Genomic DNA, 140,304 nt, shown 5'->3' on the forward strand with positions numbered 1-140,304 from the left:
TCAATCTTGAATCTACACTTTTATGGTATTCTAAAAAGCTTTTCTTGTATTTCTCCTTTTACCAAAACAGAAATTATATTTATTTAGGCTGTAGTGTCAGGGATGGTCTTGGGCACTAAGGATACCTGTTAGTGAGTCTCAGATCCTGCCCTGAACTCAAATGTTAGTTGTAAAAAGGAGAAAATTATAAAATGATAACAATTCTAATAATAGATATTTTTATACTGCAAAAAAGAAGGACTGATCAGCTGGTGGAATTATGAGAATTTTTTAAAATAAGTGAGTTTCCTTGCTCTTTTTCCTCTTTTAGGACTCTTGCTATTCTTGGACTCAACTCCCAGAGCTAGAGAACCAGCTCTGTCTTTCCTGCTTCCCAGGGTAGAACTATGTCTGGATTGTTCCAAGGTGTGAATGTAGCATTCCCAGGATTTCACACTCTCTTTCCCCATCTACCTCAAGCTGTTCCCCAATTTATCCACCCTGCTTTGAGCAACAAAACAAAGATAATAAGTAGCTAACACATACTGAAGGCTAAATTCCAGTTACCGTTTTACATCCTTCGGTACATTAATCTTCACATAACTCTAACAACTAAGTTGATATCACTATTCCCCTTGATATTTTAGAAAGCTGGGGCACAGAAGAATGTCAAAATTCTCCCAGGATGAATAAGTAAAGTAGCAGAGTCTGGATTTGAACTCAGTCAGCCTGCTCCAGAAATTGTGTTTTTAAGACACTTTATGCCTTACAAAACTTGGAAACACTTCTACAAGGATTAATGGCTTCATACCATGAAAAATAAATCCCACAAATTTCCCCAATAGCTTTCAAATCGAATGGACCCATGCTGTCAGGATTAAACTCAAGGTTCGCGATACTGGTCTAATTGGGCTACATGGTCAGCTTTAGGAAAGCCTGCTTGAGACTCAGCCAAGGACCAGAGACCAGAGGTAGCCAACATGGGAGACTGAGTCTGTCGTCCTCACTGAGTCCCTCTACCTCTTCTCTTCTAGTGGAGCCTATAGTGACTGTGTATCCTGTGAAGACCCAGCCCCTAAAGCACCACAACCTCCTGGTCTGCTCTGTGAATGGTTTCTATCCAGGCCACATTGAAGTCGGGTGGTTCTGGAATGGCCAGGAAGAGGAGTCTGGGGTCGTGTCCACAGGCCTGATCTGTAATGGAGACTGGACCTTCCAGACCCTAGTGATGCTGGAGACAGTTCCTCAGAGTGGAGAGGTCTATACCTGCCAAGTGGAGCACCCCAGTTTGATGAACCCTGTCACTGTGGAATGGAGTGAGAAGCTTTCTGATCTCCTAAGTTCCTCACCCACTAAGGAGGGAACTTTCCTTTTCCTGAGTGTCAGGGTTTTCTCTCCTTACACCATGTTTTCATTTGTTCCATGATCTCTTCTCTTCAGCACAGATCACTGGGGGTTGCTGAGTGATATCCTGTGGTAGAAATCCTCTGATAGTTTCTAGATATCCTGTGATCATTTGTATAGATCCTGTATTCCCTGGTGAGGCAGTTATGCCTGGCTGGCAGAACAGAGGTTGTCCATGTTTTGACATTTTCCATGGCTCACAGGTCATGGTTCCCTCTTCACACTGGGTGCCAGTCCCCTGGTTCGGTTTGGGCTTGTGCTTCAAGCACTGTTGCTCTGAGTTGTTGATTGTGGTCTCAGAAGAGGCACATCCTCCATAATGTAGGAACCTTCCTGACTTGGGGGGAATCCAATCTTGACTCTGCCTTTCCTTAGCTGTGTTGCTCTGCACAATCTGTTGAGCTCTGTGGACTCCATCCAGGCTTCTCATCCTTTGATGCTGAAGTAGTGGATTTTTTTTTAAAGATTTTATTTATTTATTTGTCAGAGAGAGAGAGAGCGAGCGAGCGAGAGAGCGAGCGAGCACAGGCAGACAGAATGGCAGGCAGAGGCAGAGGGAGAAGCAGGCTCCCTGCCGAGCAAGGAGCCCGATGTGGGACTCCATCCCAGGATGCTGGGATCATGACCTGAGCCGAAGGCAGCCGCTTAACCAACTGAGCCACCCAGGCATCCCTGAAGTAGTGGATTTGTCAGAGCTGTGATATTTAAAAAGTTCAGCGACTAAACATTGCATTTGTGCAATATGATTTTTAAATTTCTTTTCCAGAAATTGAAAATTATTCGATTTCTTCAAGGCAGTCTGCCTTCCTCATTCTCACAGTTCTCAATCTCAGAGTCTCTATCGGAGATGTTAGAGTTGGTATAAAAATCACTAAAACTGTTTCTTCTCTCAGGGGCACAGTCTGGGTCTGCACAGAGCAAGATTCTGAGTGGAACTGGAGGCTTTGTTCTGGGTCTGCTCTTCCTCGTGGTGGGGCGAGGAAGAGCAGACTACTACTTTTGATTCCTACTTCAGGAATCAAAAGGGTAAGGCACCTGTTGATGAGTCTCCACAGAGACTCTGTGGGGGAGAAATACAGCTTTGATCAAATAAGGTCTCTGTGTACCAGTGACCCTGTATGAAGCATTTCTTTCCCAATTCGACTTCAGATTTCTTAGAAATCTAGAAAGCAACAGCCCATGGTTACTGGGTTTTAGTATAAGAGATTATGGCCTGTAGAGATAAGAGAGAGGTTAACAAGCGTGGGAATCTTGGTTTGGGATCCTGGGCCAAATGGAGGAAGAGGCACTAAAGCTAGTGAAATCCCACTGTATTTGTGTGACGGAAGCTTCGTGGGTCACATCTCTCACTTTTTTCTCCACTCTGGCATCATGTCATGTGGGTTGTGATTAGATTTAGAGAAATCTAAGGAGGCAGGTCTGGGGCTGGGACCTTGTGTGTAGGGACAGATTTACCTTCTTATATGTTAAGTATATGTCTTCTCTTCTCTTTCCCAGGACACTCTGGACTTCAGCCAACAGGTAATGCTCTGTCATCCTCTTTAGTGATAGATTTGGTTATTCCAGAACAAGTGGTAATGGTGAAAGACAGAAAAAATGAGAAAGACTTTGGATCTGACTTCTGATTGGGCAGTTTACCCTGAAGCTTCCTTTCTCCATTTAGTAAAAGTCCTGTGCTGTGAAATAGCTTCAGATCAAGAAGACCTAAGAATATGATCTTCTTACTGCAGGGCTTTAATTCAAGGCCCTGGGAAAGGGAGAAGGAGCTGCTTGGAGAGGTGGGTCTGGAAATAACACTCTGCTCTGTCTCTGCAGGTCTCCTGAGCTGACGTGGAGATGGTGACACTCCAGGAAGAACCTTCCTTCCCAGCTTCTTCTCAGAGTGAAAGACTTCCAGCTCTCACTCCTCCACAATTACAGTGCTTTCTCAGATCTGGTTGGCCCAGCTTCAGTGACCTTGCAGCACTTGTTCTCCCTGTGGCTCTGTCTGCCCCTTCCTTGACCTGGAAGCCCCAGTGTGACTTCAGTACCTCCTCTGCACTCTCTCTGGTCCCCTTCTGCATCGCCTTTCCTGCCTCCCTGCACGGGAACTGAACTTCTTCTCATGTATCTTCATAAGCTTTTCTCAAATAAACATGGGGTTAAAATAATCTGCTTCAGATAGTTTCAAAGAAAAGAGGTATAAAAAAAGAGACAAAGGGAGGATTCCACCACAATAAAATAATGGTTTTTATTTATATCCCAGAATTTTGCTCAGATATGGGGATCTTGAAAGTATCCTTGTTTCATTCCCATTTATTCTTGAGCTTTACAAGTTCTGTAATTAGACATATTTTCTGGAGTTTGGAGGAAGCCCTTAATGACCCATAAGATGATGATGTCCTACATGTCTATGTTCTGAAACACAAACACACCAGTCCTTTCACACCATGGGTTAAGGAAAGGGGACAAAAAAATATTCCTGCAATGTAATGCAAATAATTTTTACAGAGGTGATGCCCTTAGACTTTTTATAATAACATTCTTCTGTCATTTTGTCCCTGATTTTTTATTTTTTGTATTTTTATTTCATTTTATTTTTAAAGTAGGTTCCACGCCCAACATGGAACATGAACTCATAACCTTGAGATCACAAGTTGAATGTTCCACTGACTGAGCCAGCCAGGTACAACTTTCCCTGATTATTTATAGAAAGTATCCTAACCTGAGTAAACCCCTTTCATTATACTGATGGTGAGCTCTGTCTACCCTTCCATCTTTTTCTGTCTCTCAGATAAACTTAGTGGCATGCTAACACTTTGGCTTGGGATGCAGCCTTCCCAATAACTAAGTCTCAGACCACCAAGACAAAGCCACAACTCTAGGGGAAAGATACAATTCTGAGAACTTCCAGACTGTGTGTATTCTTATTGTCTACAGGAATATCCTGGATGGATAATATCTTGGCAGATCAGAAGGAGTACTGGGAAACAAAGGGGGAAATTATGAATATTCAGATGCCCATACAAACAATGAAATGTTATGCAGCTGGAAGGAAAAAATAACACACTGCTATAGAATAATCTCTCAAAGGCGTTTGTATGGGTACAGAAAAGTTTGTAAAGCAAACAACATTTTGTTTAATAAGATAGAAGAAGAGAATAGGAATATATACCTAGATCAACTCATTTTGTCTATATCACCCATCTGTCATTATCTCTTTCTCATCTATCTAATCTACATACTACAATGGAAGGATTTTTTAAAAAAATTGTCGCCTCTCAGTCAAAATGTATGAATAGGTTGAAGGGAACAGAGATGAAAGCTGTACTATTCTGAATATATCTTATTTAATAGTTTTAATATGAGGACACTTCAAATATTTTATGTCATAAAAACTTTAAATAAAAAGTTTAAAAAGACAAAATATATAAAAACAAAACTGTATTGATGAAACAAACATGACAAAAAGCATATGGTGGGGGGGCGCCTGGGTGGCTCGGTGGGTTAAAGCCTCTGCCTTTGGCTCAGGTCATGGTCCCAGGGTTCTGGGATCGAGCCTGCATTGGGTTCTCTGTTGGGCGGGGAGCCTGCTTTCTCCCCTCTCTCTCTCTGCCTGCCTCTCTGCCTACTTGTGATCTCTGTCTGTCAAATAAATAAATAAAATATTAAAAAATATATATATGGTGGGAAACAAACAGGAAATTAAACCAAATATTTTTGGTTCTTAGAACACTTTGTAACTGTAATTGTAAGTGAGTATATAGCTCTAAATTCCTCAGACTTCAATGAGATAAGAGTTGGAAAGTTTTCAGACAAATGACCTTAAATTGCTTAAGGAGATGATGAGTTCTGCTGTCATATTCTGTCTGAAGAGTCACTTTGAAATATAAATCAGATCTAAAGAGCAGGCAGTAGATTCAGAAGTTCATGGTTATAGTGATTTCAACACGATTTCTCCACTATTAGAGACAACTGTAATTTATCAAGCCAATTCAAAGTTTATTTTATGTATATTTTAGTTCTATCATGCATTATTGATGTGAAGCAGTTTATCATCCTGTGGGAGTTTAATAAGGTAACTGTCATGTACTCAACATTTATATGATCTTATCAAACCCTGTTTGATCCCAGGGTTGCAATGTTACTTTTGTTGTGTTCTCTAAGACGAAGATGTGAGTTGTCTTATTTATCTTAGATCTGTGGTCTGACGTTATAATGTAGGATTAAAAGGCATGGCAGGAATATTTCAGTGGAGATGCTTTCTGTTGCTAGTGGAGAAAAATCAATCTAATTTGGTTTATTTTTCTTTAACTCCTTGTCTCACATGGCAGCCAGACCCAGTGTAGCTCATCTCCAGAACTGGTTAAATCATCAGGCCAGTGATGTCGCCAGTGATGGTGGGACTTTGTATCTCATTTCTCTATCATACACCACACATCAGTGTTCTGGAAATGGTAGTAGGCTGCCTGCCTGGAGAAGCTTCAGAATTCATTTTCTCTTACAATTTCCAAAGGTAGGAAAAGGAACTGTTTCTCCTCATATGCATTTATAAGAGGGAACTAAACATCTTCAAGTATTCCCAGTAGATATACTTCCCCACACATTAGGAGGACCATGGGATGACTGTGGTATTCTCTGACAAACCATGCTCCACCCTTTGTGGGTTGGGCCTGCCTCACCTGAAGGCAGGATAGATGGACTGGAAAGATGTGAGCACATAATCTTGTTTAGGAAGAAAGAAATGTTAAAGGGGGTAGAGGAGAACACTTTTAGATGAGGATACTGTAGTATCTGGTACTATTAGAGTGTTAGTATTTTTTGTTATCTCCCCATGAAAGATGCTAGATTGTTGAGGGGCAACATCAATTCAAGGTTGTGAGGGTTTTTTTTTTAAATGTGGAGTATTACATGGCAACTATAAACCCAATTACAATTAAAGACAACAGCTAAGCAAGAGGATTATTTATTTGTTCTTAGAACTTAACATGCTGATACTTAATTTTATAAGGAAAAATATATTTCTCAGAATATTTCCAAGGACAATTAATGTGTGTTAAGTTTGATAAAATGCTAAAACCTGTTATATATATATCTATATCTATCTATCTATCTATCTATCTATCTATATATCAATTTTGATAGGCAATCTTATAGGAATTGATTTCTTATTGATTAAATATGCCAGTACAGCAGAGTCCAGAATTAGATTGAAGAGTTGAGGTTTAGTTTAAAATAGAGCATTTCAAGAAACCCAAATAGATTAAAGATTTAAATGTGAGACCTGTAACCATATAACTCCTGGAAGAAAACATAAGCAGTCAGCTCCCCGACATCCATCCTGGTGATGATATTTTGGGTTAGACACCAAAGGCAAAGACCACAAATAAAACTGAAACATTGAATTACATTAAAAAGCTTTTGCACAGCAAAGAAACTATCAATAAAATGAAAAGGTAACCTATGAAATGGGAGAAAATATTTACAAATCATATATCTGGTGATGGGTTAATATCCAAAATACATAAAGAACCAACTTACTCAACTTAATAGCAACAGAACAAAACCAAACAACAGCAAAACAAAAAACCCAATCTAATTAAAAATTGGGCAAAGTGTCTGAATAGACGCTTTCCCAACGAAGACAACAGATGGCCAACAGGCACAAGCAGAGGTGCTCAACATCATTAATCATCAGGAAAAAGCAAATCAAATTCACAAGAGATATCACTTCACACTTGTTGAGTGGCTTTTATCAAAAAGAACAGAAATAACAGGGGTTGTTGGCATGGATGTGAAGAAAATGAAACCTTGTGCACTGTTGGTGTGAATGTAAGTTACTGGAGCCCCTGTGGAAAACAGTGTGGAATTTCCTCATAAATATTTTAAAAAGAACTTTGATCCAGCAATTCCACTTCTGGGTACTTAACCAAAGCAAATTAAATCACTAACTTGAAAATATACTTACATCCCCCTGTTTATTGCAACATTATTTATAATAGTGAAGATATGGAAATAACCTAAGTGTCCATCAAGGGATGAATGGAAACAAACATAGTATACATACATCAACAAATATTATTGAGCCATAAGAAAGAATGAAGTTTTGTCATTTGTGACAACATGAATGGACCTTGAAAACATTATAGGAAGTGAAATATGTTGCACAGAGAAAGGCAAATTAGAGTGATCTCATCTATATGTTGAACCAAAAGATTAAAAAAAAAAAAAAACCCAAAATAGAAAATCTCACCAATACAGAGAAGATAGGGTGATCACCAAAGGTGGGAAGCTGAAGGTGATAAAATAAGTCTGATGTGTGTAGTAAGTAGCGATTCTTTTTTAGATCAAGAAAATTCCCTTTTAATAGAATTCTTAAAATCTAGATATAGAAAAATTCGGTATAGGATTTGAATCCCGTCAGATGTTATTTTATGATTCTACCAAGATGGTCATATTTTTTTGTCTCCTTCTTTAACTTAATGTGATAAATTGCATTAATTAATTCTCAAATTTTAAAACAATCCTGCAGTCCTGGAGTAAAATCCACATAGCCATGATGTATTGTGTGCCGCTTCCAGTCAGCGAACGGGAGAAGAATGAAGCACAAACAAGTCGGCTGCAAGAGATTGGGAGTAGGGAACAACAGTTGAAAAGACTGCTGCCCCTCAGTCTCTAACTCCTCCATCTCACTTTTATTAGCTAGAAACAATGACCAACAGAAGAGCAGATGAAGGTCAAACAGTCATATACCTTGTAGATAAACAAGAATGAGGCAGTTTATAGTTATCCAATTAGCCACAGGCACTTTTGGGAGGAGAAAGGGGAGATAACAGAAAAATGAAGCAGGCAGCGTTCTGCCCTGAGCAAGCCCGCATCCCCAGCTTCTCAGCTTCAAGGCCATATATCATCCCCTCCCCCAAAGGCCTGTTGCCAGTATGTGTTTTTCTTAAGCTATATCTAAATGTGTTTGGTAACTAGTAAAATCTCCCAGGGGTTATACGTTAAATAATACATTGTTCTGAGGGGCAGTTGAAATTGTACTTTTTGAATATCACTGGATTCAATTTTATAATTTTTTCTTAAGAATTTTTTTTAAATTTTTTATTTTTTATAAACATATATTTTTATCCCCAGGGGTACAGGTCTGTGAATCGCCAGGTTTACACACTTCACAGCACTCACCAAAGCACATACCCTCCCCAATGTCCATAACCCCACCCCTCTTCTCCCAAACCCCCTCCCCCCAGCAACCCTCAGTTTGTTTTGTGAGATTAAGAGTCACTTATGGTTTGTCTCCCTCCCAATCCCATCTTGTTTCATTTATTCTTCTCCTACCCACTTAAGCCCCCATGTTGCATCACCACTTCCTCATATCAGGGAGATCATATGATAGTTGTCTTTCTCTGCTTGACTTATTTCGCTAAGCATGATACCCTCTAGTTCCATCCATGTCATCACAAATGGCAAGATTTCATTTCTTTTGATGGCTGCATAGTATTCCATTGTGTATATATACCACATCTTCTTGATCCATTCATCTGTTGATGGACATCTAGGTTCTTTCCATAGTTTGGCTATTGTGGACATTGCTGCTATAAACATTTGAGTGCACGTGCCCCTTCGATCACTACATTTGTATCTTTAGGGTAAATACCCAGTAGTGCAATTGCTGGGTATAGGGCAGTTCTATTTTCAACATTCTGAGGAACCTCCATGCTGTTTTCCAGAGTGGTTGCACCAGCTTGCATTCCCACCAACAGTGTAGGAGGGATCCGCTTTCTCCGCATCCTCGCCAGCATCTGTCATTTCCTGACTTGTTGATTTTAGCCATTCTGACTGGTGTGAGGTGATATCTCATTGTAGTTTTGATTTGTATTTCCCTGATGCCGAGTGATATGGAGCACTTTTTCATGTGTCTGTTGGCCATCTGGATGTCTTCTTTGCAGAAATGTCTGTTCATGTCCTCTGCCCATTTCTTGATTGGATTATTTGTTCTTTGGGTGTTGAGTTTGCTAAGTTCTTTATAGAATTTGGACACTAGTCCTTTATCTGATATGTCGTTTGCAAATATCTTCTTCCATTCTGTCAATTGTCTTTTGATTTTGTTAACTGTTTCCTTTGATGTGCAAAAGCTTTTGATCTTGATAAAATCCCAATAGTTCATTTTTGCCCTTGCTTCCCTTGCCTTTGGCGATGTTCCTAGGAAGATGTTACTGTGGCTGAGGTCGAAGAGGTTGCTGCCTGTGTTCTCCTCAAGGATTTTGATGGATTCTTTTCTCACACTGAGGTCCTTCATCCATTTTGAGTCTATTTTCGTGTGTGGTGTAAGGAAATGGTCCAATTTCAATTTCTGCATGTGGCTGTTCAATTTTCCCAACACCATTTATTGAAGAGGCTGTCTTTTTTCCATTGGACATTCTTTCCTGCTTTGTTGAAGATTAGTTGACCATAGAGTTGAGGGTCTATTTCTGGGCTCTCTATTCTGTTCCATTGATCTATGTGTCTGTTTTTGTGCCATTACCATGCTGTCTTGATGATGACAGCTTTGTAATAGAGCTTGAAGTCCGGAATTGTGATGCCACAAACTTTGGCTTTCTTTTTCAATATCCCTTTGGCTATTCGAGGTCTTTTCTGGTTCCATATAAATTTTAGAATTATTTGTTCCATTTCTTTGAAAAAGATGGATGGTACTTTGATAGGAATTGCATTAAATGTGTAGATTGCTTTAGGTAGCATAGACATTTTCACAATATTTATTCTTCCAATTCAGGAGCATGGAACATTTTTCCATTTCTTTGTGTCTTCCTCAATTTCTTTCATGAGTACTTTATAGTTTTCTGAGTATAGATTCTGTGCCTCTTTGGTTAGGTTTATTCCTAGGTATCTTATGGTTTGGGGTGCAATTGTAAATGGGATTGACTCCTTAATTTCTCTTTCTTCTGTCTTGTTGTTGGTGTAGAGAAATGCAACTGATTTCTGTGCATTGATTTTATATCCTGACACTTTACCGAATTCCTGTACAAGTTCTAGCCGTTTTGGAGTGGAGTCTTTAGGGTTTTCCACATATAGTATCATATCATCTGCGAAGAGTGATAATTTGACTTCTTCTTTGCCAATTTGGATGCCTTTAATTTCCTTTTGTTGTATGATGGCTGAGGCTAAGACTTCTAGTACTATGTTGAATAGCAGTGGTGATAATGGACATCCTTGCCGTGTTCCTGACCTTAGCAGAAAAGCTTTCAGTCTTTCTCCATTGAGAATGATATTTGCAGTGGGTTTTTCATAGATGGCTTTGATGATATTGAGGTATGGGCCCTCTATCCCTACACTTTGAAGAGTTTTGATCAGGAAGGGATGTTATACTTTGTCAAATGCTTTTTCAGCAACTATTGAGAGTATCATATGGTTCTTGTTCTTTCTTTTATTGATGTGTTGTATCACATTGACTGATTTGCGGATGTTGAACCAACCTTGCAGCCCTGGAATAAATCCCATTTAGCCCATTAACATTCAGGGTAACTATTGAGAGATATGAATTTAGTGCCATTGTATTGCCTGTAAAGTGACTATTACTGTATATGGTCTCTGTTCCTTACTGATCTACCACTTGTAGGCTCTCTCTTTGCTTAGAGGACCCCTTTCAAGATTTCCTGTAGAGCTGGTTTGGTGTTTGCAAATTCTTTCAGTTTTTGTTTGTCCTGGAAGCTTTTAATCTCTCCTTCTATTTTCAATGATAGCCTAGCTGGATATAGTATTCTTGGCTGCATGTTTTTCTCGTTTAGTGCTCTGAAAATATCATGCCAGCTCTTTCTGGCCTGCCAGGTCTCTGTGGATAACTCAGCTGCCAATCTAATATTTTTACCATTGTATGTTACAGACTTCTTTTCCCGGGCTGCTTTCAGGATTTTCTCTTTGTCACTGAGACTTGTAAATTTTACTATTAGGTGACGGGGTGTGGGCCTATTCTTATTGATTTTGAGGGGCATTCTCTGAACCTTCTTAATTTTGATGCTTGTTCCCTTTGCCATATTGGGGAAATTCTCCCCAATAATTCTCTCCAGTATACCTTCTGCTCCCCTCTCTCTTTCTTCTTCTCTGGAATCCCAATTATTCTAATGTTGTTTCGTCTTATGGTGTCACTTATCTCTCGAATTCTCCCCTCTTGGTCCAGTAGCTGTTTGTCCCTCTTTTGCTCAGCTTCTTTATTCTCTGTCATTTTGTCTTCTATATCACTAATTCTTTCTTCTGCCTCATTTATCGTAGCAGTGAGAGCCTCCATTTTTGATTGCACCTCATTAATAGCTTTTTAAAATTTCAACTTGGTTAGATTTTAGTTCTTTTATTTCTCCAGAAAGGGCTTTTATATCTCCCGAGCGGGTTTCTCTAATATCTTCCACGCCTTTTTCGAGCCTGGCTAGAACCTTGAGAATTGTCATTCTGAACTCTAGATCTGACATATTACCAATATCTGTATTGATTAGGTCCCTAGCCTTCGGTACTGCCGCTTGTTCTTTTTTTTGTGGTGAATTTTTCCGCCTTGTCATTTTGTCCAGATAAGAGTATATAAAAGATCAAGTAAAATACTAAAAGGGTGGCAACAACCCCAGGAAAATATTCTTTAACCAAATCAGAAGAGATCCCAAATCGTGAGTGGGGAGAAAGGGGATAAAAAGAGGTTCAAAAAGAAAGAAAGGAAAAAGAAAAGAAAAGAAAAGAATTTAAAAAAAGAAAACAAATAAAGAAAAATATAAAAAAGAAAATATATATATATATTAGATAAACTAGTTAAAAAACGTTAAAAAAGAAAAGGGTAAAAGTTAAAATTTTAGCAGAAGAAGAGAAAAAAAATGAAAAAGGAAAAAATTAAATTAACTGCAAGGCTAAAAAAATCACAGGGAAAAAGCCATGAGTTCCGTGCTTTGCTTTCTCCTCCTCTGGAATTCTGCTGTTCTCCTTGGTATTGAAACTGCATTCCTTGGTAGGTGAACTTGGTCTTGGCTGGATTTCTTGTTGATCTTCTGGGGGAGGGGCCTGGTGTAGTGATTCTCAATTGTCTTTGCCCCAGGCAGAATTGCACCGCCCTTACCAGGGGCCGGGCTGAGTAATCCGCTCGGGTTTGCTTTCAGAAGCTTTTGATCCCTGAGCGCTTTCCGTAGAGTTCTGGAGGACAGGAATACAAATGGCGGCCTCCTGGTCTCCGGCCCAGAGGAGCCGAGAGCCCTGTGGCCCCACTACTCAGTGCGCCCTCAGAGAACAGCACCCAGTTACTCCCCTCTGCCTGACCTCCGGCCACGCTCTGAGCTCACCGAGCTTGTGACCGGTTCAAGGTAACCCTGAGCTGTGATCTTAGTGTTGCCTCTGTCTCTGTAGCCAGTTTTCCTGTTCCAATACCCGCAAGTTCTGCAACACTGAGACACCCCCGATCTTTCTGTGACCCTGCGGGACCTGAGGCCATGCTGACCCTGTGTGGGCTTCACCCGGTTTAGCCTCTGGAGCGATGTCCCTCAGCAGAACAGACTTTTAAAAGTCCTGATTTTGTGCTCCGTTGCTCTGCCGCTTGCTGGGAGCCGCCCCCTCCCCCCGGGGTCTATCTTCCCGTCGCTTTGGATTCACTTCTCCGCCGGTCCTACCTTTCAGAAAGTGGTTGTTTTTCTGTTTCCAGAATTGCTGTTCTTCTTCTCTTCGATCTGCCGATTGATTTGCAGGTGTTTGCAGTCTTTAGATAAGCTATCTAGCTGATCTCCTGCTAGCTGAAGTAGTCTCAGCCTGCTACTTCTCCGCCATCTTGACTCCTCTCCTTTTCTTAAGAATTTTGCATTTGGGGGTGCCTGGGTAGCTCAGTGGGTTAAAGCCTCTGCCTTTGCCTCAGGTCATGATCCCAGGGTCCTGGGATTGAGCCCTGCATTGGACTCTCTGCTTAGGGGGAACCTGCTTCCCCTTCTCTCTCTGTCAACTTGTGATCTCTGTCTGTCAAATAAATAAATAAAATCTTGAAAAAAAATTTGCATTTGTCTTTATAAGAGTGATGAGTCTGTATATTTCTTTTGGTTACAATGCCCTTGTCAGATTTTCAAATAAAGGTTATCCTGGTCTCACAGAAAGTATTTGCAAATGTTTTCTTTCTTGTTACTTTTTTGGAACTTTGTATAAATTAGGGTGGTTTCTTTCTTAAATATTTTGAAGAATTTACTGGAGAGCTAAACTTGGGGTTCAATTGCAGAAAAGTTTTGCATAATGGACTTATTTTATTTATTAGGGCACCTGGGTGGCTCAGTCATTAAGCATCTGCCTTCCCCTTAGGTCATGATCCCAGGGTCCTGGGATAGATCCCGGCATTGGGCTCTGAGCTTGGCAGGAAGCCTGCTTCTCTCTTCCACCTCCCCTGCTTGTATTCCCTCTCTCACTGTCTTTCTCTCTGTCAAATTAAATAATAAATAAAATCTTAAAAAAAATAAAACAATTGATAAAACAAAGTAGAGTTGGCTGTATGAGTTAAATTAGGACTCCAATCAAAGTATATGGCCAACTTTTGAATCAGCATAGTTGGAACTGGAAGAGATTATGTTGAGTGAAATAAGTCAAGCAGAGAAAGTCAATTATCATATGTTTTCACTTACTTGTGGAACATAAGGAATAACATGGAGGACATTAGGAGAAGAAAGGGAAACATGAAGGGGGGGTAATCAGAGGTGGAGACAAACCATGAGAGATGGTAGACTCCAAAAAACAAACAGAGTTTGGGGGGAGTGGGTGGGGAATTTGTTGGCCTGGTGATGGATATTAAGGAGGGCATGTATTGCATGGAGCACTGGGTGCTTTATGTTAACAATGAATCTTGGAACACTGCATTAAAAGCTAATGATGTACTATATGGTAACTAACATAACATAATAAAAAGAAAGAAAGAAAATAATATGGAAAGTACAAAAAAACCCACAACAATATATATGGTCAGGGATTCAGAGAAACAATATGTAATAATCATAGTGATAATCTTCCAAGAAGACAAAGAAGTTTGAAATGTATATGCACTAAAAAAATAGAGCTGCAAAGGAGGTGAAACAAAAACTGATAGAACTGAAAGAAGAAATATACATATATGCAAATATACTTGAAGGCTTTCATAGTCTTCTCTGAACAGTTAATGAAACCACTAGACAAATTCAGCAAGACTATAGAACTCAACACCATCAACCAACATGATCTAATTGACATTTATAGACTATTCCACCAAACAAGAAGAGATTACACATTCTTTTTAAGTGTCCATGGAATCTTTGAGAAGATAGATGGTCTCATGGGCCATATAAAGAACTTCAACAATTGCTAGGGAACTGAAATCCCAAAAGATTGTGTTCTTTGGATACAATGGAATTAAGCTAAAAATTGATAATAGTGGGGTGCCTGGGTGTCTCAGTCGTTTAAACATCAGAGCCTTCATCTCAGCTCAGGTCTTGATCTCAGGGTTGTGAGTTCAAGACCCATGTTGGGCTCCACTCTGGGTGTGGAAAGTGAAAAAGAAAAAAAAAATCAGTAGTAGAAAGATAACCAGCACAACTCCTAACACTTGAAAATTAAACAATATACTTCTGGGTCAGAAAGAATGTCTTAAGGAAAATGCAAAATATATTGAACCAAATGGAAATGAAAACACAACAACACATCTTAAAAATATACCTAAATTTGTGACACATAATTAAAGCAATAATCAGAAAAATGTATGGTATTAAAAGCATAATCTATGTTCCCACTTCAATAACATAGAAAAAGTAGCTGTAAAATAACCTAAAGCAAGCTGAAGAAACGAAATAGTACATATGGCAGGAATGAACAAAATTTGAAAAACAAAACAATAGAAAAAAATCAATGACACATATAGCTTGTTCCTTGAAAAGATTGATGGAATTGACAAACTTCTAGGAGGACTGAGAAGGAAAGGAGAGATGATACAGACTAACAATTTCAGGAATGTTAGAGGGTGGAGAGATTGTGAAATATTCTGCAAAGTGCTAAGGCACTTTGAATTTGGAAAAAAAAAGCAAGCAATTCCATACAGTTTATAGCATTTTATTCAGGGTACTTTACAGGCAGGGAGGATTGGGCAGATGGTGATACAAACAGTTAGGCAGCCAGTCTTTCCAAGGTCTGGAACTTATATAGGTGGGACAGAATATGTAGGAGTGCATTGTAGTGAGATCAAATGGCTTAATAAAGTTAACTAACAGTCAATATTTAACAGACCTTGTGACACCATGTGTGCAAGAAGAGGGGGAGCTGTAACAGTTATCTAAACAGATATATGGAAGACTGGAATAAACCTCCCTGCATTCTGCTCATGGCCTACAATCCCAAGGAATATTCACTTCCAAGGGGCCTGGGACATGGAGCCCTGAGGGAGTCGTCAAGACGATATGGACAGGATAGCAGGCCAAAGAAGGATCAGTACCATCAGCACTCCTGCCCTCCTCCCCCATCACCTTTATAGCCTGGACAATCTCTTACATGCCATTCTTCCGTGATTGCCCTAGAGCCAGATACAAGGAAGTGACTTGCATCCTTATATCCCAGAAACAATATAAATAGCAACATGAAATTGGTATAGGACAAAATAGAGTACTTAAAAGTATAGTTTCCCAGCAAACTGGAGAAGATATAAGCCATGTACTGAGGGCATCAGTAAAAGAGATCTTCTCTAAATGATTAATAACCTTTTGCTTATGAGATACTACGTTCAGTATTCCACAGACCTGGCAGTTGGAACAATTGTGAATTTCAGCTCACTGGTGACCTATGACAGGCAGATGCTTCCTGAGGGAACAGGGAGGGGCATCAGCAGTGAGGGCAGGGACAATAAAACAAATGTTTTAAAGACAATGCATATGGCAAATCTTCATGTGGCAACAACACAGTAATTGTTTCGTCCCCATGAGCCAATATCCTGGCTTAGGTATCTTTCCTGAGGGAATAATAGCAGATATTTTGTCCCTAATATTATCAGAGAGGTGTCTCCGTTATACATGGGCATTGGAGTGGGACCTCTAATAATAATCACATCTCAGTACCAAGTATCAGAGGTCCAGAGGCAGTTATTTGTGTACATGTTGGGTTCTGACAAATACAAATTCAGAGATCAAAGGCAGAACTGGATGTGAGCCCTTGGTCCCAATGGATTAGGATACCAAGCTACCAGGGGTGGGAGGGAGGCATTGTGAGCCAATTTCCAATGAACTAAAGTCTTACCATGTGGGGGATCTTGTGGCAAATGCAAAATGAGTCCTTCTGCAACACTGGAAATGCCTCTAGCCTCCTGACAGTACCTGTATGCACCGTGCCCAGCTATGACGTGTTGTTTGTTAGATGTTCATTTTATTAATGTTTTTGCTGCTCTTGATGTGGTCAGGAGTCAAATTACCTCTCTTAGATGTGGAAACCATCCCTGGAGGAAACTAGCTGATGAGAAAGTCTTTAATATATTCTTTATTTTAAGTTAAGGGGGTTACATCAAATGATTAATCTCTAGCATAGTGGTGGTGAACTATTTGTTTTACAGGTCCCTTTGAAAGATAAGCAAGCATTCCTACCCCTTGAGTCTAGGTCTGTATGTTTCCCAGCCTATAGCCATGCCTGAGGGGGGATATGAATTCTAGTTTTCATTCTTCTATTTTGACTGACAAGATGGACTCTGGCTTCAAATCCCTACTCTCTTCTTACTGTTCTTTCTTGAGGGATAGGACAATGATCACTTTAGCTACTTCCTTTTGAAAAAGGGCGTAGATCAGGATTTCTGGAATGAAAGTGCCTTGCCTTGCACCAAGTTGCAGATATTCCCTAGTACCAACATAGCCACCATCCTTCTTAGAGCCATTATTTTGGAATTCTCATGTGTAGTCTTAACATCTTATCCTACATTTTATAACAAGGTAAATTAGATCAGTTCAGATACACAGTTGTCTCATTTGAGGAAGTAGTCCTGCAGGTGGGCTTTCAAAGTTAGGCCTATATCAGTTGGAAAATTATCCATTATTCAGGAAACCAGAAGAATTCAGGATCCAACCCAGTTGTATAGATAAATGGCAAACTCTCAAAGACAATTCATCAGAACTAGAATTTGAGGTACCTTATTGGCTCAGTTTTTAGGTGTCTGCCTTCCACTTGGGTCATGATCTCAGAGTCTTGGGACTGAGTTCTGCCTTGGGCTCTCTGCTCTGCAGGATGCCTGCTTCTCCCTCTCCTGCTCCCCCTGCTTATATTCCCTCTCTCACTGTCTCTCTCTCTTTTGAGTAAACAAATAAAATCTTTTTTAAAAACCTAGAATTTAAGACCTAGGAAAGTATATTACTGATACATAGTTTTTCTCACTAAAATCACCCTCATTTCCATAAAAGGTAGCCAAATTAAGATAAATTTTTATGTAAAATAAGTTCAGTTATAACAAACATGTCCTATTTACATTAAGTACAGTAAGAATAGTGACTGGTCATATAAGCTTTTTGTAAATCTGCATCGCCAGAACTTTTCACAAGGAATTTCAAGGAATTTCAGGTTGACATTTCAATAGCCTTTTGACTCTAAGAGTCAAGCCAAATACTTACCATCAGAGTCACCTGCAATACCTATAGATTTGAGTGAGTTCCTCTCTTCTGCAGGTCCCTCAAATATCCCAATTCCCTGAGCAGCTAGGCAATGAACTTCCTTACATACCTGTTAAGACTACAGCGAACCCTGGAAGGTGATTTTTTCAAGGGGCCTCACTGAGTCCAATTAGTTCCTCAAAGCTGTCTGGTCATATCTGAGTTTATGTATATCTTTCTTAAATATGACACTTCAGTCAATGCTGTAGTGATATGAGCAATGTTTTCTGGTGTTCTGTTACAAGGCAAATAAGTTCTTATGGAGCCTCTGCAAATAAATATAATTGCTATGAAATTAAGAATAGTCACTGAGAGTTTCCAAATTCTGGAGAAATCAGATGGGGGGAAAAAGGTGAATGTTTGTTTATGAAGGAATATTTTACCACATTTTTTTTTACAAGTCATAGATTACATAACTATTATCCTATAGCTATAGTAACCAAGTAAATCTGTGTGGTATTGGCAGAGAGATGGACATATGGACCAAGGGACAGAATGTTATTGCAGAGGATATATGAATGACAAGAAAACATGTGAAAAGCTGTTTGTATCACAAATATTAGGGAATTGTGAATTAAGACCACAGTACACAATCATTATACCTATTTAAGCAGTTAAAAAATCATGAAAATACAAAATACTGGTAAGGATGTGGTATAACAAAGTCTGTTGCAGGAATTCAAAACTGTATAGCTACTTTATAAATAGATTGCCTGTTTGTTTTAAATGGAATGTTGCCTTTTTAACAAAACAGAAAACAAACTATGGAATGAGAGAAGATATTTGCAAATGACATATCTAATAAAGGGTTAGTACACAAAATTTGTGAAGAAATACAAAACTCAACACCCAAAACCCAAATAATCCAATTAAAAAATGGGCAGAAGACATGAATAGACATTTTCCCAAAGGAGACATACACATGGCCAACTGACTTATGAAAACATGCTCAGCATTATTCATCATCAGGAAATACAAATCTAAACTACAATTGGATATCACCTCAAAACCTGTCAGAATGGCTGAAGTCAACAACAAAAGGAACAACAGGTGTTGGAAAGGATATGGAGGAAGGGAAACACTCTTAGGCTGCTGGTGGGAATGCAAACTGGTGCAGTCAGTATGGAAAACAGTATGGAGGGCCCTCAAAAAGTTAAAAATAAAACTATCTTGCAATCCAGCAATTTCACAACTAAGCATTTCCCCAAAGGATACAGAAATACTGATTTGAAGGGAATGTTTAGAGCAGCATTATCTACAATAGCCCAATCATGAAAACATCTCAAATTTCCCTCAACTGATGAACAAATAAGAGAGAAGTGGCATATATATATATATACATATATATATGTATATATATATATATACATATATATATATATATATATATATATATATATATATATATTCCAGACATAAAAAGAATTAAATCTTCCACATTGCAATGGTGTGAATAAGTAGAGAGCATTATGTTAGGTGAAATAAGTTAATCACAGAAAGACAAATTCCATATGATTTTACTCTTATGTGGTATTTAAGAAATAAAACAGATAAGCATAGAAAAAAAAAAAAAAAAGAAAGAGGCAAACCAAGAAACAGACATTTAACTATAGAGAACAAACTGATGGTTACCAGAAAAAAGGTGGGTGAGGGGGGAATGTGTGAAATACATAGTGGGGATTAAGGGATATGCTTCTTGTGATGAGCAATGGGTGTTGTTTGTAAGTGTTGAATCAATAAATTTGTACACTTGAAACTAATATACTGTATATTAACTAACTGGATTTTAAATAAAAATTAAAAAAAACCCCTAAACAACAACAACAAAAACCTAAAACCAAACCAAACCAAACCAAACCAAAATGAATACTTACCACATGATCCAGAAACTGCAGTACTGGGCACTACGGAAGAAAAGTGAATGTTTACATTCATACAAAACCCTATATGTAAATGTTTATAGTAATTTTACTTGTAATAATTAAAAACTATGAATAGCCTTAATTGTCTCGATAGGTGAATGATTAAACAAATTGGTATAGCCACCTCATGAAATAGCACAAACGATTGATGTGAAAACGTGGATGAATCCCAAAAATATGCTGAGCACAAAAAGCTTCTATTTGCCACCTCTTTTTTTTTTTTATAAGATTCTTATTTATTTATCAGAGAGAGAGGCAGAAAGAGAGAGGAAGAGAGAGAGAGCATGATCAAGGTGAAAGGCAGAGGGAGACTGGGAAGCAGACTTTCCATTGAGCAGGGAGCCCAATGCAGAGCTTGGTCCCAGGATCCTGGGATCACAATTGAGCTGAAGGCCGAAGGTCAAATAATTGAGCCACCCAGGTGCCCCCATTTGGTACTTTCTTATATCTTCTAACTCTTTGTTGAAATTCTGTGTTTGCTGATCCTTCATCTCAGTTTAATGTAACACCAACAAGCCCCTCCCTCCAGAAGACCAGCAAGAACATCCAGCCAAGACCAAGTTTACTGATCAATGAGAACTGCAAAACACCAGTGCTAAGAGAATACAGAACATAGAATTCATAGCTTTTCCCCCATGATTCTTTAGTTTTTCAACTTTAATTTTTTAAATTTTCATTTAAAAAAATTTTTTCTTTTTTCAACCAACTTCTTTTCTTATTAATTCCTCTTTAGAAATAATTTTAATTTTCATCCCTTTATTGTATTTAACCTTATTTTTGTATAAGTTTTTCTTTCTTTAAAATTTTTGGGATACAGTTTCTTCTAACAGACCAAAATACAGCCAAAATCGGCTCTATTCTATTCACCAGCCTGAACATATTCTGCCTGCTATATTCTGCCCTGCCCCCCCCAAGTTTTGGGTCTCTTCTGATTTGTTTAGTGTATCTTTCTCTGGGGTCATGGTTGCCCTTTTAGTATTTTGTTCTCTTGTTCATCTATTCTTTTCTGGATAAAACAACAAGATGGAAAAACTCACCTGAAAAAAAAAAAAAAAAAAAAAAAAGAACAGGAGCAGTATTGACTGCCAGGAACATAGTCAATACAGACATTAGTAAGATGTCAGAACTAGAGTTCAGAATAAGGAATATAAACATATTAGCTGGGCTTGAGAAAGGCATAGAAGACACTAGAGAATCCCTTTCTGGATAACTAAAATATAACAGTCAAAATAAAAAAAGCTGCTAATGAGGTGCAATAAAAAATGGAGGTTCTAACTTCTAGGATGAATTAGGCAGGAGAGAGAATTAGTGATACAGAAGACCAAATGATGGAGAATAAGGAAATTGAGAAAAAGAGAGATAAACAACTACTGGATTATAAGGGGAGAACTCAAGGGGTACGTAATACCATAAAGCAAAACAATATTAGAATAATTGGGATCCCAGAAAAAGAGGAAAGAGAGAGGGACAGAAAGTATTTTGGAGCAAATTATAGTGGAGAACTTCCTTAATTTGGGGAAGGAAACACAATCAAAATCCAAGAGTTACAGAGAATCCCCTCAAAATCAGTAAAATTAGGTCAACACTCCTACATCTAATAGTAAAACTTACAAATCTCAGAGACTAAGAGAAAACCCTGAAAGCAGCTCAGGACAAGAGGTACGTAACGTATAAGGGTAGAAACATTAGGTTGGAAGCTGACCTATCCACAGGAATCTGGCAGGCCAGAAAGGACTGACATGATATAATTGAGAAAAAAATATAGCCAAGAATACTTTATCCAGCTAAGATGTCGTTGAAAATAGGAATCATAAAAACTGTCTAAGATAAACAGAAACTAAAAGAATTTGCAATCACTGAACCAGGAAAAGGGTCCTCTAAGGAAAGAGAAAGTCCAAAAGTAACATAGACTGGAAAGAAACAGAGACAATATAGAGTAATAGTCACCTTACAGACAATACAATAACAATAAATTCATATCTTTCAATTGTTACTCTGAATGTAAATGGGCTAAATGCCCCAATCAAAAGAGACAGTGTGTGAGATTGGATTAAAAAACTAAGACCAATATGCTGTCTGTAAGAGACTCATTTTAGACCCAAAGACACCTCCAAATTTAAAGTGAAGGGGTGGAAAACCATTTATCATGCTAATGGACATCAAAAGAAAGCTCAGGTGGCAATCCTTGTATAAGAAAAATTAGATTTTAAATTAAAGACTGTAATAAGAGATGAGGAAGGACACTATATCATAGAGGGTCAATCCAACCAGAAGATCTAACAATTGTAAATATTTATGTCTCTAACATGGGAGCAGCCAACAATATAAGCCAAGCAATAACGAAATCAAAGAAACACATCAACAATAATACAATAATAGTACGGGACTTTAACATCCCCCTCACAGAAATGGACAGATGAGTTAAGCAAAAGATCACCAAGAAAATAAGTGATTTAATGACACACTGGAACAGATGGACATCACTGATATATTCAGAACATTCCATCCCAAAGCAACAGAATACACATTCTTTTCTATTTCACATGGAACATTCTCCAGAATAGATCACACCCTTGATCACAAATCAGGTCTCAACTGGTACCAAAAGATTGGGATCATTCTCTGCATATTTTTGGACCACAATGCTCTGAAACTGGAGCTCAATCACAAGAGGAAAGTTGGAAAAAATTCAAATACATGGAGGCTGAAGAGCATCCTACTATAGAATGAATGGGGTCAACCAGGAAATTTAAAAATAATTTTAAAAATCATGGAAACAAGTGAAAATGAAAACACAACTGTTCCAAATCTTTGGGATGCAGCAAAGGGGGTCCTGGGAGGAAAGTATATAACAACACAAGCCTTTCTTAAGAGACAAGTAAAGTCTCAAATATACAACCTAACCCTCCTCCTAAAGGTGCTGGAGAAAGAACAGCAAAGAGAGCCTAAACCCAGCAAGAGAAGAGAAATAATAAATAATAAATAAAGCAGAAATCAATGAAATAGAAACCAAAAGAACAGTAGGACAGAAACAAGAAGTTTTTCATTGAAAGAATTAATAAGATTGATAAACCCCTGGCTGGACTTATCAAAAAGAAAAGGGAAAGGGCTCAAATAAAGAAAATCATGAATGAAAGAGGAGAAATCACAAACAACATTGAAGAAATAAAAACAATTATGAGCAACTATATGCCAACATATTAGACAATCTAGAAGAAATGGATGCATTCCTAAAGATATATAGACTGTTGAAATAGAAATAGATAGCCTGAACAGACCCATAACCAGCAAGGAAATTGAAGCAGTAATGAAAAATCTCCCAACATCTTTAGGGTAAATACCCAGTAGTGCAATTGCTGGGTCATAAGGTAGCTCTGTTTTCAACTTTTTGAGGAACCCTAAAGATACAAACATAGTGATCTGAAGGGGCATGTGCACTTGAATGTTTATAGCAACAATGTCTACAATAGCCAAACTATGGAAAGAACTTAGATGTCCATCAACAGATAAATGGATAAAGAAGATGTGAGATATATATATATATATATATCTCACATTATATATATATATATATATATATATATATATATATATATATATATAATGGAATACTATGCAGCCATTAAAAGAAATGAAATCTTGCTGTTTGTGACAATGTGGATGGAACTAGAGGGTATTATGCTTAGCGAAATAAGTCAGTTGGAGAAAGACAACTATCATATGATCTCCCTGATATGAGGAAGTGGAGATACATTTGGTGGGGGGGCTGGGGGGTAGGAAAAGAATAAATGAAACAAGATGGGATCAGGAGGGAGACAAACCGAAAGAGACTCTTAATATCACAAAACAAACTGAGGGGGGAAGGGGGAAGGGGGAAGGGGTGTAGGGAGAGCATGATGGGGTTATGGACATTGGGGAGGGTATGTGCTAAGGTGAGTGTTGTGGAGTGTGTAAACCTGGTGATTCACAGACCTGTACCCCTGGTGCTAATAATACACTATATGTTTATTTAAAAAAAAAAAAAAAAGGATCCCAGAGCCAGATGGCTTCCCAGGGGAATTCTACCAAACATTTGAAGAATAATTAATATTTCTTCTGAAATGGTTTCAAAACATAGAAATGGGAGGAGAACTTCCAAATTCATTTTGTGAAGCCAGCATTACCTTGATCCCAAAACCAGACAAAGACCCCACCAAAACGGAGAACTACAGACCAATATCGCTGATGAACATGGATGCAAAAATTCCTACCAACAATAGGATTGTTGTGTTGTTGTGTGTCATTAGGATCCAACAGTACATTAAAAGGGTTATTCACCACAACCAAGAGGGATTTATTCCTAGGCTGCAAGATTGGTTCAAAATCCGCAAATCAATCATTGTGATACACAGCATTTAATAAAAGAAAGGACGAGGACCATATGATCCTCTCAATAGATGCAGAAAAAGCATTTGACAAAGTGCCATATCCTTTCTTGATTAAAATTTCACAGTGTAGGGATAGGGTATATGCCTTAATATCATAAAAGCCATCTATGACAAACCCACAGCAAACTGCTGTATGAGTTCCAGTAATTTGGGGGTGGAGTCTTTTAGGTTCTCCACATAAAGTATCATGTCATCTGTGAAGAGGGAAGGTTTGATTTCTTCTTTGCCAATTTGGATGCCTTTTATTTCTTCTTTCTTTCTCTCTTTCTTTCTTTCTTTCTTTCTTTCTTTCTTTCTTTCTTTCTTTCTTTTATAGTCTTTTATTTCTTTTCATTGTCTGATTGTTGAGGTTAGGACTTCTAGTACTATGTTGAACAGTTGTGGTGAGAGTGGGCATCCCTGTCATGTTCCTGATCTTAAGGGAATCTCCAGCTTTTCCCCATTGATAATGATGTTTGCTGTGGATTTTTCATAGAAATCACAATGAACCTAAATATGCAGAACAACCTTAAGAAGAACATAATGGGAGGCATCATACTTCCTGATATATAGACCAATGGAACAGATTAGAAAATCTAGAAATAAACTGACACAGATGTCTTTATTAGAGTGAGGAAGTCACCTTCTACTTTTGGTTGCTGGTAGTTCTTTTATTTTTAATTTTTAAAAGGTTTTATTTATTTATTTGACAGAGAGAGAGAGAGAGAGAGAGATACAGTGAGAGAGGGAACACAAGCAGGGGGAGTGGGAGAGGGAGAAGCAGGCTTCCCGCTGAACAGGGAGCCCGATGCAGGTCTTGATTCCAGGACCCTGGGATCACGACCTAAGCTGAAGGCAGACACCTAATGACCAAGCCACCCAGGTGTTCCACTGGTTGTTCTTTTTTAAAAAGATTTTATTTATTTATTTGACAGAGAGAGCTCATAAGTAGGCAGAGAGGCAGGCAGAGAGAGACAGGAGGGAAGCAGGCTCCCTGCTGAGCAGAGAGCCTGATGTGGGACTCAATCCCAGGACCCTGGGATCATGACCTGAGCTGAAGGCAGACACCTAATGACCAAGCCACCCAGGTGTTCCACTGGTTGTTCTTTTTTAAAAAGATTTTATTTATTTATTTGACAGAGAGAGCTCATAAATAGGCAGAGAGGCAGGCAGAGAGAGACAGGAGGGAAGCAGGCTCCCTGCTGAGCAGAGAGCCTGATGTGGGACTCAATCCCAGGACCCTGGGATCATGACCTGAGCTGAAAGCAGAAGCTTTAACCCACTGAGCCACCCAGGCTTTCCTGGTTGTTCTTTTAAAAATGAATTTTGAGAAATTCATTTTCTGCCTGTATTGACATGACTATATTGTTTTTCATCTTTATATATATTTTTAAAATTATTTTTGTTTACATATAATGTATTATTTGCTCTAGGGGTACAGGTCTATGAATCATCAGGCTTAATCTTTATATTCTTAATATGTCAAACTATATTAGATTTTCATATGTTGAACCAATATTGCACTCATGGCATAAAGCCTATTTTGTCATGATGTACTTACTATTCTTTTCTATGTACTGTAGGTTTAATTTGCTAATATTTTATTAAATATTATTGTATATATGCTCAGTAAGGAAAAAAAAAGGTGTTTGCACCTCACTGTTCATGTAATATTTAACTCTCCAAGCTCAGTGAGACCATCTGAAATACTGCTAATGGCTGTGAGGGTTTGTTTGAGACCCTTGAGTGAACACTATCAGGAGAATACTGGGGGCAGAAGTATGCTTCTTAGTCAGGACTCCCATGAACCAGACCAGTTCTTACTTGTGTGTTTGAACCAAAAGGTTTGTTTGTTCATTTCTTGTATTTGAGTCTCTATAATATCAGCCAGTGTGGATCCAGGAGCAGCAGAAGGTATTTGGTATAGCATAGACTCCTTCTTTGACCACCAAGCGATCTACAGCAATTTTATTACCTGAGAACACCTTATCCACTCAAAACAATCCTTATGCCAGAATGGTGTACTTTGGGATGACATATTCTGTTATCCTTCAAAGTCCTCTTCCTTTGGTTTCTGCTTTCTGGGATTTTTTATTATCCAGGAGTAAAAATTTTAAGAAAAAATAATGGAATTTATAAATATTTTTGTTCACTAAGCATGGTACTTAATTACTCTTCTTGCATTTGCCCTTATAATAACCCAGTGCGGTAAAAACTACCATCAGTATTTTCATGAAAGGAATCAGGTAGTTTGAGTTGTTAGGTATGTAGAGTAAGATGAAGCCCAATTTTATGCCCATTCAATAACCCTTATTTGCCATTCTACAAAACTGTCAGGATAATTGATCTTCAAGGTTTGGGTTAAGCTCTGGTAAGCAGTTAAAAATAAATATCAAGTAATAGTTTCACAGAAAAATGGACAACAGCCCACTATGTTGCAAACATTTTTTCATTCAATTTTAATGTTATATTCCACCCAACTTCCCACTTTTTTACTTGATTTTTCTTCTCAGGGATACACATTCAATTCAAGGTTATTCAGGAATAAGTCAGACCATTCTTCTGTTAATGAAACAGGTACCAAAGACCATGTTAATAAAATGGGTAATGATGATCCACAGTGTCCAATCCTATTTTTCAATAAACCTGAATGGGTGCCACTGATATGTAAATCCTGTAACATATATGAATCCTCCTCTCTTCTGCTCCCCTCTCCACCCCTATTTGTTCCCCATTATTGGTTTCATTCAGTATTTTAGGCTAAACACCAGGCTTTGTCATTCATTCATACAGATATATCATTGACTTGAGGGTCAAGAACCAAAACCACATTCTGAAACCGTTCCTAAGTAGAGCTCTCTCAAAAAAAAAAAAAAAAAAACTCTACTCTAGGGTTTTAGGGTTTTCCAAAGGGGGTCTGGACCATAACAACTCGATTACTTGCAGATGCTCTGAATGAGGCATGGCCTTAATGAACAGATATTTCTTTTTGAGGGGGGATATTTATTTATTTATTTATTATTTAGAAAGCATGAGCAGGGGGAGGGTAGAGGGATAAAACTTCAAGCAGACTCAGATCTGAGTGCAGAATCTGCATGGGGCTTGATCTCACTATGCTGAGATCATGACCTGAACCAAAATCAGGAATCAAACATTTAACTGACTGAGCCCCTCCAGGTGCCCTTAACCTAGATATTTCTGATTGCTTACTGAACTTACTACATACATTCAACATTCACACATTTCAGGGTGAAAGAATCACATATATGCCCTAGTCCCTGTGAAGAACTGGCTTAGACACCAAAACTTCATCTCAGAGCCATCAAATAGTTTATTGTTTTCAAAAAAATCACAATCACAGTTTGAAGAAACCCAAGCAATAAGTGTAGAAGGGATGTCTGTATTGAACATTCACAAGGTTCCATAGCAGAGACAGGATCCTATTGGGGAGGGTGGTCTATTCCAGAAGCATTACCTGGTGATATTAAAATGATGGTAGAAAATGAAAGCAAACAGACCCAAGAAGGGACAACAAACAAGGAATAACTAGATATCAGAATCTGGACAGAGAAGGAAGGCATCATTATTCTTAGAATAGCTAACCATCTGGACAATGTAGAAGAATGGTTGTCTTCAGTGAGGTAAATGGTTGGAATATTGCCATGTTTACAAAGCTATTGATGCAGATTTCTTCTTTGATCTTCTCTCTAGGAAACATCATTGCCTGTAGTGGGAAACACATAGATACTAAAGAGTTAAGATGATTATTTTAAGACTTGGGAAAAGTCTCTAAATATTCATCTGACCTCTGCCTAGAAAATACAACCTTTCCACATGAATTGCATCCTCTACTCTCCATGTGAGTATGAATGAGCAGACCATGACTTAACCTTCCCTTATAAGTTTTAGCTACTTTTCAGATTGGAGAAGCAAAAAGCAGGACTTGACCTTCAAGGGATTTTCATTTCATGCACCGAATCTGCCCTAAACCCAAATGAGTCAAATTCTGGTAATATTTTGGAGTTGAAGGCCTGCCTCTAGAATTACAAACCGGGAAGTGCCCACATCTTTTGTAGATCATCTGATTCACTAGTCTGATGTGAAACAATGACCTTAGGTAGTGGAGATAATTTCCAAGACTGAGGTTGTGGTGTAAGTTCATATGTATGGGAAAGAATTTGGGACCTAAAAGCTTTGGGATACCAGATGACTCCAATGTCTGATTCTGCCCTAGCAAAGATAAATCAAGAGTCATGACCTTCCTATCACTTTCCTTTAAAGATATCACACATCCTTCTTCCCACTTTGTTTCCTTCCTTTGGGTAATTCCATCCATGTTTTCCTCTGACCACATCAAACCCACCTGCAGTGCCTCACAGAGGCCCTCGGCGTTCGCCAGCATTGGCCTTGCGCATGCCCTTGATGATGAAGATGGTCCCGACAATAATACCCACCAAACCCACAACCAGGCCCAGGGCACACACCACATTCTCAGTTGTCTCTGGGAGAGGGGTTGGTGGTTCAAACTCTGGGGAAAAATAATACAGACCATAGTATGGAAGTAATGACTGTGGTATGGAGTAGCACTTAGAACCAAATGTAGAGTACATAGTCAAAAGAATAGTCATTCATCAATTAAATAAGAGGAAGACAGAATGATGCCTTAAGGGAACACTGATTAAAAAGCAGGAGATCTGAATAATGGGAGAAGACAAGGAATAGAAATTATAGCAATTGTTATGGACAAGTTAGGGGACTCTGCGTCCTAAAGCATCAGACCCATGCGTCACAGGAGGAAATCATAAAAGAAAGGAGAACGAAGAACGGTCCATACCCCAGTGCTTGAGAAGAGGCTCCTCCAAACCCCAGTGCTCCACCTTGCAGTCATAGACATCGTTGGCTGAGGGCAGGAAGGGGAGATAGTGGAACTTGCGGAAAAGGTGGTCTTCCCTGGGCAGGAAGACTGTCTCGGACACTCCTGTGGTGACAGGGTTTCCATTTCGAAGCCACGTGACATTGATCACTGGTGGGGAGAACTTGTCGATGAAGCAGATGAGGGTGTTGGGCTCTCCCAGTTCCACAGGGGTGTTTGAGAGCACAGTCACCTCTGGAGGTACTGGGGACAGAGGACAGCAATTAGCCTTCCCTGCTTAGGCTAGTCCCTCTCCCTCCCACTGAAGCAGAAAAAAGTAGTGGAAACTCTGCCCTGAGAATCTGTGCCATCCATGGTCTCAGAGGCCTATCTCTGATGCTCTCTCACATGAACTGGAACCAGTGTTATGGTATAAGAGATAGAAGGATATTTTAGGTACTGGAGATGATTTCATTCCTGGTTCCCCCGGCATCGATTAGGGGCAATGACTGTGTGAGTGACTGTTGGTGGCAGGGACAAGATGTGAGCCCATCAGGAAAGGAATAAATTCATATAAAGTTCTTGAGTCTGTGACATGACAAGTAGGCACTTGCTTATGGAGAGCCTAGGCCCCTAGGAGGAGAAGTCAGTTATAATAAAGTAACACAACCAGCTGAAGCATCTATTTCTAAGTTAGGATTCCCTAGTCTAGGAGTGCAGGAGGTACCATTGGTGTTTGGGGTGTGGTTGGAGCGCTTTATCATGATGTCCAGGTTAGCTTTGTCCACAGCTATGTTGGCCAAGGCGCCCTGCGCCTCAAAGCTGGCAAAGCGTCCAAATTCTTCCAGCCGCCACACTGTCTCCTTCTTTTCCATATCCACGTGGAAAATCTCATCACCATCGAAGTCAAACATAAACTCGCCTGATTGGTCAGGGGTCAGATAGAACTCAGCCTGGATGATCACATGGTCCTCTGAAAAGGCCAGAAGGAGAGTTAGGATGAAAACCAGGAAGGGAGAGGAAGAACCCAGGATGTGAGACAAGCATGTAGGTGGGGGCAGTAGAAGGGGATGCCCATATGGAGGGGAAGAGTGATGGAGAGCAAGGATAAGCTGGAAGACGAGGCTCAGGTGCAGGATATCCATATTGAACAGAGCTGGGGGTGCGGGGGGAGAAGTAAAGGGGTGGAGCTAGGGTGGACTGAAGGAAATGGGGTCTGAAAAATCCCAGAGTCTTTTGAAGCTGTTGTTAGGTTCCATGTTACTAGCTGAGAAATGCTTCCCTCTTTGGAAATCCAGCAGCAGCTCCTAAAAGAGTATTGCTCACTCACTGTATTTTCCCAGGTATTAAATACAGTTAAACAAGAATTCTAGGGCATCTCTCAGAGCACTGTAATATTAAGAGGGAAACACTGTTTAAAAGTCTGGGTTTTGAGCTCTGGATCTACTTAAATCTTTAATTCTTATTTAGGTATTTATTTACTTACCTAGTATTCTTGAATTGATTATTTTATCTTCTTATATTGTTTTCCTGTTATATTCTTATATTTCCCATTATATCCTTTTGTGGTTTTGCTTCTACCTTGGATTTATCTTTAGAATTAAATGAGGGGTACCTGTGTGGCTCAGTCAGTTAAGTGTCCAGCTCTTGATTTCAGCTAAGGTCATAATCTCAGGGTACTGAGATCAAGCCCCAAGTTAGTCTCCACCCTGAGTGTGTAGCCTGCCCAATTCCCTCTCTCCTTCTTTCCTTGCCCCTCCCCACCCAGCTTGTGCATTCATGCTGTCTCTTAAAAAGAATTAAGTGAGATGAGGTAAGTAATTTCTTAGTATATCACCAGGCTTATAATCAGCATTTTATGTTAAAAACTGTTTTGCATTTAAGGAACAGAGCCATCTCTAGCTTCCCCTTCCAGCCCAAGGGAAGAGCCTCTATTTTTTCAGGTATGCGTTCCCATTTGTGGCTCTTTCTAGGCAACAGAAACCTACAATTGCTGTCATGGTTTTGGAGCTGGATTATTACATTACCTATTTTCAGTGTACCTGACAACTTTGTGGGGTTCAGTCTGGTCTAGGTAAAGATATTTTTTCACAATATATCTTCACAGCAGTAAACAGTTGCTCTGAAGATAGCAGAGAATAATAATAGAATCTCCATCCTTACTCACAGTTCTATCTTTTTGAGAAAATCACTAAGTAGCCATGACCACAGATCATAGATTCACTGAAGTGGTGAAGGAGATATTCTCCCAAGAGGAAGTAAATTAAATGCAATTGGTATCAGCATACCTGCCCTTGCTCTCTGTTGGGTAGAATGTTGCTTTTGGTAATTTCCCTTTCTGGTGATCTTCAAGACAATGTCTGTGCTTAAAATATGTTGACAGGATTCACTTGCCAAAAATTAACTACCATATATTTGGCTAAGAACTAGTTGCAAGGGCTTCTCAAATTTTTTTCTCATTGAATTCCCACAAAATGATGTGAGATTTCAAAATTTACTAATTTTCCAGAAAAAGAAATTAAAGCACAGAGAATAGCTTGTTAATGCCTCTCAGAAAACATTTCTACTTTAAGTCAACTTACCTCAAAGTCAATGGTATTAATCAATACCATTTCCCCTCTTAACAAAATGTGACTGACTTCAACTTATGAAAAGAGCAGAAATCCTCCAAACTACATTTAAAAAAATACTTTCAGATTTAGACTACATGATGCCTGCCACAATTTTCCTTCACTCCAAAGACTGTCTTGCAAGTATTTATAGTTTATTTCTCCAATGCTCTCATAGCTTATATCCCAAGTTTTGCTATGCTCTGGACTTACCTTTGATAGCCTGTGATTCTTGGGGACCCATCAGTAAAGTCATGATGAAAAATCCTAGCACTGGGACTCCATTTATGGCCATTTTCTTCTTTGGAGATTTGTTGGGGCTCAGAAGAGCTTAAGAGTAGGGTAGAAGTGACAAGAATAAAAGAAAAGAGAATATAGGGTATGGTAGGGTCATTGATTAAAATTCAAATAGGTTGAGCTAAAGCCAATCAGAAAAAGTTTTGAGATGACACATCTGTTGCTAAGGGAAGAGCTCTTGTAAAGGGTCAGTAAAGGAAACACTTCATTCCTTAGATAAACAAGTAAAGCTCTTAATCAATCAATCAATCAAAACAAAAATAAATCACACACAACTAAACAGAAACAGCAAAAAATCAAGTTTTTGAAAATAACATTCACCCACAGACTGTTTGATTCCAATCCAGGTTCTAGAATGGGATGTGCTTGAAGCACATTAGTGGTTATTATTTATTCTCACATTAGTGAGAATAAAATCAATAGAAACACCCTACATGACAGTTAGTGACCAATTATGCCCCTGTATTATGACAACTGAGGAGTTTATTTAAGGGACAACAAATCATCTAAAGAAAAGTTAAATTGTCATGCTATGGAGAATGTCTTATTCTTGGCAGCAGTGGATGACAGTTACATGCCAGAAAATTCTTAACACTCTAAGTTTGTCTTCCAGTGTCCTAGACTCCCAGATGGCCGACTTAGCCCAAGAGCTGGGTATCCCTGGCACTGTGCTATATTGAGAGAACATTAGAGGAGAAACTCTGAATGCCAACACTCCTAAAGCTGGAGAAAGGTGGTAGAGATGCCATAGGTAGTGTTTACTGGAAACAGTGGACTACAATCCCTACCATCTTAAATATGACCAGAGATTGGGGGAGACTGCTGGGGACCCTTATTTGAGGACTCAGATTGATGAGTAGGGTGGACTAAATTGGGCAGAGCTCACTGTACTGGGAAGGTTAGAGATAATAAGCCGCAGGAGGGCTTTATCATAATTTTACTCATGTCATAACATTATGAAAGCTCTCATGTCATAAATTATTGAAGTTTCAATCCTAAGAATTTATTCTAATGTTCACCATTGAGAAAACTGAAAGTTAAGATACTCTGACCCTCATGTTTCTGAAGGTACAGTGCAGTAGAAAGAAAAATTAAACCACACGTAGACAGGGCTGGAATCTGAATACTTCCAATAAAGAGAGACCTGGCAGCGAGTCAGCCCATCAGATGATGAGTTCACTGCTTAATATCAGTCACGACACATATGCTCAGGGTGGATTTTCTGTGCTCTTTTGCTGAGATCTTATCCTGCTCCACAGCTCCCCTCACAAATCATGAGGGAAAAAACCCTACACATTACCGATTATCTGATCACCTCTAAGAGCTTTGAAGATTCTCTGACGCTGACTTCTAGATCACTTGGAAGAGACCCACGCAGCACAGTTTTGCCCTAAGATTGTTAAGGAATACACTTCTTAGAGACAAAGTGTGGGGCAGATGAGAGCTCTACAGTAACACTCCCTGCTGAGAGTCTGGTCCTATGATTTAGGCTTGCCCTCTCCTCTTTCACAGGAAAAAACAAGTATAATTTCTCTATGCTGCCCTTTGCTTGTTACTATACTGCTTGGTTCTTATAAGTGGCTCATTGAATATATGGTAAACTCAGAGACACTTTAGAGAAGAATATTTTACTTGTCATAACAGCATCTTCAACCCAAGGTGTTGCTCAGCAACTTATGATATGGCTTAGTTTTAAAACACTGATTGGTTCTCCTCATGAGATTACCAAATTTGGGAATCTTTAGAAAATACTTTCATTTCCCTTTCCCTGTGACAGTAGAGAAGTTCCTATCCAGACACAGCTCGTGGTCCCCTGTCCCTGTACTCTAGCTTCCTACGTCTGAGGGGATTTCTAAGGGCACCTGAGTGAGGTCTTCTCATTGACATCAAATGGTGAGGCACCACTGCCTTAGTCCGAATTTAGTCTGAGAATAGAAGGTCCTATAGACACTCTAAGCAGAATTCTTTACTACAATCTGTCTGTATTACAGGGAATTACACTTTTAAAGTGTTAGAAAGCTGGAGGAGCACTGGTCAGTGCAGAACCCTAACTCCAAGAGGTCAGGAGTCTGTAGGAAGGCACTACTGACATCACAGCTCCTCTAGAGCCCCAGGGAAAGGACTGTGTTGGCAACACAAGGCTGCTGCCAAGAGTCCTTTCTGTGACACCCTTGTGCCCACTGCATGAGATGGCTTCAGCCTACCTGCCACCTCCCAAATCTCATAATACTTTCACTGGTAGTGTGTAGGCCATGTCCCGATCTGAGCAAGAGAATCTGGGGAATGTAATTCTCTTAGACTCTATTCCCTGTGGTGTAGACAAGACATAAAAGCTAATGGGAATTTTTGAAATTATTAAATGCAAATATGTATACCTCACTCTTGCTCCTCCCACAGTACCAAACCTAGAACCAGAGGGGTATTTATGGGTGATAGGTTAAGCCTTGGAAATGAGATAGCTTTCACATGGAACCTAAAGCACAGTGTGTATGCACACACGTGTGTGTGTTGTGGCAGGGGAAAGTTGGTAATTTGGAATCTACATTTCAGAATATTTTCCGGTTAGCCAACCACAGGTTCCATTGTTATGATTTGAGCAACTACAGTCAGGCTGTTTTATAACTCCCCAAGTTTTTGTCTGTTCTAAAAGGCACAAGCTGAATTCAATAACTGAGAGATTGTGAAGGAATAGATTAGGTTGGAAAATCACCACAGAAGCCCAAGAGCCGTTGCTTCCAATAGCTGCCCCCATCTGGCCAATTAATGATTTGACTCATTCACTCAGCACCAGTTCCTGTATTTTACACATACTGGAAACTTGTTTTCAGGGTCACTTCTAACTCCACATACCATCTTTGGGGCTCCAAATCCAGCACAAATACAGGACATTCCATTTGCAATGCAAATGCTGTTTTGCAATGCAAAGTTTTCATCTTCTGAATATGTGCCTGCTCTCACCTGTGAATCCTCTTTTCAGCTATTCTTCCAGAAATAGGGAGACAGAGTCAAGACACATAAGACAGAGTCAAGAAATGGTATAATAGAGTATAAAGAGTATAATAGAGTAGAATATAATATATATTATATATAATAGAGTATAATATAATACAATAGAGCATAATATAGTAATATTATACTCTATTGCATGAGGTCTAAAGTGCAGAATCTCATCTAGGTCTGAATGATTTTATAGGATGCAGATGATGTGGTTGTATGCAGACACTTATATTGTATGCATGTGTTTGGGGGTGAGGAGAGCTGGAAAAGTCTGCATTTTTGATCAATCACATTTATATAATTTTTGTTTAACAACTAATTCTTGAAGATATTTTATGGATGAGTTTGGTCAGCAATCATAGCCAAGGAGTTAGATTCTAAACATGCAAAACACTCAGAATTTAAGAAGACAAAGAGTGTGAAGGTGAGAAGTTAAGAAATATGAAGAATGAGGGGCCCTTGGGTGGCTCAGTGGGTTAAACTTCTGCCTTAAGCTCAGGTCATGATCCCAGGGTCCTGGGATAGTGCCCCCATCGGGCTCCCTGCCAGCAGGGAGCCTGCTTCTCCCTCTGCTTGCTGCTCCCTGTGCTTGTTCGTGTAAGAGTGGGTTAGTATAAGGATGGCCATCCTGAAGGCCAGGAAGCCATTTTACTGAGCGTCCCTAACCAGCCCCCACACACAGGTAACTTGAGATAAGAGAAAGTTGCTAAAACCTAAGAAATCAACTTAATCATATAACACCAGGGCAGTTAGGTGGTGGTGCCATAGGGACCAAATGTTAAAGAAAAACAAATAGTTAACTTGCAGAGATCACAATCCTGCAAGACAGGAATCTCCCTTGGTTTGCAAATGTCCTGGTGATTTACAACAAAAAGGCCGTCTCATCAGAGGCCCAGTTTCCAGAGACAAATGGCTCAGTGCCTCAAGGCCAAAGGTCGCCCTCCCCACCACGAAACTGTGGGAGGCTGAGGCAGAAGGAAATGTAGTTAAGGTGAAAGTTCTTCTAAACCTAAATCTCACTTAACCGCCAGGGTGATGCAGGGGTGGCAAAAGGTTAAACAAAGTTAACCTGTCAAAGTGGGGCACAAGATATGTATGTAGCTATGAAGAAGTGCCTTGAAAATGCTATATAAACCCTTGGCTTTGAGTGCTTGGGGTCCTTGTTGAAACCTGCTGCGCAGGGCGGATAATTGGACCCCAGCTAGCTGGAAATAAACCTCGCTGTGTGACTTGCATTATTGAGAGTGTTCTCTGTCTAATTGAGGGGTGGTTGACTACGCACCCTAACAGTGCGCAATCTCTCTTTGTCAAATAAATAAAATCTTAAAAAAAAAAAAAAAAAAAAAGGAAGTATGAAGAATGAATCATTAGGCCCCTGACCTACTGGTTTAGGGGAAAGTGGTAGAAAATGACAAAAAACAAACAAGCTAAACCAAAACAAACAAACAATGACAAAACAACTAGTTAAAGCTTCAAGTCTACGTGTTGTGAATGAACGAAGAAAAATTTTTACACAAAAACAGAAGTCATAAGAAGGAGGTGGCCCTTGTTAGCCCTGGATGGGGCATGGGTTCAGCACAGAGCGTGAGGGGAAATGTTAGTGAACACAATAGGATGGGGGATAGCATGAGTGGGTAAATGGCATCTCAAGAACAGATCATTTTAAGAGTTAGGATTAATACATGAAAAGTGGTTACTGCTGAAGAAGGTGTTAGAAAAACTTAGAGTAATGATAGAGAATAACTTATATTTTAGATTTCTGAGGGTTTTTTTGAACTTTGAAATTTTTAAAGAAAAAATAAAGGACAGAAATAGGCCAGAGGATTGTTCATAATTTTATTAGAATTCTTCTTTTTGGTGCACTCTTCCTCACCAATTGAAAATATTACTAATAATAGCTATATTAAATCTTACTATTTTATTTGCTAGATAATAATTATATTTCTAATTTATTCTGAGAATCCCGAGTTTTAAAGAAATCTAGTCTTTTGTTCAAGGTCCCACGTAGGAAGTAGGCACAGTGCTATTGCACCCTGGGTTTGGATGGATCCAAAGTACACATTCTTCAGTGATACATCTCCTAAAAAAGGATTAATTAAAGATAAAAATTAAATGTGCAAAAAATAAATTGAGTCTCTAATTGTGTAACAAGTAACGTGTGGCACCAAGAACAAGTCTATTCAAAACACTGAAACCACTTCAACCCCCAACACAGTCTTGTTGTGGGGATTCTTTTCTCTTGTACACTGTACTTACAGGTGAATATTTCAAAGGTTCTCAGGAAACATCTTTCCCTGGTTTTTCTAAGCCACCTTAAAAGTGGCACCAGTCTTCTCTCTTGTGGCCAATGGCATATATTTCTTCATATAAGCATTTAGTATTCAGGCAGCTTATGAAAGGTCAAAGATAATAATTCTGGATTCTTTAACTTTTATTCCTCATGTACCTATTCAAAAATACCCAGGTGTGTTGACCTAATTAAATGCAACTTAATTGCTTAAATGAAACTTTAAAAATTTAAAGTCTGTTTATACTAATTATCACCACGCTTTTAAAAAATTTCACCATTTATTTATTTATTTTATTTATATACTTATTTTAATCTATTTTTAAAATTAGCATATATTATTTGTTTCAGGTGTACAGGTCTGTGATTCATCAGTCTTACACAATTCACAGCACTCACCATAGCACATACCGTCCCCAATGTCCAGCTCCCAGCCACCCCCTCCCTCCAAAACCCTTCCCCTCCAGCAACCCTCTGTTTCCTGAGATTAAGAGTCTCTTGTGGTTTCTCTCCCTCTCTGGTTTTGTCTTGTTTCCTTTTTCCCTCCCTTCCTCTATGAGTCTCTGTCTTGTTTTTTGTTTTTTGAAAAGCACACAAACAATATGGAATATGCTGCTTTCAAATAATTTGAAGAATGAAAGAATATCTAAAAAAGAAAAAAATCAACTGTAAATAACTTTGATTCTTCTGGGTTAATGCTCAACACTCTTTCTACTTCTCCACGGCAAATTTTACCTTCAGCTAATTTTCTAGCTATTTTCTGGAAATCTGATGAAGGATCAGTGTCAGCTGGATTTATAGACAAAATTGCTTGTGGTAAAAAGGGCCTTTGCTTGGTAAATTGTATCTTGCCTTGGAATACTTGCTGAACTGCAACGAATGGTGGGAACCCAGAGTCTGAGCATCACTGAATGCAGTGACTGTTGTAGTGGGCGTGCCCCTGCAGGGGGATGGAAAGTTATGCCCGTGGAGGTGCTATCAGAGGGACTGGTTCCAAGGGAAATAGGGTGCTAAGCCAGGGCAGAATGCACTCCCATAGGTGTAAATTCTAAACTGTCACTTGTGGATAGATGGGCAGAGACCAGCACCTGGACTGCATTTTGGACTTTCTCAAGAATATCTCCTACCCAAGAGAAACATCTGCTGCTCCCCCCTTGGCATGCTTTGATTCCTGCCTGTCATCCTACTAAGTGAATCTGAGGGCCAAGTATGGCCTAGGGTTATCATGTGATCTGAATATTCAGTGTAAGAAGATCCCCTGGGTCTTGATATATGAGAGTTTTGAGTTTATTTCTTTTATTTTTTGTCCATATATGTGTGTGTGTGACACTGATTCTTTATGAGATTTCCAGAAAATAGCTAGAAAATTAACCTCAGGTTAAATTTGTCATGGAGAAGTAGAAGGAGTGTTGAGCATTTACTCAGAAGAATCAAAGTGATTTACAGTTATTTTTTTCTTTTTTAGACATTGTTTCATTCTTCAAATTATTTGAAAGCAGCATATTGCATATTGTTTGTGTGCTTTTCAGAATAAACAAGACAGAGACTCGTATTTTCATGATATCCATGAAAATGTATATATATAACATACAAATGATGTTATCTTATAAATATTGTTTCCTATGATATTTTGAAATATGCATATTTTCATAACTTTGACATAATCTCACATCTGCTGTTTTAGATTAGCTTTCTTTTTGTTAATAAACAATTTACATTAAATAAACATAACATACTTATCTAGGGATAAGTGTGTAGAATTTTAACGTATGTTTTAAAAGATGTCAAAATGAAATCTTGCCATTTGCAATGATGTGGATGGAACTAGAGAGTATTATGCTAAGTGAAGTAAGTCAATCAGAGAAAGCAATGACCTCACTGATGTGTGGAAGTTAAGGAACCAGGGGAAGGATCACAGAGGAAGAGAGGGAAAAAATAAAACAAGAGGAAACCAGAGAGGGAGACAAACTGTAAGAGACTCTTAACCATAGGAAGCAAACTGAGGGTTGCTGGACGGGAAGGGGTGGGAGGATGGAGTAACTGGGTGATGAACATTAAGGAAAGCATGTGATGTAATGAGCACTGGGTATTATGTAAGACTGGTAAATCACAGACCTGTACCTCTGAAACCAATATTACATTAAATGTTAATTAATTGAATTAATATAGTTTAAAAAAAGCAACTCCCCTTCCCCCCCAAAAAAGAAAGAAATCTTACAGAATAGCAAAGGAAAGAGAGCTTCTATCTAGCTGGGTGATAAAAATAAGTTTTATGGAAATGACTGGGGGCCACCTGAGTGGCTCAGTGGGTTAAAGCCTCTGCCTTCAGCTCAAGTCATGATCTCAGGGTCTTGGGATCAAGCCCCACATCAGTCTCTGCCTGCCCCTCTGCCTACTTGTGATCTCTGTCAAATGAATAAATAAATTCTTAAAAAAAAATAAATAACTGGGAGTAAAACTATGGATCTACTCTTCTTTTCTGTGGCCATTTTAATAGTATGCCGCTTCTTTATTGCTAGTTTCTCTGTTAGCATTGCAAGTCACTGCGCTATTTTTCTGAAAATGGTAGCTGCTTGCTGGATGTCTTTTGCTTTTGTGAAGTGCGTTATCTCATGGAGGTTGGACTGTTTCTAATGTTACCTTTTTTCTTCCCCGGGTTGGTGCTTAGTTCATTCCAGCCCTAAAAAGTTTATTTAGGTCTGTTCTAAACTGCCTTGCATTGTGATGTTCAACAACTCAGCTCATCTAGTCTGTGTGTGATACATCAGCCTGGCACTCTAGAGAGTTTGGGGGAATTTTTTTTTAGCATATTTATTTATCCCTTGGTATATGGTACTGTGTTTATGCCTCATGTTGATGGGTTGTATACCATTTTTTAATGGGAAAAGTATGACTTTACCAACATTTTCTGAACAACTAAATTTACTTATGGTTGGAGAAAAAATGAAAGATGTCAAAATTTTATGGTGAGAGATTTCTGGTATTAGGACAAGACGGAGTAGATACAATTCTACCTATTCTTTTTATTAAGTACAGCTAAAGACAAGCAAAAGGAGACTCCAAAAGGTAGAGAGAAGGAGGCAGATTAACTGTAGTCCTTGGGACTGAGGAATGACATATGGTGAGTTCCTTGGTTTTGCTTTTTGCCTAATATATTCAGGAGCAGATGCTGGAGAATGTGGAAACTAAGGAACACCAATAGGCAATATCAACAGACAAAAATATCCTAAGGAAATGATCCCCCCCTCCCACATATAGGAAAGGGCAGCCTACAAGGCAGAACATGTAGGCAATAACCACACTATTACAAAAAAATCTGTGTCCCACCCTCCGATTTCAGGTAGCAAAGGCTGAGTGGGGAGCCTAGACTATCACCCATCCTGACCTTGCCCATTGGGATTGTGTCAGGGGAAACCTACTTGGAATCCAGTAATGGACCACCTCCACTCTGTGGCATTAGTGAAGTCTCTACAGGAGGCCTGGACTTCTACCCAACCCAGTGTTGATGAGGCAGCCCTTGCCTTCTCCAGGGTATTGTCACAAGAAGTCAAGTGGAAATCTTGGACTTTTACCACTACCACCTGCAATGCAGTACTCCTACTGTCCTTGTGTCAGTGGAAGCTGTGTGCGGACAGTGACAAGATGACCCTCATCCACCAGCCTGGGTAGCAGAAGCAGAGGCCTCATGGGGAGCCTGAATTTTTATCCCAACTGTGATGTCACAAGTCATTCCTGATACCTCAGGAATCAATGGAGCCAGATGGAGAACGTGGAATTTCACACCCATCTGCCTGTAACGAGGTGGCATATCTTCTCCTCCTGGCCTGGTATCTGGGGAATGAGGGTAAAATGAGATCTAAATAAGATCCAGAGTCTTTTAACATAATAAAAAAATGTCATAACAAAGACATGCTAAAAAAGCATTTGTCAGGTCAAGAACCAGAAAAATCCTAACAAAAATAGGAAAAGACAATCAACTCACAGCAATGCTGAGATGACATGCATGTCAGAATTATTTTACAAAGATTTTAAAACTAACATCATAAAAATGTTTGGATGCATAATTATGAGCAAGCTTTTAAAAAATGGAAAAACTAGAAAATCAAGCAAAGAATTAGAAGATACAAAGACCAAATGAAAAATTTGAACTTAAAATAATGATTGAAAATGAAAATCTTGGGTGCCTGGGTGGCTCAGTTGGTTGAACAACTGCCTTTGGCTTGGGTCATGATCCTGGGGTCCCAGAATCAAGTCCCAGGATTGAGTCTTGTATTGGGGTCCCAGCTCCTTGGGGAATCTGCTTCTCCCTCTGACCTTCTACCCTTTCATGCTCTCTCACTCTCTCCTTCTCTTAAATAAATAAATTAAATCTTAAAAAAAAATGAAAATGAAAATCTCACTGGATGGGTTAAATAGCCAGATGAAGATAAGAGAGTCCAGAGAGTTCAAAGACTGGACAACAGAAATTACCCAATCAGAGCAAGAGAGAAAATGGATTGTCATGAAATCTGTCATGTTAATACTTGTTAAGCAGAGCACAAGTTGCCCTGTTTGGGGTCCGGGTTAGGGGTTTGTCTAGTCCAAATGAGACTCATGGTGCTGGAGGGAATTAGCACAATGTGCTGATCACTAGGAAGAGCTGCTGGATGACATGTGGCTGTAGGTCAGCACTTGCGTGGTGACAGCCCTAGCATCATTCTACTTGCAAAGCCTGGGCGGCTATCTTGGGGTTTGTATGAATCTATTTGTCAGATTGGTTGTGGTGTGGGGCAGGGTTGTGTCAGAAAATGGGGAGGGGCTTATGGGCAAGATGTAGAGAGAAGTGCAGCTGGTAATTTCAGGTATGGAGAGGGTACTGCTGGTGGTGGTGGGAACAAAAAGGGGAATAGAGTATGTTGAAGTGTTAGGAGGAAAACAAAGCTGTACTCTGGTACATTGAACAGTGAAAACAGCATGGAGAGGTCACTGATTATGGAATTGAGCAAATCAAGCTGGGGTGTGGTGAGGAAGTACTTATGTAAATAGTGTAGTTTAGAATACATTGTTTGGCTTCATTGTCATAAAGGTAAAATGCTGTCTATCCTGTCAGGCAGAAGGCAGATGACAGGGGATCTTTCTTTTTTATTTTTTTTTAAGATTTTTATTTATTTATTTGACAGAGAGAGATCACAAGTAGGCAGAGAGGCAGGCAGAGAGAGTGAGAGGGAAGCAGGCTCCCCGCAGAGCAGAGAGGAAAAAATCCCAATGTCCCAGGTAGTTGGGGCACATTGTCTTCCTTGTTATTCTCTTGGGTTGTGGTGTCACCATCTGAGGTAAAATTATCTCCAACAATATGCTTTCAGGCTGGGGTGGTGTTGTCTGTGGAGTTGGTGTGCTTGGGGTGGTAGGAGCCAACCTGGGGATGTGGCTTTCCCAAGAAGAGATCCATGAAGAGTATGGGTGTCTGGCTGGTGTTTAATTCTGAGTATGTGTGCTAGAGGCTTGGCTCAGGGTGGAATTACAAGGATGGGCTCTACTGCCAGGTGAGCAGTGTTAGTGAGCTCTACCAGATCACGAGGGTGCACCTTGCAGAGAAATATGCAGTGTCTATGACCAAGCTTTGTTGGGACTCCATTAATAATGCATATAGATTCTGGACACGTTGATAGGGACATTTATGGATGCTTGCTTCACAATCCAGATAGCACCCATTAGAATTATAGTAAGGACTTTAGAGCACAAACCTACTGGCCAGATGGGTCTAATTTGGTCACATTGGGAGAGCCTTTCCTCTTGGGATATATTTTGAGACTGGTTTAAGAACACAGTGATTCATTTGAGCATCACTCCTTTTGGTACCATTTAATGTAGAAGGAGGTGAACTCTTGGTCAGAATTCATGGCCAGTGGCTCACTGGCTGAAACCCTTCTAACCAGGCCCAGGAGTGCCTTGTGCTCAGCCACTCTGTGGTGCTATTGTATCCCTGGCTGGATTTGCTTCAGCATACCCCCAAGACAGCATGAGGCCCAAGGAGTCTACTTGCCATCTTACTCTACTGCACTACACAATAAGAGTAACAGCCCCATGGCCAAAAAGTGTACTTGCACTTGAGTTCTTTGTGGGGGCCTCCTTCCGGGTGAGCAGTGTGGATACTGAATGAGGACGAGGCATATCTCCTCTGGAGCAAGAGCCCCTTTACTTCTTTCTCTAAGGATCCCTAGGGGCCTGACCCACCTCTGCTGAGAACAGCTGCTAAATTCCAAGGTTCTTATATGAAGTTCACTTTCTAATGTGGCTGGCCTGCCCTAGGTGCTTATTTTTTCTCTGAGATCCACACAGTTCCACTAGTGGGTCCTGGAACTATAATTTCAATCTTCTACAAATATTCCAAAGAATTTGGTTTAATTAACCGGACTTTTAACCTAAATAGTGAGGCAAACCCAGTGGCCTTAGCTTCATGGCTGGCACTGGACCATGGTCTGGGTCAATAAGTCTGCATAACCATGATCTCCAACAAATTTGGTAGGGGTTTGTGTCCTTGGATTCTTTATTACAATAGGGTCATACTGCACAATCCACCCTGGATAGGATAGCTAGGATATTGAAGATGGCAGATGATCAGACAGTAAAGGGTAGAGGACACATTCATCTGACGAGCAGATATGAATGATATTTCTGATGTCATAGGAGTAGGAGTTTGCAAGGAATTGGTATAATTTCATATTATGTATGAAAATAGGCACCATTATAAGAATTTTTTGAAAATCATTAAATATGAGAATTGTTTTATTTTATTCCCCATTCCCTTTCTTTCTCCTTTTGATTCCTTTTACTTTTCCTCCCTTCCTCATTTCTCCTTCCCTTCTCCCTTCCCTCCCCCCTTTCTTTCTTCCTTTCTTCCCTCCCTCACAATCAGAAACACTGATTATCTTTACTCTGTAAGTGCTCATAGCACCTGCTCCTCTGGTGCTATCCTGTCTGTAATGTTTTGATGCCCAGTGCCAGGGAGATGTGCTCCTGCAGCCTCTTATCCCAGTACAAATCTATATCTCCCTGCAGATACTAGCAAAGGAAAATCAATAACATTTGAGGCCAGTAGTATAAGAAAGTTCCTTGCTCCCCTTTAGTAGAGGGTTGCAAGTGCTGTGACATCTGTGTGTCTCTTGAAGACACCCAAGTCTATGTCTCCAGCTCTAAACTTCCCCTGGGCTCTCCGAGACTGGATTGGCTCTGTCATCCCTTCCAAATGGCTTCTCCCTCTTTCCGTTCCCTTCCTTCCTTCCTTCCCTTCTCTCTACTTTTCTTCTTTCTTTTATTCTACACATTCTTTTCTGTAATTGCTTCATTTGTTTAATTAAAGGTCTTGTTTAGATGACCATTTCAGAAGGCAGGGGAAATGTACATGATGCTTAGAAACTAGTCAGAGAACACAGTACTGAAAGAGCTGCAATCACCCATCGATTCAGTGTGGAAAGAAATGGGAAGCATCCAGCCTAAATCCAGAACAACTTGCTATAAAAAGTAAATATTCCCCCAGAGACCGGTGATCTCTTTATTCCATAACCTGCTTTCCCTAAAAATCTCCATCTCTTTAATTCATTACCTACAAATAAATAGCAGGTGGAAAACATTGTGTATGACATAATTCACACAGGATGAATTTTTGTTAATGATAATTAAAACTCAACCACACAAATTTGTTTGTCAACATGGAATGGAAATTTTTCTACAGACAAGGAAAGTTTATACAGCTCACTTCCTAGGCAGGGCTCAAATCTACCTGATGACTTGTCATGGATTCATGCATGGCAGCCTGGGGATGGCACCAACCATGGGCACAGACCACCATCTGGGTCACATTTGGGGATCCCCACAGAATCCTCTTTCCTACCCCATCTTTATCCTGGCCAGAGAATTGAAATGGCCCAATGATGGATAGTACAGACTGAGAAGTAAAGCTCTTAGGCCAATGGAAGAGAGACCATCCTTAAATAGCTTTAGTATCAGAAGGAACAAGTAAGAGAGGGGAAGTGGTGGAGACATGCAGTAGGTATGAAACAAACAGAAAACTTCAGCTAAATGGGCAAAAAGAGCTGATTTTAAACAAGTTACACATGTTTCGATTAAAGGGGAATTGGAGGAGGTCTCAGAAATGACCATGTTACTCCCATATTTCTAGAGCAAAAATCCCTGATTTAGTGCAGGGTTTACCAACCTCTATTTACTGCCTCAACAGACAATGTCATTTTCTGTCACATCTATTCCTAATGGAAACTTTTTTTTCTAGTATTTGTTCTTAAACTTAAGCTTAAGAGGTGCTTACTGGACAGGTCTCAGTTCCAGAAGCAGGTCACCTCTCAGAGAATCCATATGTGCAGGGAACTACACTCAGGATCGAAGATATAGGGGTTCATGGCCTGGAGCCCGGGGGCCCCAGAGCTATGATGGTCTTGTCAGCTGGAGGGACATGACTTTGGACAGGGAATTACTTTTGTTTAAGCTGTAAATCCCCATCCTGCCATCCTCAGTGATTTCAGCCTCCCTGCAGATACTAGTAAAGGAAAATCAATAACATTTGAGGCCAGTAGTATAAGAAAGTTCCTTGCTCCCCTTTAGTAGAGGGTTGCAAGTGCTGTGACATCTGTGTGTCTCTTGAAGACACCCAAGTCTATGTCTCCAGCTCTAAACTTCCCCTGGGCTCTCCGAGACTGGATTGGCTCTGTCATGCCTTCCAAATGGCTTCTGGTCTCACTATCTAGATTTTCAGTGTCATTAAAAGGCTCCATAAAGTGTCTGTTTCGACATTTACACAAATAAAGAGTATACTAATGTATACTCTTACTTTGATCACTTCTTCCTCATTTTCTCATAGTAATATTGTAACCAAAGCCAAGTCTCCATATCATCACTATTTGGTGATTCATCAAAGTGGCAGTAAATTTGGGGGTGGCTAGTTCCCCCGTATGTTCATAATTAAGTCCAACCAATCGATGGGTTTAACTTCCATGTGTCATTTAATACTTGTATTTCTTCTGACTTATCCCAATCTCTATTACAGAAAACACTGAAAAAGAGAGGGAGAGAGAGAGAGATAAAGAAAGAGAGAATTAGTTGTTAAAAATACATGTAATTGCCTTAGGGTGATATTTCTAGTCTTTAAACTGTCTTAGGAATTTTATTTCTTTGCTGAAAGTCACTTCTACTGCCTATGAATGTTGCTTTTGGAATCAAGAAATCCTACTACTTTGTTTTGCTCCTGATTGGGTGGGTAATTTAAGTTTTGAATATATGTGGATTGAAGAAACACTGATTATCTTTACTCTGTAAGTGCTCATAGCACCTGCTCCTCTGGTGCTATCCTGTCTGTAATGTTTTGATGCCCAGTGCCAGGGAGATGTGCTCCTGCAGCCTCTTATCCCAGTACAAAGCTATGAGTTTCCCTAAAGGGCCCTCTGGACTTCAGTTAGCAAGACACTGGCAAAGGGACCCCCACGTCTTACATGGCTTGATCCTCACTTGGGCTCTGTGGCTATTCCTGAGATTCTGGGGAAAGAGGTAAGGATACAGCAAGCAGTGAGTCTTCTATGAAAAGGTGAGAGAAGGGTTAATATCTAATCCCTTTGGGCACATCTTGTCCATCATTCAGAAGGTCTAGTCTTGAGAGGATCTTCAGTAGCATCAGGAGTCCCTGATGGTGACCTCACATGAATGGCGGAGACGTGCTCCATTTATTTCTGCTCGCACCATGTGACAATGGATCATGCAGAAGTGTACTTGTTAAACAACTAGTGCATCATTGAACAATTAGGCACCGGATGATGACACTGTCCCCATGTGTACCAGACACTCCTTTCCTGTCTCATTTAGGCAGACTTTCTGTCAGACTTCTGTGAGACTGATGTCATGTGTGGTAAAATAAGTCAATACATCCAGCTACAACACCATGTTTTACAATGGATGAGACAGCAAAGCAATGGATGGTCATGGCCAGCAGCTGGAAACCCATACCTGCTTTTATGCAGAGCTTTGTATCTGTGTCTGGAGACAAAAAGGGAAAGCCGATGGTGAAAATTAGGTCCTTAGTCAAACTGCACAGAGTCAGAGTGTCTGCTTTATGCTGGCTCCCACCTAGTGAAGGTGTAAACATAAGGTGTCAACCAGGATGAATGTGCAGTGACTGGTGGTGAAATGAGGATGGAGGGTAGGTGATAAGGTTGCCAGTGGCCCCCATCCTTACCAGAGATCCAGTACCACAATGCAAGAGACACTGGAGAAGAGGTAGGAGACTCAGACATATATTCCTTTTTATTTTCTTTTGTGAAGAATTTGGTACTTTATGGTGAGTTTCCCTGAGAAAGAATCCTGTTCTTTGGATAGTATTCAAGTTCTAGAAGCATCTCTCACCCTTGAAAATCGGAGAAGGAACATGGCACTACCCACATGCTCAGCAACATTAAGGTGAAGGGCTTTGGCAAGTTGGAGCAATACTGGTGCAGAAATTCAGTCCACAAATCCGTAAAAAAAAGGCTCTAAGATTGTCTCCAATGTGCTAGGGTGCATGCTAGGGTTTGAGGGGGCTCCAGTATTTTCTTGATGAAAGTTTCTGCAATACTTCTTCTTCATTTTGTTTTATTGCTTCTCAGTCCCACAGTGAAAGCTGCCCAAGGTGTACGTGGAGCTATTAATGCAAAATTATGCGTAACAGGAAAAGACTGAAAACAGTCCGGATGCCCATTACGAGTGACTGGCTGAGCAAATGTAGCCCCACAATGCAGCATAGTGCAGCTGTTAAAGTAACCAATAAAGGAAGGGAGGGGAAGCAGAGAGGTCTTCAAATAGAAGACTTTGGGCCGGGCTGTGCAGCTACTGGTAATTGGAGCAGCCAAAGCCGCAACAGAAGTCAGAAGCTAGAACTGGTTCCAGAAAGTCTGACTGGGCACTGGAGCAAAATATATATTACTGTGGAGAGCTGCCCAATTTCTCCAGCCATTCTTGGATTTCTGTCCATTGTTAATCTCTGCTAATCTAGATGTTTCTTCCTGATCCTCATCCTCATCTCCAGGTTGCCAATTCTGCTGAGACTGAAACATATTGGACAGCAGCAATTATCCTATACTTGCCTCATTCCTCACAATATATGAAAAGAAGAGTATGGAAGTGAAGATCTGGGACATTTTAGGACATGGTTCCTCTCCATCACTTTGAAGTCATTGTGCCTACTTGAAACCTAGTGCATGTTCTTGGCAAGCTCGCCATCTACTGGTCATATGAGGAACTGCAATAGCCCGCTAGAACGTGGCGTAGAGGGTGGAGTGCGGAAACCTAGAAGTTTGGCAGGGCAAGTGGGTGCACGTTAGAGGGATTTGGTAGGTTGATGTGCTTTTCTTAGCCCTCTTTCTCTCAGTCTTCAGAAGGTTCTCCTCTTTCCAGTGGAGGACATGCCTTCTTATCTCTGGGGATGCATTCTCTGGGTGCAGGAAAGGGTGGAAAGGCATTAACACACATTCATGATTTTCCTAATCCTCCAAGTGAGGCATCTGTGCTGGTCTGGTAGTTGACTGGTGCGAGTTTCATCCATACTTGTAGCTCTTCTCAGGACCTGACTCCTACAGACTAAAACCCACAGTGGAATCCATTTATTTTAATTTTACCATTTTCAAAAAATCATGGTTGGTATTAGTGATTTTTTTTTAAAACTTCTGCCACTTTTTTATAAAAGTAAAATTAGAAGTAAAATTTTAACTTAAAAGTATATAAAATTTTTTAAATTTGAGAGGAATTGGTTTTTCAAAGATGTTTTGGATTCTGAGCAGTGATGGATGGGACAGTACCTCTTCTTTTCAGACTCTAAGTCTGTCAGAACACGGATATACCTCAGTCCCCCATCCCTAAATGTCTGGGTCTTTCAAGTACCACTATGCAGAAGTTCTATTGCCTTTTTGAGAAATTCTACTGACTTCTCAAATGAAAATGAAAACATGACATTTCAAAACCTTTGGGATGCAGCAAAGGCTGTCCTAGTAAGGATTTATATAGCAATACAGGCCTTTCTCAAGAAACAAGAAAGTTCTCAAATATACAAGCTAAATGTACACCTGAAGGAGCTGGGAAGAGAACAGCAAATAAAGCCTAATCCCAGCAGAAGAGAAATAGTAAAGACTAGAGCAGAAGTCAGTGACCGTAGAAATTAAAAAACAAAAAAACAAAAACAGAACAGATCAGTGAAAGTAGGAGCTGATTCTTTGAAAGAATAAAATTGATAAATACTTACCCAGACTTGTCAAAAAGAAATAACCCAGATAAATGCAATCATGAATGAAAGAGGAGAGATCACAACCAACACTGACAAAATATAATTATTAAGAGAATATTATGAGTGTTATATGCCAACAAACTTAGGCAATCTGGAAGAAATGGATGCATTCTTAGAGACATATAAACTATCAAAACTGAAACAGGGAGAAATAGAAAAGCTTAACAGACCCATAACCAGAAAAGAAATTGAATCAGTAATCAAAAATCTCCCAACAAATAAGAGTTTAGGTCTGGTTGGCTTCCTAGGGGAATTTTACCAAACATTTAAAGAAGAATTAATACCTAGTCTTCTGAAACTTTTCCAAAAAATAAAAATAGAAGGAAAATTTCCAAACTGTTTCTATGAAGCCAGCATTACCTTGATTCCAAAACCAAAGACCCCACTTAAAAGGAGAAGTACAGACCAATATCCCTGATGAACATGGGTGCCAAAATTCTAGTAAGATACTAGCCAATAGGATCCAACTGTACATTAGCGGGATTATTGTGGCACTTGTGTGGCTCAGTGAGTTAAGCATCTGTCTTTGGCTCAGGTCATGATCCCATAGTCCAGAGAATGAGCCCTGCATCAAGATCCCTGCTCAGTGGAGAACCTGCTTCTCCCTCTCCTTCTGCCTGCTGATCCCCATTTGTACTCTCTGTAAAATAAGTTAAAAAATATCAAAACAAAACAAAACAAAACAAAAAAAACACGATGATCCATGACAGTCAAGTGGGATTTATTCCTGGGTTGTAGCAATAATTCAACATTTGCAAATCAATCAGTGTGATACACCACATTAACAAAAGGAAAGACAAGAACCATATAATCCTCTCAATAGATGCAGAACAAGCATGTGACAAAATCTGGAATCCTTTTTAAATAAAAATCCTCCAGCATGTAAAGATAAAGGGAATAGGTCTCAACATCATCATAAAATATGTCCATTGACAGATGAATGGATTAAGAAGATGTGATACACACACACACACACACACACACACACACACACACACAGAGTAGAATATTACTCAGCCATCATAAAGAATGAAACTTTGCCATTTACAGCAACATGGATGGGACTAGAGGGTATTACGCTAAGTGAAATAAGTCAGTCAGAGAAAGACAAATACCATGTGATTTCACTCATATGTGGAATTTCAGAAATGAAGCAGATGAACATAGGGGAAGGGAAGGGGAAAAAAAAAGATGAAGTCAGAGAGGGAGACAGACCATAAGAGACTCTTAACTCTAGGAAACAAATTGAGGGTTGCCAGAGGGCAGGTGAGTGGAGGATGGGGTAACTGGGCGTTAAGGAGAACATGTGATGTGATGAGCACTCGGTGTCATATGCAACTGATGAATCACTAAATTTTACCTCTGAAACTAATAATACACTATATGTTAATTAAACTGAATTTAAATAAAAAATTTAGAAAGAATTCTACTGACTTCTAGTAACAAATCTATAATGTGGGGAGATTTTGCTAAGAAAGTTAAGTCTGGAGGAGTGTCCTTGAGGACACTGCAGTTACCTTTTCTTCTGGCATGAACTTAGAAATCACAATCTTCATTCCTCTCTTAATACCTCCTCAGTCCATAGGATGTCCCTTTGTCACTGACTCTTTGTCTTCTTTGGCCAGATGGCAATGCTGTGCTTCCCTTTGATCTGAAGGAACATTGTCACAGTCTTAAGCCCTGGAGGTCTTAGGAGGGGAAGCCCAGTTCCACGTCCATTGTGTCCCCTGATGAGGCCAAGGTGGCGCTGGGTAAGGTAGGTAGGATGAGGAGATGTACACACCAAGGAGAACTCATAGCTCTTTCCCAAGAGTTTATTCTCAGATCACCCCCCATCTTGATGGCCCAGAGATATCGCAGAAGGTCTCCAATACAGTCATGGACACAAAAGAACTTGTTTCTATCCCAGCAGGGCTTGAGTTGATCTTCAAGCTCTTTATATCTTGGAACACAGTGCTCTGGGGTGTAAGATCCCAGAGGTCAGGGTTGTTGACTGGATTCAGTCAGCTTTCCCCTGCACCCTAACCCCAACTCTAACCCTAATTTGACCTCTGTCCTTGCTGGTCCTATAATGGGCAGCCTGAACTCACCATTTAAGCCTCAAATATTACTTTAAAGTGAGGGAATCATTCCCTTTCTTAAAGCCAACTATCTTCTATCCTGTGTCAGAAAAAAATACACTTGCAAGAGGAACAAATATAAGAAATATTTTTAAACAGTATTTCAAAGCCTCAGACTTCTAAATAGCAACAATGAGAGTCAGGCTTTCTTGTCTGTTGCTGTTCCAAAGCATAAAGGGTGGTGGAGGAGGGAGAAAGAGAAGGGCATGATCCCCTCCCCAAAGTGCGCACTGAACTGCGGTGGGTGTGCACTGAACTGCGATGGTACTTGTGAAGAGAAGACATCATCCAATTCCCAGCAGCCGTCCTCCCTCAGTTCTCCTGAGTGCTCCCTCAGGGAACCCAGCATTTGGGTGGGATCTCAGGGCTCTGCCAGTGCTGTCTCTCCTCCTGTCAGAAAACAAACCAAGAAGACTATGAAATGACATATTGCTGTATCACCACGATATGAGAGTTGATCATTTTTCTTTCTTTTCCCTGAGAGAACTCTACAGTTATAAGACCCATTGTTATGGGACTCCAGGAAATAAATAATTATTATCTTTCTGGTGAATTGAACTGACAATTCTCTAAAAAAGATTTCTATCAGGCCATCACCTAAATTTCTCCAATTTTTTTTTTTAAGATTTTATTTATTTATTTATTTGTCAGAGAGAGAGAGCGAGAGAGCGAGCGCACACTGGCAGGCAGAGGGGCAGCAGAGGCAGAGGGAGAAGCAGGCTCCCCGCTGAGCAAGGAGCCTGATGCGGGGCTCGATCCCAGGACGCTGGGATCATGACCTGAGCCAAAGGCAGCTGCTTAACCAACTGAGCCACCGAGGCGTCCCAATTTCTCCAAATTTTTAACAAGGCTCTGTACTTCTCTTGCGTTACTGTTTTCTTGTCATTTCTTAACTCCTCTGTTGTCTTATTCTCCCTTCTTTCCACAATGCCACTCCCAATAATGAAATCTATACCTAAATAGGAATTTTGTGTCAGGATTATATTCTCACACTACCCTTTTAGAAATGTTTTAATATGAGGAGCGCACATATTATCCTTATTCTTATCTTAAAGCTAAGGAAATTGAAGCCCCAGAAATAGACTTATCCAAAATAAAACTTATCCAAATTTATAACAAAATTATAAATATATACAATCTCGGACATCATAACCTCAGGGTTCCTTTTGTCATACTGGCTGAGGAAGTCATTAATGTGGGTCCCACATGACAGCAGCATTTGAAGGAGGAAACGTCTGAGTGAATAATGTCTTGAAGAAAAGCCTGTGAAGGTGGAATGGAGAGCATGTCTCTGCTGCCCTCTGGTGACCATGTAGATGCATGACTTGCCTTCCCTTCTGTTCTCCCCCCTGCCTTCTCTGAGATCCTTGTTCTGCCTTGTCTTTTCAGTGTTTCCTGCCTTTTTTCCCCCCCACATGTCAACGGGTTCCTACAAAAAAATGCACGTCTGTAATTCATAGCATAATTCAGGATACAGTTCTTATTTCCAAAGTAGAAGACCCTTGAGAAAGTAGATGTAAGGGCTTTTTGAGAAGAGATGTACAAAAATTGAAAGGAGCTTCCTTAAGTGGACATTTGCTACTACTGTGACTGACCACAAACAAAATGCGAAAATAGGTATTAAAGACTCCCAGGGGAATCCCAACATGTTTTATAATTGAGGTGATGCAGAATATCTGCAACGGGTAGAATATTTTTACACCACAAATTTAGGTGTAAAAATAATTCTGTAGTTTCCTATTATGGATTCCAATTTTTATAGCAAGCACTGTAATGTCTTACAGAAGAGGAATTAAGCTAGTAACTGCTGGGGAAGCTCAGTGGCATTCACAACAATTAATAATTTAGAAGCAGCCCTCTGCCTAGGGTTATTTCTAAGTCCTGAGGTAGAGATGATTCAGGGTTGGTATGGACGGCTGTCCTCGTATTTCCACCACGATGCCATACATCTTGGTCACATCTTGTGTCCTGGTGGTCATTGTCCATCCCACACTGGTGATGGCTATTCTTTTCACAACATCACTCCCTTCTTGCCGTATCATTCCACACCAGCGTTCTAATTAGTAAACTTTCCCTCCGTATTTGAACCTTATAAGGTCTTCTTGCCTTGGGTGCCTTTCCTTTGCTGCTTCCATGTTATTATGGGAGAGGGCAGTGTGTGGCACTGCAGCCATTCTGGGAACCAGAGGTAAAGTGGGGGCACTTCTCCCATCTACCTAATTGAGAGAAAGTATAAAGAGTCAAAGTCCTCTTTCTCCACAGTGGGAAGGGTCTTTGTCTACGCTGAAGGATAAAGGGTAAAAAATCTTACATCAAGAATAGCAATTTCAAGTTAGGTGCCCAATAATGGGCTTATCATAACAGGGGAGGGAAGACACTTTAGAGGAAAAAAATCAGCTCAAGCCATATCACATCAAAATATCACAAATGTTTATATTTTATATTGAAATGGACAACTAAATTAAATTTTATTTTATTATTTTTTAAGATTTTATTTATTTATTTGAGAGAGACAGAGAGAGAGAGAACCAGAGTGGGGAAAGGGGCAGAGAGAAGCAGACTCCCTGCTGAGTAGGAAGCCTGACTCTGGACTCAATCCCAAGACTCTGGGATCATGATCCGAGTTGAAAGCAGACACTTAACTGACAGAGACTCCCAGGCCCCCTAACATTAAATTTTAAATTATTCTGGAGAACTCTTGAATCCCTGAGAGTATCTCTGCAGAACCCCAGGGGGACGTGCTCTCTGATTCAAGAAAATTGACTTAAGGAGATTTTTTAAGGGTAAATCTAACCTAAACAAGAACACACACACACACACACACACACACACACACAAGTGCCTATAGCCTTAATCATTATAATTTTTGTGCCCAGTTTGTTAAGAAGCATTTTAAATTTCCATAGTATCTGAGAGTTGATATCTAAGTCAGCAAAGGGGGATAAAGAGCCAAGATAAAAAGAGAATTAACTTGCACATATGAGACTTTGACTGGGTGCGTGATGCTGGGAGGGTAATCCTTTTCTCTGGCCTCTGTTTTCTCACTAGTAAAAGCAGGGATGGGGCATTTGCTTTTCAATCTTGCTTCCAACTCTGAGCAAGCAAACAGCATTCAGATGCAAACTTGACAGTAGATGGAGGGGACCGTTGATGTGTAAGAGGTGGAGAGAAGGGTGAGAACAGATCTCCAGTACCAGGTGCTCTGTGAGGACCTGACTGGAGATGGCACAAACTGGCTGTCAAATGGAGCCCAGCAGTAGTGCCCTGGCTTTCTGAGGTTGGTGAGGAGTGCTAATGTCACCAGTCTGTCTGCAAGCCTGAAGATTACTCATAACTAAGCCCAGTCAAAGTCCACTTCTTGGAGTTCCACTTTTCTAAAGATTACAGCTGGTGGGTGGTGACTGTGCTATTCCGACTGGAATCTCATGTTTAGGGGGGGCCTCCAGGACTAGGCTGTCCCTTCAGTTTGGGTGAAGCAGCACAATCTCCCTTCACCCAAAGCTGGGGGTCTCAGGGGGCTATCTCATACTGTTGGGTTGTCCCACAGTTCTCACTCCAGTCAGCACCCCAGGACTCTGACCTGCCTTTGGACTCCTGCTGCGTGATGAAGGGTATACCTGAGACCCACTGAGGAGAAGACCCAGCAGCCCCCAGTTTTACGCTGAAGGAGAAAGGAGACACGTGAGTGGCTTGACGAGTCCTTGGTGGAGGATGATCAGGGAAGTTAGAGAAGGCGACTAAGATGAGGAGGTGGGGCATGTAGACAGTCGGCATCCACAGGGAAACTCTGCCACTTGCCATAATGCCTTCTACTTGCCTCTGATACTCGTACCCCACTCCATGTTTTTCAAGGTCTACCATAGCTTATGTGATCCTCATAGTATTGCTGTGCAATGGGCCGGGTGAGAGTCCTAGATTACAGCGCAGAGCAGCAGGATCACGTTACTCGTTTGTCATGCGTGATGTTGTGCTTGTGTCTCTGGGCCTCGCTAGTCTGTCATGTGGTGATGATGCAGCTGAAAAAATGTTATGGATGAATGTCTCTGTCAGAGAAGAGAGACAGGAGAGGTTCAAGAAAACAGAGTGAGACTCTTGGGGTCCCAGAAGTAAACACAAAGTTACCTTGTCTCCTAGAATTTTTAGTTTACGTTGCTTTCTGTCTATAAAATTGTGTTAACCTATGATCAGTTATATCTATTTTTTTTTAATTAATATAGATTTATCAACTTCAAACTTTGTGACCGGAATAAATTTGTTCTCACCAGTTAATTACCGTGGTCACTTGGCATTTTGAGAATTTAACATTCGGGGGTTTTTACTGGAAAAAAAAAAAAACCACCTCTAATGACCTGTGAAACGTAGTAATTTGTAATTTTTTAAATTAACATATAATGTATTATTAGCCCCGGGGGTACAGGTCTGTGAATCGCCAGGTTCACACACTTCACAGCACTCACCACAACACATACCATCCCCAATGTCCATAAACCTACCACCCTCTCCCAACCCCCCTCCCCCCAGCAACCCTCAGTTTGTTTTGTGAGATTAAGAGTCTCTTACAGTTTGTCTCCCTCCAGATCCCATCTTGTTCCATTTATTCCTTTCCTGCCCCCCACCCAAAGCTCCCACATTGCCTCTCAACTTCCTCATATCAGGGGGATCATATGATAATTGTCTTTCTCTGATTGACTTATTTTGCTAAGCATAATACCCTCTAGTTACATCCATGAGTAATTTGTAATTTTTCTTTGCTGTGAATTTTAACAGTGCATGCATAGACCTTGGAATTCAGAATTGTTATTCACCTAATACCTCAACACAAATCACTACTTATCACTCATTTATCATCCCATCTTAAGACGTACATTTTATCCAGAAGATTAAATGAAACGTGGGTTTTTGAATATTCGATAGTGCATATCTATATGAGGTCACATCTCTTGATACCAAAGTTTACTATACTTAGTAGCAATGGCAGTTTCAGAAGAGTCTAGGCCTATAGTAGGTACAAATGGTAAAAATTATCAGGTCAAAAACCTGATAATGAAAATGTTTTCAAGTTTGCAATGTAAGTTCAGTTGTTTATTTAGTAAAAATCTGCCAAGCATTTTCAGCATACTGACAGCAGATGGTCTATGGTAGTGTTTTCCTTTGGCATTAATGACACTTTAAGCTGGATAATTCTTTGCTCTAGAGGCTCTCCTGTGAATTGTAGGATGTGTAGCAACTCATTGGATGTCCCCTTTCCCCAGTTGTGACCACAGAAAATTTCTGCAGACTTTGCCAAATACCCCCCAGGGGCAAGATTCTCCCTTTCCCCTTTCATAACCCTAGTCTAAGGCAGTTACACCCCTGTTTATACTGGCTCATGAATTTCTCTGAGCACCAGTGAAGGTTAAGATGCATTTTCACAACTTTCTGCAAAAGCTTCATTAATTTGGGCAATTTTTTTTCTAGTTGCATTTGAAGGTTCTCCCTCTGCTTTAAAATGAAAGACCTAAAGGAACACGTATCTGTAAACTGTTTATAGCAAATGTGAGTCCTTTTAGTTCACAGGACTGAAGGATGCTGCTTGGCATGGGTTTTACCGCTTGTTATTTGCTCTTCCTTGTTCAAACGAAATGTTTCTGCTTTTCACAAGAGGAGGCATCTGCAACCTCCTTCATTCAGAAGGGAAGTGACTGATGTCTCTAGTGGTGAACTATGGATTGTCGATGCTGTCTGTTAATGCTCAGCCCCATTTTCATATTGATATTTGAGTCTCATGTATATCTACGTGTTGTGACTGGGTTTGTATCATCTTCCTAGGGCATTTTAGATGAATGTATGCATCATTTTAAAAAGCAGTTATAATGGAGTATAAATCATCTCCTGAACCATTTGGTTTATAATCTGTATTTCAGTGACTGTTGCTTTCCCCCTGCCCTATAGAATCTTACTGGTATTAGTTTCTGGGGAAAAAGAAGCAATCGCCAGCTTATCATTGCTCCCAAACAGGTTCTTCTAGTTGGTGTGAAGCAGTAAGAAGCCGGACACGTTAGATGGAATGAGTCTTGGGCATCTTTCACTCTGAATTTTTCAGTTTTCAAAACTAAAGCTGGCATTCGATTTTTGTTCTGGTAGTTTTAAAACTTTTTAGCTGTGTGGAAGCATTTTTTTTTTTTTAATTTGATAGACAGAGATCACAAGTAGGCAGAGAGGCAAGCAGAGAGAGGAAGGGAAGCAGGCTCCCCTCTAAGCAGAGAGCCAGATGCGGGGCTTGATCTCAGGACCCTGGGATCATGACCCGAGCTGAAGGCAGAGGCTTTAACCCACTGAGTCACCCAGGTGCCCCTGGAAGCATTTTTATAGTGCTGGTATAATGGCATGTTGGGTTTGCGGATCTCTGTAGTTGGGCTATTTCTTTTACTCAACACTTTGTGTTTCAAAATGGCACGAAAGGCAATTTAGGATGGTTTCCTTGGTAATCTTTTCCTGTAGCACCATTTCCACCACTCTTCCATTCACTTTCCAAGGTGTGCCCTGGGCTTTGGGTTCTCCCAAGGCACTCGCGATGGCTTCCTGGCTGAAGAGTGAGGATGCAGAAACTTCCTGCTCTTTCCTGTACACTTAGGAGAAGGTAGTGATGAAGAAATTTGCAGGAGGGGCTGGGAGGCGGGCAAGAAAAAATATTTGAATCCTACTATAAAATTTCTGCAGGCTCCGAATAAATGGAACTTAAGAGATTTTTCAGAATAAAAGAATATTATTCCTTTAACTCAAGAGGACTTTTCATTTCATTCAGAAATCTTCCCTTAGGCCTAAAAAAAAATAGCTTGAAGTACAACACATGAGGTGAGGGGTCAGAAATGATCAGAGAAACTGTGGAGAAATTGAGCCAAGGCCATTTCCTTGTTTGATTGTGGAGGGTTTGATGTTGATTCCTTGTTGTAACTATGTACCTGCTGGAAACCACAGAGCGACTTGCTCCATTGCAGTATCGGTTGGGTGTACTCATATTTTTCTTTTGTATTGCCTGCAGGGAGAATGGTGGATTTACCAGGATACAGGGTGTTTGGTGCAGTTGCCTCTTTCTTCTTTGTACTGCTCACCCTAAGGGAGCCAGGTAGGGTGCCCTTCTTCCCTTTACTGTACACCTAAATGTCCCAGCAGAATTCTAAATCAACAGCACTAGGACAATAGTAGGACTGAGGAACCAGGAACCAATGCATCTGTGTTCTGGAAAGGGTCCTCCACTTCCAGCTGGCTTACCTTTGAAAAAGCTACTTGAGTGCCTTCTGCTTATAGTTTTCTCATCTTTATGATAATAACAACATACCTATGTCTTAAAGTCTAGGACAGGCTTTAAGATTAAATGAGGCTGCCCAGGAAGAAGTACCTGGAACACATTAAGTTATTTATCCATTTTCCTGCTTCCACACAGGACAGCACTTTGGGTGCAAGAAAAATGGCTTCTTCTTACCACAAATTAAACATCATAAAAATATTTGGAAATTAAGAAATTAGAAGATTTCCAATAAATGGATTTGGGAATCTCAGTGGCTGAATTGTACCTTTAAAAGGGATTATGAAAATTCAGTGTTGGGGGAAATTCCAGAGTCCCGGGGAGAATTCAGCATGCAAAAGTAGAAAACAAAACAAAACAAAACAAAAACCATTAGACAGGGTGCCAGAAGGCTCAGGCTCCAAACCAAGGGCTGTAGAAACTATGTGATGTGATGTGCAGCTGTCCTGACCTCTGTATAATGCAATTTCCTAACCTGTAAAAGAAGTTAGCCAGATGGAATGACTTCATATTTGGATTCCATAAATGAAGAATGCGAGCAGATCTCCACTTAAGCTCTGCAGTGAGCTTTTGACTAGTGTCTATTTGATATTCATCAGCAAGTGAGCAAGTTGAGGTTCCTTCCTTCTTGGGATGATTGGACGTGGCAGAGAAAATACAAATGGCCCTAGAGCATTTTAGGATAAGGAAGAATGTGATATATATGACTTATGAGATTATTAAACATAATAACATGTGGAATTATTAAATATCCCTTTGATCTGCAGATAATGACAAGAGGTCAGATGTGATTCAAAATTTGATTAAAAGTCTCAAACTCTTTAGACACACCACTGCCCTTAATCTACCACAAAATGTCCTTGTACAGAAGTGCATTGTGCATACAAAGCTCCAGTTATTGGGGTCTTGCCTACTCCAGACCAAAAATATTTTAAAGTTAAAAAATAATCCTCGTTCCTTCCCTCGAACCAGAGAAATCCTGAAAAGCTGAAAAATCTAATGAATTAATTTATTACCTAAATTTTAGGAAAAATGATTATGGAATCAGTCACTAACAATTTAAAATGGGATCACTAACTATAAAATGAATTATTATAAAATACAAAACAAATCGCTAACAAAGTTCCCAGTAAAAAATCAACTTACACATTAACTTATTTGAGAATAAAAACAACCCACAGATGGTGGCTTTAGTATCTTAAAGATGAAGAACTTGAGATTCCAAATCTCAAATCTCATTGAAAATAATGAGTTTGCCCCCCACAAATCGCACAGTGGTGATAGATTTAGCACTAACCCTCAAATTTTTGAACTGCACCTTATTTTCAGTACACAGAATTCTTTTTTGAACAACCAAATGTGCAAACCATCATGTCAGATTTCTCTAAATTATTGAAAATAAAGCTTTCCCTCCTCCAGGTGCGTCTATTTTGATAGGCTGGACATCCCAAAACAAGTATATTAGTCTTCTAATTGGCATTTCCTGGTTCTTCTTTTTCACTCTGTTTTGTAGATACTTGGAGAGTGATTGGTCCTACATACCCTATCCTAGCCAGGATTGGGGAAGATGTCCTACTAACCTGTCAGCTCCTCCCAAAGAGGACCACAATGCACATGAAAGTGATATGGTACTCCTCAGAGCCCAGCACACCTGTATTTGCACACTGGGATGGAGCCGATATGACCGAGAAGCAGATGGAGGAGTACAGAGGCCGGGTAGAGTGGATAAAGGATGGCAATCATGAGGGAAATGTGACTCTGAAGATAAACAACATCCAACCATCTGATAATGGGCAATACTGGTGCCATTTCCAAGAGAATAACTACTGTGGAGAAACAAGCTTGCTGCTTCAAGTAGCAGGTGAATATTTTGGAATAGACAGTCTTGGAGGGAGAATATATTAATTTGTGGTAAGCCTATTGCCAGTTGAAAAATTCCTTTCTAATCCTCAAGGCAGTTCCTAAATGCCAGTCCTCTGTCCTGACTCATCCGAAGGCAAGTAAACCTGAAGTCTTCAAAGCAAGCTCACTTAAAAAATCTTCTCAAATTTAACTTAACCAGTTTTGACTATTTGTGACCACTAATTGCAATCCATGACATCTGGTCATTAGCAATTTCACTGAGGCACAAATGAGGCTGGTGTATCAGGCTGGTGTGATACAACAAGCCAATCGCTGTATCTAGCAGACTGCCCAGCAGCCATATCTCAGTGGAACGCATTGTCCTCTACCCAACCTCCAACATGCAATAAGTAAATATGAAAATTTTGTTTCTTTGTGGAGTGCCTCCAGTTAGAAATCTAGTGCTAGGAAGAAAGAGGATAACAACTGTGTTTTTATGGAGATTATTAAATATTAGTGTTCAATGATTTGGGGACTCCAGATGCATTTGTGAATGGCAGGGTTTTGCCTGATGCTTTTGCAGTGACAAAGTGAGGAACAGTTGAGAAAAGGGGATCTGTCCTAGGGAAAAAACATGTATCTGAAAAGTAAATTATCATCTATTTCCCTGGCAAGAATAACTCCCCCCATATGCCAAAGACAAAATCAGGCAAATCCACTTACCTTCTCAGGGACATAGTTCTCTGGAGTTGTCACCATCTCTGACTCACACTAAGGCTTGTTTCCTAACATCATTTTTTCTTAACACCCATGACTATGATTATTATTATTATGTTATAGGTAATCGAAGATGGATGAAAGAACCTATGTATTTCTGAGATATGGAGAGAGGAAGGCAGCTGTTCACTATCAGGAACCTTTGAAAATAAGTCACATGTTTTCTAAGGCTGTAGGTGAAGGGAGTGAGTCTCTTTCTCCACCAAATGATAGAGAATTATCATCTATGGGAAACAGAGTCCCTTTGTTTTGGTTTGAGAGCAGTGTTGGTTGAAGAAAGAATCTCATGACTACATAAAACTAGGATTTCTCAAAAACATTTTCCCATTGACTGTAAGGAATGTTTAGAAACCAGAGCTCTTCATTCTATATACCCAGGTTATCTAATTGCTCCCCTAAGGTCATAACCACCAACAGAAAAAATGTGAAGAGTATTTCCTGGAGATGATTTCTGGCTTAAACTTTTTAATTAATCAGAGTCTAGATATCATCTAAATTGTCAGACAGAGTTTGTGGCCTGGGGAAGCTCAATGAATAAATTATAACACATCTTTGTTGGCAGCACAAGTGACATAAGCAAAATGTCACTATGTCCCTTTCTCTTATTTTCCTCCTGTCTGTATCTGAAGAAAAATACTGCTCATATGCTAAAGTTTAAAGATCCAGAATGAGGAACAAGCAAAGTGTGTATGAACTCCAATTTGAAGGGGAAGAGGACTTTGGACCCACAAACTTCTGCTTTCTCCTTACATGCAATGTCACTGGGATCTTGGTGTCTATGGTTTGTGCCTCCATGGGATCCAGGCCTTAGGGATGTGTCTTCCCTCCACAGGTCTGGGGTCTGCCCCTTACATCCACGTTGGGGGAGTTGTGGAAAGTGGAGTCCAGCTTGTGTGCACTGCAAAAGGCTGGTTCCCAGAGCCCCAGGTTTATTGGACAGATACCACAGGAGAGAAGTTCCTGGCTGTCTCTGAGCATTTCATCCAAGATGTCAATGGCCTGTTCTATGTGGAAACGACTCTTGTGGTCAGGAACGATTCTGTGCAAACTGTGTCCTGCTTCATCCGCAATCCCATCCTCAATGAGGAGAAGAGCTCTGTCATCTCCATTCCAGGTCAGAGCTCTGCTTCTAGGACCAATATGCTAATACACAATGTGATTAACAGGAAAGGTTCAAAGGACTGTTCCATAGCACCTAATATTTTTTTATTAAGGAAAATATCTAAAATTTAGTCCTATGTATTAAAAAATATAAACTATTTATGTCTGGAAATATATACTATATTTTGATTAAATGGCTATTGTTAATGGTATCCAGTTATTTTCAAGTTCCACCTTTAATTCTTTCTGTACTAATTTTCTTTACTCACAAGTATGCATCACATGATAAATAAAATAAAACTATAGTCTTTCAATTAAAATGTTGTCCTATACCACATTGTGCCAGTTGCTTCTAGCAACCTGCATTGTGAAGATAATCAGAGATGGAGACAACTATTTATAAAGTAGCATCTTAACTATATATTTATTTATACTATTTATTTATAAATAGTAATAAAACAATAGTAAAAAAGGGCACAATACAACAGTGGAGTGAGTGTTAAGTACCTAATGTGACTATAAATTATAGCATTGATGAAAAATGATATCTCTAAATTATTTTAATGGCTGAAAAAATCCATCAGGGCTATTTTATAAAGATTACATCTATCTACCCACCTACCTATGTGTTTATCTATCTATAAACATTTCCAGTCATGGAAAGAATAATGACTTTAAATAACTTAAAATTGCACTAAGATTTTTGGAACACCTTCTATATTTAGATATAAGAATATAGGTATTCTTATTCATATAAATTGATATATGAAAGAATTTAAAGTAAATGTCACATGTGAAAGTTAAAAGGAACTGAGTATATATTATATAATATGAATATATATTATGTAATATATATCTGAATGCATATTATAAATGCTTTATATATGTTTTACCTCTAAGTTTGGGATTATAGGGGATAACTGTCTATGTCCATATACTTTTATACTTACCATGTACTTATAAGAAGAATATATATAATTTTTACAAGATGTTAAATATCAGTATGTTAAATATCAGCATAAATAAGCTATCATGAGGTAAAGAACTGGGAGACTTTCTGTTGTACAAACAAAAGGAAAAACAGTTGGATCACTGGATGATCTACAGGAAGGAATATTTTTCTGTTTTTAATTTCTTTTTTATGAGTTGAGATTTATTTATTTATTTATTTATTTATTTGTTTATTTATTTTATTATATCAGTCACCATACAGTACATCATTAGTTCTTGATATAGTGTTCCATGATTCATTTTTTCTGTATAACACACAGTGCTCCATGCTATACATGCCCTCCTTAGTACCCATAGCCTGGTGATGAATTGAGTTTTTAGTAACATATAGAGCTTTCTTTTCTTTTAAAATATTTTATCTCATTTTCTTTAGGTCAAATTCCTTAATATATTTTTCTTTTTCTTTTTCCAGAGAAACTCCAGAGTGAGCTAGGTAAGTACACATTGGATGCATTAGTATAAAAGAGATACTGCTTGCCCCAAAGGGAATTGGTAATCCCTGGACAAAGCCAGTGGGAGCTAACATGACAATTCGTAATCCAGATGAGAAACAGAGGCATGACTTTACCAAGTCTCAAGTTCATTTAGTACTAGAGGGGACTGGCAAAGCACAGCTTCCTTCAGGCACATTTGCACTGTGTAGCCTATGACTTTAAGTGTTCACAGGGATCCCACTGAACCTCAGATGGATGCCTGTGAGGGGCGAAGACAATCTCTGCTCTATCTGGCTGGAGAAAAAGAGTGCTGCCTTTGTGTGTAAGGGATGGTATAGGACAACTGGTGGGTCTCTGTAGGCCCTTTTAAAATCTTTCCAGCATGAAGACAGTATCATGGTAACTGGAGGTCACCACCCACCATCTCAACCCTCTGGCCTTGCTGTGGTTTCTGCACTTTCTCCTCATGCCAGTGGATCCTAACCTCATCACTACTGGGCGGGAGCCATTACTTTTCTCAGATGTAGCCTGGGATACTGTCTGGGTGGATCAGCCATTTTCCTGTTTTTCCTCTTTTTCTTTCTTTCTTTCTTTCTTTCTTTCTTTCTTTCTTTCTTTCTGTCTGTCTTTTTTTTTTTTTAACTTAACGGTTGAACTGTAGTATTATTTTATTGTACCTAAGATATAGATAAATGGTTTAAAAAGTAACCAACTGATATTTGAGCCACTTTGAGTTTCTCCTTTACTCCCTTACCATCTTCCTCTTTTCTGTGACCTCTTCTCCCAGCCCATGATAACCAGCTTGCTCCCTGCCCACGTGCATATGACCTTGCATCATTCATTTTCCATCAATATCCTTCTCACCCTCAAGACACTGGTTACAGGAATGTGTGTGTACACTTGCCTATTGCAGATTAGGTGAAACTGAGCATGCTTTTCAGCCTGTGTAGGAATTTTTGAGGAAAATCAGGGTGGAAAACACACCCCAATCTAGTCTAGTCTAGACAGGGTCTAGTGTGATACTTTCAACCCCATCAGGCCATAAAGGTAAAGGGAACAGCCTCAGGAAGGTCAAAGGTAAATCCATAAACTGAGGAGGCCTATACCACTGTAAACCATACCTTTCAAGTCAGATTCGTTTCTGCCTGCGCAGCATCTGCTTATGATCAGACAGAAACCTTTGACGCTTCCAGTCTGCAAACGGGAGAAGAATGAGGCACAAAAAAGTCAGCTGCAAGAGATTGGGAGCAGAGGACAACAGTCAAAAAGACTGTTGCCTCAAGCAACTCCACAGTCTCGCTTTTATTAGATAGAAACAGTAACCAACAGAAGAGTCGATGAAGGTCAAACGTTAGTCATATGTCATGTAGATAAACAAGAAGGAGGGCAGAATATGTCTGTATAAGTAGTATAAAGTTTATAGTTGAACAAGCACATTCAAAGGACTTATCTAAGTAGCCACAGGTGCTCTCTGGGGAGAAAGAGGAGATAAGGGAAAAACGAAGCAGGTGGTGTTCAGCCCTCGGTGGGCTGGGCGTTGCCAGCTGCTCAGCTTCAAGGCCATATATTGTCCTCTCCCCCAGAGGCCTGTTGCAGTATCTATTGTTCTTAAGGCTGTATCTAAATGTGCTTGGTAACTAGTAAAATTTCCTGGGGGTTAATTTTAAGTAATACATTGTTCTGAGGGGCAGTTGCAACCTTAACTGGCAGAACTTGTTAGTTACATGTCAGAAAGTCAAGCCAGTGTTTTGGGCAGGTTGACACATGTCTCTGTCCCTCGGGAAGACTTTGTATTTTTAAATTTTTATTTATTTATTATTATTTTTTTACTTCTAAAATCCATTTATTTTTTGTTTTGTTTTTTCATGCAATATGTTTCCCCTACTTTTAAAAATTATTAACATACAATGTATTATTTGTTTCAAGGGTACAGGTCTGTGATTCATCAGTCTTACACAATTCACAGTGCTCATCACAACACATACCCTCCTCAATGTCCATCACCCAGCCACTCCATCTTTCACCCCACTCCATTTCAGCAACCCTCACTTTGTTTCCTGAGATTAAGAGTCTCTTATGGTTTGTCTACCTTTCGGGTTTCATCTTGTTTCATTTTTTTCCTCTCTTCCCCTATGATCTTCTGCCTTGTTTCTCAAATTCCACATGTCAGTGAGATCATATAATTGTCTTTCCCTGATTGACTTATTTCACTTAGCATAATACCCTCTAGTTCCACCCACATTGTTAAAAATTGCAAGATTTCAAATGTTTTGATGGCTGCATAACATTCCATTGTATGTACATTACAACATCTTCTTTATCCATTCATCTGTTGATGGACATTTGGGCTCTTTCCATAGTTTGGCTATTGTAGACTTTGCTGCTGTAAACATTGGGGAGCAGGTGCCATTCAGATCACTACATTTCTATCTTTGGGGTAAATACCTAGCAGGGCAATTGCTGGGTCATAAAGTAGCTCTATTTTCAACTCTTTGAGGAGCATCCATACTGTTTTCCAGAGTGGCCGTACCCATTTGCATTCCCATCAACAGTGTAGGAGGGTTCCCCTTTCTCTGGATCCTGGCCAATATCTTGTCATTTCCTGGCTTGTTAATTTTAGCCATTCTGACTGGTGTGAGTGCTATCTCATTGTGGTTTTGATTTGTATTTTCCTGAAACTGAGTGATGTTGAACACTTTTTCATGGGTCTGTTGGCCATTTAGATGTCTTCTTTGCAGAAATGTCTGTTCACACCTGCCCATTTCTTGACTGGATTATTTGTTCTTTGGGTGTTGAGTTTGAGAAGTTCTTTGTAGATTTTGGATACCAGCCTTTTATCTGATATGTCATTTGCAAATATCTTCTCTCATTTTGTTGGCTGTCTTTTGGTTTTATTGACTGTTTCCTTTGTTGTACAAAAGCTCTCCAACAAAAAGGAGAATTACAGACCAATATCCCTGATAAATGTGGATGCAAAAATTCTCACCAAAATCCTAGCCAATAGGATCTAACAGTACATTAAAAGGATTATTGACCACAACTAAGTGAGATTTATTCCTGGGCTACAAGGTTGGTTTGACATCCGTAAATTAATCAATGTGATGCATTACATAATAAAAGAAAGGACAAGAACTATATGATCCTCTCAGTAGGTGCAGAAAAAGCATTTGACAAAATATAGCATCCTTTCTTGATTAAAACTCTTCACAGGGGCATCTGAGTGGCTCAGTTGTTAAGCATTTGCCTTTGGCTCAGGTGATGATCCCAGAGTCCTGGATCAAGGCCTACATTGGGCTCCATGCTTAGCAGGAAGCCTACTTCCCCATTTCCTACTCTCCCTGCTTGTGTTCCAATTCTCATTGTGTGTGTCTCTCTCAAACAAACAAATAAAATCTTAAAAAAATAACAACAACAAAAAACCTTCGTCACAGTGTAGGGATAGAGAGTACATACCTCAATAGCATAGAAGTCATCTATGAAAAACCCACAGCAAATATCATCTTCAGGAAGACTTTAGGTGATGAGACACTCCTCTGAGTAATTCGAACCATGTTGACATGTCCATTGGAGACCCAGTGCACAGAATACAATCTGGTATTGTGCTGATTGTGCTGTTCCTAGTTGTGCTGACCTTCTGGGCCCACAGTAAAACATGATGAAAATATGGAGCTCTGCCTGGCTCCCTCTTAGGTGGCATTTAGAGGTCTGCACCCTTAGGAGCTTTGAAGGCTGTTGATTGAGGATACCAGAAGTTTCACAGCTGCCTCTATATTTTCCTCATTAATTAGAACTCAGAGACAAGGACCCACTGCAGTTGGCTGCTGGCAAACTGAGCTTGCTGTAGAAGTCCAAGGCCTGGAATTCCAGTTCCAATTCTGGCAAATAATCTTTTTTTAAAAAATAATTTAAATTTTAGTTAGTTAACATACAGTACAATATTGATTTCTGGAGTAGAATTCAGTGATTCATCACTTACATACAACACCCAGAGCTCATCACAACAAGTGCCCTCTTTAAGTGCCCACTCATCAAATAATCTTATAAAATTAATGACTAGTTTTCATGCTTCTGAATGTTTACAGCAGCAATATGCACAATAGCCAGACTATGGAAAGAACCTAAATGTTCATCAACAGATGAATTGATAAAGAAGATGTGGTATGTATACCACATCTAATGGAATATATATACCACATATAATGGAATACTATGCAGGCATCAAAAAACCCCAAATCTTACCATTTGCAGTGAGAAACTAGAGAGTATTAAGCTAAGTGAAATAAGTCAATCAGAGAAAGACAACTATCATATGATTGTCTGATATGAGGAATTTGAGAGGCAGGGCAGGGGTTCATGGGGGAAGGGAGGGAAAAATGAAACAAGATGTGACTGTGGAGGGAGACAAACTATAAGAGACTTTCAATCTCGGGAAACAAACTAAGGGCTTCTGGGAGAGGGAGAAGAGATAGGACTGGGTGATGGACACTGGAGAGGGTATGTGCTATGGTGAGTGCTGTGAATTGTGTAAGACTGATGATTCACACAAATAATACATTATATGTTAATTATATTTAAAAAAGCATTCTGAAGTTGCAAAAATAAACAGAAAAATAAAAAAATAAGAATGAGTAGTTTTTAAAAATATTAATTATATGCCAAGTCTGATGCTAAATGCTTTACAGAGATTATTTCTTTTTATTATAATAATTATAAAAGTTAATAGATTTACCCTCATTTTATAGCTGGCAACAATTTTGTAGACATTTGTGGTTTGTAGGAAACCACTGAGAAGTTGTGATTATTTGTCCTCTCATCTGACTTAAGAGTGCAAGTTCTTAATTACTTATGTGAGATTTTTGTAAATCATTGTAAATCATTGTCTCTATTTTCCTCATCTTCAAAATGAGTATGTTTGAAAGACTAAATCTTTGATTTAGTGTCAAACTTTAAGAGTGAGAATATGATATGATATAATTAATATTATATTAAATAATATAAAAATATAAGATATTGAGGAAATGAGATAGTCCACTAAATTGAATATGCTGATTGAAAAAGGATTATATGACATGATGATGGGATTATTATGTTTTAAGGAATTGGTGTATTATTCAGTAAACTGCACACTCCAGAGAAGATTTAATTTTTGGTGAATATTCAGAAGCCATTTTAGCGACATACATATAATACACCAAAAATATAACAAAACAATAAATGTGGGCACAAATTGTGTAGAAGGCACACAGTGTATATAAAAGTATATAAAGAAAGGGGATTATGCAGAGCTTCTCTCAAGGAGCTTGTATTCTAGAAGAATATCACTTATTAACAGATTGGGCTGCATGATTTTTTCCCTGTACTTTCAACTTTATTTTTAACTTGGATTCTGGAATAACAGGGGTTTCATATATCTATCACGCACCTACTCATATGGGTAATGGAGATAAGGAAATTGTCTTTTTATTAAGTAATTTACTGTAAAATACATGGAAGAAGAAATAGCAGCAGACAAATCCCTAGTTTATTTTTTCTGCCTTGCCGCTTCCAGTCGGCGAACGGGAGAAGAATGCGGCACAAACAAGTCAGCTGCAAGAGATTGGGAGCAGGGGACAACAGTTGAAAAGACTGCCGCACCAAGCAACTCCACAGTCTCGCTTTTATTAGATAGAAACAGGAACCAGCAGTAGAGTCGATGAAGGTCAAACGTTAGTCATATGTCATGTAGATAAACAAGAAGGAGGGCAGAATATGTCTGTACAATATAAAGTTTATTGTTGAACAAGCTCATTCAAAGGACTTATCTAAGTAGCCACAGGTGCTCTCTGGGGAGAAAAGGGAGATAAGGGAAAAACGAAGCAGGGGGCGTTCTGCTCTGAGCGGGCCAGGCGTTCCCAGCTTCTTGGCTTCCATGAAGCAGGCAACGTTCTGCCCTGAGCAAGCCAGGCATCCCCAGCTGCTCAGCTTCAAGGCCATATATCGTCCTCTCCCCCAGAGGCCTGTTGCAGTATTTGTTTTTTTTAAGGCTGTATCTAAATGCACTTGGTAACTAGTAAAATTTCCTGGGGGTCATATTTTAAGTAATACATTGTTCTGAGGGGCAATTGCACTGACTCCTACTTTTGTCTTCGTATTTTAACAGATATATTATTTTAGGTAAAATTGAAGGATAAAGCAAACAAAATGCTAGAGGTAATCGGGAGTCAAATTTTAGCTAGTATAGGAGATAATAATCTAAAAATTAGGATCATGTTGATTGATGGTAAGTTTCCTTTCTAAAGAAATACCTAGCAGATTGTAGCTAACTACATAATGAGGACATTTTTGCCTTTGATCATTGACTCTCATCCAACAATATACACATTTATGCCTTTATTTCTATTATAAATGACCATAACTTATGTGAAAGTATTTTTGCCATTCGATAGGAAAGGATGATTCTCAATTTAGAACAGAGAAAAACTGGTATGGCTAGAGCCTGATGAACTGGCTGTGAAACATAGCTTGTGTCCAGGAAAGCCATCAGATAAAATCTCCAATTTTTCACAATGGGAGAATTAGACTTTTTGTGTATCCATTTTTTTGTGTGTTTTGCATTTTGCCAACCTCCCCAATTCTTGGTCTTATAATGTTTCTTAAAATAATCAGGATATTGAACCTGGTGGGTGTTTAGAGCTCCACATATGTTGGACCTCACAGAACTAAAATTTGGTGGTTGGATCTGACATATAAGGTGTTATAAAAATCAAACCAGGGGAAGCTTTCTTCACATTTCATTACTAAAAATCCACCTGAAACTCATTTTTATCCTTATCATTATCAAGGCAAAGGGATTGGCTTCAGTGTCCTCAGGTTTCACAGTCGGCATGCCTCCACTCACAGTGCACAGTCAGAGCAATCTTAGGATTTTGATAGTGATATATTTATTTCACAATTTAAGAAACTGAAGCATACACGTATTGAGAAGTAGTTTAAGGAGGTCATACAGATATGGAGTGATAAAATATTTTTATTCCAGGAGTATTTATTACAAAATTATTTTTTGAGTTACAATCTGAATAAAATAGGTTGAGATGGGTGTGGGTTCCGTTAATCGTTCTTTTTTTCCAGGGACAAGCACTATCCTGATTCCACCAAACCTCCCCCTCTCTGAAGGATGACCTTGTGCCTCACAACTCCACTGAGATGCCCATGGGTTCTAAACCCACTGGAGATGTTCCTACTGATGACACTATTTGCTCCATTTTTTGTCTTTCATTGTGTTTTGTCTGTTGTATTTCACAGCTTCCTTAAAAGTGATTGGACCGTCCCAGCCCATTCTTGTCAGAGTGGGAGAAGACATACAATTAACTTGTTACCTGTCCCCCAAGACTAATGCACAGAGCATGGAGGTGAGATGGGTCCAATCACGCCGTTATCCTGCTGTTTACACATATGTGGATGGGGAACATGTGACTGAAGAGCAGATGGCAGAATATAGAGGGAGGACATTGTTGGTGAGAGACGCCATTGATGAAGGGAGACTGACACTGCAGATATACAATGCTACAACATCAGATAATGGGCAGTACCGGTGCCTTTTCGAAAAAGACGGTGTATATCAGGAGGCCAGTTTGGATCTGAAGATAGTAGGTAAGGATTCCAGATGTTTTGGATTCAACCTCTGTTCCTACTGCTTTAACATTCTAGTTTTTGGAAATTTTCCCAGGGACCTGAAATTTTTGGATTTTCACTTGTCAAATTTATACTCAACCCTCTGATGGATAAGAACTGTAGTACATACTTAAAGTTCACAAACTCAAATGGACCAGATATAATTCTCTGGGTGTAAAAACTGTGTACTTCCCATGATCTCTGTAAAATGACCACACATTTAGTAAAATTTGAGAATTTTATTCCACAACTATACACAAAGCTCATTGTTTCATAGAGTGTTCTTAAAATTCTGAACAATGTACAGTTACTGGGAAGTATAGTTATGTGAAGACTAAACTATATCTATATAAAAGAAAAAGTAAAAGCATCAACAGAACTGGCAGGATGGAAGAAGAAAGACAAAATCATTCCTTGCATCATAATTTCCCACTGTTTATATTTGTGAGTAAGAATTGATTTTTCAAGATCAGCAAATGCCATTGAAGGCACAGGCCAACATCTTGGATAATTGGTTTGTTTGTCCCATTGATTTTGGGTCTTAATTCATAAACATAATCATAAAATATCCACAGGGGTACATATTGAGAAATTAAATGGACTCTTATTTTCTGCCACTGGATGAACATGTTTATATAATGCTGATATTTGAGGATATTCTTTTACTCACTTTCTTTAATCCTGTCCATGTGATTCATATCTTGGTCAAAGCTATTTTGTTTTCAGATACAGAAGAGAAAAGATTGGATTTAAAATTTATCATTCCTGTGACTTTAATTGAGGATGACTTTAGGAATACAAAAAATAAAAATAAGCCTAACATAACAAAACTAGAAGCCATTCCAGCTAGTCTCTCTCATCCTTAGATGGAGTATAATTCCGCTATAAACATTGTTCTTTCAGCCAAGGCTTTCCCATCTTTCCTCTCAGTGAAGTTACTGATGATATAACCACTTGCAGATGCTCTAGGTTTTGTTCCTTGATCTCTATTCTCCAGGTCTGGGGTCTTCCCCACTCATCACTGTAAAGGAACAGAAGGATGGAGAAATAGAACTGATATGCAGTTCAGAAGGGTGGTACCCAGAGCCCCATGCGCAATGGAAGGACATGGAAGGAAAGATAATACCATCATTTTCAGAGGTTCTGACTAAAGGCAGCCATGGACTGTTCCATGTGGAGACATCTCTACTGGTCATGAACAACTCTATTGTGAACATAACTTGTTCCATTCGCAACCCCCTTCTTGACGAGGAGAAAAAGGCAACTTTTTCTCTCTCAGGTTGGTGACTCCATGTGTTCCTCTCAACTTTGGGAAATACATATGAAGGTAAACCAAGACTTATTTATTTTATCACTCTATTATTTTTAAATTTTTATTTCTTCTTTCTTATAAAATCACCTGCTATCACTTCAGGACATGTGGAGATCCCACTGACATCCCTTGACTAAAGCCCTAAGGTTATATTGTTACATATACACTAACTTCTAAGACTTGACTCTACCATCACTGCAAGGACAAACTCTCTTCCTCTGATGTGAAACCAGTATCACTTTTTCTTTTCCTTATTGTGGATTCTCTTTGTGATTCAAAACTAGTTTTGCTTAGTACCATCTTCATGCCTGTGGATTAGGTAATTTTATCCTTTTCCTATCCTTGTTATTTCAGTGATGGCAGTGATATAATTGGAAAAGAGACAAGAAAGAAATGTGTGTGTGTTTGTGTGTGTCTGTGTTTCTGACAGGAGCAAACAATAAAGTTAGCATAAACTTTGGGTCTCCCCTCAATTTCTGCAGAGTAGAGAGGAACAGATCAGCTTCTTCCTTAAGAGATCCACTTCTCACTGTCTTCTCTAACTCAAGAGCTGCTCAGATAAAAAGAATGATCTTGGAATTTTCCCAGTTTCATGATTTAATGGGATTCTGGGTTTTCCATTTTAGAGCCCATGATGAGTTTTTCATGGAAGATAGTGCTTGTTTTGGTATTACCTCTTGTCGCAACTGTAGTCCTGGTCAAGTGGAAGAGAGGTAAAAAAGGTAAGTCAGGTAAATAGTCAGGTATGGAGCATCCTTTGTAGGGGGAGCCTTGCTGTGCACCTTCCATAGCTTCTTTTATGAGCAGTCACATGGGGGAGGCATGCAGTGAACATTCAGTCATTAATGAAACATGAGATTCCATGGCTTACATTCATGTAATGGAGGATCTGTGCTGAATGATACCAGAATTTATAGTGATAAGATGAGCAAAAGGATTAAAAGACAGTAATTTGTTCCTCCTGTGAACATTCTCAAGTTATCTACTTAAAGGGGATGAAGAAAAAGGTAGCAGAGCCATCCGTGCTTTCTCAGCTGAGAGATGAGACCAGATTGAGATTCTGTTGGCATGAACATTTCACTAAGATCTTTAAAAATATGGTGACTTGCTTATTGATGATTCTTGCTCTGTGGATGAAGGACTTCTATGTGTCAATAGGTTGTTTTGTGTGCCCTATAAACTCCCTTCACTTCAAATTTCTTATGTCACCAAAAACTTTGGTTTGCCTGTTTGGATGTTGTTATCATGGAATTTATATTTTAAAATGCTCCACACATTGGTTATGATCAGAATTTATTTTTTTCTCTATAGCAAATGTGACATTGGATCCAAATACAGCTCACCCAGGACTTATCCTTTCTGAGAGATACAAGCATGTGAACCATGAACATTCGTACAGCAATACATCTGATGGTGATTCAACAGCTTACTCAAAGGACCAGGCCAGGAGGGGCTCATAAGAGGGATATGGTGCTGAGAAATGGAGGCTGGGGACCAGACAGTATAGATCTTGTCCCAGGTATTGCCAAGAGCAATATAGGGAGGGAGTCATCCCTCTGTCACCTGAGAATGTGTTCAGACAATGAGTTGCTATAGAAGCCAGTACTGGGCCACTACATTTCCTCCAAGCCTCCTTTCCCTAATGATGACTCCAGAAAGGGTCAAAATCTTCCTTGACTAGCCTCCGGACACCTCTCGTTATAATATGACCAAGTGTCCTATCTATACATTTCTTCTCTGAAAATATTTATGCCTTCTTCATTCTTTAATGTGGGTTCTCCTGATATCTTTCCTACACCCAGGAGATTTTACAACGCCTACAAGGGAAAAAAACAACCTTGGATTCTGGAAACAAAGATTATATTCCAACTCTGAGTCTTCTTTACCCAGCTGCTTGAAGGGGCTCACATTATCATTCAGCTACCAAATCAAGATGCTTTAACTTCACTCTGGCTTCAAATTTGATCTGGAGGCTGATCCCTTCAAAGAACTCTTATCCCAAGTTCTCTGATATCCTGCCACTGATCACACCCTGATATGTGAGACCAAAGAAAATCCAATGGGAAATGAAATTAGGCATAGAAAAGGAAATGCAAGGAAGTTTATTTATAAGTTTCTTTATGAAGGTGGGGCTGAGGAAATAAGAAATACAGTTAAAGAGTAAAAGAAAATGCAGCTGAATAGAAGGATGAAATCCGATCACTGAGATATAATCTTGAATATCATATGAAATGTGGAATTCCTATTCCAGTCCTTTTTAAGAAAGTGGCTATTTAGAGTGGAAAAAAATTTAGAAATTCTATTCCAAGACAAATACCATATGATCTCATTTATATGTGGAAACTAAAAGCAAAACAAATGAATAAACAAACAAAAACCAGAATCAGGCCTGTAAGTACAGAGAACAAATTGATGGTTGCCAGAAGGGATAGGGTAGAGGTATGGGCAAAATGGGTGAAGGGGTGAAGGCTTCATGTTATGGAATGAATTAGTCACGAGAATAAAAGTACAGCATAGGGAATATAATCAATAACATTGTAATAATGTTGTATGGTGACAGATGGTAGTTACTCTTGTGAGCACTACATAACCTATAGACGTGTCAAATCACCATGTTGCACACCTGAAACTAATGTAAAATTGTGTGTTGACTTCACTCATATGAAAAAAATTTAAAGAAAAAGAAATTCTGGTCCCAGTAGAAAATTAATTTCTTTACATTGTATCTATATGAAATGATAGATGTTAACTAAATTGATTGTGGTAATCAATTCACAATATATACAAATTGAACCAACATGCTGTATACCTTAAATTTACATAGTGATTATATATGTCAATTGTTTCACAATAAAACTGGAAAAAAGAGAAAAAATAACTTATATTGTGTATATGAAGATGTCAATTTTATTTTTAAAACAAAAAAGTACACAATTAAAATCAATAATTACAAAATAAATAAATAGAAGCAATAAATACAACATGGTAAAAAATATTTTAAAGCTATAACGAATTAAGAGAGACTATAAGTGGAAGAAGAAAGAATATGGGAAAAGAAAGACTTGGAAAAGGTCTTGAAGTATTTTGAATGAGAATGAGGAATACCTACTAATGACAATCTGCTACTTTCTAGGACAGCAGCCATCATAGTCACTCATATATCACATCCTGGAGTGTCTCTTTTGGCTCCTAGTATTTTTTCTTTTTTAAAGACTCATATGTTTATGTTTGAAACTAAGTATTATTTTCCCACTAGTATTTACATATTTATTTTACTTAGTTTTTAAATTTTTAAACATAATGCATAAAACTCATTATTATAGCCATTTATTTATTTATATTGCTTTTTTAATTATGTTATGTTAGTCACCATACATCATTAGTTTTTTATGTAGTGTTGCAAGATTCATTGTTTATGTATAACACCCAGTGCTCCATGCAATATATGCCCTCCTTAATATCTACCACCATGCTCATGCCCACACCCCACTCCCCTCTAAAACTCTCAGTTTCTCAGAGTCCACAGTCTCTCATGGTTCATGTCTCCCCATGATTTACCCCAATTATTTTTCCTTTCCTTCTCCTAATGTCCTCCATGTTATTTCTTATGTTCCACAAGTAAGTGAAACCATATGATAATTGATTTTCTCTGCTTTACTTATTTCACTCAGCATAATCTCCTCCAGTCCAATCCATGTTGATGCAAATGTGGGTATTCATCCTTTCTGATGGTTGAGTAATTAATATTCCATTGTATATATGGCCCTCCTCTTTATCCATTCATCTGTTGAAGAGCATCTTGGCTCTTTCCACAGTTTGACTATTGTGGACATTGCTGTTATGAACCTTGGGTGCATGTGGCCCTTCTTTTCACTGCATCTGTATCTTGGGGATAAATACCCAGTAGTGCAATTGCTCGGTCATAGGGTAGCTCTATTTTTAATTTTTTGAGGAATCTCCACACTGTTTTCCAAAGTGGCTGCACCAACTTGGATTCCCACCAACAGTGTAAGAGGGTTTCACTTTGTCCACATCCTCTCCAACATTTGTGGTTTCTTGCCTTGTTAATTTTTGCCATTCTAAGTGGTGTAAGGTGGTATCTCAATGTGGCTTTGATTTGAATTTCCCTGATGACTAATGATGAACAACACCCTCCCAGCGACCCCTCCCCCCAAAACCAAAAAACAAAAAAACAGATAATCAAGTTAAAAAATGGGTATTTTAACAGTCAACTAATCTTCGACAAAGCAGGAAAGAATGTCCAATGGAAAAAAGACAGCCTCTTCAATAAATGGTGCTGGGAAAATTGGACAGCCACATGCAGAAAAATGAAATTGGACCATTTCCTTACACCACACACAAAAACAGACTCAAAATGGATGAAGGACCTCAATGTGCGAAAGGAATCCGTCAAAATCCTTGAGGAGAACACAGGCAGCAACCTCTTCGACCTCTGCCGCAGCAACATCTTCCTAGGAACAACAACAAAAGCAAGGGAAGCAAGGGCAAAAATGAACTATTGGGATTTCATCACTGCAAAGAAGACATCCAGATGGCCAACAGACACATGAAAAAGTGCTCCATATCACTGGGCATCAAGGAAATACAAATCAAAACCACAATGAAATATCACCTCACACCAGTCAGAATGTCTAAAATCAACAAGTCAGGAAATGACAGATGCTGGCGAGGATGCGGAGAAAGGGGAACCCTCCTACACTGTTGGTGGGAATGCAAGCTGGTGCAGCCACTCTGGAAAACAGCATGGAGGTTCCTCAAAATGTTGAAAATAGAACTGCCCTATGACCCAGAAATTGCACTATTGGGTATTTACCCTAAAGATACAAACGTAGTGATCCAAAGGGGCACGTGCACCCGAATGTTTATAGCAGCAATGTCCACAATAGCCAAACTATGGAAAGAACCTAGATGTCCATCAACAGATGAATGGATCAAGAAGATGTGGTATATATACACAATGGAATACTATGCAGCCATCAAAAGAAATGAAATCTTGCTATTTGCGACAACATGGATGGAACTAGAGCGTATCACGCTTAGCGAAATAAGTCAAGCAGAGAAAGACAACTATCATATGATCTCCCTGATATGAGGAAGTGGTGATGCTACATGGGGGCTTAAGTGGGTAGGAGAAGAATAAATGAAACAAGATGGGATTGGGAGGGAGACAAACCATAAGTGACTCTTAATCTCACAAAAAAAACTGAGGGTTGCTGGGGGGAGGGGGGTTGGTAGAAGGAGGTGGGATTATGAACATTGGGGAGGGTATGTGCTTTGGTGAGTGCTGTGAAGTGTGTAAACCTGGTGATTCACAGACCTGTACCCCTGGGGATAAAATTATATGTTTACAAAAAATAGTAAAAAAATGGGTATTTTAGCCATCTTAAAGTATACAATTAAGTGGTATTTATACCTTCACAGTATTGTCCAAACATCATCAGCATGCAGTTCTAGATTATTACTCTGGAAGAAAACTCCATACTATTAATCAGTCACTACTCATTTTTTTTTCCTTCCCCCTAGCACCTGGCAATCACTAATCTATTTTCTGTCTCTATAAATTTTCCTATGCTAGATATTTCATATAATATATTTCATTCCATATGTCACAAAACACATGGAGTTTTTAGTATCTGGCTTTTTTCTTTTTTTGTACTAAATATAGTATTTTTAGGGTTCATCCATGTTATAGAATATACCAATGTTTCATTCTTTTTTTTAATTGACAATTTTTTTAAGAGCTGTGTTAGATTCATGCAAAATTGTGTGAAAAATCCAGAGCATTCCCATGTCCCTCCTCTCTCTCCCCATAATTTCCTATTAACACTTTGCATTGGTTTATTACATTTGTTACAACAGATGAACCAATAATGATGCATTATTTTCAAATACAATCTCTATATGGGGTCCACATTAGGGTTCATTTTTTGTGTTGTACATCCTGTTGGGTTTGACAAATGTTTTACTACTTTTGATACTTAATATACCTTTTATAATTTTGAAGTCAAATTTATTAGTAGATATGCTGGCTTTACCTTAAAATGTTTTATTTTACTCTACTTTGACTTACTGCAATTAAAAATATTTTATTTAATAAATTCTGAAGGTTAACTATCCCCCTCCTTTTTTTTCTTCTGCCCTGATCAATCTAATTTTTTGCTTGTTTTTTTTATCTGCTTGTGCAGGCCCAATATATAATTTATAGGTTTTCCCTTGGAAGAGCTCATGAAAATGTTTTTTTTTTAACAGTCAAATTCTTTCACGATGTATTAAGAAACATGTTTTTCTTTAGCTCACCAAATTGGGGCTTAATTTATTTTCTCAGCTCCAATGCCAGTTTGAAAAACCATGGGGAAAGAGAATGATTGGTGGCTTGATTAAGACACTGCAATCACTGATGCAGTTGCTTTGGCTGATGGATGAGTGACTGGATTGCCCCATCAAAGATCCAGTTCCCTGTCACTCCTGATGTAATTGGAGCTGGTTGTAGTCATGCAAAGCATGGCGATTCTCAGAAGAGATGTATGGATTTGACAGATCTCAGTTTAAGGGAGAGGACCAGAGGAAATCAGAAACCAAATTTTTTAACCCCTCTGCAGGACTTTTTCCTTATTGTCAGTAGACTTTAAGTTCCATTAAGGCAGTGATGTTTTTCCTTTTTTTGTGTGTCCTCACAAAGTAGAAAAGTGTCATATATTAGGAATATTATGAAGTAGAGGAATAGATTCATAAATAGTTTATTTAATATCTTATCTGTAGAATACACTGGGCTGGGCTGTAGAGATAAAATGCTTAGTAAGGCATAATTCCTGCCTTAAGATAGTTCTTTATTCTAGTGAAGTCTCTTTGATTTTTGAATGTCTTATCATTCCCTCATAAAGTCTACTCATAATGGGATTGCCAGAACAGTCTGGCAACAAATATTTAATTGATGGTGTCAGATGGTGAATTCAAGGTCACTACTTTGTCAGGAACTGTGGGCTACTTGGAGATCCTTCATTGCTTGTGGATTTGCCCAACCTTAAAGATGAAGATATGATGTATGATATTATCCCTGACATTTCTACAACTGTGATTCCAATAGAACATCACACTTCACATTTTCTTTCATTGCCCACCTCTAGCCTTTGATCCTGAATCTCTAAGTTTAAAAGGACAAAATCCATTAAAATAAGAGGAGGAGCAGCAGAAGCTTGCTGGCTCAGTTGGAACATGCGGTTCTTGATCTCTGAGTCCTGACCAAGCCAACATTCAGCATTGAGATTACTTAACACAACAACAACCATTTGAAAGCCCGAGAGCCGCCCCCAGGTCACCTGTTGATCAGCCTGCCTGACTAGCATTTGCCATAGTAGCTGTCATGGGATTGCAGGGGAGACCATCTCCCTGGAGTTGGATTCACTTTCCCCAAGTGTGGTCAGACCTACATGGTGCACTATCTGGGGATACTTGAAATGAAGATGGAAAGAAACTTGATTATCTCAGGGACAGAAACAAGCTCTTTAGGTTTATCTTAGGCAGCAAGAGATGACCTGAGGCTGAGAAGAAGGCGTTGCCCACAAGAATGTGGATCAGAGAGCCAAACTGACTATCTCTCCAGACTACATTTCTGGTGTGGTGCCACTGGGCATCCAGTCATCATCCCACCAAATGCCACTATCCTCTTTGACTCAGAGCTTCTGAAACTGGAATAACAGGAATGGCCTCCTCCCTGAGCTCCCCATTCTTAGGTGTGTCATGGAAGGATCTAGTATGTCCAGATGCACTTGTGAATCCTATGGCACTTTTCCTGACTTTCCACTATACTCTTCGTATAAACATGACCCATGAATGTGTTCTGGAACTCAGCTTTGCTCTTTCCTTCTCTCCTTCTATGTGTGTTGCCTTAAATTATATGCCATAAATCTCAAGTTACTCATTTTATTTTGTTTTTGTTTTGGGGTGAAGGTTCAGTTTCAGTCTTTTGGATCTAGATTTCTAGATCCAAATTCATCTAATACTTAAGTATTAGTAAGGTATAAATAGCACAAATAATGGGTTAACTTTATTTAAAAAAATTTTTTAAAGATTTTATTTATTTACTTGAGAGAGAGAGTGCACAAACAGTGAGAAGGGGCAGAGAGAGAGGGAGAAGCAGACTCCCCTCTTAGGAGGAAGCCTGATGTGGATGGGGCTTGATCCCAGGACCCTGAGATCATGACCTGAACCTAAGGCAGACACTTTACCAACTGAGCCACCCAGGTGCCCCATGGTTTGATTAGTGTGGGAGGGAATTTTGTTATTATTTTTTTGGATGAAATTTTCATCTATTACAAATTAAACATTTTTGCTGTTGCACTGAAAGCTTTAGCAGATTTGAGGTTCTGTTGAGGGCTGAATTACTCTCCAAGTTGAGAGATGTCCTTGGGTCAAATTAAAAGCCCTACCTGAAACTGATGTGGGGAGAAGAAGAACCTTTGCATACACTGCCCAGCCCCAGCCTCACCTTAAACTCTCTGTCTTTTGAAAGCAGATTATTCTCACTGAGATGTCAGACACTACAGGTATCTGTCCCCAGACCAGCAGTGATCGCTGAAGACTTCTTTGAGGCCTAGTTTTATTATTATTATTAATTATTATTATTATTATTATTATTATTATTGTTTTCCATCCTGAGGTTTTTCTAATGTATATTCAGGACTTTTGTAATCTCATAGCTATCCAAGTTCCACTTCCCAAGTTTTAGGAACTTAATCAAAAGCTTAAATTGAACATGCTGTTCATAGACACCCAATGAAAAGTCCAGCAATCATGACAAACCCTAGGGTATTGTCTTGAAGAAATGATGCTGGTCATCACAGCTTCAGCATCACCTGGTTTTGATGTTCAGCTCCCCATGCTGAGCTCAGTTTCTTGGCTTTTCCTCCCTCTCCCACCCCTCTGCTGTCCTGCATAGTGAATTGATGAGAGAAAATTATTGCTGTGTACCCTACCTCCTCCATCTCACACTACATAAGGGTTTGAGTTTTATGATTACAATAAAAGTGCTTTATGCTGACTTTTCTAAAAAAAAAATGAGTGGAGAATTGACAGGGGGAGGAATCCCATTGTAGAACAAAATATGAATTTAGTTTCTTCAGGTGAGATATTTAAAAACTCATTTGGAAATCTCATGCTGATTGCTCTGAGTATTTAAAAAAGTAACATATCCCTAACTGAACCCATTATCCTTCCTGCTCTATATCATAGTTACAATCCCCTTTGTTCCTATTTTGTGGTTTTCTCCATGTCAAGGGTTCTCATGTCCAGAAATCCCTCCTCATCTACCATGTCCATTTGATTATAGCTATTAACATTTGTCTACCATTCATTTACTTCTCTCCTCCCTTAATTTTTGCTTGCTTTTGATGTAACTATTCTCTTTACTGTCAGTAATGTTGATATTCTGGGCTCTGGCTTCATTATTCCTGGTTCCAATACTGGTCTTACCTCTTAGTGTGTCAGTGAAATTTTGCTAAGAATATATATCTTCCAAGAGAGGTGGTTAATGGGACTTACAGTTTAAAAATTGGTTAATAGTGTGGAAAAATCTAAGTGGATTCTTCTCTCTCCAGGAAGAGGGGGCTCATTTAACAGGAGAGACTCATATTTTATATCCTGAAGACATAAGCTTATTGAAGCCTTAGTTGCACTAAAGGCAAAGAATCCCTCAATAGTGGTAAGAAGATGATCAGAACAGGAAAAAAGAAATATGCCAGTGTTAGCAGTGCCTTTCTCCATGAAGCCTCCAGATGTTTCTTCATTCTTATTTGAAAATTTTTCTCTGAAAGCGTAAAGTACAACATCAATTCTTTTTTCATTCACATATTCACATATGACACAATTCAGGACTTGCTAACCAGTGAGAATTTGTTAAAAAAAAAAAAAGTGTGTGTGTGTGTGTGTGTGTGTGTGTGTGTGTATGTGGTGTGTGTCTTTCATCACAGAAGCGTTGGGCTCCTGCTCAAATGGTTTATAGCTCCACAGCAGTCCTCCCCACTGCATGGCAAACTCCAGGTTTCAAGGTCAGTGGACATGAACCTGAAGAAAGGGCAAGCCAAACTATTAACTTTCACGAGGCTTGAACAAATTTGTGTATCTACAATAGTAGTAATATGCATTAAGGATCCACTCAACTGATTCTTCCCTTCAAACACCACCGCTCCTTCATATTTGATAACAAAAATAACGGGAAGAGAGATTTTTCTTTTAATGTGGTTTTAAAAATATTTACTTCAATACACAGTACCATAACAGAGGAGAGGCCATGCATTTTTTTGGAATTTTCTTATGACAAATTGTTGCTGCTCAAAAAGACACTGTATTTCCCCAAAAATAACACAAGAGGAAATTCCTCCAGATATTTTTCAGTTGTCCCATTTCTCTTTCTGCCTTTGCCTCTCTGAAAGGGGCTGAAATCACATCTAGTGAAGCTGACTTACTCTCCACACAAGGACAGCTTTCTTGGAGAACATACCAATAAGAAGCCTGAGCAAGAGCAGCAGAGGTGCTGACACTTCACTTCTTATGCAAGTAATAGATGGTTAGCTTCTTGGGGGACACCCATGTCACCACTCCTTAAATGAGTTACAGAGGTATTTGGAGAAGAATCAGGACAATTGTCAGTGTCATCTGAAGTTGTGCAGATGGTCACAGATGTGCCAGCACCCTGAAGGCTAAAATAAGGACGCAGGGTCTGATGTAAGGTGACTCCAATAAAAGAAAAGATGTGAGACCCATCAAGCATGTTGTAAAATGACAAATCTCCATCTTCCTGGTCCAAGAAAACTCCTATCCTTTGAGGATGCTGTCTCGGTGACAGTGACTCTGAGGCAATGGGAACCTTCAATTCTCCTTCCTTGTATGTTAACACCCAGAAACCCTTCTCTGGACTTTCTACAAACCATCCATCTCTTGTTACTGAATCTAAACAAACACCCACAGCCCATTTAGTTTCAGATCCAGCTTCTGTCCCAATATTGACTTCTACCTCCCAGTAATATCTCCCTGTTTCAAAGGAATTCTGGCCCAGAACACTTAAGACAGCTTCAGATTCTTCTTTTCCTTGGTCTACTGAGGCATCACCGTCCCGAGGAACATTTCCCATTAAAGAAACTTGTTTTTTATTATTAGATATGATGAGACTGCCAGGAAGTCTTTCTGAGTCCAGAGTAACAGCAACTGCAGGTATAGAGGGGAAATAGGTCATTCCACAGTGAAGACCAATTGGCCTTAGGAAAAATGCAAATACAGGGAAAAGAGAATGAAGGAAAATAAGAGGGAGAGCCACAGAAGAGGAGGTAAGACAATTTATGGTTTGCTCTGTGTCCTTCCTCAGGAGATATGTGTATATATCATAGAAAGGCAAGGCTGGATGATCTTGAGTAACCATTTGTTCCAGATGGGTTGAGACTATCTAACTGAGAGGGCTGTCTGCCTGGTCTGAAGATCCCCAGAGTCAGGTATTTCAAGATGGGGTCCCTCTAGCTGCTCTCTAATGCTTGACATAATAAGAAAGCCCTGTCAGAGTTCAAACACAGTGTATCTACTTTCATTAAGCTTCTTTGGTATCATTTTCATTTGATATAATTTATTATGTAATTATTAAGTCACCTACTTCTCATGTATTTTTATTAGATTTCTAATGGTTGAAATTGTAGACTTTGTAGTCAGACAGTTATGAATTTTTATAATTAATTTATCCTTAGTAAGTATGATTTTGAAGCTACTTTGCTTCTCTTGTCCTTAATTTACCTTCATAATCATATATGCAATTATGATACCTCAGCATAGGACTGTTGTGAGAAATAAACAAGATAATGTGTAGAGAACTTACAACTGTGTCTTGCCCATAATGAACACGTGGTAAATTCTTTAAGCTTCCAATAGTTATAGTAACACTAATACCAGCAGTAATAGCAGCAATAGTACTAATACCTGCAGTAATTTGTTTCTTCTCAAATAAAATATCTTCAACAGTTAGAATTTTTTCTCATAAGAATTTGTATGTGGGGATAGTAGAATGTGCTTTAGTTTTTGGAGAATTAAATTGACTAGGAAATATTTGTGGATGCAGGGATATTCAGAGTAAACCAGCATGCACTAGAAACTGATAATCAACTAATAATTCTGGAAAGATTCTAAGATGGTTTTCCACTTACACTGAGATACAACAAGCTCCTCTGCCTCAGGCCAGTGTAACAGACATCCTTCTGACCAAGTTGCTCTTGCACTGTTATTCCCATTAATAAATCTACCATATCACTTAAGTCTCAGATTAAAAATCAGTTCCTCGGGGAAATTCCTTAAATATACCATTTTTTTTTCTCATGGAAATTTATTATTCCTTCACAAACTTCATCACAATTTGTACATGTACTTCTCCATGAAGTCAGAGATCAGATCTGCTTTATTTATTTGGCATTGAATAAATAGTTCTATAAATTAATGCTGGATGAATGAATGATATCAGAAAAGTAAGAAATCTGTTCACAGTTCAGCATGAGATTGAGACTGAACTGAAAATCATGAAATGAATCCCCAACCAGGTTTTACTGGGAGTTTATATAAATGTAAGAGTTTCTCATTTGTGTAAGAGATTATGTGGGATAAAATAATAAAGTCACTCACCTGCTTTGAATTGTTCCTTTCTCCAGTCTAAAAAGAAAAAAAAATCATATGGGAAAATACATAAAGAACATGTCTTCTCAACCAGTGGGATGCTTAACCCTTATTCCTTTATTCTTTTGGACTCCCACATTCAAAATAAAATTTCTGGAATATACCACATCTCTGAAAAATGCTCTTGAAATGCCTCATGAAATTTTGGGGTACCTGAAGTCCCAAGACAACATGAGTTACTCACCAGCATACAATTTTGCTTTTCTCCAGTCTGAAATAAAACAAAGGAATTAGATTTTCCCATTCACAAGACCTTCACTCCAGAGTATTAAATTGCTGCAACCATGTGAAATTTGCATGAAATCAACCACATGAAGTTTTATGATAGTGCTATATTTCTGTGTTCATCACTTCAATGACAATTCTAGGGTATTTGCCTTCTTTTATTTCTCATATTTCTCACATCCCACTAACATATTGTGATAAAATATGAGGTTATGACTTTTTGGGAGAGGAGAAGTGTACTGTAAAGCCTAAAATTTCATGTGCTGCCTGATGACTTTGAGCTTCAAAGGTCTCTAAATACCTGTAAGCACCTCTGCTCTCACCAGATATGCCTCCACCCAGTAGAAGAAAATCCACACTCAACTAATTTTCCTATCAGTTGAGCCAGCTGAACCCCACCTGGTCCTCAACCTAATGGCCGTCAGCTTCCTATCAGCCTGCAGAATTACTCCAAAAAAGCCAATCACATACTTCCAAAGAAACCAGTAGCACCTCATCTTATGGTTACTAAAAAGCTTGCCTCCCTCAGCCCCTGCTGGTTCACTCTGTTCCCAAGTGCAACATGTGATCCTGCATGGCTTATGTTGTCCTCCCCCCCCCAGGATGTGAGTATAGGTGATTAATAAACTGCTGTCAAGCTCATATGTCCAGTGGTGGGTGTCATGTGTCTAAATATCTTATCCTATTTAGGGTGGAGAAGCCCTCCCTCACTAACAAGGTGAACAGGAGATGATCAGAACAGAGGGATAGACAAGATGCTTGGTCCAACTATAACATTGATATTACTCACCCCGTTGATATAACTCCTTCCTTCTGTCTGAAATGGAACAACAACCTGTGAGATGCAAAGTACATAGCATGGAGGAAGGACTCTATTTCATCTATTACAACAAAGAAAAATGGAACACTTACCAAGCTCTTTCTTAAGCAACTCTAAAAAGGAAAGAAAACAAGTCTAAGGTTTATTTTCTAGACTATATTACCTAAGCCCAGATCCTGAATGCACTTCCACATACCTAGATCAAGAAATTCATCCTGAGAATTACTATAACCAATTCTTCTAACTCCATGTTTATACCAGTGAATTTTCTCTCTCCATTGGACTCTATTATATTTTTCTCCATGTCTGACTGGAGGTTGTGAGGTTCTAACTAAATGCACTCATGTCTGTTTGTTCCAACAGATTCCATCCATATGCTCAGCTAGAAGCCCATAAGTTCATAGATTCCACCCAGCCTGATTCACAGTTTTACCTTTGGCTTCACTTTCTTTCTCTTTTTCCTTTTGAACTTCCTGTACTCTTTTCTTCTCCTGTCGTTCTTTCCAGGCCAAAAACACAACAGCACTGAGGAAAATCCCAAGTAAGAGGAAAGTCCCAGCAAATGCTCCCTTCCAAGGAGAGGTCCTAGGGAAGAAAGATTCTGATACAGAAACCCCCAAAACCTGATTAAGAACATTACCAAGCAATCCTATCCCATCCCAATTCCTAAATATCCCCTCCTCACAACTATCCTGTCCCCCAAATGAGCAACACTGACCTGGAATAGAAATGGTTTCCACCTGCTCTTGTCCAAAGAAGGGGTTCTTCATGGAACAGGACACTTCTGTCTTTGAGCTGTCTTTCACAATGAGAGATGCCTCTATTTGAAACAACCCATCATCGTCTTGGTTCTCATCCTCAGAAAGAGATGGTATTTTCTCTCCTCTTGCATCTGTCCATTGTACCTCAGGTTGGGGAAACCACCCCTTGCTTGTGCATGTCAGCCTTATTCCTTTATCTTCTGGACCTACCATAAAAACACGAGGACCAGAACCCAGGCCTGGAGAGGAGAAAGTCATTTGAGACCTAGACACCTTTGATCCAGAGTCCTTAATTTTACACAATAACATCAATGTGGGGACATGGACGAAGCACCATCATTCTTGGTAGGAAGAGAGGGTAGGGTTTCTTTTCTTCCTTCATGAAAAAATGGGTAATTGTAGCTAAATCTCAAGAAATTTGAAGCTGATACTAGGACTACTGATGCCCACCACATCTGCTCTACCCAGGGATATTTGCAATTGGCCATAGAAGGAAAAGAGCAGAGTAAATTTTACAAATGTTAAGTTCTTTCAGAAAAACACCAGGGCTGCCTGGGTGGCTCAGTGGGTTAAAGCCTCTGCCTTCGGCTCAGATCATGATCCCAGGATTCTGGGATCCAGCCCCTCATCGGGCTCTTTGCTCAGCAGGGATCCTGCTTCCTCCTCTCTCTCTACCTGCTTCTCTGCCTACTTGTGATCTCTGTCTGTCACATAAATAAGTAAAATCTTAAAAAGAAAAGAAAAGAAAAAGAAAAACACCAATACTTCTATATCTATCCTATATCTATCTGTTTCACTTATTGAAGTCTTTTTTTTTTTTTTTTTTTTTTTAAATTTATTTATTTATTTTTTATTTCCAGCATAACAGTATTCATTATTTTTGCACCACACCCCGTGCTCCATGCAATCCGTGCCCTCTATAATACCCACCAAGGAAGGATATCTTTGATTAAACTGAGTCTTCTGTAGTGACTTCTTTAAACAATATCATTTTGTAATGTTTCCAAATTTTCTTTCTTCCCCTGAGTGGAGAATATCTAAAAGATGAAGGTTGCCTTATTCCATGAAGGAGTTGATCTATTTTTACTTTTTTTAACTTTTCCACTCTCATTTATTTCTTTTCTCTCTACCACCTCTCCTCTTTAACTTTTCACATGGGCCCACTAGGGGATCCATGTCACTTATATTAAAACATTACATTACCAGAATGTTAGAAAAATCCATTTTCTCTTTGAGAATAATGGCTATCCTGGCTTCTAAGGCCAGGATATTATTATATTATAGGATATTATCCTATTATTTTATCCTTTTAAAATTTAATATTCATGGTATGGATCCTCTTACACCTAGCTCAGTCCTACTCTGATTCCTCAGATATAGGAAATATAGTAGAAACCTCAGAGATCTTGTCTTTTTTGGATAAAAATAATGCAGCTAATAATTTTTATTACCAAATCCTGACCTGCCTGGGAGGGCCACACTTATAAAAAACAGAAAGCAATCTGAAAGACAATTTTCAGAATTGTTTGAGGGAACTGCCAACTGTACTGAACAAAGGAAATTAATAGAAGTGAGTAAAACTGGTCATAATCAAAACAGACTCAACTATAGAGCACAAACTGATAGTTACCAGAGGTTGTGTGTGGTGGAGGGGGTGAAATAGGTGAAGATTACCATGATGCACACTGAACTGTTGAATCACAATATTGTACACCTGAAACTAATATAACAATGTATGTTAACTACACTTGAATTAAAATAAAAAGCTTTAAAAAAAAGAAGTTAAGAGGAAATAGAAAACAAAAGACATCAAAGAGGAAAAAAAGAAACTGGTCATGAGCAAAATGCAACAGTCAAGGCCTAAGAAGAAAATACTAACAGACAAAAATAGATCTTGTGTCTCCTAGAAGAATATAACCAATGAAGCTCTAAGCTGAAATAAGCAAAAACTATACCTATGTTAAGAAAGAGGAACAGGACACCTGGGTGGCTCAATCAGTGTCAGCCTTCACTCAGATCATAATCCCAGGGTCCTGGGATCAAGTCCCACATTAGACTCTGCCCAATGGGGATCCTGATTTTTCCTCTGCCTACTGCTGCCTGTGTTTGTGGTCTCTCTCTCTCTCTCACAAATGAATAAATAATTCTTCAAAAAAAGAGAGAGAGAGAGAAAGGAGAACAGAAAGGGATGCCCATTCCTGAGCATAGAAGCAGCTGTACTAGGTAGGCAAAGTTTAACTAACAGAAGATAAGTGTAGATATATAATCAATCAAGTGCTTCTAAAGATTGGATTTATGTACATCAGCCAATGAACAGATATAAAAAAGGTACTGAAAAAAAAAAAACGACACGATTTATATGAGGTTAGTTTTGGAACTGAAAAACTTTGCTTTCTACTTAGAAGATACTAGAGTGGTGGGTATTAAGGAGAGCACATATTGCATGGAGCACTGAGTATGGTGCATAAACAATGAATCTTGAAACACTGAAAAAATAAATTAAAAAAAGGAGATCTAGAGTGGGATCACAGTAACAAGGCTCAGAAGAGTTTGTCACTCTTTCCTTCAAGACCTAAAGGATTTGGACTTTCTTATTAAAGTGATACATAAAGAAGATGGATAAGTAAGTCTACAGATATCTTGTTGGAAAAATAAAATAAGAAATATTAATTTAAGATAGGCCTAACACGTGCAAAAATTAATAAAAACATTACAATTAAGAAATTTGGGCAGAGAATAAGGTTTAGAAATAGAAACACTATGATATTGTCATTATAAGCGCAAAGTATTTATAATTTGCCCTGGTGTTATGAGTTTATGGAAAATAGGCATTTGTAAATTGGTACAGATTTTCTATATCATTTGCTAATAGTATAGAAATAAGTGATAGAATTAGGAACAAATATTTTAAGCGTTCTATAAACTCTAATACCAAAATAATACTCATATAGATTAAAAATATAAATGTAAAAAGCAAAGCAATAAATCAGAGATAGGAATGAACTACAGCCATATGCATTTAACCACATAGAAAAATCTCACAAAAACAAAAAACAAGCAAAATAAAAACAGACAAAAGAGTCCATCCACATATGTGAAATTCATAAACATACAAAAAGTAATCTGTGAGATTAGAAATCGTAATAGTGATTACTCCTGAGAAAATCATAACTGAAAAAGAAAAAAAATGGATTTTCCTGGATTTTAATTAAGCTCTGTTTCTTGATTTGAGTGCTGATTTCTCAGTTGTATTCACTTTGTGAATATTCATTATGTGGCATTTAAAATCGGTAGCAAATTCTCTGTGTGTGTTATATTTCAATATATTTTACAGAAAAGATATTAGGAGGAAGGAAGGTGAAATATTTTTTTGATGTTGGTATAAAGGTGTACATCTAAGAGCACTAAAAAACTAAAAAGACATAGATAATGTTGGCAGATCAGACTATGTAATACTTCTGAATTTCTATAATCATGATCATAACCAAGAAATCACGATCACATGATTTCACTTATATGTAAAATCTAAAAACAAAACAAATGAACAAACAAACAAAACACCGAAAACAAATTCATAAATACAGGAAATAAACTGGCAGTTGTCAGAGGGGAAGGGAGTGTGGGATGGAAGAAATAAGTAAAGGAGATTAAGAGGTACAAACTTCCATTGGAAAGAAGATAGCAGAGGAACAGGAGGACCCTAGGCTCACCTCATCCCATGAACACACTATATAACTATCAAATCACCCTAAATGTCCCCCAAATTGACCTGAGGATGTATGGAACAAACTCCATAACTAAAGGGAGAGAAGAGCCACATAGAAAAATGTAGGAGGTGGGAGATGTGGTTTAGGGGAGAAAGGGATTATGGGTGCTATGATAGGAAGGGAGCCATAGTTATGGAGAATGGCAAGAGAGAGGGAGGAGCACACAGGACAACACACAAGGAGAACATTTCTCCAAAGCCATCAGCTTAGAAAACAAGAATGGCTGAATTTCATTAGTTCTTTCAATCCTATAAAGTGAAAATGACAGAATGGAGACACATTTAACATGCAGTTGGATGTCAAAAGAAAGCCTGAGTAGCAATATTTACATGGGACAAACCAGACTTTAAAATAAAGACTATAACAAGAGATAAAGAAGAGCACTATATCATATTAAAAGGGAAAATCCAATCAGAAGGTCTAACAATTGTAAATATCTATGCTCCCAAAATGGGAGCGCTCAAATATATAAGACAATAACCAACATGAAGGAACTAATTGATAATAATATAATAATAGTAGGGGATAGATCATTTAAACAGAAAATCAACAAGGAAACAATGGCTTTGATCGATACACATCCAGATGGACTTTACAGATATATTCAGAATATTCTATTCTAAAACAACAGAATAAACATTCTTTTTAAGTGCATATGGAACATTCTTCAGAATAGATCACATATTAGGTCACAGATCAGGCCTCAAGGCGATTTTTCTGATCACAATGCTATGAAACATGAAGTAAATCTCTCTCTCTCTCTCTCTCTCTCTCTCACACACACACACACATACACACACACATCCATGGAGGTTAAACAACATGCTACTAGCCAATGAATGGGTCAACCAAGAAATCAAATCAAAGAATAAAAACACACATGGAAACAAATGAAAATGGAAACACAGTGGTTTAAAACCTGTGGGTTGCTGGGACGCCTGGGTGGCTCAGTTGGTTAAGCAGCTGCCTTCGGCTCAGGTCATGATCCCAGCGTCCTGGGATCGTGTCCCACATCGGGCTCCTTGCTCTGCAGGGAGCCTGCTTCTCCCTCTGACTCTGCCTTCACTCTGTCTGCCTGTGCTCGCTCTCACTCGCTCTCTCTCTGACAAATAAATAAATAAAAAATCTTTAAAAAAAAAAAAAAGAAAACCTGTGGGTTGCAGCAAAAGCTGTACTAAGAGCTAAGTGTATACCAATACTGGTCTACCTCGAGAAGCAAGAAAAATCTCAAATAAACAACCTAACCATGCACATTAAGGAACTAGATAAAAGAACAACAACTGAAGCCTAAAGACAGTAAAAGGAGGGCAATAATGAAGATTAGAGCAGGGGCGCCTGGGTGGCTCAGTGAGGTAAGCATCCAACTCTTGATTTTGGCTCTGGTCATGATCTTGAGGATCATGAGATCAAACCCTGCACTGGAAGTGGAGCCTGCTTCAGATCCTCTCTCCCCTTTCTCCATATCCTCACCAACACCTGTTGTTTCTTGTGTTGTTAATGTTAGCTCTCCTGACAGGTTTAAAATGGTATCTCATTGTGGTTTTGTTTTATATATCCCCGATAATGGGTGATGTTGAGCATCCTTCAATGTGTCTGTTGGCCCTCTGGATGTCTTCTTTGGAAAAGTGTCTATGTCTTCTGCCCATTTCTTAACTGGATCCCTGTTTTTTGAGGGTTGAGTTTGATAAGTTCTTTGTAGATTTTGGATACTAACCATTTATCAGATGTATTGCTTACATAGTTTCTTCTATGCTTTTTTTGAGCCCAGCTGGTATCCTTATAATTGTTTTAAATTCTAGTTCAGACACCTTACTTATATCTGTATTAATTAAATCCCTGGTTGGGAGTTCTGCCACATGTTCTTTCTTTTGGGATGAAGTCCTCTCTCTCATCATTTTGTTCAAAAAAGAAAAGAAGAAAGAAAAAAGAACACCAACAACAAAAAACAAAAATCAAAGAGAAAGAAAACACACACACACACACACCCCACCAACAACAAGAAAAACAAAACTAAAAAACAAGAAAACCAAATAAAAACAAAATTAGATCCTGGGTGTATTTTGGTCTACTTGCTAAAAGAATCTAGATTCCAAAATAAATAAATAAATAATAATAATAATAATAATAATAATGTAGAATACATTAAATTAGATAAGTGTAAACTATATATATATTAAAATTTAAAAAATAAAAAAATAAATTGGAAAATGTAAGAAAATAAGTGATAAAAATAATTTCAAAGAATGAAAGTGAAACAGAAATTAGATCTTATTTCCCCTAGAGCTGAAACTTTGTAGCAGTGTGTGATCAATAAACTTGGTGTGACTAGTTATTTGTGCTGGTCTTCTGGGGGATGGACCAACTGCGTTGAGTCTCAGGATAACTTGTTTTAGTAGAAATGTGTCTCCAGGGTGGAAGAAGGTAAGGCTTGGTGTACACAGTTCCAGCCTCCAGTTAGTGGTGCTATTTTGCCCCCTGAAGTCTTTCAGCACTGTTGGGCAAAGGAAAATGGCTGTAACCTACTCTCTAGCCTCAGAGCTGAAAGTTTGGACCCCTACTCTTCAGTGAACCTTCAGAGAAGAACAATCAATCACCTTATTTGTGTCCTCAGTTTCCCTCTGAACCCTGGACTCACCCTGCCTGTGTTTGAGCCTTCTTATCTCAGGTGTGCCTCAGAGTTTGCAAACTCTAAATTTCAGAGACTGTCAGATGGGGACAAATGTAGTTTCTCTAGGGAAGGTTTTCACTAGGATTGCCGGCCTATCCCAGGAAAGTGGTCAGACAACAGCCTGGTGATTTGCAGTTTATAGCAGAAATCTGGCACCAGGATTTGCTGCTCTCCGCTGGGTTCCCAGATCTTATGCCTGGGAACAGCACAGCATCTTGATCTTGGTGCCATCCATTCTTCCTGTGACCTAGGGAATCCTCAGACCATATTGTCCCTCCTGGGATTCTGCCCTTCTTCACCACGTGGGCACCTGTAAGCCAGTCAAGGCCCCCATGATAGCAGACCAAATTATTGAAGAAGCCCAAGTATCCATCAACTGATACGTGGGTAAAGAAGTGGTATATATATATAATGGAATATAATTCAGCCATAAAAAAAAAAACAATGAAATCTTGCCACTTACAATGACATGGGTGGACCTAGAGAGTATACTGCTAAGCAAAATAAGTCAGAGAAAGAAAAATACCATATGATTTTACTCACATGTGGAATTTATGAAACAAAACAAAGAATCAAAGTAGGAAAAAAAGGAGAGAGAGAGAGAAATAGTGTTTTAATTATGGGGAACAAACTGATGGTTACCAGAGGGGATAGGGGTAGGGAATGGCTAAGTGTATGTGTATACAGTATATATGGCAGATTATATATATATATATATATATATATATATATATATATATATATAAAATATACATATATATATAAAATATATATATATTTGTGTATATGGAGCAGAAAATTACTTGACATTTTAATGTGTTGTTAGCTGTGCTGAATTAACTATTGCTTGAGTTTTCCTCTAAACTTTCCCCTCTCTGATTCTGATTGTAATATTTCAGCTTCAGAAATATATGGCTTAAAGTAGGACTGCATGAATAAGACTCTTTAGCTACATTGTTGAGTACACAAATTAGTGAGAGCAATTGTGTAATAAAGGTGGGAAAAAGAATGTCAATGAAGGAAACCTTGATAGAGTGATTGGGACGTTTCCCAAAACCTAACAAAGAGAGATCTTTAGATGCTTCTTATAGTGTTGCATCAAAAGTCTTTAATAGGATCACTTGAATGGCTCTGTCAGTTAAGCATATGATTCTTGATTTCAGCTTAGGTCATGGTCTCAGTTCATGAGATCAAGCTCCATGAGGAGTTCTGCATGGAGCTCTGTCCTCAGCAGAGAGTCTGCTTGAGATTCTCTTTTTCCCTCCTCCCTCTCTTTCTAAGTAAATAAATAAAATCTTTTTTTTTAAGGTCTTTAATAATATCTGTGATTTAATAACTGGAGTCAAGGGGAGAGATGTAACAAAACCTGAGATGATGAGTATCCTAGCACTAACAAGGGAGGGCCCAGGACTGGAACTCTCCTCTGAATGCTTTGGGCCACATAGGACCTTTGTGTAATTACTACTCGAGGGAAAGAGGGACAGAAGCTCCAGTAAGAACTAAGACAAAACTTTATACTAGCATGATTGACTGAGGGCTCAAAGTTTCAATATTGTTTTTAAAAGAGTTAATGTAAACATCTTTTTTTTTTTTAAAGATTTTATTTATTTATCAGAGAGAGAGAGAGGGAGAGCAAGCACAGGCAGACAGAATGGCAGGCAGAGGCAGAGGGAGAAGCAGGCTCCCCGCTGAGCAAGGAGCCCGATGTGGGACTCGATCCCAGGACGCCAGGATCATGACCTGAGCTGAAGGCAGCTGCTTAACCAACTGAGCCACCCAGGCGTCCCAAAGAGTTAATGTAAACATCTTAAAGATTAGTTTAGGAACAGAGATTAAGTTCTGCTATATAAATATAAGTTATTATAATTACAAATTATATTATGTGTTTTATTTTATTATTATATATAATTATTGATATCTTTATATAAATACATAAAAAAGAGATAAAGAACATAGAACAATCTGGTATTAACAGTTACTTAGGAGGAGAAAAAGGAACATTGGAGGGAAAGGAAGGATTATCAATTTGTATTTTTGTATTTTATATTGTTCTGACTTATTTGAGTTTGATACAATGAGCTATAATTTTATTATAATTAAAAATGAAACAGCACTGATGATGATAAAATTTACAGTGGTCAATTCAATATCCTGTGGACCAACCTCAGTCCATTTCAGCTTTTCACACTAAGCTCTCTCTTTTTATTCCTCAAAAGCTACTCCTGCTTCACTTAGTCACTCTACATCGATTAATTGCTGGCCTCAATCCTGTGATGACAAGTTTAATTCTCTGCAATACCAGTCCACCCTGTCACAATCCCCACAGTCACTTCCTCCACACTGCATTCAAGACTCAGCCACTGACATTCCCAGCTGAATCTCTGTCCATCATAACAGCCAGCTGGGTTTCTGGTCTCTGCCAGTAATGGTACATTTTGGTAGTCATGATGCCTACCTTCAAAATGTGTGAAAATATACATACCAGGGAAATAAATGATCTATTTGTATAGTAGATATTTATGGAAGTCATTAAATTTTAAAGTACAGCACAATATATGTATGAAAAGATTAAGAAAACTTCAGGTTAAATCCATTTAACCAACATAGGATGTTGACCAGCTCCAAGAATATCTGCCTTTTTGTCTGTGTTCTGTTCGTCATGCCCCCCTCGCCCCAACCAAAATCAAAGGCAGAACACTTAGATTCCCGTAGAGTGATCTGTAGTCTCAGATAATTACTCACCGATCACCTTCAGCTCCAAACTGGCTTCTTCATAGTCACTGCCTTTTTGAAAAAAACACTTGTATATTCCATTGTCTGAGATCCGGAGACCATAGATTCTCACAGCGACTCTTCCCTCTGTGATATAATCTTTCACCAACTCTGCTCTCCCTTTGAAATCTACCAGCTGTTCTCCCGCCTGCTCCATTCCATCCTTATACACATACACAGCCTCTGAGAACTGGGAGCGGAACCACCTCAGCTCCATGCTCTCCACATTCATGGCCGGGGACACACGGCAGGGCAGCACTGTGTCTGTACCCAGCATGGCAACAATTGGCTCTGATGGGCCAATGACCAAGAATGAATCTGTGGAATAGAGCCACCATGAAAAGAATATCAATGACCTTCCTGGGCATTTTGGAACACAGCATCATTACTGGCCTAGTAGAATCCCATAGACATTCTGCTATTCACATATCAGTTCTCTGCAGCATATATTTAGGCTGAAGATGGCAGTGAACAAGACAAAGGGCATCTCTACCCAGTCAACAGGCTAATCTCTTATTAAACAAATGATTTTTAAAATTGCAATGGTGATAAATTCTATGAAGAAGGAGGGAAGAGTGCTGGGAAATCATGAAACCAGAGTTTTTAATTAGGTCTTGGCCATCAGAAAATGCATTCTTCATGAAGGAGAGGTCTGAATGAATTAGAAAAAATAATTAGTGAAATAATTCCACCTGATTCTTCTCTCTCATTCATATAATGATTTGATTGCCCTCATGTATGGGCAGATAAATCACTATATTGAAATAAAGGATTTAGAATTAATCCAGGTATATATTGAGTAGTGATGGAGTAATTTAATCCTTCTGTTCAGATAATAAAACAATCTAAGCATATAAAATAAAAAAAATATTGTTACCTGAGCCCCACATGGACACCTGGAGAAGTAGGAATGAGAAGAGGTCTCTTAGTGCAGAGAAGCCCAGGGAACCCACCATCTTTCTCAGAGCAGACAACAGTTTGACACACAGTAAGGTCCTGAAAGTAGCTGAATTAAGGACAAAAGTGGAATCCATAAGGTAAAAATAATCATGATAGCTAAGGCAGTTCACAGTGATTCTAAGAAATTACCTCCAGAAACTCTCAAACAACTGTAGTATGTCTCTCAGAGAACATCAGAGAAGACTTTAACACTCACAAAAAAGAACTTTTGTTTCTCTTCCCCAAGGAAACAGTCTTCGTCTTTTTTTTTTTTTTAAAGATTATTTAATTTATTTGACAGAGAGAGAGATCACAAGCAGGCAGAGAGAGAGAGGGGGAAGAAGGCTCCCCACTGAGCAGAGAGCCCGATGTGGGGCTTGATCCCAGTACCCTGAGATCATGACCCGAGCCAAAGGCAGAAGCTTAACCCACTGAGCCACCCAGGCACCCCAACAGTCTTCATCTTAACAACCATGTTCTGCAGTGAAAAATCTGTCCACAATATCTCTAATCTCTTTTCTAACTCAAGAACATCTTGTCCGGTGGACAAAGAGACACAGAGGAGGCAATGAGCAACCACAGAAAGAGATGGGTTTAGCACAAACATTAATTTGGCCTGAGTGAATTCTACCCCCTCCCCCTCCCCACATTCCTATATGATGGAGGAGCATTTGTAACTTGGCCTGTCCTCTGCCAACCCCTAGGATCCTCGCCCAAATGCTCTCAGTTCTCTCTCTCTTGCCCATCACCCATAAAATACAACACTCACATTTTTTATGTTCTTCTTACAGAGATGAAGGCATCTGGAAACTTCTCAGACTCATGGCCACAGGCACCAGGAATAAATACTCTCTGCCATTCCTCTCAGTCACCTGTTCTTGGCTGACCATAGGTCTCTCCTAGGAGAGTTTCTCCAAAATGCCAAGAAGATATCAGACTTTACAAATCATGGGGCCAGGTTTTTTTATGGGAGTTCAGACAACTGAGAAAAAGATGGCCCCTGCATGGAATCCCTCAGCAGTACACTTCCCTTTGGCCACCCTGACACACTCAAAACCGAAAGTAAAATAAGGTAAAGAAAACAAACTTTGACCTGTCACTTATAATAAGTCATTCTAATGAGGACATACTTAAAAAGTATAGAGGAGTTCAAAAGCAAGTGATTTCTTTCTTTCTAAGAAGTATATTGTCTAGGTTAGTAGCATAGGTATTAGAACTTGACGAACTGATGAGGCTATTTACAGTTTATCATTTTGAATGAGTTATACAACCTCCACATGCCTCAGTTTCCTCATGTGACAGTGTGTTCAATAATAATATCTATTCTAAGTTTGGGGTGAAGAGTAGACGAATGTATTTAAAGCACTTAGAAGAGTGTCAATAACTTATAATTTAAGTATAGCTTGTTAGCAATTTTTATTATATTATTATTATTAAAATATTATATATTTTTATTTTAATGTCTTGCTCACTCACCACAATATATCGGCTCTGATGATGAATTTTCCTCTTCCTGTTGGACCCCTCATTCCATTAGGCAGGAAACTGAGAAGACATGGGCACAGTCACACTCTCTGAATCTTCTTGCAGACATAAATTTTCTCCACTGATATCTAGATTTTATCCATCTTAACCAGGATAAAAGAAAAACAGTATAAAATTCCCCAAATTATTCTCTGAGACTTTGATCTTCCTTCAATGCTATAAATAATGGAAGTGATAAGGATGAGATTTCTGTCCCTTACCTACCTAACTCATTTTAGTTTTGAAGATCCTTCAAGTTCCATGAATTCTAGAATAATTGTTTCTTGCTTAGAATCACAGAAAGAAATTCTGAACTAGAGATTGGAAAAATTTTTAAAACTTGAATCTACGTTTTCGAAATTCTGTATCTAAGATTGAACATCTATATATGGTTTATAACATACATAACAAAATGAGAAATAAATTATTACAAACCAGACATATTCTAACACAATTGTAGATATTGCACCATTATTTTAAAATAAAAACATTCAGGGAGAAATCATTCAAAGAAACAAAAATATCTTTTCAAATAGATACATTCATTAACAACATGGACTTTCAAGTATTGCATGGTGCTAATAACATACAGCTGGATTTTAAAAGAGCAAAATCAGTTGGGAACTCAAAAAAAGAAATTTGTAGTTATAGTCAGAAGAGAACAGAACTGTTATAGAACATATAAATGAAGTTATAGAGGTTTTAAGTTATATAGATTATGCTATACCAAATCTTTATGACTTTGTGAGATCCACTAATTTCTCTTTATTTTTTATTAATATAAATCCACTGCAGGCAGTTAAGATGAGTTATTAGAAATGACCCGGTGTGACACTTATGTAGTCCCTTTCCCCACTGCGCTGGGAGTGTCAGATCTTTCCCAGGTGTTCTTATATAAACAAACTCCAAAATATCTGCTTATTTAAGTTTTCTTTTTGAAACTTGTTCAAGTATTTAATCTCAGTAGAGATTTGGATTTACATTTTCTAAGCAGTCAGGGATTTGACATGCATGTGAATAATACTTGAATTTAAGTTTATGAAATAAGTCACTGCCGCAGGAAGACCACAGTCTCCCTTGAGGCACCTACTCTATTGGGAGAGGCTAGCAGAAAAAGAGAAACACAGATAAAGACAGCATATGGCTCCTCCATTCCTAGGTAACTAACTTCAACAGACAACATGTACCAAACCTACCCTTCCCCTTACTCCAACTTAAATAATAGTGTCTACCCAAAGTGGAATAAACAGAACTTGGAATGTATCTCTGAACCTTCTCCCTGCTCCAAGCCCCTGTGTTCAAAACTTGCAACCTTCACTCTTTACGTAAGACAAGTTTTGTGAGGCAGAAATTTCTGATTCTTGGTCCAGAAATTTTTTCCTTTTGTCCTTACATTTAGATGTTCATTTTATCATCTAGATTTCTTTTTTTAAAATTTCTTTTTTCTTTTTAATTTCTTTTTTTTTTAAGATTTTATTTATTTATTTGACAGAGAGAGATCACAAGTAGGCAGAGAGACAGGCAGAGAGAAGGAGAGGGAAGCAGGCTCTCTGCTGAGCAGATAGCTGGATGCAGGGCTTGATCCCAGGACCCTGGGATCATGATCTGAGCCGAAGGCAGAGGCTTTAACCCACTGAGCCACCGAGGGTACCCAGATTATTCTAATTTCTACTCAGGAATGTAAAGGCTATATTTGTAGTATTGAATCCAAAGTGACAGATGTATGATGGAAGCTGATTCTTCTTCTTTTCTACATAATGGGTTTTCTGGACTGTAGACTTTGGGCTTTTTTGTTTGTTTGCATGTAGTTCTAAAACTTTAAAAAATTTTATATGTAAATGGAATTTTTTCTTCATTAATTTAATGCTTTCTGAAGTGTCCTTTTTCTGATTCTGGCCCCTAATCTGCTTCCCAGTTCAGAAAACCTGTTAAATGACTGTTGAAGCTCTGGATCTAGTATGCTTAATTAAACTTATGTTTCTTAAGTGTTATCTCTTTGATTTAAAGTATCATATTCTGGAAGCATCCAGTAACCCCATTTTTCTAGCCCAATATATTTTTTTAAGTTTTATTTACAGTTCACTTAGTTAACATACAGTGCAGTAGGAGCTTCAGGTGTACAATTTTGTGATTCAACACTTTGATGCAATACCCAGCGCTCTAGACCAATATTTTGACCTGTAGAGGTGTCTACTCTGGTATCTGACCCTTCTAGTTGGTTATTATTTTAAGTTAGTTTTCCACTCCCAAGAATGTGAATTATTTCTTTAGTCCTGAATTTCCTACAAATGAATCCTTCTTATTGTGCTTCACATTTGCATTAAAAAAATCTTCATATTCATATTATTTACATTTTCATGTGAGAGAAATCTGAGAATTTGAGATAAGCAAAATAAAAAAAAATAGAATCAGCATTTGTATCACTCAGATATAAGTTCCCTATCATTTTTCTATGATTTTAGAGTTTAACCTGTCATATTTTAAGCAAATAAGACAATACTGTTTATGCTATTTTAAAACTGCTTTTTGAAGTCAATAATATCAAAGAGCTCCTTTTCCCTCTCCCTTCACCTTTCTCCTTAAACACATGAATGCTTTTATGATGTAATTCCCTTAAAATATTCTCCACAGATTAACTGACTTTCCTCAAACAATTCTCTATTATTGGGAAAAATATCTAAGATATTAATGCGAATTTTTCACATTTATTTTTCTAGCTCTGTTGGAATGTATGTTAATCTTTTTACACTTTAGAATAGAATATACGCACAAGCATATTCACAAAATTCAAAGTAAACAAGAGGCAAATAGTAACTTTAACACTTACATTACTGTTTTCAGTGTTCCACTCTCATTCCCAAATACTTCAGACTAAACTATTAGGTGGATGTCGGAGCCCAAGTGAGACAAAAGAGCCTCAGTGGTGAGGGCTGCCCAGCATGTCAGGAGAGGGCTTGAGTGGGCCAGCAGGGTATGAGTAAGGTGGGGAGGCAGCCATGAAGAGAACTGCAGAATATACTGTATTCAAACAATGTCATATTATGCAGCAATGAAAATTTTTAAATTTACTGATAAATAGAACACAGTTGAATCTCAAAAAGCATTTTGTTTATCCAAAGAAACCAAACACAGAAGTGCACATACTGTACAATTTATTTTTTACTGTTTTTGAAGTTTTAGAATAGGCAAGATTAAGCTATTGTGATTTATGTCAGAATACTGTTTGTTTTTCCTGGAATGAATTGACTGAAAATGAAGATGAGGGAAATTTTCAAGAGGCAGACAGACATGGTCTATATTTTGAGGGAGGTGGTGGTTACATGAGTATAAACATTTGTAAACTTCATTGAAATGTACATTTCAAAACCATACATTCAATTGTATGCAAATTATATTTTCATAAATATGATTTCTAAAAAGTCAAATGTACCTCATTGTTTCTAGAGAATATTTATTTAAGATTTTAGTATCCCTTTGACCAGACTATTAGCGACTTATATGCTAATATTTATGCAATTGCTATTTGTGTCCTTAATTATCTGTAAACCTCATGTAACGTGCAAAAACAGGTCTTGGACTTGGAAAAAATCTGAAGTGGAAAGAAATCCATTTTAAGCACATTCTATGTTTAAGACTATACAGTTGTGTTATTATTCCCATTTTACTTTTAGGAGCCCTAAGATTTTGGAAAGACAGCCCTAATCTTCTCATAGCACAGAACCCTCCATTTCTGACCTCTTATTTTCTCCTGCACAGTTTCCAAAGCCAATTAGAGTGTAGTAGGAGAAAGCTCTTGTATCTCTTGTTCTTCCCTAAATCGTTTAACTTTGTAAGTTAAACATTGGGATGACCAACATCCTTGAATATCACACAAGAATAGGATTCTCCCTCTCTGAATAATGTGATTTCAGCCCTTTGCAGGTAGGAGGAAGAAGCTACACTAAGCATTTTTGACCAAAGTGCACTCTGGTTCCTATATTTCCAGAGCTGCACCCAGCCCAAAGTCCGCTAGGATGACTTTTATTACCTCCACTTTCACAGTAACTGCAAGAGTTGCAGGCCACCTGTGACTTTCTTACTGGACCCATTCTAGAAGAAGCATTCACATGTCGGTGTCTTTTGGTAGCCCTGTTTGTCCCCCCTCCTAAGAATATTTTTACAGTCCAGGGATGGGTTAGAAACCTATATTCCCAGCTCCTGCAGTCACACCTTTGGATTCTGACCACAAGAACAACCAGGTACCCATGTCTCTGGAGCTGGGACTTGTAGTTTAACTGAGGAAATAAGGAGGTCCAGGAAGCCTCCTGGCCCTATCTGGATGGCGAGAGAGAAATGTGTGGTGATGTGGAGGTGTGTCTGTGGAAGTTGTGGGTCCTAAAAACAAAAGGGTTTGAGCTCTGGGTCACACAGTGAGAAAACTCTCTTCTCTTGCTGGAGTTAAGCTGGAGTTGCTGGAGTTAAGCCACAAGAGTGTTTATAGTAAAAATAAATAAGTAAATGTATGAATGAATCAATGAACGAAGGCAAGAAAGAAGAAGTTAGATTGGCCAATAGGAGTGGTCTAATTTTGTGTCTGCCTTCCTTCTCAAAAGGAATTCCTTTTCAATTTCAATTTCAAGAAAGCCCACAGGACACAAGAGAGTGGTTTAGGGTTTTCTACAGGGAAAATGGTTTTCAGAAAGAAGAGAGAGAGGGAAAATCCACTGGGGGAGGGTTGGAGTTGGTAGCAGTCTGTGAAGAAGCACAGCCAAAAAACTGTATATAAAAGTAAATCTTTGAACGAGGCTCCCCCCCCGCCGAAAGTTTTCACTCTGGTGTCTTTCTCACCACCTTCTCTTACAGACTACTTCCTTGTCAGAGTGAACATTTCGTGCTTTCACTTTCTGCTCTGAAGATGGTGGTTTCTGCAGACTATTCTCCTGCTGGTTTCTTCCTCCTTCTCCTCCTTCTCCAGGTGTCTACATGGTGCTCAGCAGGTCAGTGTTCTCTCTTTCTCTTTATATATTCACTTGTTTTTAACGGCTCTTCTCAGATGATGAAAAAACTTGATCATTCATCAATTGTCTTGTAGTTCCTCTCAAAGACAGTTATATTGGGGGAAACTGTAGCTGTGTTTGTGCCAACAGAATACTGGAATTTTCTGGCTAAGAATGTGACTGATACACACCCCTACTGCTTTGGGTAGATTTTATAAAACTATAGCTGTAATGTTTAGCTAAATCTTTATTGACTATGGGTGATTTTAGCCTGCTTAATTTCAGTGAAGCAGTATCAGTAAAAATATACTTTATAATGTTCACATTGCCAAGAAAACCTAAGTATGAGTACAACAAATTTGGAATCCCTGGTTATGTTCTTTGACAAATCATTTTTCCCCCCTCTGGCACTTGAGTCCTTCTTTCATAAAATAGAAAAGGCTCTCATGATAAAGTTTTCAGACTCAAGGTTTGGAGAGAAACCAGCTATGAGATTATAATAATGACATTTTTCATTAAAATCTCTTTAATTTGATGTCAGTTAGGCAGGGAGTACTAAAATGTTTGATTTCTACACATGTTGACTCAGAAATTCCACAAGAATTTATCATAAAGAAAAGCTCTCTCATGTGTATATGTATAATGTACTAAATGTTTATTGTGGGACTGTTTATAATAATAATAAATTGGAAGCAATATAAATATTACCCTGATACAGGAAAAGCTTAAACACAATGGTATAGGCAATGTCAAAAACAATAGAGCTAAATTATATGTACTAAAATGGTTGGATGTTTCTTATTACAGAAATTGATATGTAGTGATTCCATTTATGTGAAATAGAGTAACTTTTATACAGCATTGTAGATATAAGCAATGTCAAATACCCTTTCCTAAATTAAATGACTCATAGAACATGTATAGCCAGTAGCCATGTATCAGTTAACTAAGAACACGTATCTGTTGAGTACTTTGGGTTTTACACAGACATAGAAAAGAAGGGACACCACAGCCTTCATCCAGCCTAATGGCCAGTGTCATGCTCCTTGCCCAAGACTGCCTGATCCACGTTCTCTGGGACAGTCTGGCCATGGAATTTTTCCTTTAAGCCCACGTGGCCTTGCCGTTTGTATGCAACACTCCTGGGCCCCTTCACAGCCATGCCTTTTTTGAATTCTTCCCACTCCAGGGTCACTACGTTTGTGGGCCCTTAATCTCTGACCATTCAAAAGAGCCACAATATCTTTGGCCTCTGCCAGTGCAAGTTTTGCCCAGGGGGCATCAGTCACCTTTTAGTTATTGATTTCTATACTAAAGTAAGTTGCAAACAGATGGTTTAAGTGACTTGACAAAGGAGATTAGCAAAGCTAAGCAAAGTCCCCATTTTTGGCTTGCAGCCTCCTCCTTCTCTGACCCAGGAATCCAACCATCTTCTCTGATAAAGACTGCCCTGTTCTTACGCCCTGGAACCACTGGCTTCTAAGTCCTCTCAAGAAAATGGTTTTTATGAAAAACTATTCCTTATGATTCTAAGCATTCAGAGTTATTTTTAAAAAATTAAAAAGCGACCTAACCTTATAAATTCTACATTTCACTTTGATATAAAACACTGTTAATCCTTTTCCTCACCCCTCAACACAGAGGAACCTAAATCTTTAATCAGAAATGGCTACTTATCCTTTTAGGAGTTGTGTGTTGGGAGAGAAAGGGATGAGTGTGGAGAGAAGTAACTTTGCTCCTCTCCTGCCAAAAGAAGGTATAATTGCTTCATAACTTACTTTGCCTCATTTAATTCTAAATAAATCTCTTATTTAGTTTTTGTAGGTTTTACATAACTTACACATAAATACTATTAGTAAATGCATAGAAAACGGTCCTTTCAAATGACAAACTATCAGTAGTTGTTACCACTGGAGAACATAGTTGAAGAAGTTATTATGAGATATATATTTTAAGACATATAAAACGATGCAAATAAGAAAGAAATGCAGATGGGTCTTTTGTTTCATCCTCCCTCACTCATTTCCCCAATCTGTCTTTGGTTTTCATGCAGCGTCCAGGTTTTCTGCGAAGGGACCAGCTGAGCCCATCATGGTTCTACTAGGGGCAGATGCCACTTTGCCCTGCCAGCTCTCCCCTGAGCAGAGTGCTGCCCACATGCACATTCGGTGGTACCGAAACCAACTCTCCCCCGCTGTGTTTGTGTACCAGAATGGACAGGAACAAGGTGGGGAACAAATGCTGGAATACCGTGGCAGGACAGAGTTTGTGAGGGACTCCATCAACAAAGGAGGTGTGGCTCTGCTGATCCAACATGTTCGTGCCTCTGATCATGGCCAGTACTGGTGTCATTTTATGGATGGTCAGAGCTCCCAAGAGGCTATTGTGGAGCTGCATGTTATAGGTATGTTAACCTGGTCCAGTGTCATGGTGTGAAGCAAAGAGAAAAAGGATGTCTGGATTCCTAACCTGGCATTTCTTATGATCTTCCATATATTGATATGCGAATTTACCTTGCAGAATGTCAGTTTCTTAAAGCATACAGTGATGCTAAGACTATATGCTCTATTCACTTTTAAACATCAAAAAAGGCAATATTTCTGAATATGTTTTTGTATCCTGAAAGGCCCCAGAAAATTAATTGACTGTATTAATTCAGACAGGTACTGACACCCTCAGATATTCGTTTTCATCCATTCAGTAGAGAAAGACAAGGCTTAAACTTGAAGGCCTAAACTCTTTTTTCTAACTTCAATTGTACCATTTTTCTCTCTCCTTGAAATGACTCCAAGCTCTCTTAGTCTCAGTATAGTGCAAAGGCATCAAGCTGATTTCAAGCCTGAATCACAGGTTACCCTAACATTCACTGTGAGAGGTTTATTGACCTCTGAGCTTCAGTTTACCTATCGGTCTAGTGAGGGCATTTTGGCCTTCAGCCTCAGGGATGCCTGAGCCCCAAGGATTCCAGGCCTTAAACATGCCTTCTCTCACTATGGACTCTGAAAAACAATCTGAGGGTTTTCAAGGGGCAGGGGGTGGGAGGTCGGGGTACCAGGTGGTGGGTATTATAGAGGGCACGGATTGCATGGTGCACTGGATGTGGTGCAAAAATAATGACTACTGTTATGCTGAAAATAAATAAAAAATAAATTAAAAAACAAACAAACAAAAAAAACATACCTTTTCTCTTCAGGGTTGGGCTCTGCACCTCATGTTCGTATGATGGGACCTGAGGATGGTGGGATCCGAGTGTTGTGCTCTGCAGATGGCTGGTTCCCAAAACCCAGGGTGCAGTGGAGTGACATGATGGGAGTGAATCTACAGTCCCTCTCTGAGTTTCAGACCCAGGATGAAGATGGGCTTTTCTGTGTGGAAGCATCTCTTGTGGTCACAGATAGCTCTCTGGGCAACGTGACCTGTTCCATCCAGAATCCCCTCTCTGGACAGGAGAAAGCATCAGCAATCTTCCTTCCTGGTGAGTGAGGCACAAACCCCAAATCAGAGTTGGGTGTGTGGTGAGGGTAGGGAGGAAGGAAGGAGGGCTGAGGGAGCCTTGGAGAAAGGGCAGGATGGCCTCCAGGCTAGTCCTCACTATGTCTTCACTTGCCTGTGTCAGAGCCCTTCTTCCCCAGGATGGACCCATGGAAGGCAGCCCTGGCTGGGACAGTCCCTGTGCTCATGCTCTTTCTCCTTGGGATCAGCTACACTGGCTGGAGAAAACATCAAGCCAAAGAAAGAGAAGTAAAGAAAAAGCAACGAGAATCTCGTGAAAGAGATCAGATGAAAAATGAAAAGAAAACAGCACTTAAGGCCAAAGGTATTGTGACCCCGGGGCAAATAAGGTTCATGGAGAAGCTGGGGGTGCAGGTTTTATAAGGTGGGTGGGGAAATAAAAGTTGTAAAAGGGGACCTCAAGGAAAACATGGAGTACCAAAATTCCATAAAGCTGGAGTCTTATGGAAAAGAAGAAACCATGGAGGAAACTTGGAGAGTTGTGGGCAGTGGTCTGTACCCAAACTGTGGTGTTGTTTCTCCTTGTGCAAATGTCTTTCCCCATCTTCTCCTCCTATTCTTCCTTCCAGAATTAGCTTTTGAAACACCTAAGAAAGCTTGAATTCCCACAAAGCATGGGCACTCCTTCCTCAGTGACCCTATAACATTTCCCATGTAACTTTTCCTAGCACTTATCATTTAGAGTCCACATGTGTGTTTGCTAATCCTTCCCACCTACTTAGCTATGGGACTCCTAAAGGTGGGCCACATTGAATCCATTCAGCTACTCCATGAAATCAAGAGCAGCTAAAACCCAATTTGATGGATTTTATATCTCTTCTTTCAGAGAACCTCAAAGCAGAGCTTGGTGAGTCTTGCTTCTTATGCCCTGTGTAGAATTTTCTCCCCTCTCCACATCTGTTGTAGGTCTCTCACTGAATGTTGTTTCTTTCAGAACAGCGAAAGGCACTATACCTTAGAGGTGAGAGACTGGGTTTCCCATACCCCTCAATGTTTTGATGTCCAATACTTTCTCAGCTTCCTCTCTTCAGAGGTTAAGACTGAAAGATTTAATAATGACTTGTGAAAAAAAAATAAGGGACGGGGAGAAGAATGTGAGGCTCTGGATGTCTTGCCTTGTATTAACTGGATTTTTTCTGTTTTAGATTGGAAGAAGGCCTGGCTGTATCCTGGTAAGTAACTTTCTGGATTAGGTATTGCCATGTGCCTCTAATATTCCAGGTATAATAAGTAGAGACATAAACACACACACACACACACACACACACACACACACACACACCTGAAAGTTGTGAAGAATTATTTGGTATCGATCTACAGTGTCTTTTTTATTTGGAAGGTCAAATATTCAATTGTTTGTCAGCTAAGTATAAAGAAAAAATAACTATTGACTGGTGAATTCCACGTGGCTAGAGTAGGACTCAACACAAATTTTTAACTCATCCACTATAGAGAATGAAGACACAGAAACCAGAGCAATTTTGGTGGGATTTAGGAAGAATAAAGGACATCCTATATGATAGCAGCATTTCCATACAGGAAATAAAGTTCAAAAGAGCAGTTAACATATTTTATATTTGGGAAGAAGAAATTAATTATTATTTTATTTATTTTACTAATGTGAAAAAATCAAAGTAAAGTTCAATACACAGGAACAAGGTTTATGTTTGAAAAGCTTGAAAAACAGTCTTTCAAAAATACTTTAATGTCATCATAAAAGTGTTTATCTGGTGGTAGAGGGAACTGGCTATTTTATATCTTCTAATATCTGTGTCCATGTACTACATATGTTTAAGACTGTGTATGTGCATGTGTAATACAGAGTTAGACCTCAAAAGCATGCTAGGTATTTCCTTAAACATATCATTTATATGCCTGATATTGTGCTAGATGTTGGTGGCATAATCCATGGTCTCTGACCCTGAAATCCACTGGGGGAAGTAAGCTAAGAACCACGCAACTACACACAGCCTGTTAAGTATTTTGATACGATAGGGTCAAGGTGCTCCTCCCAAAGGTTAAAGTCAGGTAAACAGTTTCAACTAAGAGTTTTTTCTTTTTTCTTTTTCTTTTCTTTATTCTTTTCTTTTCTTTCTTTCCCTTTTCTTTTCTTTACTTTTTTTTCTTTTCTTTCTTTTCTAATTTTTTCTTTCTTTTCTTTCTCTTCTTCTCTTTTCTCTGCTTTTCTTTTCAAAGATTTTATTTATTTATTTGTGAGAGAGAGAGAGAAAGAAAGAGGATGAGCAAGGAGGAGGGAGAGAAGAAGCAGACATCCCACTAACCAGGGATTCCCTACATAGAGTTAAATCCCAAGACCCTGAGATCATGATATGGTCCAAAGGCAGGTGCCCCTCTACTAAGATTTTCCTTCAGGAGCTGCTTTAAAATGTTCCCATGATTCTAGAGGAGAGAGCAAAGTGTGGTAAGGATGAGGACATACAAGTTTTTGTTCCACCTCTATCAATGACAGCTGAGGAATTCAGTCATTTTTGCTTTCTTGAACTCAGCCTTCTTATCTCTAAGATTAAGAGATCGCAGAAGCCCCTCTTGACTCATGTATTCATCCATTCTATATATAGAGTGCTACCCTTCTTAGAAGTGGGCAGCTAGGTGAGAGACCATCAAGAATTATGGATAAGTTCTTATCTGCCTAGAGCCCCAAGACACTAAGAATAATCCAATCTTTAATAAAATCACAAGACCTGCCATAAGAGAAATGGCGCCAGGCAGAGGCAGATGTAGTTCTATTCCTTATGAAGAGTCTGTCTCTGGAGGAAAATATTAAAAATGTGATTACAAGCATTACAATTTAAAAAGGCCAGTTTAAAAGCCTTGGTCCAAAGCTTAAACCTCTACTCTTACATGGCCATAGCCTGGGAAACCCCTGAAATAAAATAATAAAATAAAATAAAGTAAAATAAAAGGACATTTTATAGCTTTCATCCTCAATGAGGAGTGCCACAAAGGTCTTAAAAGCATAGGTGCCTAGAACACTAGACCATGCTCCAGGAGTTCTCCAGACTTACTTCCTCAGCACTGTGACAAATGAGGGGATCATTTCTAATCTGAGGCAGGACAGAGAAAGTACACCCTTTGTCTTGTAGTTTCTAGATACTGAGAGTTCAAGGGGCTCAGAGGAGAAGGGAAAGAGAGCTGAGAAGAGACAGCAATGAGCCAGGAAAGGAAGTGTGACCCTCCTCTTCATTCTGTGGTTGTGTTTCCATCATAGTCTCAGTTTGTACTGCTCTTTTTCAGACTGGAGGAAGGAAAAGTTCCAGCCTGGTGAGTGGCTTTTTGTTTATCTTTGGACCCCTTTCCAACCTGCTCTTTGATATCCCATTTTTCCCTCCTAACATCATCTCCTACTTGAAAAGACAGAAGAACCACTATTCTGATAAAAGAGAGGGAAGTACATGAAGATCATTAATTTTGGCCTGGACTGAGAATTACTGCTAGGATTAGGTACTCTGGTTGTATTTACAGCTTCATATATTGGCATGGTTTCTCACCTATTGGGGGGGGGTCCACTTGGTTATGAAGGAAATCCCCAACTGAATAAAAAGTACTCAAGATGATGAGAGTAACTTAGCTGCTCTTTGTAAAGAGGTCAGCTGACATGGAGCCCATTACTAATTAAAGAACATAGTTCCAATTCGTAGATAATTAAGAAAGAACACTATTGTCAAGTAAGCACTGCAAGTCACAGCTCACTCCTGCATTCTGCCAAGATACTGATAATAGCATAGTAAGATAAGGTGAGATAAGTAGCATTGAACCCATGGTGAGAGCACCTCATAGTTCCATCTTCCCCAGCACACACACACATCTAGAGGACAGGTGTTCTTTCACTATTTGATCCTGTTTCTCTAAGGTTTCACTTGCACAACGGTCTTCTAAAATGTATAATGTTAGCCCTTCCCTTCCTTTTTCTTTTCCCACAGCCAATGTGACGATAAATCAAGAAATCCATCAGAATAATTGTGACCCAGAGAGCAAAGAGAACTTCAGAGAGGAAACACAGGATCTATCTCTTAGTGATAAGAGAGGAGACTGCAACCTTATCACACTAAATCAGGAAGACTTCACCTCAGGAAGACATTACTGGGAAGTGGATATTAAGGACACTGATGAGTGGACTCTAGGCATTTATGAGAAGCTCACAGGCAAGAGTGGATTATCCACAAAGCTACAAAAAAAGAAATTCAGAGTCTTAGAAAAGAAAGAATGTAAATTCAGTGCTCTCATCTGTGGCCCTCAAGACATTTCCCTGAAAAAAGATCTCAAGATAGAAAAGTATCCACAAAAGATTGTGATTTTTTTGGATTATGAAGACAAAGACATTTCTTTCTATGACATGACTCACGGTACCCACATCTTCTCCTTTACCCAGGAAAGCTTCACTGGATCACTCTATCCTTACTTCAACATTAAATCCATGGAGTATTCCCTATATGAGCAATATTAAGTGACCTAGAGGAAGAACTTACACAGTGAAGACAATAGCCTATTCTCTATAAACCCCAGAAAGACAGTTCTGATGTGTGACCTCAAGTTCACTGATTATGAGTCCTCTTGACTTGAGGCTCCATAAGTCCCCATGACCAGCACTGTTTCTTAATTGCAGAGACAAAAATTTTTGTTTGTAATTTTTATTGTTATAAATGCTGTTTCTTGTTTTATATCTAATATATCACAGACAAATAATTTTTCCAGGATAAATTACTGGAAAAATGAAGTCAATAAAAAAAAATGGATACAATTACAAGCTGTAATAAGCTTATTGTTAGATTCAATATGCTTAAATTACTTAAAATATACTTAAAATTATTCAATATACTTAAAATTACTCTGTCACTTTGCTTTAAAATGTTTGTAATACTCTAGTTCTGTATTTGTCTAATAAAGTGTCGCTCTCGGCCCGCAAGGACGACAATGAGCCTGGTATGGTGTTAATGCTTCATTTCAGTTTATTTAATCAACTTCCTTAGCTTATATGCGGCAGGGTGACCAATAAGGGGCCAAGCAATGGGGAGAGCCAGTGAGAGTCCTGTTACTATGCTGCTTAAATTTGATACAGCCAATAACTATGTCCTCCTTTAGGCGGGCTTCACCAGAAAGTTCATTGTATACTTGCAGTGTATTTTGCTAGCAGTGAGCCAAGCTCCTTCTTGTAATGGTGGGGACTTTTCCGGCCGGAGGCAGTCCCCAACATCTCCCCCTTTTTTGTTTTATGGCAGAGATCGTGCCTGTCTTAGGTCGTCAGTAGCAGAAAACATCCTTACCCGTCATCAGACACAAGATATCGATGATCTCTGTCCTGGCTTAGGTTGGTATGTTTCTCTACTGATCTTACCCATCTTTGACTACCGATCTAGCATGCTTAGCCATATCTGGGGAGATGTCCCAGCCTCTACTGACATAGGGGCTTGTGCTATAGCTCGGCTCTGCTCTCGCTGCTGTGTTCTCCATTGGTGAACGTTTCTGAATAGAAGCAGAATGCCAATAAGGAGGAGGACAAGATGACCAATTGTACCAGCCCATTGTTTGGTGAACTGGAACATATTGCTGAATGTTGGAAATAGCTCTGGAAGGGAAGCTGGTTGCACACGCATACTATTTACTCGAGTTATCTCAGCCAGAAGGATTCATGTGAAATTTTGGAAATCGTCAGACCAAGCACCCTGCAAATACTGGGAGAGCTGTTGGGAGGAATTGCTGGCCTTATTAAATTGAGAGAATTTTACAGGGGTAACACAAAGCGCAGAAAAAGGAACAATAGAACCAACACTCAGTATATCAGCTAGTGAAGAATGGGGGGAAGATAAAGGAAGAATTAGTTAAAGGTAAAGGATAGGGCCAAGCCTTCAGAATATCCCATAATTCACGTGTCGCCGTCCGGGGAATTAGGAATATCAGAGTCCCCCCCGACAGTAGGAGGATCACGGCTTCCTCTGTCCTCATCCGCGTTCTCAGGGGCCTTCTGGACCAATCTCTCTGGAATCCAAATCGGCACTTCTTTGTCCTGTGGGAAAACACAAACGGAACCTCTGCTCCAGATTAATACAGGATCCGGGCCTTTCCATTGTCCCATAAGGATATCCTTCCAAAGAACTAAGGGCTTGGGGGAAGAACCCATACGGGCTGAATGTCTTTCAGCTGCTGCTTGACCGTTTTTATCGAGCGTCAAAAAATCAAAAATAAATAGAATTGTATTTAGTTTGTCTTTAGGGGACCGGAACGTGTCCCCTATTCCCCCTTTTTGTTTTAAAAGAGTTTGTTTGATGGTTAAGTGGGCACGTTCCACAATGGCCTGTTCTTGAGGATTGTAGGGAATACCATGATTTAGGGTACTGTTTAGTTGAGTAAGGAAACCGTGAAATACTTGTGAGGTGTATGCAGGTCCATTGTCTGTTTTTATTTGTCGAGGTTTACCCCAAGCGGCGAAGGCTTGAAGGCAGTGGGAAATAACATCTTTGGATTTTTCCCCAGCATGGATAGAGGCGAACATGACACCAGAACATGTGTCCACGGAAACATGCACATATTTTAGTTTGCCAAATTCAGGGATGTGAGTAACAACCATTTGCCATATATGGTTGGGTAACAGGTCTCGTGGGTTAACTCCTAAGGAGGGGGATGGCAAGAGGGTAACACAGTTTTTGCAAGAGACTACAATGTCCCTGGCTTGAGCTTTAGTTATGTTGAATTTAAGTCTGAGAGTAAGAGCATTAACATGAAATAGCTTGTGAAATTGTTTTGCTTGTTGAATATTTTCCATTAAAGTGAAGATAAATTGCTCTTTGGTTAATATGTCTGCAGTGCGATTGCCTTCCGTCAAGGGGCCGGGGAGAGCCGTATGTGCCCTGATATGCCCTACGTAAAAGGGTACCTTTCTGTCCCATATAATGTGTAATGGTGGATTTGGTGCTGATGTGACCTACATTTTCCAGGATGGAGACAGCTTGGACAACATATTTGCTGTCTGATAACAAGTTAAAAAGTGTATCATGAAACAACTGAAAGGCTTTAATGACTGCAAATAGCTCTGTAATTTGAGGGGAGGAGCTCTGAAATAAAAAGGTCCAAGTGTTATCTTGGGTAACCACAGCGCCCACCCCATTTTTAGAACCATCAGTAAAAACGAGTTTTGCATTATCCAAAGGTGATTGATGTGTAACCCTTGGATAAATTAATGGGTGAGTAAGACTAAATTGCAGCCATGGGTTTTCCGATAATGATTGTCAAATTTTGCAGTTGAGGTAGTCATAGTAATGGCCCAATCATCGTCACATGCCGCTAAGCAAGTTAACTGCTCTTGTGTATAGGGAGTTAGGATGACGTCAGGTTGTTTGCCAAATTCAGTGATGTTAAGCTTTAGTCCTTTCAATATGATTTTAGCTATGGCATTGGAATACCATGGCAGAACTTTTCCTGGAGAGTAAGCTAAATTGACCCAGGAGATGGGACCTTCCTGCCAAAAAACAGCAGTGGGCGTGTGCTCTACTGCAAGAACACAATAATATAGGGTTTCAGAGTAATTAATTCTATCAAGTTGGGCAGTCTCAAGTCTATTTTGAATCAATTTAACAGCTTCTCGAGCTTGTTCAGATAAAATACGGGGGGAGTTCAAGTCAGAATCTCCTTTCAATGTCTTGAACAGGGGCTGTAGTTCCTGATTAGTGAGTTTTAGGTATGGCCTGATCCAGTTAATATCTCCCAGGAGTTTTTGAAAATCATATAATGTTTTTAATTTATCTGTTCGTAGGGTTACCTTTAAAGGTTTATCTTTAGTATCATCAAGTCTAGTGCCCAGATAGTCCTTGATAGATGTTATTTGGATTTTTTCTGGGGCTATATTCAAGTCAAACTGTTTGAAACATTCGAAAAGGGAAACAAGGGCCTTTTCAAGCTGTTCTTCCTGTTTATGGCAAAGTAGTACATCATCCATATAGTGGTATACCAAAACGGAAGGATAGAGCTCCTTGACCTTTTGCAAGGCCTGATCAACATAAAGTTGACACATTGTGGGGCTGTTAGCCATACCCTGAGGAAGAACTGTCCATTCAAATCGCTGATCGGGACCAGAATGATTAATAGTGGGTATGGTAAATGCAAATTGGGGGGTATCACTGGAGTGTAATGGTATAGAAAAAAAGCAATCTTTGATATCTACAACAATTGAAGGCCAACTCGAGAGGAGGGCAGATATCAAGGGTAACCCTAATTGGACTGGTCCCATGATAACCATTTGGGCATTGATTGCTCTCAAATCATGCAATAACCGCCATTTACCTGATTTTTTCTTAATGACAAAGATAGGAGTATTCCATGGTGAAGTGGAAGGCTTTATATGTCCTGCAACAAGTTGTTCATACACTAATGTGTGGGCTGCTTCGTATTTTTCTTTGGGCAGGGGCCACTGAGAAACCCACACAGGCTTGTCATTGTGCCATTGAATTTTCAAAGGCTCAGTGGCCCCTATGAAAAACCCAACCCCGGCCCACCAATCCCAGAGGTATAATTACTTAGGGGTACTGAATTTGTAATACCCTGATTTTTCCTCTCTAATCCTCCAACACCTGAATATCCAGCTTTAGTCATGAGGTTTCGAGCTTTCTCACTGTAAAAGACTTCAGTAGTCAATTTTAGGTCCATTTGAGTAAGAATGTCTCTTCCCCTGAGAGATATAGGGATCTTAAGTACATATGGCTGAACCAGGCCGCTATGACCTTCATCATCCTTCCATGGTAATGTAGCAGCACTACACATAGGACTTTGGGCAACCCCTAGGCCTCTAAGGGTTTGATCAACCCTTTGTAGGGGCCAATATTTTGGCCAATCAACTTCATTAATGATACTACAATCAGCCCTGGTATCCAGAAGGTCCATAAATTTTTTATTTCTGATCCACAGAGAATAAAGAGGTCTATCCTCCATTCCAAGTGTTAGACATGCGAGGGGCAGGCCAGTGGAGCCAAAACCCCTCTGTCCACGGGATTTTTCTGTGTTGGGGAATAGTTTATGACAGCTTGGTAACACTATAATTTGTGCTATTTTATCACCTGGACTGATAACTGTAATGCCACGAGGGGAAGACACTAATATTTTGACTATTCCTGTATAATCAGCATCAATTACTCCGGGGTGTACTATTAATCCAGCAAGGGCTGTGGAGCTATGCCCTAATAATAGGCCTACAGAGTTCACAGGCAGTGGTCCCTTAAAATCCGATTCCACCACCTGGGTTCCCATCTCGGGAGTTAGTACAAGTCTGGTGGTGGCGCAGATGTCCAATCCGGCACTTCCTTTTGTAGCCTGCCTTGGCTTGTCGGCGGGTAATGCGTGCGGGCTACCTGTTGAAGCACCCCATACATTTGAGGGCCCTGGGGTGATGGGCCCCATTTCCCGTTTTTTGAATTGCTTGGGGGTAGTGGATTACCTTGAATATCTTTTACTGAGCGACATTCATTCGCCCAGTGTGTACCCTTGCCACACCTAGGACATATGCCAGGTTGCTTTACTGTTGGGGGACCCTTGCTGTCAGGACATTCTCGCTTAAAGTGCCCCTGAGCTCCACATTTGTAGCATTCCCCAGAATTTCCTTTAGCGCCCTTACATTGGGGTAGCTGAATGCCCTGAAGGCCTTGAGTAATGGCTGAAGCAAGTACTTGTCCTTGAATAACACTGTCATTAATACCCCTGCATACCTTGATGTATGTGCTTAAATCTTTAGCCTTCCATGGCCTAAGGGCCTCTTTACACCATTTATTGGCTTGCTCATAGGCCAGTTGTTTAATTAGAGGCATGGCTGTGTCAACATCCCCAAATACTCTCCCAGCTGTTTGCATCAATCTTGCAACAAAATCAGCATATGCTTCATTTGGTCCTTGTATCACCTTAGATAGTTGACCCTGCAAGTCCCCACTGCCCTGGAGGGTTTTCCATGCTTTGGTAGCAGCAGCTGCAATCTGCATGTATACAGCAGGGTTGTATTGCAGTTGGTCATGTTTACCAGTGTATGGCCCCATGCCCATAAGCATATCCAGATTCCATTGTGGATTGCCTGCCGTGGCATTAGGCCGTGCAACATCCTGGGAATGCTCTTGCCATGCTGTCTTCCAGACCAAATATTGCCCTCCAGAGAGGGCTGCCCTTGCTAAATTCCCCCAATATTCGGGGATTAAATTCATGCCTGCTATGGACTCCACTAGAGAAATAGTAAATGCTGCCTGAGGGCCATACTGCATGACCGCTTCCTTTAATTGTTTAACTAATTTAAAGTCCAAGGGCTGGTGATACCGTTGATGATTTTGGTCCTCTAGAACTGGGAAAATCGAGCTGCTATTGGCCCCCCTCCATGCGGTCTTCTAATCCTCATTAGCAGAGGGATGACATTTACATGTTATCTCCCCCGCCAGGGGATTGTAAGGAAGCGGAGCTCTAGGGGTCACTGCTGAACAGGGAGGGCCTGGTTTTAATTTGAACTTCCACTCTAGCTCCGCCCCCGACATTTCTTCTTCCCCTTCGCTAGAACTACTCCTTTCCGAAGCAAGAGATGAGCGTTCTTCTTTCACTTCCTCGAGTGCCTCAGCGCCCTCCTGAATAGCTGAGTCACATTTCGGCTTATATCCTCCCAGGCACCCTCTGACTAGAGTCCATATAACTAACGTTCCGGCGGCAATGGTTTATTTTTATCCCTCTTCTTAAAATCCTCACCTAACTGGTCCCATTGGGGGATATTTAGCAAGCCCTCGTCCAGAAACCAAGGCGCCACTGTCTCAACTGTATTCAAGAATGTCCTAGCAGTTTTCGTTTTTAACGGCGTGCCATTGGCCTTTAGAAGGTCCTTTAGGGAACCCTCTAACCTCGACTTTGACAGTCCAGATCCCATAATTAGAAACCCAACCTAATGGCTATTCCGTGTATACTCGCTAAATCCCGGCTCTAAGGCCTCCCCGCTTCTTATTGCGGTCTTGTACAAGATTCCCACCACTTTGATCATGGTCCCTTCCCCGCTTACCTGCGGACTTCTCCCTTGCAAGGTTTTTCTATTTTTCTTAATATTTCCCAGGTCTCAGCACCATTTGTCGCCCTCGGCCCGCAAGGACGACAATGAGCCTGGTATGGTGTTAATGCTTCATTTCCGTTTATTTAATCAACTTCCTTAGCTTATATGCAGCAGGGTGACCAATAAGGGGCCAAGCAATGGGGAGAGCCAATGAGAGTCCTGTTCCTATGCTGCTTAAATTTGATACAGCCAATAACTATGTCCTCCTTTAGGCGGGCTTCACCAGAAAGTTCATTGTATACTTGCAGCGTATTTTGCTAGCAGTGAGCCAAGCGCCTTCTTGTAATGGCGGGGACTTTCCCAGCCGGAGGCAGTCCCCGACAATAACGAACCTGTAAGAAACAGTTAATATAGTTATACTATATTAGATATACTATATATATTATATATATATTAGATATACTATAGTTATACTATACTATATAAACTATAATGCTGCTAAAGCAGTATTCAGAGGAGTAAAAATTAGATAAACCTCTTCACCTCTCTCATAGCAATGCTAAATAAAAGCAACAAAATAGCGCTATTTTCTAATGTTGAGGAAGAAAAGTTAAATTGTAGCTTGAGGGACACGTGGGTGGCTTGGTTGGTTAAATGTCTGCATTTGACTCAGATCATGACTCCAGAGTCCTGGGATCCTGACCTACATAGCTCCTTACTCAGCAGGGAGCCTGCTTCTCCTCTATCTGCTGCTCCCCCAGCTTGTGCTCTCTTTCTCTCTGACAAATAAATAAACAAACGTTTTAAAATAAATAAATAAATTATAGTTTAATACATGTTAATCTATATCTTAAATGCAAGGATAATTTGAGGAAAGAAAAAAGGAAGTATCATTCAGAATCCAGTTCTAACAAATGTGATGATGTTAACATGATAAGGTCTGGGAAATCCAAAAGGTAAGAGCATTTTGAGGTATTTATCTAATTAAAAAAAGAGAGAGACATTTTATTTCTTTGCTTAATATATTAATAAGGGAAATGACTACTTTATATTTTAGCGAAGTATAAGTATATCCACCAGCAGAGGTAAGGAGAGACCCTTCTTCTGCTTTTAATCAAACCTATCTGTTATATTCAAATGAGATGACTACAGAAGACAGTACTTAGTGTTTAAATAGGGATAAGAAGAGAATGTGTTTCTATGAGCTAGACTGAAAAACCTGGTAAATTCTGTGGATATGGGATAGAAAACCAGAGGAATCTTGCCCCAGCAGCAGGGAATAATGAGCCCTAGACTAAAAACTGATCCAATATTGATGAGCAAATCTTAAAAGCCAGATCAAATTATTTACAACTATTTAACTTCATGCCAGAGCATAGCTCAACCAGGTAAAGTGAACAGTGTCTGATAGCTAATCAAAAATTACCAGGCTTGGAAAGAAGCAGGAAAATCCAACTCATAATAGACAAAAAATCAATACATTGAAATTAGCATGGAACTGATGATACAGGTGTTAGATTTAACACACAAAGGTATTAAAGCAAAAGTTGTAGCTATATTCCGGATAATCCTAAAGGTCACTAGACTTTTTTATTTTTTTTAAGATCTTATTTAGTTATTTGACAGACAAATCATAAGTAGGCAGAGGGGCAGGCAGAGAGAGAAAGGGAAGCAAGTTCTCGCTGAACATAAAGCCCGATGTGGGACCTGATCCCAGGACACCAGGACCATGACCTGACCCGAAGGCAGAGGCTTGAACCCACTGAGCCACCCAGGTGCCCTAAGTTCACTAGACTTTTAAAAGAAAGACCCAAATTCAACTTCCTTACATGGAAATGACAATGTGTTAGATAAAAATTGCCTTGGATATGGTTAGCAGCAGATTAACCATTTCAGAAATAAATGGTCAGTGAACCTGAAGACATAGAAATGGAAACTATCCAAAATAATACACACAGAAAAAGAAAAGTATTTTAAAAATATAGAGTATTAGTGAGTTATGAGAAATCTTTAAAGAGCCCAGTAGAAAGGCAATTGAAGTCCTTGAAAAAAGGAGCAAGGTGAACAGAAAAGAATTTTTTTTCACAAAATAAGAACCAAAAATGTATTCTAAATTTAATCATTATAAACTCCAGATTTAAAAAGCTGTCCCAGTCTGTTTGGGCTGCTCTAAAAATACCATAGATTTAGTGGTATATAAACTACATATATTTATTTCTTATGATTCTGGAGGCTAAGAAGTCTAAATTCAAGGTGCCTTCAGTTTCAATGTCTAGTGAGAGCTAGTTTCCTGGTTTGTAGACAGTTGTCTTTGCACTGTGTCTTCACATGACTGAAGGGGTGATGGGGTTCTGTATAGTCTCCTTTATAAGGGCACTGCTTCCATTGATAAGGGCTTGCCCTAATGTCTTAATTATTTCCCCAATGTAGAAATTCCAAATACCATCACCTTGGAGATCAGGTGTATTTTGACAGCACACAGATATTCATTCTATAGCAAAGTTCAATGAACTCAAAGTGCACAAATTAAGAAAACACATAGCACATGAAAATCAAATTACTTAAAACCAGAGGTTTAAAGAAGCCAGAATAAAAAATTAAAATATCTACTGAAATACAAAGATAAAGATGACAGAATATTTCTCACTGAAACAGTGCAAGTGAGAAAACAGTGGAAGAACACCTAAAATACTGGAAAAAATCTACCAGAATAGATTTAATACCCAGTGAAAAATTTTCAAAAGCAAATGTGAAATAAAGATATTTTCATCTACAGACAAGCAGAAAAAAAACAAAAAACAAAAACAAAGCAAAACAAAAATCATCACCAGGAGACCCACACTTTAAGAAATGGCCAAAAAAAAAAACCTTTAGACAGAAGGAAAATGGTAACCAGTGTAAATTTGTGTCTATACAAAAGAATGATGAGAATGGAAATACTTGATTAAGAAAATAAATAGCAAAATATACGCTGCCCACTAGAGAAATATTTTAAATAAAAAACATAAATAGGTCAAAATTAAAAGGATGGAGAAAGACATAATATACAAACGTTAACTCATGATCTTAAGCAACTGCTGAAGTATAAGAACAGATACATCATTTGTTATGTTATTAGGAATAGTCTCCTTCAGGTGACCCAGCAGTTATGATACTGAACCTGGAAAAAAAAAAGCAACTTTTACATAATCATAAAGTAAATGTTTTTTGGAAGTGCTCAGATTGAAGAAAACTAATGAGCAAAGGGGAGAAGACTTGTGTGTACAAAAATACCAATATTAATATCCTTACCAATAAAGAAGAAGAAGTGTAACTGGTATAACTGAGTTAGGACTGGACAAATTTGGGGTATCTGGCTGTTTCAGTCAGTAGAACATGGGACTCTTGATCTTGGAGTCATGAGTTTGAGCTCCAAGTTGGGTATAGAGATTACTTTTAAATATTAATTAATTGGAGGACATGGGGAGTTAGAGAGGAGAAGGGAGTTGAGGGAAATTGGAAGGGGAGGTGAACCATGAAAGACTATGGACTCTGAAAAACAATCTGAGGGTTTTGAAGGGGTGGGGGGTGGGAGGTTGGGGTACCAGTGGTGGGTATTATAGAGGGCACGGATTGCATTGAGCACTGGGTGTGGTACAAAAATAATGAATACTGTTATGCTGAAAATAAATAAAAAATAAATTTTAAAAAATTAATTAATTAACTAATTAATTAATTGTTTAAAAGGACTGGGCAAATACATTGAGTGGGTAGTAGGCTGAATATGTGAAGGAAAGTCAGAAGGAGTGAATAGTCTGATGAAATGTATAATTCACAGGGTGCCTGGGTGTCTCAGTCAACACGTTAAGCACTCAACTCTTTTTTTTTTTTTTTTTTTTTTTAAAGATTTTATTTATTATTTATTTGACAGAGAGAGAGATCACAAGTAGATGGAGAGGCAGGCAGAGAGAGAGAGAGAGAGAGGGAAGCAGGCTCCCCGCTGAGCAGAGAGCCCGACGCGGGACTCGATCCCAGGACCCTGAGATCATGACCTGAGCCGAAGGCAGCGGCTTAACCCACTGAGCCACCCAGGCGCCCAAGCACTCAACTCTTATTTCAGTTTAGGTCATGAGCTGAGATGGAGCCCTGCTTTGGGCTCTGTGGTCCGCTTGAAGTCTGCTTGAAATCTGGCTTTCTCTCTCCCTCTGCCCCTCTCCTTATCTGAATTCTATCTCTTTCTTTCTTAATTAATTAATTAAAAAAATCTTAAATATATATATATATCCATGTATATATAACATATATACTATACATACACACATATATATAATATATATGTTATATATACATGGATATATATACACATATACTATATATGTATATATACACATATACTATATATATATGCTATATATATAGTATATATATACTATATATATATATTTAAAGTTTCCAGCAATTCTGTTTGAAGCTAATAATATTTTTGTAGATGCTGCCTTCTCATGTTTGTAGACTGTACTGCAAGTAAGTCTGAGACCAGGTTGAGTATATACAAAAATTATCTGAAAGCAATATCTAAATCAAGAAACAATAAGGGAATTATTTCCAGCGTGTCTTAAGCTGTTGAGAAACACTAGTTAAAAAATCAACTACAGGGGCGCCTTGGTGGCTCAGTGGGTTAAGCCGCTGCCTTCGGCTCAGGTCATGATCTCAGAGTCCTGGGATCGAGTCCCGCATCGGGCTCTCTGCTCAGCGGAGAGCCTGCTTCCCTCTCTCTCTCTCTGCCTGCCTCTCCATCTACTTGTGATTTCTCTCTGTCAAATAAATAAATAAAAATCTTTAAAAAAAAAATCAACTACAGAGGTCATGTGAAGATATGTTATGCAATTAATTAATTAGCTAATTAATTAATTATGTTAGGAAAAGAAATAGCACACAAGTGGTGGGGAGGGAGAGAGAGCATCTTAAGCAGACTCCATGCTCTGCTCAGAGTGCAATGCCAAGCTTTTCTCTTTATTCTGAGAAGAAATAAAAAGTCAGACACTACCTGAGCCACCCAGGTGCCCCTACAATAATTTAAAATAAATTGTGCTGTTTAAAATGTATCAATAAAATATGTGTTATCATGAAGAAGGAAAAAAAATGCTTCTATGAAGAGTGAACAAGAGAAAGCAAACCATGAAACTGGTGTGTATGGGAAAGAAATGTCTTATGGAAAGAGCCAATTGTTGTCTGTCTCGGGAAATGAAAGGAAAGGGAAGAATAGGGGTGAAGAATAAGGGCTTCTTCTCTAGAGGGAACCGGAAAGTAAATAGAGAATTCCCCCTTGGTAAGAGAATGAGGGAGAATCATTGGTGGGTAAGAAATATCCCCATAAGGGGAACAGAAATTAAATTAGTCCAATCTCACAACCACATGTTGAAGCACTTGCTATTTTCTGTGTGAAAAGTATTGCTAACCCAACCTGTGGTCCATTTCTAGGCCATAGTTTGTTTCTGTACAGTTTACAACCAAGAACATTTTTTTTCTTTTTACATTTTTAAAGATCTGTGAGGGAGAAAAGAGAATAATATGTGTATGTGGCCCACATAGCCTGAATTATTTCCTCTCTGTCCCTTTATAGAAAAATTTTGCTTACCTCTGGTCTTACAGGATTGACTCCCCAGACCCATGAAATGCTCTTGTGCAGTACAAAATACTCGTGATGATTGAACATTCTATATTCTGTCTAAAATTATTTTTTTTCTTCCCAGTTCCTCCTTTATATTTGATATTTTCACTTCCCTGTTTCTTTTAAAAATTTTAAAAAGATTTTATTTATTTATTTGATAGACAGAGATCACAAGCAAGCAGAGGGGCAGGCAGAAAGAGAGGAAGGGAAGCAGGTTCCCCGCTGAGCAGAGAGCCTAATGTGGAACTGGATCCCAGGACCCTGGGATCATGACCTGAGCTGAAGGCAGAGGCTTTAACCCACCCAGGCACCCCTGTTACTTAAATTAACATGAATAATTTATAGTAAAAAACCTTAACTATGATATTCCCATTCATTTTTATTTTTTATATGACATTTTTTTTTCTCTTTTAGGTAACTAAAAGCAAAAAGTCTAAAACTCACGCTTGTCAATTATTGCTCCATCCTACAGTGGGGTGCACCAGAGTACATAAGTGAAAGCACACAAATGAAACACGGTGAATGGTGACTCTGCTTTGATTCTTTGTGATCTTTGGCATACAGGGGTAGTATATCTGATTCCAGATTTGTCAGCAGACACATCAGAATAGGTTAACTAAAAAAACCTTTTTAAAGAATAAGTTTTATAATTCTCACTATGGAAGTGAGACTTAGGTTAGAGTTCAATTAGGCAATATTAAATTATTTCATGCATTTTTGTGTTGCTTTTCTGATATACCTTGCTTAATTATTCATTAAAGCCGTAATTGGTATTGTTAAAAAAAAAAAAAAAAGCACAGGCCCTCGGCATCTGGGTGGCTCAGTGGGTTAAAGCCTCTGCCTTCAGCTCAGGTCATGATCCCAGGGTCCTGGGATCAAGTCCCGCATCCGGCTCTCTGCTCAGCAGGGATCCTGCTTCCTCCTCTCTCTCTGCCTGCCTCTCTGCCTACTTGTGATCTCTGTCTGTCAAATGAATAAATAAAATCTTTAAAAAAAAAAAAAAAGCTCAGGCCCCAAATGGTGTCATTTAGACTGAGTTCCCAAACTGGCACATAATCCATAATCTAATTGCAGTTTCAACCTCCTGCATATAGTTGTAACTAGTCAGTTAGGAATTTTCAATCCAAGTTTGCCACTTGGGACTTCTCCACTCAACAAAGTAGGATGAGATAATCTATATGATAAGACCCCGTGCTTTTGCCCTAGAAATTGGCCTCTCCTGAATAAACCTTTTCTTTTGTTATTAACTTTCTTGCTCATACCCTCCTTCTATAAAAACTTTACATTTTGTATAACCCCTTAGAGCACTTCTTTACTTGCTAGATAGGGTGCTGCCTGATTCATGAGTTGTTTAATAGAGCTAATTAGATCTTCAAATTTACTTGGTTGAATATTGTTATAGAACAGTATAAAACAGGTCTTCTATAAGTAGTAAATTCTCTGTGTATGTGTAAAACATACACAATATTAATTAGTATATATTCCTGGAAAAATGGAAGGAAACTGATGCTGGAAAAATTTTATACTTTTAAAAAAAGTTATTTATTTGAAAGAGAGAGAAATTTGGGGGAGGGGCAGATGGAGGGGGAGGGAGAAAATCTTAAGCAGACTCCACACTCAGAGTGGAGCCCAATGCAAGGCTTGATCTCATGACCTTGATATCATGGCCTGAGCCAAAGTTAAGAAGCAGATGTTTAACTGACTGAGCCACCCAGGGGCCCTAAGTTTGGTGCTATTAATAACAAATCTTAAAGTAGGCATTTGAAAGCAGAGTGCTAGAAGATGCTCTAATATTTGCCTAGGAAAAAGGAAAAGAAACAAGAGATAGGTAGTACAGCCATCTGTGACAGAAGTGATGCAGACTAACTGGCTCCAAGAGATGAGGGAGCAGAAGGCTAGATAAAAACAGCACAAACTGACACTGTGCTACTTCCCCTTCTCCCCTCACTCCTGGGTGGGGTATGTGTGACATTCCTCTAGGAAACTTACAACTATCTTAATGTGAATGATTTGCTGGAGGGAAAAACATACTTAGCTTGATAATAGCAAGGCCTTCAGTATCCTGAGGCTCTTCTTTAGCATATAAAAGTCCTTTTGGACACCTCCCTTTTTCCTTAACTTCCCCAACACCACAGTATATAATCAGTTGCTCCTCACAACCCCAGTGCAGGTTCTTCTGCCCATAGGCCCTGTCACCATTCTTTAATAAAATCACATCACCTTTTTGCATCAAAGGTGTCTCAAGAATTCTTTCTTGACTGTTGGCTCCCAACCTCGCCTATATTCCAAGACTACATCACAAGAACCCAAAGGGGGTTCCTGAAGAACTGGCTAAAAGGGTCCTTGACTTTGCACAGGATAGAAATCAGATATGAACTGAGAGAAAATGAGAGCAGAGTTTATCAAAGATAGAGCAGATACAGAGTGTCTGGAGGATTTGGAAAGGAAAGAAGAGAGAGTCTCATCTTTGCTTGGGGCTCAGCGTTTTTATTATGAACTATAATTTGGTTTACATGTCTTCTCAGGCATCCAGGAACTTCTTAAAACAAAGACAAGGATTTAGGTGTCCTCAGTAAGTCACTTATGCCTGGGAATCAGAGGTCATGGTGAGTCAGTGATCTGCAAAATGTAAATGACATTCCATAATTGATATTTTCTACTCCTATATCTTAAAATAAATATGTGTTGTATTTGCACACCAAGCATTTTCTCCCATTTTTTCTCCTAATGTTGAGGAAAATAAAAATCAGACCAGTGAGAAACCAAGTGACACTCAGAGAAGTAGGAGAACTCAGATTTATTTTACACCATTGGACCCAGGCAAGCTCACACTCGAAATTCTGGACCCTGGGTGATGAATTTTTAGAATATAGGTGAGGTTTAGTGGGGTGAGATCCGGAGCTGATGGCCAAGAAAGAATTCTTGAGAGCAGCCCATGGGTCCTGTCCCAGTGCTTTAATAAACCACCATTTTTCACCAAAGATGTCTCAGGAATTCTTTCTTGGTCATTGGCTCTGGACCTCACCCCACTGAGCCTCACCTATATTCTAGAACTTCATCATTTGGTGCCCAAACGTGGGGCTGTGAGTCTTTACATTTGGACTCTGAGCTTACGTGCAAAACTGGTGAGTACTTTCCCTTTAGTCTCATTTTCAGGGGCTTTTCAAGGAGTATGGTCTTAGTGGAACACTTGCATGTCAATTGCTCAGGCTGTAATCCTCTAGCCTGTGACTACTCTAGAGGGAGGAGAACTTCTGTCTTTTGGCTGGAAGTCAGTACCATGGCCAGAATGGTAGTAAGACACAGAAACTTGATGCCCTCTCTTTATTCCTGTTCCTACACAAAGTTGTCTGTCTTGGGCATGGGACAGCCATCTGAGTAACCAGGACAGCTGCCAATCTTAAGAGTCCCGTGTGAGGTTTCCTCCTGATTGATATAATATGATCCTGTCCACATTCCTGGTCTAGCCACTTCTGGCTGCAGGAACTCCACCGGGAGCTGGCCGAAACCAGCACCCAATTGAATTAAAATGCAACTTGGGACTGTTTCCTAGGGAAGTTGGCTTTAAGTACCACATGTGTTGGAATGTCACATAGACCATGATGGATTTCAGTCTTTACTGTTTCTTGTAAGTGTCTCCCTTAACTACTTACAGCTATAAAATTGGGTAATTTACCCTTGTAAAACTTGTATTTTCCATGGGTTAAAATGGTAAACAGTACGCAATCTTCAGGACAGACAATGGCATGGCAGTGCACTATATTGGTCCATTCACTGGGCACCCATCAGCGCCTAGGATGCAGTGGGGAAGAGGAGGGAAGCTGGCACCCCTCCAGGGCCTTTTATGGCAGGAATGCCTTCCTGGGGAAGACAGGAACATGATCAATAGTAATGTCTTGAGAGATGCCTCTGGTTGCTTTTGACACACAGGAGCCTCTGACACATCCTGCATGGGATGCCACCCAGGTGTCAGAGGGGATTTAGTAATGGACCTTCTTTACATTTCTGGGAGCATGGCTTCAGTAGGCTTCTTCAGTTCCCAAGGACTCTACCTTGAGGTGCCTTTTAACCCACTGGAAATAATTTGGATTACAAAACTTAGGAAAGGTCTGAGCTCCTGTAACCCTGCATGGCCTCAGTGGGATCTATCAGTAAGATCTCCTCTGAAGGAAATAGGGCAAATGGACCTAGGATACCTTCATTGCTCATACATAGGCCTTCATTGCTCCACACCAGGACCCCGACCTAAGTGTCTTTTTCAGAATGTGTTTGCCTGAATGAGTTAGCTAGTAAACTCCATCCTGACATATTAGATAATAATTACATAAATAAGCCTTCTTCTAGTAAACCCAGGTTGCTGGAGGATACACAGGCCATCCCTAGCAAAGGAGACTCTGACTTTTATTTCTCTCTGTTCCTCCTAATAGATGTGTAGGCTTCTCCCTCACTCATTTCCCGTGTTAATGGCTATAACTGGAGCAAGCTGTGGTTAGTCTAACTCGGGATGGAGACTTAAATGAATATTCCCAAGAAGCTACCAAAAATCCCTTTGTTTTGGGGAAATTCCCTGTCTTCTCTGGCCCGATGTGTACTGCCTGACCCCTCCCCATTGTTGGTGGGAAAGCATGCTGTCTACTCCTCTGTTGGAGCTGATGAGCTCTAAAACGGGGAGTCCTTTCCCTGCCTTCTGGCAGCACTTTGTTCTTCTGTCTCCCCCTTCTCCTATTTCTGCACCAATGTGGGTGCGGCCTACATGACTGACCTCTGGACCATGCACCAAGTCTCCTTCTCTCTTCACTGTCAAGGAGCACCCCCTGGACCTAACACCCGCCTACTCCAGATTTCTCCACCCGTGTCTCAGGTAAATGTGGGGTTTACCCATGTAAAATGGGGTGGACCCACATGGAACATAAGTCAGTATTTAAACTAAGTTAAGTTTGTTGGTTTAATTAAGATGGACATGTCTTTGAAGTTACAGCAGTAAATGTGAAACTTCTATTCTAACAAGGTCTACAAAAGTCAAATAACTTGTGTTACCTCTGTTGCAATTTGTTAGCAAAAAGATGACTAAACTGATGGTTAATTGTCTCAAAGTATTCATGGGTAATTGTTAATATAGCTCTCAAACTCTTTGGTAACCTGAAAGTTTATAAAGTTTTGCTTGGATGATAAATGGAATTAAGTTTGTTGGAAATCTATGTCTTTAAAAATAGGATAAAATGTTAAGTTATTAATTACTGGATATAGGTTTGTCCTTTTGACTTCTTACAGCAAAGAAAATAATATTTAAATCTGTTGGTAAAAATATTTTGTGCTTAACTGTTTCATAAATTTGCCATCTAAAGAATTCTGTTGTAACAGTTCACAATTGGTTAATACTTAACTGACTACAGATTAAGGTGTTTCTAAGAATACAAAATTCTGTAGCTAAGAGTGATGGAAATAAGGGAAACTGCTCTGTGGAAAAGTAGGAGATATGTAAGATAAGGAATGGGAGTGCATTTTGTTGAAGGTAAAAGAGGGTAATTTAGTCCTAATAAATGAGATGGTTGTTTGCGAAAGAAAGTTGTAGAAGGTTTCTGAAAAGAAATCTTCAGAAAAAGAGTTTTAGGTGCAGTACTTATGAAAGAAACTGAGGAAGACACAAAGAAATGGGAAAATATTCCATGTTCATGGATTGGAAGAACAAATATTGTGAAAATGTCTGTGCTACCTAAAGCAATCTACTTGTTTAATGCAATCCCTATCAAAATACCATCCATTTCTCTCAAAGAAATGGTACAAATAATCCTAAAATTTATATGGAACCAGGAAAGACCTCGAAGAGCCAGGGAATATTGAAAAAGAAAGCCAAAGTTGGTGGCATCAGGATTCCAGACTTCAAGCTCTATTACAAAGCTGTCATCATCAAGACAGTATGGTACTGGCACAAAAAACAGACACATAGATCAATGGAACAGAATAGAGAGCCCAGAAATAGACCTTCAACTCTATGGTCAACTAATCTTCGACAAAGCAGGAAAGAATGTCCAGTGGGAAAAAGATAGTCTCTTCAACAAATGGAGTTGAGAAAATAGGACAGCCACATGCAAAAGAATGAAATTGGACCATTTCCTTATACCACACATGGAAATAGACTCAAATGGATGAAGGACCTCAATGTGAGAAAGGAATCCATCAAAATCCTTGAGGAGAACACAGGCAGCAAGCTCTTCGACCTCAGCCGCAGCAGCATCTTCCTAGGAACATCGCCAAAGGCAAGGGAAGCAAGGGCAAAAATGAACTATTGGGACTTCATCAAGATCAAAAGCTTTTGCACAGCAAAGGAAACAGTCAACAAAACTGAAAGACAACTGACAGAATGGGAGAAGATATTTGCAAATGACATATCAGATAAAGGGCTAGTATCCAAAATCTATAAAGAACCTATCAAACTCAATACCCAAAGAACAAATAATCCAATCAAGAAATGGGCAGAGGACATGAACAGACATTTCTGCAAAGAAGACATCCAGATGGCCAACAGACACATGAAAAAGTGCTCCACATCATTCAGCATCAGGGAAATACAAATCAAAACCACAATGAGATACCACCTCACACCAGTCAGAATGGCTAAAACAAATCAGGAAATGACAAATGTTGGTGAGGATGCAGAGAAAGGGGAACCATCTTATACTGTTGGTGGGAATGCAAGCTGGTGCAACCACGCTGGAAAACAGCATGGAGTTTCCTCAAAAAGTTGAAAATAGAGCTACCCTATAACCCAGCCATAGCACTACTGGGTATTTACCCTAAAGATACAAACCTAGTGATCCGAAGGGGCATGTGCACCCGAATGTTTATAGCAACAATGTCCACAATAGCCAAACTATGTAAAGAACCTTGATGTCCATCCACAAATGAATGAATAAAGAAAAAGTGGTATATATTGAAAGGTCCCCCAATAATGGGTCCGTGATTAAAGGAGCAAGACAGATACAAAGCGAAGGTCAAGCAAAGCTTATGTTGTGCCAAGCATCAAGAATCAAACCAAACGTTTGGCGCCATGCCTCTTACAGAGAGGGTGACCCCTCTCTGCTTTACAGACTAGCTTTTAAGGGCAAAGACCATGTGGTTGGGCCTGGCCACACCCAAGTGGCCAATGAAATTGTAAGACACAGAGAAAGCTGCACAGTCGTGCTAGGTCACACATAAATGACCAATTGAATTATAATTTAGTAGATATTTGAACTAGCCTATCACCTTGGTCAGAACTGGTGTCCAAAGGGTGGGGCCCATACTCCTTGGCAACGAAGGTTACCAAGGTAACAGTATGTGGCCCCCCACTGATTGAATGTCTCCACCTGGCCTGACCCACCCTTGTATTTGGGTTTGTTAACTGAGACTGGTTTCTGGGACTTGTTTTTAAGTAAGTCCCCTGTGGGAAGGGGGGCAGGGACAGTTTAAGTTTTACTGCATAAAAAAAAAAAAATGACTATTTAATCCAAGATGGAATCGCTCTAGCTAAATAGGCCCTTACATACACACACACACACACACACACACACACACACACACGCTGGAATACTATGCAGTCATCAAAATAAATGAAATCTTGCTATTTGCAATGACATGGATGGAACTAGAGGGTATTATGCTTAGCAAAGTAATCAGAGAAAGACAATTATCACATGATCTCCCCAATGTGAGGAAGTTGAGAGGCAATGTGGGAGGCTTAGGGGGTAGGAAAAGAATAAATGAAACAAGATGGGATCAGGAGGGTGACAAACCATAAGAGACTCTTAATCTTACAAAACAAACTGAAGGTTGCTGTGGGGAGGGGGTTAGTGAGAGGGTGGTTGGGTTATGGACACTTGGGAAGGTATGTGCTATGGTGAGTGCTGTGAGGTGTGTAAACTTGATGATTCACAGACCTGTACCCCTGGGGCTAATAATACATTATATGTTAATAAACAAATAAAAATTTAAAAATTAAATAAATTAAAATAAAAATGCAGCAATAAAAATAATTTAAAAATGGACATTTTTTAGTTCACCACCTATAGGTAATGATTAAGATTTTTGTGATTTTTTTTTCTGTTTGTATATGTATATACAAAGGTTTATAACTATTAAACTTTATCACATATAAAAAAAAAGAATTCTTGAGACATCTTTGGTGGAAAATGGTGGTTTATTAAAGCATGGGGACAGGACCCATGGACAGAAAGAGCTGCTGCCCTGGGTTGTGAGGGGTGGCAGATTATGTACCATGGGGGTGGGGGAAGTAAGGAAAAGGGAGGTTTCAATAGAACTTTCATATGCTAAAGAGGACCTACAAGATATGAAATGCCAGAGGCTTTGCCATCACCAAAATCTTTCTGCCCTTTTTAGCAAGCTATTAAGATAGCTGGGAGATTCCTAAAGAATGTCACATATGTCCCACCCAGGAGTGGGGGTGGAAGGGAGGTTGCAAGGTGTCAGCTTTGCTTTGTCCTCAGCCACTCTTCTGTTCCCTCTTCATTCCCCCTTGAACAATTTTGACCCTTAAATCTTGAAGGTTGTTGAAGGTGGAAGGTCTCTGCTTCTGTAACATCTTCCTGCTGAACAGGGGCATAGAGTTGTCCCTATCTACTCAGGTCAACACTGGTGAGTTGGGGAATGTGTAGGGGAGTTGCAAAAGACGGAGGCAGCTGAATTCAGGGGAGACTGCTCTGAGGAGAAAGCAAAAGGCTGACACTTTGGAGCCTCCACCCCCCACCCCCACTCCTGGGTGGGACATATGTGACATTCTTTAGGAATCTCCCATCATCTTAATGTTAATACCTAGCTAGAGGGCAAAACTTGACATTTGCAATGGCAAGGTCTCTGGTATCAGGTATCTTGTAGGTCCTCTTTAGCATATGAAAGTTCTATTGAAACCTCCCTTTTCCTTACTTCTCCCACCCCCATGGTACATAACCTGCCACCCCTCATAACCCAGGGCAGCAGCTCTTCCTGCCTACAGGTCCTGTCCCCATGCTTTAATAAACCACCATTTTGCATCAAAGATGTCTCAAGAATTCTTTCTTGGTCATCGGCTCCAGACCTCACCCCACCAAACCTTACCTATATTCTAAAACTTCATCACTGGATAGCGGGGTTACAGAGCTCTTATAAGGCAGTGCAGGGGGTCAGGTTATAAGGGCTGTGCTGACTGCTGGTAGTCAGCTGACTGGGGGTTGGGGGGTGGTGTTGCTTTAGGCGGGAACAGCAGTTAGGGCAGTGCAGGAAGCTCATGACTGGAAGCCTGTCTAGAGAAGCAGAAATGACTGGTTATCTCTTGCTCCATGTGGGGATTCTGGTTATCTCTTAGTATTACTGGTAATTTTCCATCTTCTGTGGCCTGCTGGTCTGGGGCTGCTCTGGATTATTTTCCTCTTCACTGAGAACCCCAAAGTTCTTTTGAGAAGCCATATCTTCATGTTTTTTGTACTTGAATTTTGATTGTCTCCAAACCCCAGACTTTGAGTTAAATAGATGATTAAGGTTGAGCCAGTTCATATATCAAATCTCCTCAGCCACAATAATTGTTTTGGCAAGAAGTACATTATCCAAGTTGATCCATTTAGAAGGAATCTCTGGACTCCAAGACAGAAAGCTTTGTATCTTTTATTGGGCTTAAATATTTTAAGATATGTGCTTGTGGATCACCTAAGATGAATCCTACCTCAATTTGAAGTCCATTTAAAGCATGGTAGAGCCAAAAGTGTGGTCCTGTTGATGAAAGATAGTTGGAAGGCAGGCAAGCAAGGACAAGCCCCCCCCCCCCCCAAGAGGAAACCACCCTTATGGGATTTTACACTGCCCTGGAAGGAGCCCTCCGCTCTTTCCAAAGTGACAAAAGCCTGATTGGATGACAGGTGCAGGAAGGGTTAATCAGATTAAAACATCCACCAACAAGCCCATAAATACCTTTAGACTTAGAAATTCCAGTGGCAACCTTCTCAGGTCCCCTCCCTTCCTGGGAACTTTGTGCTATCACTTTGCATCACTCAATACACCTTGCTTTGCTGCCCACCCCTCTGGTCTACCTCTTCATTCTTCCACGTGGTGATACCAAGAACCACTGTCACTGACAGAGAAAAAAATCCTGTAACACTGTCATCATGCCATTTCTGGAATGCATTTCTTTTTTGTCACAGAAGACACTGAATTCATTGTTTATTCATCAATTAGATTTTTCATCATTTTACAATACAATTTTCTAAAATACTGTTATTATTTATTATTGTTGAATAATTAATATGTGTGACATTATTATTATTATTTTTTAAACGATTTTATTTATTTATTTGTCAGAGAGAGAGAGAGAGAGAGTGCGAGCACAGGCAGAGTGGCAAGAGAGAGAGAGAGAGAGAAGCAGGCTCCCTGCCAAACAAGGAGCCCGATGTGTGACTTGATCCCAGGACACTGGGATCATGACCTGAGCTAAAGGCAGCCGCTTAACCAATTGAGCCACCCAGGCATCCCTGAAATTATTTTTGTAAACTACAAGGATTTTCTTTTCCTTCTACTTTTTTCAGGCAACCTATTCCATTGTTTATGGCAAATGCTGCCCGAGATGTCATATAAATCTAGATTCTCTGAAGTCAATTCTGTGTTCCATATCCCATATGCAAGGGCATTCCACCACTTATTTATTTATTTATCTAAATTTTAGTTTCAGTATAGTCAATATACAGTGTTATGTTAGTTTTAGGGTACAATATTTCACTTTTCTCTTGATTTTTTAAAACTATAATCTCTGTATCTAGATTTATTTGTGAAAATCACATTCATTCCTGAAATACTGTCTGTGTTGTTGGATTTCTAGAATCATGTAGTATGTATGTACTGCTTTGAACAGCACTTTTGCCAGTTTAAGAGAAAGAAATGGTAATGATGAGGTTTTGGAATATAGGTGACATGCAATGGGGTGAGGTCTGGAGCTGATGACCAGGACAGAATTCTTGAAATGTCTTTGAAGCAAAATGGTGGTTTTATTAAAACACAGGGTCCAGACAGGTGAGAAGAAAGAGCTGCTGCTTGGGTGAGCTGTTGCCAAGCTTACCCCTTGTGAGGGATGGTTGACTATATACTTGGGAGTAGGGGGAGGTAAGGAAAAGAGAGATTTTTCAAAAGGATTTTCATATGTTAAAGAGTCACAGGATACCAAGCCCTTGCCTTGTCAAGTTATGGTTGTTTTTCCCTCTAGCATGGCATTAACATTAAGACAATTGGGAGCTTCCTGGAAGAATGTCACACATGTCCCACCTAGGAGTGTGGGAGAATGCTGCAGGGTGTCAGCTTATGCTTTCTCTTCACCTAACCTTCTGCTCCAGCATCAGTTAACTGTGCAATTTTTGTTTGTTTGTTTGTTTGTTTTGGTGTGAATGTCTTGGTTGATTTATGAAGTTAATCATTAATTCATTTACTCAAAGCTAAACAAGTGAAACAAGGATTTATAGTTATAAAATTGAAAACCTTTGTACTAATAATAAAGTTAGGGAGGAACCAAAGATAAAACCAAAGATAATTTAGTTGCCCATAAATTAATCCTAAGGTTTTTTTAGTGGACCTTGGTGTCAGATTATAAAGTTATAAAAATGGCAGTTATATATGTTCTCAGACAACTGCTTACAAAACTGTGTTAGTAGTTTGTCATAGTTAAACATCAATGGAAGAAATATGCTGAAGAGGCACAAGAAAAGAAGGAATTGTTTCAGGCATGGTCATGTTTCAGAGGGATAAGGGCAGGGGCTCTTACTAGGTGAATTACTTCATCTTCCTCTGGGAGATGGAGAGTCTTTGTTATAAATTACCTTGGTACTGATGAGAAAATTACAGATGGATTGGGTTAAAATTTCACTCCTGGCAAGTTGAAACTGCAGTTAAGTCTTGGTTTGCTGCCCTAGGGTCAAGTGACTCCATCTTGGGCCTGGCCTTCTGGTTAACACCAGTTTCCTTTGAGATTAATAATGAAAACCAAAATTAATAGTAAGTGTTTTCATAGTGCCCAATTTACATTATACTAAATTTCATGTAAATCATCTTATTAGATCCTTACAACACCTTGTAAATTTTATATCATTCCCATTTTCTAGGTGAGGAAAGCAAGACTTAAAATGTATGAACTGTAAATTGGTAAATCTAGATTTCAAAAGCTAACTAGCTCAGCTCTAGAGTTCACTAACCACTACAGAGAAAGTGTTTAAAACATGGAGTATGCAGTTGTTCTGACACTAGTAATTCTAAATGTCAGGATGCAGAGCAGACAAATTTTTTTTGGCCATTGTCATGTAAATCTCCTTATATTGCTGTCCTCTTTATTGAGGGTACTTCTTTTATGACCATCTATGCACTGCTCCCTCCCATAACTCAAGCATTCATTGTGGACAACTAAAAACAAAACAAAAAACAGAAGAAGTTAACCTTTTATTATAATTTATAATAACTTACAAATTATAATTTTGGAAAACCCACAAAGGATAAAAATCAAGTCATTTATTTTAAAGATTAAAAATAGTACATAATGATATGGGAAACAAAGACAGAAGAAAAATAATTAAATTTCCTTACTACATAGAGCCCACTGACAAGTCTTTGAAACAGGCAGAGTGACATTCCTCTTGGGTCTCATCTACCTCAATATTAATACTTTGCTAAGGGCAAAAAGCAATCCTAGCCTGACTGCCTCCCTCCACCCCCCAAGGATACTGTAAGTCTACTTTAATGTATAAAAATTCCTTTGGAGACTTCCTTTATCTCTAAACAACCCAAGATACATACTGGCAATCATCTCCCAAGGATATGGCCCACTGATATACATCTAAAGGGTCTCATGACTAAGGTATTATTAGATGGTAATAAATGACCTTTCCAAACAATAGCTAGGCTGCTCAAGGTCCTGGAAACCTTGCTTCCAAAATTCCTTGGAGATTTAAGCTATCCCTAATCACCTCCCAATTTGAAAGTATATAATGGGTCACTTCTCATGACCCTGGTGCAGCACTTTCTGCCCATGGGTCCTGTCCCCATGCTTTAATAAAATCACCTTTTTCTACCAAAGACATCTTAAGAATTCTTTCTTGGCCATGGCATTCAGACCTTAACATCGTCTTTCCTACATCACCTAAGACACAAGCAGCCTGGCTGGAGATAGAATTTCTTTTTTTTCTCCTTCTCCTTCTTCTTCCTTTCTCCTTCTTTACTAGAAATTCCTTTGTGATCTCACAGACATCAAAAGGTTGTCTAAAATGTTCAGCAGCCTATATTTTAGAGCACAGCTTTTAAAATCCCACACTTTGTATGTAGAGATGAAATTTAAATGGTTATCAATAGATCTGAAATCATAAGAATATTTTTCTAAAGATTACAAGTTGAAATGAAAAACTAGATACTCCTAGTATACTGACCTTTACAGAATATTCAAAGTCAGAAACAATGAGGGTTCTGACCAGAAGATTACCTACAATGAATTTATAAATTTACATGCTAGAATGATAGGTAGAACTCACAATTCTCTGATTTATCTATGAACAACTCAGAAAAAAATATTAAATAGACCTAGTTAATATAGCAGATATAAATGATGTAAAAGTTGGGGTTCAGGAGCAAACAGTCAAGAAAGAATTCTTGAGATGTCTTTGGTGCAGAAAGTGTGGTTTTATTAAAGCACGGGAATGGAACCCATGGCCAGAAAGAGCTGCACTGTAGTTGTGAATAATGGCTGATTATACACTTTCAAGTTGGGAGGGGGTTAGGCATAGCATAAGTCTCTAAGGAATTTGGAAGCAAAGTTTCCTAGCGGTCAGGCTAACTTCAAGCTAAAGTTTTCTTTTTCCCTCTAAGAAAATATTAACAGTAAGGCAGTTGGGTTCTTGGAGGAAAATCACCCTGCCTATCCCAAGTGTTTGTCAATGGGCTGTCTGTAAGTTTTTAAAAGTTTAACTTTTTCTATATTTCTTTTGCCCCTGTTTTCCACATTGTAAGGAAATCTGAGCTGGCTTCTCTATGTTTATAAGATGGCTATAAGTTTTATTTGGTATAATTACAGGGTAATGACCTTCAATTTCTTCAAAAGCAAGCTCTTATTCTGGCAATTTCATTTCAAAGATCACTCTTGTGTAATATATTATTTGAAGTCAGAGTGTTTAAAAGATAAAGAAAATGAAATAACATATTCAAGATAGAACCAAAGGACTTTACCATAGCTTTACTCCAAGGCCAGTTACACTTTAACTACCCTTATGATTTTTATTAACATCCAAAAGATTTATGAGGCAACTCATTATCTTTATACTCCTGAAGGTAGTGATATTGATAAAAAACCATTCAGTTAATTGGGGGTGAAACTCTGAATGAAAAGAATGAAGTTCAAATATTTCCTTCTTTTCCCATTGTGGGGGTGAGGTAAGAGGGTCCTTGAGCAATACACTCCCTTCCACCTCACTCTGCCTTTAAGGCTCAGCCTGAGCTACTAAATAAGGAATAGGAGACATGGAGATGTCAACCTAGGCCTGTGGTTCTTAGTCCTGGGTGCATAGTTTAATCACTTGAGAATATCTTTTAAATTACTGATTCATAACCTTACCTTCTCTTCTTCTCCCCCACTTCCAAGAAATTTCTACTTGATTAGTGTGAGGTGGGACCTTGATAATTGTACTTCTTTTTATAAAATTGTTCAGGTAAACCTAGCAGGAAGTTGGACTTGAGCCCTGCTGATCAAGAAGTAGGTTTAATATTTCAAGCCAGTTGAGTAGCCAAATGAACTTGGATACCAGTCTTTATTGTGCTATGCCACTTAGAATATATGTTTCTAAGCAAGGACAATGAGAATTGGTATATGGCTTATTGGCTGACTAAAAATTTTAGTTTTTTGTATTTTTACTAAGCAGACTTTGGGATTAATCTTGTACTTTTGATAGTCATAATATAAAAGAAGTCTTTAGTTATTTCCCAACCACATTGCCTATGCCTGCTTTTTTGTTCACCCATAGCAGTAAAGAGATGCTATGAATTATACTAATTCAAGAATAATAGGATATAATAGGGACTTCCTCTATTAGGATTATTCATGGTCTTTCCATATGACTGGGGATGAGGGAGAAAATAAAGCTTCTTTCCATAAAGCTGGACAGCTGAGAAAGTCTGAAGAAGATAAGACTCCAGTTGTCACTGCCTAAGAAAGACTGAGGGAAGTAGCATAGATAAATTCTGCTTTAGACTTTGGGTGAATGTTCTTGGAAAATAACACTCGTCAGGATCTTCCTTTCAGGCAAGTTTTCTCTCCCCATCAATAGTTTAAGTAGAGACCTTGAGGGTAAAGAGAGAAAATTCCCTTTCTCTTTCAGGCATTTTCAAGAGACTTAAAACATTTTCCATACTTCTGATCGCCAATTTACATGGGGTAAAGCACATGATTGTGCTGTCCAAAATTATCCTGCACCTAAGCCCAAGGCATCTGTAACCAGGATAAATGAGATACTTGGCAGAAATACTTAATAGTACTATAATAACTTGGTATCCCCAGTTTCTTCTTCTCAATTCCTTCCCATTATTGACTTGTGCTCTCAGACCAGGGGGTAGAACAAGGAAAATTGGCATTTCTGGGGGCAAAATTTCACATGGAAATTACTGGTTTTCTATAATAGAGTAAATGTCTATGATGTATCAATTAAACTTCAAGCTAGGATAATGCCACAATGAGCGTATTTTGGAAACAGCAGCCAGATTCTTGTATCAGAGGAGATGGGAACTAATTTTGAG

General features: G+C 39.2%; 4 protein-coding genes and 2 pseudogenes across 6 annotated transcripts; 4 read left to right on the forward strand and 2 right to left on the reverse strand.

Annotated features, from left to right (window-relative positions):
- The window catches only part of LOC116588956, a 22,559-nt pseudogene extending 18,029 nt beyond the window's left edge, over positions 1–4,530 (forward strand).
- A 23,110-nt stretch (positions 4,531–27,640) lies between these two features.
- On the reverse strand, positions 27,641–32,173 carry LOC116588958 (HLA class II histocompatibility antigen, DR alpha chain). 2 transcript variants are annotated; one of them, XM_032340730.1, is made up of 5 exons: positions 31,999–32,173; positions 29,904–30,149; positions 29,189–29,440; positions 28,688–28,852; positions 27,641–28,048 (listed from the first exon to the last, which is right to left on the reverse strand). In XM_032340730.1, exons 1-4 carry the CDS (start codon positions 32,078–32,080, stop codon positions 28,698–28,700), a joined length of 735 nt encoding a protein of 244 aa, XP_032196621.1. In that variant the 5' UTR covers positions 32,081–32,173; the 3' UTR covers positions 27,641–28,048; positions 28,688–28,697. The 2 variants fall into 2 exon arrangements, with proteins under 2 accessions (XP_032196621.1, XP_032196620.1); XM_032340729.1 differs by having other exon boundaries at positions 27,705–28,048; positions 29,159–29,440; positions 31,999–32,172.
- A 23,036-nt stretch (positions 32,174–55,209) lies between these two features.
- On the forward strand, positions 55,210–75,524 carry BTNL2 (butyrophilin like 2). The gene is made up of 9 exons (XM_032338371.1): positions 55,210–55,459; positions 58,800–58,883; positions 60,577–60,924; positions 62,515–62,796; positions 64,207–64,227; positions 71,510–71,857; positions 72,876–73,157; positions 73,817–73,912; positions 74,502–75,524. The coding sequence occupies exons 2-9, from the start codon at positions 58,805–58,807 to the stop codon at positions 74,648–74,650; spliced, it is 1,605 nt and encodes a 534-aa protein (XP_032194262.1). The 5' UTR covers positions 55,210–55,459; positions 58,800–58,804; the 3' UTR covers positions 74,651–75,524.
- A 4,106-nt stretch (positions 75,525–79,630) lies between these two features.
- Positions 79,631–80,905, forward strand: LOC116589399 (annotated as a pseudogene).
- A 2,593-nt stretch (positions 80,906–83,498) lies between these two features.
- On the reverse strand, positions 83,499–97,905 carry LOC116587834 (butyrophilin subfamily 1 member A1-like). The gene is made up of 9 exons (XM_032338372.1): positions 97,801–97,905; positions 96,894–97,241; positions 87,674–87,955; positions 87,389–87,556; positions 87,048–87,068; positions 86,926–86,952; positions 86,095–86,121; positions 85,860–85,886; positions 83,499–84,410 (listed from the first exon to the last, which is right to left on the reverse strand). Exons 1-9 carry the CDS (start codon positions 97,877–97,879, stop codon positions 83,755–83,757), a joined length of 1,635 nt encoding a protein of 544 aa, XP_032194263.1. The 5' UTR covers positions 97,880–97,905; the 3' UTR covers positions 83,499–83,754.
- A 976-nt stretch (positions 97,906–98,881) lies between these two features.
- LOC116588959 (butyrophilin-like protein 1) lies at positions 98,882–112,816 on the forward strand. Of its 2 annotated transcripts, XM_032340731.1 has the most exons (10): positions 98,882–98,934; positions 104,229–104,362; positions 106,416–106,766; positions 107,556–107,837; positions 107,979–108,179; positions 108,702–108,722; positions 108,810–108,836; positions 109,021–109,047; positions 111,131–111,157; positions 111,817–112,816. In XM_032340731.1, the coding sequence occupies exons 2-10, from the start codon at positions 104,281–104,283 to the stop codon at positions 112,338–112,340; spliced, it is 1,542 nt and encodes a 513-aa protein (XP_032196622.1). In that variant the 5' UTR covers positions 98,882–98,934; positions 104,229–104,280; the 3' UTR covers positions 112,341–112,816. The 2 variants fall into 2 exon arrangements, with proteins under 2 accessions (XP_032196622.1, XP_032196623.1); XM_032340732.1 differs by lacking the exon at positions 98,882–98,934 and having other exon boundaries at positions 104,280–104,362; positions 106,574–106,766.
- The last annotated feature ends 27,488 nt before the right edge of the window (positions 112,817–140,304 follow it).

Source organism: Mustela erminea, chromosome 4, assembly GCF_009829155.1.
Source record: "Mustela erminea isolate mMusErm1 chromosome 4, mMusErm1.Pri, whole genome shotgun sequence".
NCBI lineage: Eukaryota > Metazoa > Chordata > Mammalia > Carnivora > Mustelidae > Mustela > Mustela erminea.

Excerpts from the sequence above, each read along its gene's own strand:
- LOC116588959 (XM_032340731.1), top strand. The coding sequence starts at position 104,281 with ATGGTGGTTTCTGCAGACTATTCTCCTGCTGGTTTCTTCCTCCTTCTC. Across the intron at positions 104,363-106,415 it reads GTCTACATGGTGCTCAGCAG|CGTCCAGGTTTTCTGCGAAG; the intron begins GTCAGTGTTCTC and ends GTTTTCATGCAG. Across the intron at positions 108,837-109,020 it reads AAAGGCACTATACCTTAGAG|ATTGGAAGAAGGCCTGGCTG; the intron begins GTGAGAGACTGG and ends TTTCTGTTTTAG.
- LOC116588958 (XM_032340729.1), bottom strand. The coding sequence starts at position 32,080 with ATGGCCATAAATGGAGTCCCAGTGCTAGGATTTTTCATCATGACTTTA. Across the intron at positions 30,150-31,998 it reads AGAATCACAGGCTATCAAAG|AGGACCATGTGATCATCCAG; the intron begins GTAAGTCCAGAG and ends TGGCCTTTTCAG. Across the intron at positions 28,853-29,158 it reads GCCTCTTCTCAAGCACTGGG|AGTTTGAACCACCAACCCCT; the intron begins GTATGGACCGTT and ends ATTTTTCCCCAG.
- LOC116587834 (XM_032338372.1), bottom strand. The coding sequence starts at position 97,879 with ATGGTGGGTTCCCTGGGCTTCTCTGCACTAAGAGACCTCTTCTCATTC. Across the intron at positions 87,557-87,673 it reads GGAAACCATTTCTATTCCAG|AATCTTTCTTCCCTAGGACC; the intron begins GTCAGTGTTGCT and ends TTTCTGTATCAG. Across the intron at positions 86,122-86,925 it reads GAAGGAGTTATATCAACGGG|ACTGGAGAAAAGCAAAATTG; the intron begins GTGAGTAATATC and ends GTTTTATTTCAG.
- BTNL2 (XM_032338371.1), top strand. The coding sequence starts at position 58,805 with ATGGTGGATTTACCAGGATACAGGGTGTTTGGTGCAGTTGCCTCTTTC. Across the intron at positions 60,925-62,514 it reads CTTGCTGCTTCAAGTAGCAG|GTCTGGGGTCTGCCCCTTAC; the intron begins GTGAATATTTTG and ends TTCCCTCCACAG. Across the intron at positions 73,913-74,501 it reads GTGGAAGAGAGGTAAAAAAG|CAAATGTGACATTGGATCCA; the intron begins GTAAGTCAGGTA and ends TTTTCTCTATAG.